Genomic DNA, 144179 nt, shown 5'->3' on the forward strand with positions numbered 1-144179 from the left:
TTATAAAGTCAGTGGCAACTGAACTGATGGCAGTGTGATGGCTGACACTTACCAAGAGGTCCTTGTGTACGTTACAGCTATTGACTCCGTCTTTCTGTGAGTTTGTGAGAAATGAGGACAGTGAAGTACAGAGAAGTAAACCAGCTTGCCTGATGCCCCTCAGCCAGTAAGTGGCCGAGTCTGTTCTGGTGCCTCTTAAACCTGGTGAGGTGTAGGTGTGCAGACCCAGGGGAGGGAGTGCCAGATGGGGGGCCAGCACGAGCAATGTGGACCTTGGTCTGCTGCCCAGGTCCCATCTCCCTCGGTATCCCGGCCAGCTTCCTGGGTGGGCACCGCCGGGTCCCTTGGAGAGCTGGGTGCTGTGGCGCTGGGGGGCGGGTGTCGCTCACGTGTGGTCCCCCAGGGCTGGCTGTGTCCTCAGGGATGTCAACACTTCTGTCCTCACTCTCTTGTCAAGGCATATTTGTGAGTTTCTGCTGAAAGGTAGCAGCAGATTCTCAACAACTTTCCCCAGTTCTTTATGGCACAAACTGTGATAAGCTTTAATCTAAAAGGATATTTAAAGCAGTAGAGGATTTTTTTTTAACACTAAAGACTATAGTAGTGAGATGTGAAAAGTACTATAAATGTCAAGAATTTTTAGTACCATAGTTAAGCAACACTCTGAGAAGAATGTTGAGAAATGGGACTGAATTCTAAAAAGCAGCCAAAATAATGAAGAGCTTGAATATAATGATTTATAAGGAGTAATGAGTCTGTTGGAGAGGGGGGCAGAGGAAGACATAAATAATTCCTATCGATAGGAAGGCTGGAGATCTTCAGGAATTAAATAGGTAAGTTGAACCATTTTGATTGGTAAACTGATTCGATATGAAAATGCAAGTCACTTGGATATGCAAAATTTGGTTCATATCATCTTAGATGAACATGATTGAAACTCCTGGAAACCTTGCTTGAATGGAAGTTCCGAAGCCACCTGCTGCTGTGAGATGCCCATAATGGTGGAGAGTTCCCAGTCTGGTCTTACAAGCATTCAGCTTCCTCTCCATTGTTCCAACCTTGAAAAGGCTTCATCCATTCTGTTCTTCCCAAAGGCTGGGTCCCACCCAGAAGTGAGGGGAGGGGGGATCCAGGCAGGAAGCCCTGGGGGCCAGAGCCCTGCGCCAGGCTGTGGGCAGCGTGGTGTGTGTGACTCAGGCCACCTTCCACAGCCCTGGGGGTGGTCAGGGCTCAGCTGGCAAAGGGAGGCTGGTCACTCCGACCCCGCGAGGCCAGGAGAGTAGGTGGAACCCCTGGTTGTCCTAGAGAACCATCACGCTCATCTGAGTCTTCACTTGGCTGACTCAGTGGGAGGAGATGCCTTTTCCCTTTCCCCTTCATCTCGCCTCAGGCACAGAGGGTCCTTGATAAACCTATATTCTTGCCACAATTTCTGCACAATTGTAGAGCCTCATATGGGAATTAGGATAAAACTCTCGTGTTACATGCCTGATGCTGGAGCTGATCTGCTGGGTGGATCTGAGTGTCTCAGAGGGAAGTAAAGGGGGGCTGGGGGCCGTGTCTTCAGACTCCAGTCAGAGTGGGAACTGAACGTGCACGCTCTCCCACCCCCAACACACACACGTCACTTAAGGGGTGGACAGAAGGGCTTCCGGAGGCTCCTCACCACAGCTGCCTGCCTTCTGGTTTCAGATCCCATTCAGGACGCCTCCAGGACAGGAAGTGGCAAGAACTTTTTGGATGGCCCCCCAAGAGTGCTTCAGCCCTTCATGACAAACAGAGCCAAGGTGGCGGGGGCGCCCCCCAGCCTGCCCCCGCCGGTGCGGGACGCCATGCTGGCAGCTGCCCTCTTCCCCGAGTTCCTGAAGGAGCTGGCCGCCTTGGCCCAGGAACACTCCATCCTCTGCTGCAGGATCCTGGGCGACCGGGACGATGCGGGCTGGTAGTCTGTAATAGAGGTTCTGGTTTCCTAAGGTGTTAGTGTCTTGACTGAATGTTGAATGCAAAGCTGCTTACAGACATCTCTACTTGGAGACTTCCTGACAATACTTGATTTTGGGGGAGGGGGGTCTTCTGTGCACCTCCTCTCTCTCTAGCCACGTTTTCCCAGCTTGTCTTCCCACTAACGTGGTTGCTCCTTTGGCAGGCTTTCTGGGCTCCTTTTTTTTACTCCCCAAGAGGTCTTGGTCCTTATCCTCCCATTCCTTTGAGTGGGAGCAGAGGTCCCACCCAGCGACCACCAGGGCTCAGTGATTTCTGGAGGTGCCCGTGCCAGAGGGCTGGCCCTCCAGCGGCACGTGAGAACACATCCCTGCCCCCGCCGCCTTCCGCATCGTGGCCCCCTCTCACTAAGGGAGGAGTAAAGATGGAGCCCTTCTTGCCTCCAACACAAGCCTGGTTCATCCGTCCTTTTGCGTTTTGCTTCCAACACTTATATTCCATCCAACACATGTTGCCTTATGGTGCAGACAAATCCATTGGTCTCAGCTCTGTCCAGGAAGTCAGATATAGCTGGCGAGAATGTGGAATGCAGGGAAATGTCTCGTTTGCTCAAGAGCTTTCTTTACTCATTGTATCACCACCTAAACACTGAAAATAGCCTTATTTTAGTAAGATTTGCACACAATGAACTCTGCCTATGCAAACTGTTACTTTTTTTTTTAGGACTCTGATCAACCTAATGAACAAAGCATGGTATCTGATGCTTATGTAAGAAGACAGCCATTGTTATTTTTTTAAGTGTTTTATGAAAAACTGATTCATTTGTGAAACTATCTCATGGTGGGTATTTTTGGGGAGTATGGAGTAGGGGAAGGGATAAAGGTAAACTAAATACAATCTGTACAAACCTTGGTAATTATTTAAAAATCTGTTTGCTTTTTCTAATATGTTGCACTTTGTAGAGAAACAGGAACTGTACAGCCTCTTTGGGAACTGGGATGTGAGGGCCAACAGGTCATGGGGAGCCCCGCCAAGCCAAGTGCCTGCTGGGGCCTCGCTCTGCACAGAAACGCTGCCTTCTGAGTAATGGGGCTCATTAGAAGGTCCCATCGTGATGTATTAGTGCATCTCTGCTCTGCAGCCCACTCCGCCAGGCCCAGTTATACTCAGAGGCTCGGTCTACTCCCACGGAGAGGAAGAAGCACACAAAATAACTGTGGGCTAAAAAAACACAGGACCATAAACAACCAATACTCATGGATTTGATTAGATTCCACTGCTCTGTACTGTGCGCAGGTGAGAAGCTTGGAACTAGGATGAGCTCTGTTTGGAAGGAAATTGGAAGCCCCAGGTCTCTCTCCTCTCTTTGTGGGTGTCTTGCTGAAACCCTGGGGCAGCCAAGGGGCTGGCGGCAGTGCCTCGGGAGCGCTGGTGTGGTTTTAATCAGGCCCGAGAATAGCAGGGGCATGGAGGAGAGAAGCGCATGAGATGCTGCAGAGCTGAGGCTGCCGTTGTGTTCGGGGACTTTGAAGCAGCTCTATATCCAAAGCGGGCAAGTCCCCCCCTGGGATGAGGCCCCTGGAGCGCTGGCTGGGGCCAGGTGACTCCTCGGAGCCAGCCTCACGGTGCTTCAGGTCTAGGCAGGCAACCAGAGATACCGATTCGCTGTACACGTCTGACTTCCAGTGCCTGTCTAGAAAGATGGCTTGCCCAGCTGAGGTGCACACTGGCCTGCTCTTGGCTTCCCAGCGCCCATTTGTATTTGCACAAGTTTCTACTGGAAAAGAGCCTCGAAGGTGGAGAGAGAGGGGTAGGAAGATGGAGTTTTGGCTATAATTTATTACCTTCCAGCTTTGTTTTGCACAAGTTATTTATCTTCCAGTTTGGATTCACTGGGTATATAAGATGCTCAAGTTGCATGCGGAAGCCATATCCTTTAGCTTTCTGGTGTGATTTACACTTCTCTCCATTATCGGGTGATGGTGTGGAGTCTTTTTCTTGCTTTATTATAGAAAACTACAGTCCCCTATGTGGAGGGTGCCCTCTGGGGAAGAGTATGTATTTAAAATAGGTACTGAAGCAGACTTAGAGAAGGACAGAGGTGACCCGAGTCTGCAGTGAGAGGCAGGAAGATTAACCCCCATGGTGGGGTGCTGGGAGCGAACCCACATGACAGCCCTGTCTGTTTGGAGGTATTCGCCGGTTCGGGTTTCTGGATCCATTGCAGCCCTCCACCAGAGTATCATGTCCAGGGTTTCTCAAAATGAAGTCAGAAAATGCACCTGGAAATACATTCGTGGGCACGGGTGAACGTCTGCAATTGAGGGGGAACAGCCAGGTGGGTTTGGGCAAGGATGTTTGGGGGTGGTGTGGACAGGCACAGAGACCGGAAGCTAAAACGAAAGAGCAACCCTGAGGAGTCTGGAGCCATGAACGTTGGGCCAGGCAGATAGAGAGATGCTCAGTGGAGCGGGGTGGCGATGGGAATCCTTGGTGGGAAAAATCTTGGTACGGAAGTAGATGGACTTCCCAGGTGGCGTTAGTGGTAAAGAACCTGCTGCCAATGCAGGAGATATTAAGAGACGTGGGTTCGATCCCTGGGTCAGGAAGATCCCCTGGAGGAAGGCATGGCAACCCACTGCAGTGTTCTTGCCTGGAGAATCCCATGGACAGAGGAGCCTCGTGGGCTACAGTCCATGGGGTCGCAAAGAGTCAGACACGACTGAGTGACTGATCACACACACGATGAAGTAGAATATTCTACTCATAAAGTAACAGGTGGGATCCTTAGAAATCTCCTTTGCAATGAGATTGGGGAAGAATTTTGAACGATACTTGGCATGCTTTAAGATGTTCCATCGCGGGGATGCTTTACCATGTGGTGGGCCCCCACGTCAGCCGCTGTGCTGCGGGTTGGAAGGCTCAGTGGGCATGGGCTTCGGTGCTGCCCAGGTTGGGGTCGCTGTGTCAGGCCTGGTGGCCCTGGGCAGTGGAGGTGAGTCACAAGTTCCTGCAATAGCACACCCTTCACTGAGATTCATAATTGAGAGTCTGATGTGAAGTTCCAGATGAACTCGGTTTTGTGGTTCAAAGTATATGAGAGCACTGGGATATTTAAAATTGATTTTTGGAAATAGCCAAGTAAACGTTTTTAAAATTTTAAAGCAATTCCAGGTTGAGTTTAGCCTAAAATTCAATTTTACGGAGTAAAGTACAGAGTCCCAGACATGAAATGGCAATGCTGGAGTAACCAATCAGAGATGTGTTTTTTTAGTAGGTACTTCCTTTTCCTGATATTTAGAGGAAATGTGAAATGGTCCCCATTTTACTTAGTAAAATACTTTGACGTGCTAGGTTAGAATCAGTGTCTCCGTAACATGTAGGAAGGGGCTCTTTATTCCCCTCGTGGGTCCTCAGGGGTACCTTTTCCTCAGCAAGTGGCTTTTATTTAGGTCTGCTGCAGTTGTTGATTTCAAGCTATTAAGACATCCTGGGGCCAGAGTATTATGGGGAGAGCGTCCTCTTAGGTACAGAATCTAGAAACAGGATACAGGGTACTCGGGGCTCAGAGCTGTTTGTGATGTCTCTGACTCAGCCTGGTCGCACAGTCCACGTGGATGGGCTTCCAGCTGTGTTCAGAGGTTTGGGGTAGCGGGGGGGGCTGCCCGATCGGAACCTGGGTCAGTGTGTCTTGGCTGCTCTCCTACAGGAAGTGCGGCCCTGGCAGGGGTAGGACGTGCCACAGGCAGAACGGTGACCGTCTGCAGTGCATGCCCAACCTCACGTGGGGGCGGGTGGGTCAATGTAGTCACTAACTGTCAGCCATGCATTAACTGAAATGGCTGGCACACGCAGCCATTTAAATGAAAGACATTATTGCAGGTCAGCTATTACTGCACCTGAAGCGGAGAGCCCACTCACTGGAAAAGACTCTGATGCTGGAAAGACTGATGGCAGGTGAAGGGGGCGGCAGAGGATGAGACGATTAGCTAGCATCACTGACTCAGTGGACATGAACTTGAGTTCAGTGGACACCAAACTGGGATATGGTGGTGGACAGGGAAGCCTGGTGTGCTGCAGTTCATGGGGTCGCAAGGAATAAGACAGGACTCAGCGACCAAATAAAACAACACTACTGCACGTGCTACTTGAAGTCACTGGCCAGCTTAGTGGTATTAGTTCTTCCTGAATAGCAGGCCTCTGGAGCCTAGGCTTCCGGTCGTTGAAGATATTCTCGACCCCTTCTTGCTTCAGCCATCAGTCTGTAAATCACACAACACTAATTCTCCATCTTATAACAGCCTAAGATAGAACACTGTCAAACAAGTTTATACTCTACTCTTTTAAATCACATCACGGAGGAAACATTTTAAGAAAATGGAGCTGACTTTTTTTTCCCCCCTTTTGAATGACCATCATAAACCTAAACGCTTTAGAAAGAGCTCTCGAAAGATTAAGAATTGTTTCAGGATAATTTGGCTCAGTAAATCCTCTCTATATTCAGGCTTTTACTAGGCCATTCCTTGTTCTGGAGGACAGGTCATCCTGGCAGCTCATTAACAGGATAAACAGGCCTTCGGTAAAAAATTTTCCTTGAGGCTTTGTGGGGACAAAGTTCTTTGGCTTTTGTACTTTCAGTCCTAAGATGGGGGCTGATTTTAGCTGAGACTGGCCCTCCCTGCCCCCATCACTGTATTTTTTTCCTACTGTCCCCCCCACAGGAACAAGGCTGCCAGCAGCGTCCCACACATACCTCAGGCATCCTTGGGGGACCTAAGGTTTATTGTGTCCTTTCACAACCTGATGAGAGTGATGGCAGCTCTTGGGCCAGATTATGCATTTCATGGAGCTGAGGCTGCAGAAGTCTCTGCTTCTTGGGGCAGCAGCTGACTTTTTATTGGGACACGTCTAGAAAAGGCCCACCTGTGACAAGGCCCATTCTGCCCTGCAGATATTTTAAAAGATGGAATTTGGTGTTGGTGATGATCTTTAAATGATCTTGGCTAAGATGCTTGACTAAGGGAGGCAGAGAGAAGATTTCAATCAGATGCTTTCCATCTGACCATCGGGGATCAGTTCTGCTCACAAATAGTCCATGAATGCATTTGTCTAAAATCTGCTGAAGAGACAAGGCAGCTATCTACATGCTATTTTTGGTAGTGGAAAATGATGGCCTTTCAGTTAGATTTAGTGTTCTTTTTTCCTCCAAATAGTCACTATGTAGGATCCGTGAAATGCTGCTAAACTCAACAGACATGAAAAATACAATATAGGTTATGGGTCCTGGTCATAAGCTATGTCCTGAATGAGCCAACTCAAAGCTTTAGGAGGGTGTTTACCTGAAAAACAATTCATAGTCTTCTTCCAGATTCTTACTAACTATAAAAAAGGAGGGGGGAGCTCAGCTAAAACATCCTTACCTTGGTGTAAATAATGACAACTTTTTTCCTCCCAGGGTTGCCTACATCTTAAAAGATGGGAACAAGTTTACCTGGATGCAGAACCCTGGACAGAGTGAAGAAGCTCCTTCCTAGTCCTAGAATTTAAAAGCCCAGAGGTTGGCAGCACCCACCTCTCATACGAAAGGGCCCCCACAAAAGGCAATCTTTTTTCTTTTTTCTGGCTGTGAGACTTAGGGGATCTTAGTTCTCTGACCAGAGATCGAACCCACATCCCCTGCAGTGGAAGCACGGAGTCTTAACCACCGGACTGCCAGGGAAGTCCCTGTCCATTAATTTAGTTTGATATATTTAATGGACTTTTGCTAAAAACTGCTGCTGCTGCTGCTGCTAAGTTGCTTCAGTCGTGTCTGACTCTCTGCGACCCCAGAGACGGCAGCCCACCAGTCTCCCCCGTCCCTGGGATTCTCCAGGCAAGAACACTGGAGTGGGTTGCCATTTCCTTCTCCAGTGCATGAAAGTGAAAGGTGAAAGTGAAGTTGCTCAGTTGTGTCTGACTCTTAGTGACCCCATGGACTGCAGCCTACCAGGCTCCTCTGTCCATGGGATTTTCCAGGCAAGAGTACTGGAGTGGGGTGCCATTGCCTTCTCCGACTAAAAACTGAGTCTGTGCCTAGTAGCATGCTAAGCACTGAGGCTGCCAGTCCTCCCCTCCCACCAGAACCAGCCAACCAACCTCCTCCTCAATCAGAGCACATGCCTTGTAGCTGACCAGGTCTGCCAGAAAAGCCAGTCTTCCAGCGCATCCCTCTCCCGGCCTACAGGTGTGTGGATTCCAGTGACAGATGGCAATAGCTTCACCTGTGGTGCCAACCCATCCATTTTAATGAGATTTCCCCCAGAATAGTGGACCACCAGACTAAATTCACGCTCATGCAAAAATGCATTTAAAATTGTATTTCACTGAAGCCCTTTTTACAAGTAGAGCCATACGTTGTGAATTTCTTAGGGTGTTACATAAACGTGTATTTCAAATCTCTAGTCAGGTTCCAAGTAAAACATCAGCTGTGCTTTTTTTTTTTTTTCCTATTAGCAGTTATATGGAGAAGGCAATGGCACCCCACTCCAGTACTCTTGCCTGGAAAATTCCATGGACAGAGGAGCCTGGTAGGCTGCAGTCCGTGGGGTCGCTAAGAGTCGGACACGACTGAGCAACTTCACTTTCACCTTTCACTTTGATGCATTGGAGAAGGAAATGGCAACCCACTCCAGTATTCTTGCCTGGAGAATCCCAGGGACGGGGGAGCCTGGTGGTCTGCCGTCTCTGGGGTCGCACAGAGTCGGACACGACTGAAGCGACTTAGCAGCAGCAGCAGCAGTTATAACAACATAATCTGACTTTTTGGATTTTGGAAGTGGGCATTCAAGATAATGGGCAGTTGTCAGAGCTGGATGGTAATCAGCATTGTAGAGATTCAGTGCTTTGTGTTAAACGGAGGTAACTGGTTTATAACACTATGTTTCATGTGGATAACATATTTCTGCTTCACTATACATTACAGTGTGTTCACCACCAAGGGCTATTTCTGTCTGCCACCACACAGTTGACCCCTTTTTACCCATTTCCTTCTCTCTCTGCCCCCCACCCTCACCCCAGCAATAGCATTTTTCTCCAAAATGATCAGTCCATAATACAGTTTACATATGACACAATATTATTGGTAAATGGTCTTCATTCAACTGTCCCTGCCCCTCCCCAGTCCCATTTAAGTCAGCCGTTGATTTTAAATGGTCTGCAAAGATTGGTTAGTGCTTCCTGTAAAGTCTGATGACCAAGAAGCCAGATCTTTGGTGAAAATGGAGTTTGGAAAACAAAACTGAACTCGTACCGTTTCTTACAAAACCATGATGCTGCCAGATTCCAGTCTCAGGAGCAAAGGGGTGGGGGTCAGGGGTTGGGGACTGGCTCTGACTGTCTTGAAAAGTGGTTTGATGAACGCAGTTTACTGTCAGACCCAGTGGTTTTCAGGACTGTTAACGGGGTGCGTTAAGGGGCACACGGCTTCCTGGGTGATGTCACATATTCTCAACACTTCTGCCGCACTCATTTTTTACAAAGTAAAACCTTACCTCTTCATGCCTGTCTGAAATAAACCAGAGGGCTGGTTTCCTTTCTGTCCCTGCTCTTCTGGCTGGGAAGGACAGTGCTCCCACTGCTCCCAGTTAGGGAAGTCCTGAGCCAGCGTCCACAACCAGAACCGTGAACCGCTGAGGCGCTGTTGGGGGACGGTCCGCTCCTCTCTGGGTCCCCAGCTGCCTCCGGAGCACTGCTCGTGATGAAGACACTTGTCCTCTTCTCAGACAGACAGAACTCAGTGTGCAGTCGGGGCTGCCAAAGATTTTGTCCTCTTATGTCAGCTTATTTGACATGTGCTTTTAAAAATCAGCAATTGCAAATGTGGTCTTTCGTGCCGAGTCAGAGGTAACAAAGGCACGTGGTGAACAAAGGGGCTCCCCAGTGCGACAGAGAAAGACTATCACTGTCAGGGAAACAGGGGTGAGGGCAACCCTGCCTGCATGGAGGTGCTGCTAACTGGACCACAGAGACCGCTAAAGGTCAAGATTTCGATTTACTAGTTTGTCCTCTTATTCTTCCCAGGCAAAACAAATCAGTTTAATGTTACAGCTTTTTTATCTCCTTATAAAACTTTGGCCTGAGGGTGGGGAGGGGGAGTTATCAATCAACTGCACAGTCTTTGACATATAAGTTAAATTTTTTATGTGATATTTCAGTATATATTTTATTCATTAAATTTATTTAAAAACTGATGTTGTCTTTTTTATGGAGGAAAAAATCACTTATGCTCAGATCTCTGCTTTCTGGGATCCCAGAGCACTAAATGAGCAGCATCAGTTTTACTCAGTGCACGGAAGAATACCACTGCTTCCTGGTATTAATACTAAGGCTCATACCCTCCTCCCCCACCGCGAGAGTGCCCCAAACAAAATACTGCGTCCAGATCACCGTCTCTGTTCATCACTACCCATCCCCAGCACCGAGAACAACGCTGGGCCAAGAGGATGTGCTTACAAATGGATGAGGGCCTGGCAGAATGAGATGTCCTCCTAGGGTGGTACAGCATCTGAAAGAGTGTGTGCTCAGCATCACTGCGTTTCTCACCATGGGTGCACCTCTCCTGACACCGTGTGACATCCGTGAAGCCTTCTGTGGAGGCGGCATCTCAAGACGCAGGTGGGCTAGGCCCAGGGCATCAGCTTGCACAGGCTCCGGCCCGGCCTGGGCAGGGGGACCCGAACCCGTCAGGACGACAGCTGCCTCTCCAGCACCTCCTTGATCGCTGTAGGATCTGCTCGGCCCAGAGTCGCTTTTCGGACCAACCCGATCAGTTTGTTTATAGCTCTGGGGTTTCCCCTCTTTAGCTCCATTACCTTTAAAAACAGAAATTATTTTAGAGGGGAAAACGGAGACTCCTGCCTAAAAAAAATTCCAAATCAAGTTTAGGTTTACTGAAACAAATTTAGTTTCTTTTCTCTGTATTAGATATAAAATGAGAAAAGGACAAAGGGGAGAGGGTGGCCTTTGGAGGAGGCGTCTGGGCTCCTGGCAGAGGAGGCACCTGCCTCCTGATTAAAAGGCGCCGAGGAGGGCTGCGGCGCGTCACGGCCGAGCCTCGGCACTTGCACCCCATGCCGGATCGTGAGCGCCCCCCTCCCCAAACCCTTCAGGCGTTCAGTGGGCCCTCCTCCCCCAGCTTCCTGCCAAAAAGCTCTTTTGCTAGAAGACAAATCCACAAGATGGCAACGCTCCCCAAGCATCCGGGTGGGGGGTGCCTGGCAGGCAGGCAGGGGCGCTGAGCGCCTGTCAAACGGCCACCGCATCAGGGTCGCCCGCCCGACCTCCCGCTCGGGATCAGCACCGGCGCCCGCAGACTGAGGCTGAAACGAGAAGTGTCTTTATCAGCCACTCCAGATGAGGCTGGGAGATGGAGACTGCCGAGACCCCGTGCAAGCTCATTTTCCTTATCGAGAGCTCTTCACAGAGCTGTTAGTGTCCCTGCAAGCTGATGAGTGGGTGGCATCGTTCTGAAAGGGATGGTAGCAGTTTTTTCCCCACTGAAAAGAATCTCTGGACAATGATTAGATTGGGGTGGGGGTGGGGGGCGGAGGGAGAATACGCCTCATTTTAGCTTTTTTCTATTTTGTTCTCTGCTCACAACACAAAATGATTTGATTTCCAGCTCTGTTCCCGTGAAGGACTTTATCCATAATTTACAAATAATTTCCAAACCTTCTGTCTTCCCACCTCTCCAACGCAGAGAACTGAAGTGTCTGCCCCTCTGCAGGCATTCCCGCCTGCTGCTTTCTGATAAAGAGGTCTTCTTACAGCGCAGAGCTCGGGGACCCTGTGAAAGCGCCCCCCATCATGGGAGGTGGACAGTGGCTGATGCCCCCTTCCACCGGGATGCCATGAGACTCAACTGCAGGGGTGGATCTTCCTCCTAGGAAAAGCTGTATTTTTCCAGTGTTCACCTAATTTCATCTCTTGACTTTAGCTAGAAACTGACAAAAATAATTGGGGGGTTACGGATGAAACTGGGCCAACCGTTGTTAGGAAGCTCCTGTGGACTGCGGGGGAGAGCAGCCGAGAGGCGCCAGGGGTGAGTCCTCAGGCGACCCTCTGCCCGAAGCCAGTGCGCCTGCGTGACGACCCCTCCCCGCGGGGCTGCGTACCACGTGGGGATGCGCCTTCAGCGTGGAGCAGCAGAGCTGTTCCAGGGCCTCTGGATCCTGCAGCAGTTCAAGCTTCTTTTCTGCAACGATCTGTGCTGGGGTCTTGCCTTCATTCCTCCACAGTTCCTCAAACACCTGTTGCGGGGAGAGGGGTGGAGAGAGGAGGGGTCAGTGAGTTCCAGCCACGTGCAGACACACCAGGGCCTCCCCACACCGAGCTGGGCCCTCAGAACAGGGCCGGAGACCACGCTGGTGGAGATGGAGATGGGTTATCCGCGCTGGCGGACTCCAAGGGCACAACAGGGAGGGCGGGGAGTGTGAGGTGATTCCTCACAGGTCCCCGCTGACACGCGTTCCACTGGATGAATGAGCTGAGGTGACGTGTTGGCTCATAACACAAATCACCCGCAAGGACTTCTGTTAAGAATCTCTGCAGCAATCCTCTACCGGGAAGCAGGCATGGATATTGCCTGCAGCCTGGGCCTGGAAGCTGAATGCCTGCCGGTCCTGGGCCGCTGCAGCCACTGTGGCTCAAAGTGCAGAGCCGACCTGAGTTGACTGCCCAGGGTCAGCCTTTGTCTGACCCAATACAGTGGGGACCCAATAGGCCCCAATACTGGTTGGATCTGCCTGGGCCAAAATAACCAGAATAGAGGCAGCTCAGAGATCGTGGCCAAAATACACCATTCAGAAGGAAAGGCAGGACAAGGCTGGGAGGATGCTTTTAAATGCAGAGAGGCTGGCTGCTCCCTGAGAGTGTGTGGTGGGATGGAGGTGCGGTGAGGACTACGAGACCCAGGGATGCACACCCCTCAGGGGCCTCCAGGAACAAATGCCAGGTGGCCGCAGTGTTCTCCACGCCAGAGTTAAGAATGCATCAGCTTATTAACTTTCCAAATTAGTCAAGTGCAGCCCAGCCCCAGCCCCAGGGGTGACACAGTGGGTTCCAGAATCCAGTCCTCTGCTCCTTCCCATTTAAGACACTGACTGCACTCCTGGCTGGAGTTAGCAGGGCGGGAGCCTCTGAAGGCGGCCCAGGCTGGACTCCGCAGGCTCCCCGGCCCTCTTGCTGCAGTCATGCTGGCTCCGGGGTTGCCAGCCTCGGCTGCGGCATAAATCCTCAGCTTTTGTCGGTGTCTGATCTCTACCCCGGGAAGGACTATGGGAGCGCAATTGTTTCTGCCTGGGTGTGCGGCCCCCAGGCCTGCTGCTGCCCACCCCAGACAAACCCGTGTCCCGAGGGGTTCCTACCAGCAGAGTGGGGAGTGCAAGCTGGGGACCCCTGATCACACCCTGCCCACCAGAGCTGGCTCTGACACATGGGGCAGAAACTCAGCCTTCAGTTCCTGTGGGTCAAGCACACAGCCTTCGGACTACCACCCGACTGTGTCTCTAGCTAGTTAGTTTTAGAGGATCTGGAGGGGTAGGACAGGAGAGCACACAGCCCCCTGGCCTGCCCCCGCTGTTTGGGGCTTCCGGGGTCAGAGTGCAGGGGAAAGACCTGTTCCAGGGAGGGGCGGTGACAGACAAGTCAGAGAGGGTGCCCCTCTGGGCAAAGGTAAGTGTCATGAAAGGTCTTTCTTCTCGAGGGGCACAGACATCAATCCAGGCCTCTAAGAGAAGCAGGCCCAGGAAAACATCCAAAGAACCGACCCACCAAAATGGGAGAAAGAGACATCAAATCATTTGCAAGTTTTACTGCACGACGTAACATTTTCTGCATTAAAAGGTTTCTGGTGATTTGTTTAAAAGCAGACCTCTGAGAAGACAAGTGGAAATGGCTTTCACGGTGCGCTAAGGAGACAACCCTGGGGGCAGCAGGCCATATGCACCTCCTTCTGGCTCGCACGGTGGAGACGCGTGTGCATCTGGGGTGATCTCTCTCGGGGCCTGGCTGGCCACCAGTCTATACAACACGGAGGGCTGCTGAGTCCCTGGAGGCTCAGGACCTTGGTCTGCCAGCTGCAGCGGGCTTGTGGCTCTGCAGGTGGGGGTTTGCTGGGCCCTGTCCTTGGCAGGGAGAGGAGACAGGGGCTCCATCAGTAGACAGAAACGGATCCTTTGAGAGGAGAGCCCGGGTGCTTTCGTCTGCAGTTACCAGGAAGCTGCTCAGGGTGATAAATCATCTTTGAGTTTCTGTTGCCCTCCTCACTCTTCTGTGCCCGGGGAGCTAAGGGGATGAGGTTTTAAGTCTCAGAAGCACTGCTGGGGCACTTGGGGGGAAGGGGCAGTGGAATGTGTCAGGGATGAAAATAATGGGTGACGATGGGAGGGACAGCCAGTTGGCAAAAGATGGATTAATAATAAATCTGACATAAAGGGGGAGTCTCTGGAGTCTAGAACATTCTCAAAGCAGGATGATTCCTTCTGCTTATCTGTCATTCTGAGGAGTCATCCTGAGTCAACTTTTTTCCCCATCTCCTAGTTATCCAATCCACTTCTGTCAGAAGAAACGGTAATAACCCGTGCAACCAGACTCTTTCTGCCTCACAGGCTTGCTAAAACCTAAGGCCTCCTTGGATTCCTCTGTTAAATTCAGTAAAAATTAATTGTAACACATTTTCCACTATAAAATGTAACACATTTTATAGTACGCTATAAAAATAAGACACAAAAAGATGCTTGATGTAATTAGTCAAAAGGGAAATGCAAATCAAACTCACCCTGAGCTATTGCTTCACACCTACTAGGATAACTAGTCAGAGAGAAGGACAGTTACACTGCTGGTGGGGACATGCAGGGGCTAGAATCCTCCCACACTGCTGACTGCACTGTGAAACGGCGCGGCCCACTGGAAAATGGTCTGGCAGGTCCTGGAGGTGTTAAACATACAATTACCACATGTCCCAGAGATTCCATTCCTGTAGGTAGAGCCCCAAGAAATCTGAAGATGCGTACCAATAAAATCCTGTACACACACGTTCACAGCAGTATTATTCAAAAGAGCCCCGAACAGGAAACAACCCAAGTGTTCACTAACTGATGAACGGCAGACAAAATGTGGTTCTGTCCACACAACGGAAGATTCTTTAGTCATAAAAAGGCACAGAGGGACCCTCCTCGTGGTCCAGTGGCTAAGACTGTGTGCACCCAATGGAGGAGGCCTGGGTTTGGTCCCTGGTCAGGGAATTAGATCCCTCCTGCCACAACTAAAGATCCCTCCTGCCACAACTAAAGATCCCTCCTGCCACAACTAAGGATCCCACATGCCGCAACTAAGACTTGGTGCAGCCAGATAAATACATAAAAATAAACAAATATTTTTTAAAAAGCTAAGAAAGGCATGAAGTACAGACACGACGTAGATGGTTTGGAAAACATCATACTAGGTGAAAGAAGCCAGACTCAAGAGGTCACGTATTGTACGAGTCCATTGACCTTAAATGTCCAGAAGAGGAAAATCCAGAGACACGGAGCAGATCAGAAATTGCCTAGAGTGAGGGGTTAACGGGGAGAGACTGCAAATTGAGCACAGGGTTTGTTCTGGGGGTGACGAAAATCTTCTGAAGTTAGACAGTGGTGATGGTTATCCACCCTTGTGACTAGACTAAAAACCAGTGAACTGTACACCTCTTCAAAAATAAAGCTGGGCTTCCCTAGTGGTCCAGTGTGGGGAATCTGCTGCCGATGCAGGGGCCATAGGTTCCCTCCCTGGGAAGGGAAGATCCCACACGCCGCGGGGCAGCTGACCCTGTGCGTTGCACCAGCGGAAGCCCATGCACAGGAACACGTGCTCCGCATCTAGAGAGACCCACGCGCAGCAAGGGAGACCCACCACACCTCAGAATAAACCAACAGAGCTAAGACAGACCCAACACACCTCAAAATAAACCAACAGAGCTAAGGCAGACCCACCATACCTCAGAATAAACCAACAGAGCTAAGGCAGACCCACCATACCTCAGAATAAACCAACAGAGCTAAAGCAGACCCACCACACCTCACAATAAACGGACAGAGCTAAGGAGCACTACACGAAAACTCTAACCCACCATCTGCGCATCCCATAATCCATCCTTCCAATGGTATCTACGCACAGAAATCCGCCTGGGACGACGTTCACCCAATACTAACAGTGGTTAGTTTAAGGTGGTAGAACTGGAAAATCTTTATATTTTTCTGCATTACTTAAGTTCTTTATAATGAAAAAGAATACCATTTTCCCCACCAGAAAAATCGGTTATTTTTTAAAAAGCGTAGATAATTGAAAAAGCAAACTTCCCAAGGCAATAGTGTATAAAGGAGAGTCCCTCACATGACACACACTGACTGCCTTGCTAATCAGACTTTTATTTTGATTCCGTGGTTGCCTCACAGAAGTCAGGATCCACCCCTACCTCCTTTAAACACAGGGGAAGCCAACAGAATCCAAAAATGTCTCTATCTGTATCTGACCCCAGCTGTCAGCACCCCCCGCAGTTCCCAGCTCTGTCCTCTGAAACTCACACATTCAATGCACTGGGTTTTCTTCACTGGGGCAGGCGGAGTGGGAAGGGGAAGGTTTTTTTCTCTTCGGTTTCAAGTGCTACAATTCATCTGCTTTCTCATGTATATATAGTTTCTTTCTGCCCTCAGGCCATCTACTCTTTCTGCTACTGCTGAGCACTGTCATACACATTTGTATTCCTCTGACATCCAGGCAACCAAAAGCCTTCCCTAAATGTGTCGCGGTTCCTGTACTCGACAGCCTCACTTGGTGGTGGGTGAACAGAGTCTTTATTAGTTCCTGTCCCTGGTTTCACAGCACAGAGCGGGGTGTATGCTCCATGGTGCCTTGTAATTAGCCCAAAGGAGCAGCTTTTCCAAAGCCTCACTTTGTAACCTGCCACTACTGAGGACGTGTATAAATATTAGATGCAAAAGGCACCATTAAAATAATAACATCGAGTTTCTGGCTGAAGCACTTGACAACTGTGAGATCTGAAGTTGAGATCAGGCAGCTGCCCTGGTGTTCTTTATCCTTCTGGGTGCTTATTTGTAAGCGTTTTCTGAGTTCCAGGAACCTTGTGCCTGCCTGAGACTGTCCGGCAGGGGTGGACATGAGGCGGAAGGCCACCTCTGACAGTGATGGTATTTTTTTCTGGGTCTTCACACATTAGACATGCGTATAAACTTTGATCTATGTAGTGGGAAGTGGTCTGTCTGACCTCACCCTTCTTGCTGGAAGACTGACTTTCAGGGGTAATCATGTGAGCCCTGGTCCTGGTTGGGAGGCTGCAGAGGACAGGAGATGCAGGACGAGGCTGGGAGCAGTGCTGGCCACCCCGGGCACACGGGACACTCACCGTCCAAGCCCCCAGGAGCTGCAGGGCCCCACCTCTCATATAAACAGATGCTTGGGAAATATTCCAGGCAAGGCCAAACAACTACCCTCTCTGGTTAACACAGATGAGAAGCAAGTTACCTGTGTCGTACATGGGATAGGCTTTATTTCATTTGCTACATAAAGTGTTTCCACCTCTCAGTATAAAAACAGCACTTGGCGACTTCTCTAAACACAGCACTTAGACACTTCCCTGGTGGTCTAGTGGTTAAAAGTCCTCCTGCCCAAAGGAATCCATAAACAAGATGAAAAGAACCTTCAGAATGGGAGAAAATAACTGCAAATGAAGCAACGGACAAAGGATTCATCTCCAAAATATAAAGCAGCTCACATAGCTCAGTATCAGAAAACAAACAACCCAATCAAAAAATGGGCAGAAGATCTAAACAGACATTTCTCCAAAGAAGACATACAGATGGCTAATAAATACATGAAAAAATGCTCAACATCGTTTTTTATTAGAGAATGTAAATCTAAACTAAAATGAGGTATCACCTCACATCAGTGAGAATGGCCATCATCAAAAAATCTACAGTCAATAAATGCTGGAGAGGGTGTGGAGAAAAGGGATCCCTCTTGTCAACTGTTGGTAGGAATGCAAACGGATATAGTCACTATGGAGAACAGTATGGAGATTCCTTTAAAAATTAGGAAAAATCAACCATATGACCCAGCAATCCCACTACTAGTATCAGTTCAGTTCAGTTCAGTCGCTCAGTCGTGTCCGACTCTTTGCAACTCCATGAACTGCAGCATGCCAGGCCACCTTGTCCATCACCAACTCCTGGAGTTTACTCAAACCCATGTCCATTGAGTCGGTGATGCCATCCAACCATCTCATTCTCAGTCGTCCCCTTCTCCTTCTGCCTTCAATCTTTCCCAGCATCAGGGTCTTTTCAAATGAGTCAGCTGTTCACATCAGATGACCAAAGTATTGGAGTTTCAGCTTCAACATCAGTCCTTCCAATGAACACTCAACTGATCTCCTTTAGGATGACTTTAGGATGGACTGGTTGGATCTCCTTGCAATCCAAGGGACTCTAAGAGTCTTCTCCAACACCACAGTTCAAAAGCATCAATTCTTCAGTGCTCAGCTTTCTTCATGGTCCAAAACTCACATCCATACATGATTACTGGAAAAACCATAGCCTTGACTAGACAGATCTTTGTTGGCAAAGTAATGTCTCTGCTTTTTAATATGCTGTCTAGGTTGGTCATAACTTTCCTTCCAAGAAGTAAGCGTCTTTTAATTTCATGGCTGCAGTCACCATATGCAGTGATTTTGGAGCCCCCCAAAATAAAGTCAGCCACTGTTTTTACTGTTTCCCCATCTATTTGCCATGAAGTGATGGGACTGGATGCCATGATCTTAGTTTTCTGAATGTTGAGCTTTAAGCCAACTTTCTCACTCTCTTTCACTTTCATCACGAGGCTCTTTACTCCTTCTTCACTTTCTGCCATAAGGGTGGTGTCATCTGCATATCTGAGGTTATTGATATTTCTCCCGGCAATCTTGATTCCAGCTTGTGCTTCCTCCAGCCCAGAGTTTCTCATGATGTACTCTGCATATAAGTTAAATAAGCAGGGTGACAATATACAGCCTTGATGTACTCCTTTTCCTATTTGGAACCAGTCTGTTGTTCCATGTCCAGTTCTAACTGTTGCTTCCTGACCTGCATACAGATTTCTCAAGAGGCAGGTCAGGTGGTCTGGTATTCCCATCTCTTTCAGAATTTTCCACAGTTTATTATGATCCACACAGTCAAAAGCTTTGGCATAGTCAATAAAGCAGAAATAGATGTTTTTCTGGAACTCTCTTGCTTTTTCGATGATCCAGCGGATGTTGGCAATTTGAATCTCTGGTTCCTCTGCCTTTTCTAAACCAGCCTGAACATCTGGAAGTTCATGGTTCTGTACTGCTGAAGCCTGGCTTGGAGAATTTTGAGCATTACTTTACTAGCGTGTGAGATGAGTGCAATTGTACAGCAGTTTGAGCATTGTTTGGCATTGCCTTTCTTTGGGATTGGAATGAAAACTGACCTTTTTCAGTCCTGTGGCCACTGCTGAGTTTTCCAAATTTGCTGACATATGGAGTGCAGCACTTTCACAGCATCATCTTTAAGGATTTGAAATAGTTCAACTGGAATTCCATCACCTCCACTAGCTTTGTTCATAGTGATGCTTCCTAAGGCCCACTTGACTTCACATTCCAGGATGTCTGGCTCTAGGTGAGTGATCACACCACTGTGATTATCTGGGTTGTGAAGATCTTTTTTGTACAGTTCTTCTGTGTATTCTTGCCACCTCTTCTTAATATCTTCTGCTTCTGTTAGGTCCATACCATTTCTGTCCTTTATCAAGCCCATCGTTGCATGAAATGTTTCCTTGGTATCTCTCATTTTCTTGAAGCGATCTCTAGTCGTTCCCATTCGACTGTTTTCCTCTATTTCTTTGCATTGATCGCTGAGAAAGGCTTTCTCATCTCTCCTTGCTATTCTTTGGAACTCTGCATCAAATGGGTATGACAAGAGTAATACCCAATCACTCTTGTCATTTCCTTTTCTCCTTTGTTTTTCACCTCTCTTCTTTTCACAGCTATTTGTAAGGCCTCCTCAGACAGCCATTTTGCTTTTTTGCATTTCTTTTTCTTGGGGATGATGTTGATCCCTGTCTCCTGTACAATGTCACAAACCTCCATCCATAGTTCATCAGGCACTCTGTCTATCAGATCTAGTCTCTTAATCTATTTGTCACTTCCACTGTGTAGTCGTAAGGGATTTCATTTAGGTCATACCTGAATGGTCTAGTGGTTTTCCCGACTTTCTTCAATTTACGTCTGAATTTGGCACTAAGGAGTTCATGATCTGAGCCACAGTCAGCTCCTGGTCTTGTTTCTGCTGACTGTATAGAGCTTCTCCATCTTTGGCTGCAAAGAATATAATCAATCTGATTTCGGTGGTGGCCATCTGGTGATGTCCATGTGTATAGTCTTCTCTTGTGTTGTTGGAAGAGGGTGTTTGCTATGACCAGTGCGTTCTCTTGGCAAAACTCTATGAGCCTTTGCCCTGCTTCATTCTGTACTCCAAGGCCAAATTTGCCTGTTACGCCAGGTGTTTCTTGACTTCCTACTTTTGCATTCCAGTCCCCTATAATGAAAAGGACACCTTTTTGTGTGTTAGTTCCAAAAGGTCTTGTAGGTCTTCATAGAATCATTCAACTTCAGCTTCTTCAGCATTACTGGTTGGGGCCTAGACGTGGATTATCGTGATATTGAATGGTTTTCCTTGGAAATGAACAGAGATCATTCTGCTGTTTTTGAGATTGCATCCAAGTACTGCATTTCAGACTCTTTTGTTGACTATGATGGCTACTCCATTTCTTCTAAGGGATTCCTGCCCACAGAAGTAGATACAATGGTCACCTGAGTTAAATTCACCCATTCCAGTCCATTTTAGTTCCTAGAATGTTGATATTCACTCTTGTCATCTCCTGTTTGACCACTTCCAATTTGCCTTGATTCATGGACCTAACATTTCAGGTTCCTATGCAATATTGCTCTTTACAGCATCAGACCTTGCTTCTATCACCAGTCACATCCACAACTGGGTGTTGTTTTTGCTTTGGCTCCATCTCTTCATTCTTTCTGGAGTTATTTCTCCAGTGATCTCCAGTAGCATACTGGGCACCTACCGACCTGGGGAGTTCATCTTTCAGTGTCGTATCTTTTTGCCTTTTCATACTGTACTACTAGTATATACTCTGAGAGAACCACAATTCTAAGAAACACATGTACCCCAATGTTCACTGCAGCACTATTTACAACAGACAGGACTTGGAAACATCATAGATGCTAGATATCCATTGACAGATGAATGGATTAAAGAAGTTGTGGTACATATACACAATGGAGTATTACTCAGCTATAAAAAGGAATGAATTTGAGTTAGTTCTAATAAGGTAGATAAATGTAGAGCCCATTACACACAGTGAAGTAAGTCAGAAAGAGGAAAAACAAACATTGTATATTAAGGGATATGTATGAAATCTAGAAAAATGGTACTGATGAACCTATTTGCAGGGCAGCAAAGGAGACACAGACATGTATGTATACTTACGGGAGGAGACATATGTATACTTATACACGCTGATGTATGGCAGAAACCAACACGATATTGTAAAGCAATTTTCCCTCAATTAAAAAGAAATAGATTGGAAAAAAAGGAGCCCGCCTGCTAATGCAGGGGACATAGGTTCGATCCCTGGTGTGGAAAGATCCCACAAGCTGTGGGGCACCTAAGCCTGTGGGCCACAGCTACTGAAGCTGTGTGCCCAGAGCCTGTGCTCTGCCATGAAGAGTAACCCCCGCTCGCTGCAGCTAGAGACCCAGCACAGTCAAAAATAATAAACAAATAATTCACAAAAAAAGTTTTGAGGATGTTACCTCTAAAAACAAAGAAACAAATGAAGAAACAACCCCCCCCCCCCACCTCAAACAGCACTTAGAAGCATTTATTACGATACTTCCAGGATGAAATTCACTTAGTGTGGAGCTTCACATAAAACCTGTACTGGGCCGGCAGGGTGGCCGGACTCCTCAAGAGGTGTGGACATACCTGCTTGGCTGCGGGTGAAGAGATGGCCTTCCTGTCCAGCAGGTCCAGCAGCTCAGCCAGGGCGGACGGCGTGACAGGACTGGTACCCCCAAAGGAGAGAAAAGACATGTCACTTCACTTTGTCAGCATATGCATTCACGGTTATTCAAGATCAGAGCACGTGACTCTGCAGGTCTGAATCATTAAATCCACAGCCAGGAATGACAGTAACAGGCCAACTGGGATCCATGTTTATTTATTATTTTGTATTTCAGGCTAGAACACATTTTTGTGACTAGTGCTGTTTTTCTTTATCTTACTACCCAACAGTAACCGCTGTTTGGCAGAAGTTGTAGCAACAGACAACTGCTCAGTTTAATTAGTCAAGAAAAGGAGGTGGCTGCAAAATTCACGAACCATGGTGAGAAGAGAAAAAAGAAAAAAAAACAACAGTAATTAAATATTTTCGACTGAAAGATCAGCCTAAAAATTACTTCAAACAAAACAGCTGACAAAGCTGGTTTTGGAGTGTTTTTGTGCAAATATAAATTCTTTTTTCACTGTAGCAGTTTTCCTTTCGGGGTGCAGTGACTACCAGCCAAACCGACAGGCGTCCTCATGGGCACCCACACACTCTGCTCTCTCCTGCGGGCTCTCAAGAGCTTTCTGGACACACCATGGTCCAGACATGGTGTGGACACTATATCTACACTTCCAGGAAGAGACTTATTTCCAAGGAGCCCATGATGTCCAAGGCCAAGAGGCAACCGGACATGTGAAGTGTCATCAATTCACATTTAGAGGTGAGGGGTGGTGAGTGCTTAGGTTAGTGGAAATATTGAATTATCGACTATTTCTTTTAAAATACATGGTCTTGCTACTTTCAAACACACACAGCAACTAGGCTAATGAAATGTTATCTGTCTGAGATCACAAGGGCACCAATTTTAAATAGACTGGAATGCCTTATAAATAGCACACTACTGAGAGTGTGCAAACAAAAGCTTCTGGAATGCTTAGCGAGACTTGACAACACCTTCTGTTTAAGTCTCAGCTCCCATCACTCGATGTTCACTTCTTTGTTATGCTCTTAGATATTTCCTGGGACTCCAGGCCAGCCAAGCACAGGTTCACCAGGTCCAACTCAGGTACCAGGAGACCTCATAGCGCTGTTCACACGAGACACTGAGACGCGGAGACCCCCGCTGTCCTGCAAGTGTCTGCCTGTTCCAGAGAAAGGGTGAGAGGAAGCTCCTAGAGGATGTGCGGCTTGGAGAGTCTCGTATGGGGAACAGCTGTAAACCCCCTCATCAGATCTCAGCAGGACAATGGGGAGAGGGCTGGGAAAGCAACAGATAGCTCTTCTCCAACCTCCTACCCTTACTGACAAGAAAGAATCCAGGGTGTTTTAAAACTTCAGGTTTCTTGCATGCTCTACAATCCTAGTCGACACAAAGGCCAATTAGAGCACAGACCATGATGAGCACCGAGGTTGAACTAGATTTCTTGAGCCTTCAACAGAAAGGGTGTCCATTCCCACGTGAGCTGATGATAAAGGATGTAGGGATGGCGGAGGACAGAAATAGAACACAGCGTAACTTAAAATACTTTGCCTTTCATCCAATGACCTTAATTCACTATAAAATATCTCCACTGACTTGGGATTTCTCAGTCACCCTTTTATACCCACAGTAGGTCAACAGCGTCTGTGTCTCGGACTCCTTCCCTGACAAGGAGGGCTGGGACACTGTGTCAACTCATTCCAGCTGTGCCAGGGCTGACCTCCAGAAAGACGGTGGCACAGATTGGGACCTGTCACCCTAATCCTCAAAGGCCCCCTCCTCAGTTACATAAATAAACCATCTGACTTGGAACATAACGGCAGAAGCACACGCTACTGAGTGGCTGCTGGCAGATCATGCGGGTTTCTGGGCCACGAGTGTGTCTCCGCTAAAGAAAACCCTAACGTGAAAGACAGCAGCCGTGTGTGCTAGTCTCCCATCCCCAGCCCGGCCCGCCTACGAGGTGGAGGAGAGAGGCATCTTTTGAGCCTTCCAACTTCACCCTGTCCCTTAGATCTCTTCTGGGATCACAACTCCATCTCCAGCCTGGATCCTGGAAGCAGACATGCCAACACAGCCACAGCTACTATGGTTCCTGTGAAATGCGCTGCCCATTGCAAACCCCAGGCTCATTTCAGGCCCAAGCCTGCGGGACATAGAGGCTCGTGGAGGAAGACAGGGGGGCCTGGACTCCCAGGTGCTGCTCAGCAGTCCTTCTGCTCATCTCACTGATTCCCAACACCCTGCCTGGTGCCCCCACCCGAGCAGGGCTTCTGGAGTCTCCTTTCTATGCTCTTTCTCAGCACGGACCCCCACCTCCCACATCATAAGGCCCCCAGCTGACGGAAGGCCCAGAATCTTCTAGGGTGCCCTCCGCCTCCTCTTCCACCTAACAGCCCCTCAAGCCCATGCTCCTGACCCTGTCACTTGGCACTCCTACAAATCCTCCTCGGATGCCAGGCTCCTGTCTCCTGCGGCTTTGATCCCATGCCTTCACGAGTGCTCAGATCTTCCCTGTCTTAAATGCCTCCAAGTTATCTTGCCGTCACTTGCTTCTGCCTGGCTTCTTACCTTATTTCCTACCAATAAAAAGCATCAGTGGTTACTGTCTGCCCTCCCGAGCACATGTCATTTGGATGCCAACTCCATCCTTCTGCAGATGTTATCCTCTTAAAAATTCACCTCCCCTCACTTGTTACTAAACATAACAGCTTCTCTCCACTGCTGCACCCTGCCTTCTGGACCACCTTCACCCCCCTGGGAAAGCCCCTTCTCCTGGGGCCTCCACATTCTCTAGCGAGGAGCAACCAGGGCTTGTTTCTGCATCCTCTGCCTTCACCTCAGTCTGGTGAAGGAGGAAAGCATGTCTGTCCCCAGGACGGCCACTGCTTTCAGGGCAACATTCTCCTGCCACCACGGTCAGCTACCTCTCAGGGGTCCCGCCTCCCCACACAACACATCTAAGCCAGGGGTCAGGAAACTTCTTCCAGAAAGAGCCGGGGACCAAATACTTAAGGCTCTGTGGGGCACACCTGGTCTCCATCACGTACTCTTCTGGTTTGGTTTCTGTAAGAGATAGTGAGCATCCTCAGCTCACAGGCTGTATACAGACAGGCTCCCGCCTCCTGCATCCCTTTCTTGGATGTGGCCCCACACATCACACTGTGGGACTAACCCTCCCGCAGGCATCAGTCCCTCCTCGGCTCAAAAGCCTTCCCTGGTCTCCCAGGGCCTCGGGGGCTGCTGCCTCCAGCTGACCTGCAGGTTCAGGTCCTCAGTTGGAGTGAACAACTGGAGAGCTACACTGGCCTGATTCGACCAGGGAATGCTTCATCAGGGGACCAGTAACTTCTGCCTTCTTAACTAAATGAAACCTGATATCAAACCTGGAGTTATTGTCCAAAAAACTATATACTCAAAATAATGTAAGGGCCAAGTTCAACAAGCACTTTTTTGGTGGCTCAGACAGTAAAGAATCTGCCTGCAAGGCCATGGTTCTAGTCTTGGTTGGGAAGATGCCTTGGAGAAGGGCATGGCAACCCACTCCAGTCTTCTTGCCTGGAGAATTCCATGGACAAAGGAGCCTGGTGGGCTACAGTCCGTGGGGTCACAAAGAGTCAGACATGATGGAGCAACTTCCACTTTCTTTTCGGGCTTCCCTGGTGGCTCAGATGGTAAACAATCGGCCTGTAATGCGGGAGACCTGGTTTCAATCCCTGGGTTGGGAAGATCCCCTGGAGAAGGGAATGGCTATCCACTCCATAATCTTGCCTGAAAAATCCCATGGACAGAGAAGCCTGGTGGGTTATAGTCCATGGGGTCATAAAGAGTCAGACATGACTAAGCAACTAATACTTCTCTGGTAAGTTGGACCCTTTAAACACCAGTCTTCTGAGAGGTCTTTAAAAATGAATGCTCATTTGCAAAATGAGTTCTAGCCAGCACGATCTCTGGTGTCCCTCGCCTGGTGTCATCATGAGACTGTTGCCAGCTTTGCAGCTACTGCCCTTCCAGGCTTTGGAAACGTTAGCTCAGCTGCCGAGGTTGCTCATTGGTTAATGTCTGCTCCAAGCTCTTGTTCTACCTAAACCATAAGACAGAACTAGCTTAGCTTCATCCTTATTTGACTTTGGAACAACCAAATATACTTTTATTTAGAGTTAGGTGCCCTTGGGGTTCTTAAATCTGTAATACTTCCAAATTGTTTGGATAAATACCAGGGGCTCCAGGTTCCCTCAACAGGCTAATTTATCAACCTCAGCTCCTGCAGAAGCTCCTAAAATGGTTGTTAGCAAACCCCTCATTTCACATATCAACATATAAAGAAACAGATCTGAAAGTCAGGGGATGGGCTTCCGGTCTGAGCAGTGGTGTATGTTACTTCTTGGGGCCTGGGTTTCCCTCTCCGCTAAATATGAAGGAGCCGAACCAGAAAGCAGCTAAGGTCTCTGCCGAGACTCAAATTCAGTGACACTAGTAGTCAGCCAACAACATGGAAAGCCTTATTTAAGGCTAAGAGTTAGATCTCCTCCAAGAGCTCAAAGCACACCTTCTTGGGCGAACGTGGTCTCACCCTCTCTGCTCCCACCACATTGCTTGTACTTCTAACCAGGAAGTGTCCCGTCCGCCTTGAACTACAGTGCTGCTGCCCAAGTCCATCCTCCCCAGGACACAGAGCCCCCTGAGGGCTGGGCCGGGGTCCTGCTCCTCTCCACAGCAAGCGCTTTACGGCTCAGCTCCTGTGACCTTGCACACCCTCTGCGTGCTGGCTGAGCCCCGATCATATGGTCAACTTTAATTTCCTGCCGTTTCCCGCCCCCTGTTCCTCTTGGCTGTGCCCCCCGGGGTCCCCAAAGCTCCTGTTCCCCACAGACGTCGCCCAGGGCCCCTCCGTCACCAAGCCCACTCCACCCTGTCAGGCTCAGGGGCAGCTATACCTTCTCCCTCAAATAGGCCAGGAGGCTCCAGCCTGCGCTGCCAGACCCAGGGTTTCAGCGTGGAATCTGGAGTAGAAAGGTCATACTGCAGAGGACAGGAAGGAGAGACAAGCAGGCGACAGACGCCACAGGAGTTTGAGGACCTGAGGGGGTTTGGTACTTGACACGCCCGCACGGAAAAGAGAAGGAAGCCAACACCGAGGGCTCACGGGCAGCGTGCCTTCTCCTCTCAAGAACCCTGGGAGGCAGGCGAAGTGATTGTCATTTGCAGCTAGACCCTGAGGGTGACTCCCCGAGGTCACGGCTGGTAAGGAGCCACGTGAGGCGGTGGAGCAGAGCCGCGCAGCCACGCTGGTACTGTGTATACAGTACTGAACGCGCACAGGGGTAACTTCTCCAAACACACAGCTGTCTTACCCACTCCGCTCCCACAGTCCACGGCTGTGGGTGCTCCTGCGGCAATGACACCCACCCAGGTGGGTTCTGCTTCCCTTTGGGGTCCTGCTGGGTCCCTGCCACCCACCTGTGTGTCCCTGACGAGCCCCCGCACTTAAACCGGCTGCTCCTTCTCGACCCTTCCCTTTTCTTCTCTGACACCCATGCTCCTGGTTCTCCCCTTCTTGCCTGCCCACGCTCCTTAGGTAAAGTCCAGGGCATCTCAGGCCCCTTCCGCGGCCCCTGGTCAGGCCGTGTCCTCCCTGACAGCTCTCCTTTGCTCCGGCAGCTTCCAGTTCCATCTACATGCTCCAAGACCACGATCCACTTATCCCAACTGTGCACAGCCTTCCCCAAGGTGCTGACCGGGGACCCCCTTGATCTGTCTACACACACTGGCCCCCACGCCCGGGGCACCCTGACCCCCTGGTCGTGGGGTCTGGCCCTAGTCACCCCCCACTGGGGCTAGCTCAGCTGTCCCGCCCCCTTCTCAGGGGGATGTCCTGCCCCTTCCTCCTCTTGGCCACTCCCACTGGTTCCTCAGGGCCTGGCCTCTGAGGGAGCCTCGTTCTCCCTCCTGAGGGCTGATGCCCGGGGCTTGGTCCCTTTTTGTGTATTCATGGGTGGCCGGGGCACACCTGTGGTGCAGCAGGGCCACACTGAGCCGACTGTCTGCTTTCTTACAGTCGGGACCAACTCCTCGTTGTGTTCATCTCAGGCCCCCAGCCCAGCCCAGTACACAGGCCAGGGTGGGTGGTCAGACCCGAACACACCAGCAAGCTTTCAGATGTGCACGTGAAGGCGGACAGCCCTGACATTCACAGGGAAGGTCTGTGTCTCGCCAGGAGATCGGGGCGCAGGGGGGTGGGGGTGGTGGGTTGGGGGGGAAGGACAGAACACCGGGCCTGACCTATTTCAGCTGCTTCTAGACACAGAGATCATGACAGAAGAAAATGACCTCCCCAGAGCCCACTCACCTCTCACTGACGGCAAGGTTCTGTTGCTTTAAAAAGCCCAGAAAAGTGTTGAGGACCCAGCTAGTCACTTTTTTTGGCTCTGCCCTAGTTTCTTTGATCACATTTTGGAAGAATTCCAGTAGGCCAACTTCATTCTGTAAAGAAAGAAAAAAAAAATTATATAAAACCTCCCCAAAATGGAAGATCAGCATTCTGAAACTACCACCCTCTGCCTCCTCTGAGGTGTCTCCTGGTACCTCCCATACACAGAGGTGTCACCAGAAAATTCTGACTGCTTTAAGTAACCAGCAAGTGTGCTACTCCTAGTGAGGTCACCCTGCGTTTACACAGCAGTGTGTCAAAGGAAGGAACGTACTGCAGAGAGCCTGCGCTCTGCGGTCCCCTAAACCTGCTGCCCTCGCTGTGTCAGCCGCGTGCAGCCACAGCTTCATCCTTGTGCAGTATGTCTGGCCTGAGTTTACTGTCCTCTCTCCAGGCCCGACCCCTCTTGGAAGTCCTAGTAACTGCTAGGATAAGAAGGTAAGAAAAGAAGCAGACCAAAAAGGAACAAAAAGAATATTCTACTTCTGAAAATTCAAAAGTGGATTGTAACTGTATTCCTCCACGTATCATCTCCAGAAGTGACAGAAGTGATTTTCACATGTTCTCAAAATGAGAAAGGACACGGACATGTGACCCACTTAGACCATGTGACTGGCTGGGCTGGGCCCAGCTGACCCTAGCTCTCATCGTGCTCCAGGAAAATGATCGCGGGTTGGCTCATCATGGACACGTGTTTGAAGACGCCCCTCCCACTCTGGACCACCAATTCTGCGAGTCAAGGGCCAAGCTGCCCTTTCTCTCTGTGACCAGAGCTATATCAGTGCTAGGTCACGGCAGCTGCCTAGTCAGCATTAGTGGATGAATCAACGTCTCCCACTGCCTTGTATTTAAAAAAAAACCTCACACATGAACGTTCATCCTTTATCATGCCATGTTCACCTTTAAATATTGGAATTGCCACAATTTATTTATTTGGCTGCACTAGGTCTTAGCTATGGCATGAGGGATCTTTGTTGCAGCATGTGGGATCTAGTTCCCCAACCAGTGATCGAACCCAGGCCCCCTGCACTGGCAGCTTGGAGTCTTAGCCATGCCATGGAACTGGTACAGTGATGCCTAAGATGAATGCCCAAGTCACTCAAGTCAACCGTACACTGTGACCAACTATCCACCCTGATAGTTAGCCGATAGTTACAGTTACCAGGGAAGTGCCATGGAATTGCTGCAGTGATGCCTAAGATGAACGCCCAAGTCACTCATCAAGTCATACGCTGCGGCTAACTATCCACCCCGATGGGTCTGGCAGAACCAGGAAATCTGGCTAAGCTTACCTCTTATTTTTCGATAAGGAAAATAAAAACATCTACATACATCTGGGAGACTGAAGTTTCCAAATGCAGAGGAAACACAATTTAAGTAGCAAGTTTCCCCTACCTGCTGAAAATTCAAATAAAACCACACTTTCATGGAAATATTCTTTTTTAACTTTATATGGCAGGTAAGGCTCTCACCCTCGCCCCTTTCAGAGAGCCTTCATTAATCAAAAGAACATTCTAGAAAAATACAGTACTGGGAAGAAGCAAGACACGCTAACAAAAGTGCTTTCAATGTTTTGCTATTGTAGCTGCTATAATATACACATAGGCACACAGTGGCTAAAATAGAATTCCATTAAAAAAAAAAAAACACCACTACGTGCCCTTCATAACAGATGCATTCTCTGGTGACAAGCCTACTGAATAATCCCATAATCATCTCCCGAATCTCTTTTCAAGCCGATGCTATTATTCTGCTCATGCTAAACCAGGGCAAAGGCCACCCTGGCAGCCAAAGTTTGACTACAGATGAAGGCAGATCCAGACAGCGTGAAGAGAAAAGTTCTGCTTATGGAAAAGTATTCAAACTTCCACAACGGCACACAGACCATTGGAGAGGGAGGAAACCGCTATCTGGCCCCAATCAGACAAGCAGGATTCCCTTTGTTCTAACTCTGACAGGCTGGCCCGCTGGTGTAAAGAGCTGTCAGGAGGAGGACTCTGCTTTGCCAAAGAAAGGTTTTTCTAAACCCACCTAGAAATATTGCCCGTGAACTCACAGGCCTGGCTGAGTTGCTGGGACGTGATGAATATCTATTCCTCTACCCTTGGGTGGTTTTTTTATTGGATGGATAACATGGCAAGTCAGATTTCTGTTTGTCTTTTCCTGTCAGTGCTGTGAGGCAGCGTCTCGGCGCTGGAGCGGGGCTTCAATGGGGATACGTGGGTTCAGTTCACGATCTGCAGTCACGATCTGCAGGCGATGGGAAAGGCTGCGACCGTGGCGGGGCGAGCTGTGGGCGCCAGGGCTGTAGGAGGCTGAGCTGCTGCCGCCACCCAGAGTGACGAATGCATGCAAAGTCACACATGGGCTGCCCACTTGTGCTCTTTACAGCAGAAGCCCTCTTTTCGGAGGGAAAAAAAAAAAGCCACACAGCATTCTAGGTAAGGCCTTCTTTGTTTTTCTGTGAGATCGGCAGATGCTAATAAGCTTGGCACGGATCTCAGAAGTCCCTGTGAATGCAGCCATGAAGCCATCTGGTTTTTGCAGGAAAACAGCAGACCAGTAATTCCTTGACATGAAAATCATATTAAGAGCAAAGCAGAAAGGCCAGTGCATTAGGGGCTCCTTAACGTCCTTCTCAGAGGCAACAAGCCAGCATGAATTGCCTACCCCACATCAGATGGAGCTGAAACAGCTGCACAGGGCATCAAGCCTGCTGGCTGACTGTGGCTGGAACTTCCTTCAGAGAAAGCCCAGGTGGCAGAGACGACTGGTCCCGGCTTCTGTGTCATGCCAGGCACCCTCTACAGCTTTGCGACTGAGAAGCATCTTTTCCACATTTTAATCAAATTTCCCAAAGCATTCCATTCTATCCAGAGCCAATGCCAAGCCAGCCTCTCCGTCACAGACAGGAACCCTCCATGGCCAGGGAATCTGTCTGCTGGTCACTGCTGGGATGCAGCAAGGCAGGGGGGTCACCTCACCTTTTCTGCCGCTTTGGGATGGAACCCCATCCACCCTTGCAAGGTGCTCGAAAGCCAACTTTTCCAGTCTACCTTCAGAGATGACAAGATGCCAGGATTCTATCCTGTTGGAATAGGATGAAGGCTGGTTTTGCAACTACCCTTCCTGTGATAAGTCACACACCCTGGGCACCTGATGACACGGCAGGGTGAGGCTGGACTGTATTTAGAAGGAGAATGCAACCCGAGAGAGATAGCTGGCTGGTGGCAGAGGCGGGGAAGAAAGAGGGCACCAGGCACGTACCATGGAGCAGCTGGTTACGGGGCAGGGAGTGACCCTGAGGCTGGCGTCACTGCCTGAATACCTGCTCCATGGCCAGCCACACGAGAGGGCTGCCGCTGCTGCTAATGATGTTAATAGTCGTTCCAACAGCAACAATTACAGGTGCTTTCCCTACACTAACTCATCCAATCCCGACACTGACACAACAGGAAAACAGCAGGGCTGGGACCCTGGACTTGTCCCCCAGGTTCCGATGCTGCTACTGGAGGACAGTCACACCCCGTCTTCCTGGGGACTGAAGCTGAGCACCCACTAGGGCTGGGTACAACACACAGCAAATTGCCCATCCAAAGAACATGTTTCCCTATCATTTTCATTATTGTATCTGAGAGTTGCCAGCTGTTCAAAGGTTCTTAGCATAGTAAAAATGTCGCAAAGGCCCTTAGCAAATCGCTTAGAAATCAGGAGGAGAAAAAGGCAAGTTCAAGTGCTGCTGCTGCCAAGGTCATCTAAACCCCATGGCGCTCTCCACTGGGTCTGACACACACTGGTTCCCAGACTGGGGGGGCAACAGCGGCACCCCCTTCCCATTCAGGGCTTCTGGGGCTGGGAGGATGACTGGCGTGCCTCCACCCCCTCCCCAGAGAAGTTAGGGAGCAAGCTCTGGTGGATGCTGCCTGCTGCAGCAGCATCCCTGAAGCCACAAAACAAACCCTGTGGCCACTCACAGATGTTGGTGTCAAGCATCTCCTATTTCCCTGCACTCTAACTCCTTCGATGTGGGTGACTCATGCACAAGTTTATACCTAACTGGGCAGGCAGGGCATTTCAGATTCTTGTTGACTATGATGGCTACTCCATTTCTTCTAAGGGATTCCTGCCCACAGTAGTAGATATAAGGGTCATTTGAGTTAAATTTATGCATTCCAGTCCATTTTAGTTTGCTGATTCCTAAAATGTCGACGTCCACTCTTGCCATCACCTGTTTGATCACTTCCAATTTACCTTGATTCACGGACTAACATCCAGGTTCCTATGCAATATTACTCTTTACAGAATCAGACTTTACTTCCATCACCAGTTACATCCACAACTGGGTGTTGTTTTTGCTTTGTCTCCATCTCTTCATTCTTTCTGAAGTTATTTCTCCACTGATCTCCAGCAGCGTATTGGGCACCTACTGACCTGGGGAGTTCATCTTTAAGTGTCCTATCTTTTTGCCTTTTCATACTGTTCATGGGGTTCTCAAGGCAAGAATAGTGAAGTGGTTTGCCATTCCCTTCTCCAGTAGACCACATTTTGTCAGAACTATCCACCATGACCCGTCTGTCTTGGGTGGCCCTACACAGCATGGCGCATAGTTTCATTGAGTTAGACAAGGCTGTGGCCCACGTGATCAGTTTGATTAGTTTTCTGTGATTGTGGTTTTCATTCTGTTGGCCCTCTGAAGGATAGGGATAAGAGGCTTAAGGAAGCTTCTTGAAAGGAGAGACTGATTGAGAGGGAAATTTGGTCTTGCTCTGATGGCCAGGGCCATGCTCAGTAAATCTTTAATCCAATTTTCTGTCGACGGGTGGGGTTGTGTTCCCTCCCTGTTGTTTGACCTGAGACCAACCTGTGATGCTGTTAAAGTGCTTCACTGAATATGTCAGCAAATTTGGAAAACTCAGCAGTGGCCACAGGACTGGAAAAGGTCAGTTTTCATTTCAATCCCAAAGAAGGGCAATGCCAAGGAATGTTCAAACTATGCACAATTGCACTCATCTCACATGCTAGCAAAGTGATGCTCAAAATTCTCCAAGCTAGGCTTCAACAGTACGTGAACCATGAACTTCCAGATGTTCAAGCTAGATTTAGAAAAGGCAGAGGAACCAGAGATCAAATTGCTAACATCCACTGGATCATCGAAAAAGCAAGAGTCTAGAAAAACATCTATTTCTGCTTTATTGACTATGCCAAAGCCTTTGACTGTGTGGATGACTATGCCAAAGCCTTTGACTGTGTGGATCACAACAAACTGGAAAATTCTGAAAGAGATGGGAATACCAGACCACCTGACCTGCTTCTTGAGAAATCTGTATGCAGGTCAGGAAGCAACAGTTAGAACTGGACATGAAACAACAGACTGGTTCCAAATCGGGAAAGGAGTACGTCAAAGTTGTATATTGTCACCCTGCTTATAACTTGTATGCAGGGTACATAATGCAAAATGCCAGGCTGGATGAAGCACAGCAAGAATCAAGATTGCCAGGAGAAATGTCAATAACCTCAGATACACAGATGACACCACCCTTATGGCAGAAAGTGAAGAGGAACTAAAGAACCTCTGATGAAGGTGAAAGAGGAGAGTGAAAAAGCTGGCTTAAAACTCAATTCAAAACATGAAGATCACGGCATTTGGTCCCATCACTTCATGGCAAATAGATGGGGAAACAATGGAAACAGTGAGAGACTTTATTTTCTTTGGCTCCAAAATCACTGTAGATGGTGACTGCAGCCATGAAATTAAAAGAAGCTTGCTCCTTGGAAATAAAGCTATTTTATTTCCTAGACAGCATATTAAAAAGCAGAGACATTACTTTGCTGACAAAGGTCCATCTAGTCAAAGCTATGGTTTTTCCAGTAGTCATGTATGGATGTGAGAGTTGGACTATAAAGAAAGCTGAGCATGGAAGAATTAATGCTTCTGAACTGTGGTGTTGGAAAAGACTCTTGAGAGTCCCTTGGACTGTAAGGAGATCAAACCAGTCCATCCTAAAGGAAATCAAGCCTGAATACTCACTGGAAGGACTGATGCTGAAGCTGAAGTTCCAATACTTTGGTCATCTGATGCGAAGAACTGAGTCATTGGAAAAGACCCTGATACTGTGAAGATTGAAGGCAGGAGGTGAAGGGGATGACAGCAGATGAGATGGTTGGATGGCATCCCTGACTCTATGGACATGAGTTTGAGAAAGCTCTGGGAGTTGGTGATGGGCAGGGAAGCCTGGCGTGCTGCATTCCATGGGGTCGCAAAGAGTCAGATATGACTGAGTGACTGAACTGAACTGGGCAGGTCATGATGCTGTGGTGGGAGTGGCTGACAGCTCAGGGATCCCATACCTGCGACTGTTACTAGCGGCTCTTACTGGGCTGGGCTCTCGTGTGTCACCGGGCAGAGGGGGGTTCCTACAGAGAAGATAGTCCTGAATCTGCACATGAACTCTGTGCTTCCCCATCATTCCGGTGAGTCCAATCGCTCTTCCAAAGTGAGAAAAACAGAACACAGACCCAACAGCTTAGTGAAAAATGGCCCTAAAATCACATCAATGCTAGTTCTGGGATGACATGGACATCAGGCAAGGATGCCCCGAGAGAGCGGTGGTTCCAGGGCAAAAAGCACCAGATGCAGCCACAGGGAGGCCAGGACTGCGCAGTGGGGAAGGGCCTGAGTCTAGGATGTGAGCGGGGCCTCCCTCTGATTCTCATGGAAACAAGGAGTGGCTGTGGAAATCCTTCAGTGGGTGAGAAAAAAAAAAGGACTCATTCAGAGGAGTAGTCAGTGGTGAAAAACAAAAGGTGGCTAATGGGTGGTGTGAAGCTGGCATAGGAGCATCGCTCTCCACTGAGAGTCAGGAGGGAGCCAGAATCCTGAACCGCCACTACCACTTTCAAGAACATGGGCAACTGCAGCTCTGAAACTGATTCCAAACACCGACGGAGTGCTCTCTGGTATGACTCAGAGAACACACGATTTCGGGGGTCATGGTGTCTATAGTCCTATTGTGGTCTCCACAATTTCCACCTCTGGATCACATTCCCAGAGGGCTTGGGGACCCTTAAAATCCGAATAAAACTCTGGTCCCAACAATTTCACCTGTGCTCTGTTCCTAGCAAAGCCAGAAAGTCCACACATCTGAGCTGGACTCGCACCGACAGACAGTCGGCCGTGAGGTTCCATTCTCTGTGACTCACTCTGGGAGGGATGCTGAGGGAAACCAACTGGGGAACAGGACTTTCCCTTGGACAATCAAAATCAAATAACTCAGCTGACAGCAGACGAGCATGATCAAATACTGGGAGAATGGGGCGCAAAAAGGATGTTGTCAAGCAATCAATTCTGATGATAATCAACCTTCAGTGAGCCTAAAGTCAGTGCTGCCAAAATGCCCCTGACATGGAGGAAACCTATGTAACCCAACAGCGGGCTTCTGTTAACTGTCCCAAAGAGGAAACCAGCCCACAGACAGGACATGAGGCTTCAGGATGGGCTTGGGGACAGGGCCCCTGACAGTCCCCACGCCTGGCGCTCAGACGGCTCTGCTCCTGGCAGATTCCACCTGAGAGCCCCTTGGCACCTGCACTTGAAATGAAGGAACTAACTGTGGGTTTTGCAGGAGTCAAGTTAGAAGACGTGTCTTTTGATTCGACTTGACCGGAACAAAGTATCGGTTATTTCTTCTGTGCACAGACTGTGAAAGCACCCTTAAGTTGGCAAGCACTGGATGTGATTTCATAAACTGAAGAATAAAATCAATTCTGAAAATTGCATGGAGCTCAAAAACGGCAAGCGACGATGTTGACCAAATGGATTTTCCTTCAGCTGTGGTCCAACAGTGAGTCTTCTACTCCTAAGTCTGGGCAGTCTAAAACCAGTCAATAAGGTTTCAGATGCTTTTTTAGTTATTAGCTTTAAAGTAGTATTACCTATGGGATATACAGCTATTAGCCATGGGAAATTATTTTATAGGCAATTCATCCAGACAGAAAACCAGGCCATTTCAAGCTAACGAGAGACCCCGAGCAAAACTCTCAGAAAACAATCCATCTGACAACGAACCATCCTCATGATATCTTCTGTTTCTTTGTTCCTTGGAGACACCTTACCCTTTTCCATGATGTCAGAAACAAAAGATTATGACTTTAAATGGGGAATAACTGGCTGGGGCAATGAAATTGTTCAAATAAAACCACGTATCTTGAGACTGCACACAAATAGACAGAAGTCTATTGCACACAAATAGCAGAAGTCACTGACGTGGAGGGTCACAGTCATATCCCCCTATAGTCTCGCTGGGCGTCACGTAGGCTGTCCCTAAAACCCTGCCCTGCACGGCTCTGGATGTGTTAGCAGCTGTCTGCTGCCCCTTTCCTGGGAGCAGCGTGTTCCTGGTTGTCTGCTTGGCCGTAGGCAGCTATTTTAGGTTCAGTGAAGGCACTACTGTGCCCACCACCTTTGGGGCCGAGTGTCCCATTCCCCTCCTCTTTCCTTTGGGGAAGGAACAGCTTCAGGAACCTTCTCACTGACCCCTCTCTCCCCGAGTCCCCAAGCATCAGAGGTGAGATTTGGAGTCAAGAGTGTCTGTCTTGACATGTGGTTGCCGAAGGGGAGGAGGGAGTCGGGGAGGGGTGGACTGGGGTCTGGGGTTAGGAGACGAAAACTATTCCACACAGAGTGGATGGACGACAAGGTCCTGCTGAATGAATAGCGCAGGGTACTATATGCAAAGTCCTGGGATAAATCTTAATGGAAAAGAATATAAAAAAGAATGTATACATGTGTATAACTTTGTCAAAGTGACAGTCACTTTGCTGTACAGTAGAAGTGAACAGAACATTGTAAATCAACTATATGGGGGGAAAAAAGCGTCCGTCTCAGCATGTTCATCTACTTCCCTGTAGGGCTACTCTGGAGAGTTAAACGTTAACATAGAAAAGATGAAGCTCTGACAGCTGACAACAGCGTAGGGCACTGGGGGAGGAAATGGCAACTCACTCCAGTATTCTTACTGGGAAAACCCCATGGACAGAGTCTGGCGGGCTACAGTCTATGGGGTCGCAAAGGGTCGGACACGACTGAGCACACACACAGGGCACTGTGCTGAGTACAGCAGGCTCTCAAAAGACACTGCATTGGGGCTGCTATGCCCATTCCTCCACTGCAATCTCCCGCAACAGACGACACGGAAACCTGTCCACTGAATCCATCCACAGCCAGCCACCCAGAGAGCTCAGATGCGTTCTTACCAACTGCAGCAGGCAAAACTGTTCCACAACCCCACACACTATGTGGAGGCCCTTCTCAAATATTCCGTCAGACCGGGACAAGTACCTAAGGCACAAAGTCTAAGAAACAAAATAAACACAACTGTGGGAGAGCTTACACTGCTTTCCTTTCTACTTGGAAAATGAACAAAATTTCTGCTTTCCACTGGAGTTGACTGATTTTCACTAAATTTAGCAGACAGCACTTATGTTTGTTTATAGGGCAGGCTGACATCTTAAGAACGTAGAGGGGTGGGAAAAAGGTTTAAAAAGACTGACGTTCTATGACTTTGTTTCATGAAGGCTCAGTGGGGCTGGATAAAGTATTAATACCCCCAAAAGTAAACAACTGTTTTCTCTATTAGGTGACTCAAAACAGCAATGACCTTGAAACAGGACTTCCACTGGGCCTTGTGGCACACTGATGTCCAAGCAGGCAGGAGCTCGGAAGCAGAGAGCCTGGGCCCTGGAGTCAGCCCCCTCTCAGGCCTGACGAGATCACTCAGTGTCCCACACTCAACCTCAGAGGTGATGCTTCCTCACCAGAAAAATGGGGAGACGGACGGTACCACCGCAGGGGCTGCTGGGAGGATGGGCTGGATTAGAAAGTGGTCCACGGTGAGCCACAGAACCTGCTGGCTGACGGCCTCGACTGACCCTGAGCTGCCTATTGGGCCAATGACAACAGCTCATCCGGATTCCCTGTTCAGCGAAGCAGGGGTTAGGAAGAGACAGCCCCACAGCAATCACCTTTATTATATAGCAAAAAACGCACCTGCATATAACCTTGGCCATTCTCACGATCACCCCTGGACACACTGACTCCGAGAAGGACTTGCTGTGCTACCAGGACCTCTCATTTCTCCAGAATCCTAATGACTCGACCTCACCCTCCATACGTCCATTCCTTCCTCTCTACAAATGAGGCCAGAAATCAAGGGAGTCTGACACAGAGAGGGAAGCTTCAGACGGGACACAATATGTTTCACGAAGAAGAAATAGTCACACAGGTTATCTGGTGGGAGGGGATTATCAGGCAGGCTTGAGAGATGACATGAGAATGCATATTTGATTTCAATGTCCTGAAGCAACAAGTTCTTTAGGAGTCAGGGGCACCAAGTGACCTGTGGCCGGTCACGGCACGTGGCGTGATTGAGGCGGAAACCCCAGGCTTCTCCCCGCCAAGCTCAGCAGCACAGGTACCATCCTGCTTTGTTGGGCTATCAAAGGGTGCTTTATACACCTGGGTCTGGGAAACAGGGACGCTTTATCAGGGACGCTGCTTTCCCCAGGCCTTCATGAGTATCAGGACAGAATCCCATTCATCCACTGATCTGTCCATCTGTTCACTGATGCCTACTGTGCGCCAGACTTCGTGGTGGATGCTAAGACAGGCTATATTCGAGTTTTGTAAATGCCAAGGAGAAATTATTACTACACAATTCAGTGCTCACCACACAGTGTGGTGAGAAGGCCAGAGTTGTATAACATAGGGAAGACAGCCAATATTACAGCAACGGTAAATGGAATACACCCTTGAAAAACCGTGAATCACTATATTGTACATATATAACTTAAATAATGTTGTATATCAACCATACTTCAATTAAAAAAAATTAAAGATAACAGTTAAGCTCTGAAGTTGTTTTTCTTTTTTTTTTTTTTTTTTAACCATTCACAGGTAAGGATTGCATTACCAGTAAGGACTGTATGCTTAATGTTTAATTTAATCAGTGACCCAAAGGCAGGAGCGTGGAGTCAGAGCTCTGCAAGGCACACCTCCACCATGCTACTGATTTAATGAATACTCCTGGGCACTCTTTAAATTGAAAGATGGTTCATTAGATTGGTACATCTGCCCTTCTCAGCAATCTGTTGTTTCTGAGGAAGTCAGGAAAAAAACATGAACACACCACTTTTGGGTATGTTATGAGTAACTCAGCTTCCAATGATTACTAAGTCATCAAGAGCTCAGGGCGCCTAATTTCAGGAAAAGAAATCATCTGAATCATCCTCCTTCCACATTACTGGTTCTCTTCTCTTCTGTCTTGAAAATTTCAAGTATTAGCCATTAAAAAAAACACATACTGTAAAATGAATCACCTAATACATTATCTGCAAGCTATAAAAATAAGCAGTTTTAATATATCAAAAAAATAAAGTTTTTATAAAACTGGCTTAAAAGCCAGCACCTCCTTGAGAGTTTTCCCCACTTGTCCCATCAAGGTCATCACTACCTCCTCTGGGTTCCTGGCCTGCATCATACATCTACTATCTACTGCAATCTGCTCTGGGGGCTGGTTAGCTATGGTGTCATATATACATGTTCTCGGAAAGCAAAGAAAACAAATCAAAAAAGTGTCTCTGTCCCCATCTCAATACCTGCTACATAGAAGATGCTAATAAAAGTGCTGAAGTGAATAGATAAAAATAAGTTTCTCTAATCAGGGCTTATACATCTGGGAATTCACTTTAATGGCAGGAAATGAAGAGGAACTAAAGAACCTCTTGATGAGGGTGAAAGAGGAGAGTGAAAAAGCTGGCGTGAAACTCAACATTCAAAAAACTAAGATCATAGCATCTGGTCCCATCACTTCATGGCAAATAGAAGGGGAAAATGTAGAAGCAGTGACAGATTTTATTTTCCTGGGCTCCAAAAATCATTGTGGACAATTGACTGCAGCCATGAACACTTGCTGCTTGGAAGGAAAGGTATGATGAAACCAAGACAGGGTATTAAAAAGCAGAGACATCACTTTGCTGACAAAGGTCCATATAGTCAAAGCTATGGTTTTTCCAGTAGTCATGTGTGGATGTGAGATAAAGAAGGCTGAGCACCAAAAAACTGATGCTTTTGAACTGTGGTGTTGGAGAAGACTCTTGAGAGCCAGTCCATCCTAAAGAAAATCAATCCTGAATATTCACTGGAAAGACTGATGCTGAAGCTGAAACTCCAATACTTTGACCCCATGATGCGAAGAACTGACTCATTTGAAAAGACCCTGATGCTGGGAAAGATCGAAGGTGGGAGGAGAAGGGGACGACAGAGGATGAGACGGTGGGATGGCATCACTGACTCCATGGACATGAGTTTGAGTAAGCTCGGGGAGTTGGTGATGGACAGGGAGGCCTGGTGTGCTGCAGTCCATGGGGTTGCAAAGAGTCGGACATGACTGAAGCGAGGAGCTGACTCAGTGGAAAAGCCCCTGATGCTGGGAAAGACTGAGGCAAAAGGAGAAGAGGGTGGCAGAGGATGAAATGGTTAGATAGGATCACCAACTCAAGGGCCATGACTCTGAGCAAACTCTGGGAGACAGTGGAGGACAAAGGAGCCTGGCGTGCTGCCCATGTGGTCACAAAGACTTGGACATGACTTAGTGACTTAATAACAACAAACAACAACAAAACGGGGCCTTAATCTATGAAAAAACCAGAAACTCACTCACTTGCCACCCTCTGCAAACATTTCTCCAAGGCCTCTGAGGCTGAGGCACTTGAAGGACACAGAAGTGGAGCCTGGGACATAGACATGAACACGTGTCTACTTCAGAGAACTGGCTGGAGGTGAACACTATCTCTGGGGCTGAGAGGCCTCGGTATGTGCCCTCTCTCATCCTTACAGAACTTGGCAAATACATTACAAAACGCAGGACTAGAATTTAGCATTCAGTGTTCAGTCTGAAGTTGATTTCAAGTGGGCTGGAAATTCAAGATGGTGGGGAAGGTGTGCGAGACTAAAATTCAGGTTTGGGAACAACTTGTGAATTCTCAGAGGTTTCAGGTTGAAAGGCGTTCTGAACAAGGTGCTCGCTGGTTCACACACAGGCTTGGTGTCCAGCGGAGCTGATCAGCACTGAGGAACACGGTGAGAGGAAGAGATGGTCCTTGCCGGAACAAAACGCGCCAATTGATAAAGAATTAGAATACAGTGACACAATCACCACAGAGGTGTGGGTAGGATGCAACAGCGGTCCATGGGAGGCGGCGAGCCACTCGGCCTGCAGTGTGAGAAAATAACCTACCACGTCTGATGCAGTGAACAAGGCTGCCTGCGAGTCTCCTACAGACACCTACTAACCTGAAGACTATGGGGACGCATGTGTTTTCTCCAGGTCGATCTGACAAAACTGAGTTTTATATACTCTCTGATTCTTTTCAAATGAGCTAATTTATGGATGGTAAAGAGAGACTCATTCATTCAATAACCATTCGCTCATCTACCATGTACCAGAAATGGCAGGGTTTGTCACTCAAGTGCATAAATATACACACAAATATGAATATCCTAACATCCCTGCACAGTTACCGCTCAATCACAATGCAACAGCCCAGACTTCCCAGAGACTCTGTGCTCCACATGATGAGTGTGGCAGACAGCTTGTCCCTGAGAGACGCCGCGGAGAAACCCTACACAGCCTCCCTGACAGACAAGCAGAAGACAACTGTGACCAACGCCACTCTCACGGATGCTGGGTGTCTTTAATGTGGCTGTGACCAACGGAGCCGCAGAGCCCAACAGCCCTAGAAAGGATGGAAAATCCCTCAGCACATCTCCACGATGTCAGATTCTTAACGGCCCCTTCAGAGGTATCCTCCAAGGACCGATACTTTTAGTCAGAGTTTTCAGCATTTCGTGTGGAATAAATGTTTCCTCTACACTCGGTAAAACAACTGTCTGCTTTTTGAGAACCCAACTTGCTGCCAGACCCTGTCATGGTTCAACACTGCCAGACATCCAGAAAGCCTATACATTGATTTCCTTTTGTCCTGCAGACAGACAAGAGAACAGACATCCGGACTGTCTTCAAGAAGCCTCCACAGCTGCTGTGAGCGGCTCTTCAAGTCTACACACAAGAAATGACTGACAGAAGAGCCTGCTTGTGGGTTTTTGGAGTCTCTACCATAAAGGCTGCTGAGGAAGGTGAGCACGCCTGGTTTTAGGGTACAGCTGCAGCCATCGCCACTCCACCTGGAGCCCCCCACCCGCCCAGCCTCTGATGAGGACCCACCAGCAGAGCGGAGCTGTGTTCCGGCAGCATCCCGTACTGTCTCACGAGCCTCTCGCGGGTCACGCGGGGCAGCTCGGGGAGCTGCTCCCGGAGCTGGTCAATGTTGATCACCTGCTGCGGGTCTGCGCCGGTGGGTAGGGTCCCTGAGTCATAGAGCAGCAGCGGGGGCAGGTTGGGCTCTGGCATGAACCTGGGTGCAGAGAGGAGACGGCCTGACTCTCGGTACTTGGTTGAGTTGGAAGAGACAAACCTATAGTCAATGTGAAAGTCTGTCTGTAGATGCTGTGTTAGAAATATTTTTTGAAGTCCCACATCAAGTCTCCTACTTTCCTACTCCTACTCTCCTACATTTTCCTTATACATATGTAAGGTCAAAACAACCAAATCCAGCAGTCTCTGTGCTTATAAAGGAGCATTGTGTGAAAAAGCCGTGGCACAGGGTTGATGGCCACACTGCCGTTTATAATTATGGATAAAGTGTATATTCACAATAAGACACAGACTGGAAACAATAGGACCAAATAAGAGCAACTTACTTTTTAGGAAGAAAGGTGACTTCACCCGCTTTAAAATTTTCAGTAGTTTTAGCAGTTTTTATGTAAAGGAAACCTTCTTTCTTGAGAATTGGAATAAATAAATGGACTTCGCTAAATAGTGGGTTGGTCAAAAAGTTTGTTCAAGTTTTTCTATAACATCTGATGGAAAAACCCAAAAGAACTTTTGGCCCAACCCAATAAAATGTAGAAGGTAGGAGAGAGGGCGGGATGAGTAAGGGGAGCACAGCGGGGTTTCAGGGCAGTGAGACTATTCTATGTGACACTGTAATGATGCACACATGTCATTATACATCATTAAACCCACAGAATAGACGACATAAGGGTGAACCGTAAGATAAACTATGGACTTCAGTTACTAAGGTATCAATACTGGTTCATCAATTTTAACAAATTTACCACATTACACACTAATGCAAGATGTTATAAGAGGAAATCTGTGTATGAGTGTGTGTGTGTGGGAGGGGGGTATATAGCATACACCAAGAAGTATATGGGAACTCTAATTTCCACTCAATTTTGCTGTAAAACTAAAACTGCAATAAAAAAGTCAATTAAAAAAAAATGCGGATGCTGCATCACTGCATCTGCTTTTGTCCAACTAAAGTGTCCTTCCCTTTTGTCTATTCTAGCATCTAACGTTTTCCCTCTGCCCATACTTGTCAGAGGGCTTATGCAGAAGCAGGGTTACGCAGAATAAACGGTGGCTCCAAGGTAATAGATCAGAAATGCAAGCAACCCGTCACCTCAATGCCAAACCTGTGCTATGAATCAGCCTGACTTCTGAAGGCAAGAGGAAAGCAAAGGGAGGCTTCCCAAACCTCACCTATTAACCTGGGGGAGCAACCTGAAGCCACTGATTGTGCTAAAAGCCAACTCCACGCTCAGTGAGAAAGCAGCACAAACACCGCGGGGGCCATGTGGGAAAACAAGGAGTTTCTTGGGAAGAACAGACTGAACCCAGAGAGACCACTGTAATGAGAACAAGGGTGACTCTGGCAGACATACGAGAGGCGTCTTTGAGGTGACGTTCACGCTTAGGGTTTATGAGCATCTTCCTTCCTAAATCACGATGCTATATTTGTTCCTCATCGACAGCAATGGCTACTCTCATTATCTTCCTGCACTTCACAAAGGAAAGTGCCAGCCTCTACAACTTCATTGCTTAAACTTTTAACTTTCGCAGTCTGATAAACGGGAAGAAACAAGAGGCTCAATTTATGTTAAGCTATTCCTTTTTTTAATGTGGAACATTTTTAAAATCTTTATTGAAACTGTTAAAATATTGTTTCTGCTTTACGTTTTTTCGGCTGTTGCGGCATGTGGGATCTTAGCTCCCCGATCGGGGCACTCATTGCTTCAGTGCTTCCTCTTCCCCACACAGGAAGGCGAAATCTTAACCACGGGACACCAGCAGGGAAGGCCCCAAAGCTACTCTTATCATTTGCTTTATTTCTGGATCTCATATTAAGTCTAACTTGTTAAACAGTGTTACCTGAGAATTGACGGGAACTGCCATTAACATATACTCTTTTTTCTACCTCCTTACAGTCCTCGTGTTACTGAATTTGTTACTGAAAGTAAGAGTGACAACAGCCTGGGTCCCCCCTCACCGGCTGTCCTCTTAGCTCAGTTACAGCAGCTCTGATGAGCGCGCCTAAGTGCTTTCCAACGGTTGAACCCTGTCAGGTGCTCCAAGGCTACCAAATCAAAATACTCTTCCTCTCAGCACACATAAATCAGGAACCCTGGATCTGCCACCATGCAATGACGACCACAGAAAGTGGCTCCTAAAGCCGCCCAGGGTCACTGTGTGGTCTGTCAGTGGACCTGGAATGCAAGCCAAACAGAGAACAGTGTTTTGACAAGAGGAGTAACCACCTGTAGTCTTGTTTTCCTTCTTTGTCTCTCATCGGCACGGTGCACCTGTGACAGTTAAACAAGAAAACATTTAAAAAAACACTGCAGCAAAGGCCTGTGTGTATGCAGACAGGGGTTCGCTATCAACAGGGGAGCCAGGGGACCCAAGCTCCTCTGCCTTCTGTGGGAGACACTTTCCTGAATACACTGCAGAAATATTAAAGAAAGACAAATGTGTAACATGATAATTCAAAAAAAAAAAAGAAATTGCTTCAATGTTTCCAACATTTAACCAGCTCAAACTCCAGGCTTTTGAAATCTTCCCCCTAGTCTTCTGTTAAGTGTATGAAGAAGTAAAAGTGTTAGTCACTCAGTCATATCTGATTCTTTGCAACCCCATGAACTGCAGCCTGCCAGGCTCCCCTGTCCATGGAATTCTCCAGGCAAGAATACTTGAATGGGTTGCCATTTCCTACTCCAGGGGATGTTCCTGACCCAGGGACTGAACCCAGGTCTCCTGCATTGCAGGCAGATTCTTTACTTTCTGAGCCATCAGGGAACAAAGAATCAGAAAGTTAAGACTCAGAGATATCGGAACAGATAAACACACCTCTACAGTCAGCTCCAAGCTTTCTTCCACTTCTAAGCTGAAACTGGCAGGTCTGACAGAATTTAAGGAAGTCAAAATTCTTGGCACAAAGGAGGTAAGCTGGAGTCCAGGGAGGGGCCAGGATCTAAGACTTGGCAAGTCTGGTTCAGTCAAGTGAAATCTGTCACCAGCCCTAGAAGGTATATCACATCCCTGTGGGGTATGGCATTTTCCTAAAGAAAAAACCAGACTGCAGAGAAGCTAGGTACCTTCTTCACGGTGACACGGATAGTCTGCGGAGCCTCAGTGACCTGTATTCAAGATGCTGTCATGCAAACTCACCTGAGCTTGTAATCAAACGAGCGAGTTTCATTCAGAATTTCACCTCCATTCTCGAGTTCATTGATTTGCCTCTGAATTTCATAGTCTAAAAAAAAAAATAATAGTTTCGTATCATATTTGATTCCTTCATCCAGTTAAGCAATAACTGGAACTCTTTCAGTCTTTAGGTCAAAAAATAATCAAGGGAGTTGTTTATAATAATTCTTTCCACAGATGCTGTATTTTTTCTTCTTGCTGCCATCATAGAATAATATTGCCGGGACAGGTCTTTTAGGATCTGCTCTCTCACTTTTTGAGCAAACCCAGGTTTAGAGCAATTAACGTGACCCAGTACAGAACACAAGTACACAACCTGGCGGGAGGACTAGGACCAATGTTGGGGACAAGGGATGCCGGATCTGGACCCCTGCTTATCAGAGTGTTCATCCCAGGACCCATGGATAGGCTTCAGGGGGTTCTGGTACTTCCTGGAATTATATACAAATGTGGGTGTGTGCCTAGGCATGTATTTTGGAGAAATGATCCAGAATGTTCACTGTATTCTCAAAGGGATCTATGGCCCCAAACGATGAAGAGCCACTGCTCTATGCCATGCTCCCTCACCACCGAACAAGGCAGAAGAGGTAAGCAGAACACAGCCTCAGCTGCCAAGCTTCTTTATGAAAAGAGCTTCAGCCTACCCTCCCTCCTTACCTGCCCACTGCAACACACTCCCCTTGCCCTCGCCCAAATCCTGACTCCTTTCAGAGCTGACAAAAAGCAACAAACACCAAGAGGATGGCTAAAAGGCCTGATGTAGGGAGAAAACTGGGGTGGAAAGATTACAGGCTTGGAGAATTAAGCCCGTAACAGGAAAGCTTGGGTTCTGCCAGCCCCAATCAGTCCACACGTAGAGTTCTGTCTCAGACTGCTGCTCCACAGGGCACTTCATAGGACAACAGAAGGCTAGGGGCAGCCAAAGCCTTCACAACTCATCTGGGATGAATCTACCTAAAATCTTGTTGCTTGTTTTTTTAAGTTCCAATCACCACTTCTTTGAATAATGAGCTCCGGGACACTCACCTACAAGGCAAAGTGGAACTTTCTTCTGTTTGTTCCAAGCTTCCCCTTCACCAACCTGAGCTGGAAGGGTCTCTCCTGACCCAGACCTTTCACAGCCTCAGATACACGGACGGTGTCTCCTTTCACAAGCAGAAGAGTCCACCCTCGTTAGCCTGTCTTTATGTGGGAAGTTTCCCAAACGCCATCCCCTCCTGTATGTCACCCCCTTGACCATCAGTTCAGTTCAGTCACTCAGGCGTGTCCAACTCTTTGCGACTCCATAGAATGCAGCACGCCAGGCTTCCCTGTCCATCACCAACTCCTGGAGCTTGCTCAAACTCGTGTCCATCAAGTCGGTGATGCCATCCAACCATCTCATCCTCTGTTGTCCGCTTCTCCTCCTGCCTTCAATCTTCCCCAGCATCAGGGTCTTTTCCAATGAGTCAGTTCTTCAAATCAGGTGGCCAAAGTATTGGAGTTTCAGCATCAGTCTTTCCAATGAATATTCAGGACTGATTTTCTTTAGGATGCACTGGTTGGATCTCCTTGCAGTCCAAGGGACTCTCAAGAGTCTTTTCCAACACCACAGTTCAAAAGCATCAATTCTTCGGTGCTCAGCTTTCTTTATAGTCCAATTTTCACATCCATACATGACTACTGGAGAAGCCATAGCTTTGACTAAATGGACCTTTGTTGGCAAAGTAATGTCTCTGCTTTTTAACACGTTGTCTAGGTGGGTCATAGCATTTCTTCCAAGGAGCAAGCATCTTTTAATTTCATGGCTGCAGTCACCACCTGCAGTGATGTTGGAGCCCAAGAAAATAAAGTCTATCACTGTTTCCATTGTTTCCCCATCTATTTGCCATGAAGTGATGGGACCAACCAGATGCCATGATCTTCATTTTTTGAATGTTGAGTTTTAAGTCAGCTTTTTCACTCTCCTCTGTCACTTTCATCAAGAGGCTCTTTAGTTCCTCTTCACTTTCTGTCATAAGGGTGGTGTCATCTGCATATCCGAGGTTACAGATACAGCTGTGTATCTGAGGCCCTTGACTATGTTAATGCCTTTTTCCTGAAAATGTGTAGACTCACAGTGTCTTCATGAAGGCTGGTTGATTCTTTCAGGTTCAGGATAATAAAGTTTTATACAAAACTAGAAAATCTTCTGTGTTCCTTCTAATACTCAAGATGCTACTGAACCTTTGGGCTGGGATGCCACGTTCATCCATCCTCTGCTCTGTGCACCTTGAAAGATGTACCTAAACCTCCACCTCTACCTCCTCCTTTCTGTCTCCTTCCTCTTAGATACCTTTGGTTTTAAAGAGTACTTCCATTCTTCTGAGATGTCATCCCCTCACATTCACAGTCATCAGCTTCTATGGACCACTCCAGCTGCTGAGCTTGCTCACTGCTCAGTTCTTCTATTTTAATTACTAGTATACATCTGTCTACACTGAAAGATCCCCAGCATATGCCTAGTATACATCTGTCTACATGGAAATATCCACAGCATGTGCTCCAGTAAGGCCACTAGTTGATACAGGCCTAGGCAATCTATTCTCTGGTGGGTCAAACAGTAAAGAATCCATGTGCAATGCAGGAGACCCAGGTTCAATCCCTGGGTTGGGAAGATCCCCTGGAGAAGGGAATGGCAACCCACTCCAGTATTCTTGCCTAGAAAATACTATGGACACAGGAGCCTGGTGGGCTACAGTCCACAAGGTAGCAAAGAGTCGGACACGACTGAGTGACTAACACTTTCACTTTCAAGCAATCTATTAGTTAAAACAGTGAAAAGCAGAAAAACATACTGACCAATTAGGTCAAATTGTGGCTAATCTATAACAAACAAATATGACTTTATACAGTTCAGACTAGTCGTGGTACATGGAAAAACAGTTACAGAATTTTGCAAATCCTCCCATAGAGGTGAAGTCTATTTCTTCCCCCTCCCCTTGAATCTGTTTTGAATGGAATGTGCTGAAAGAAATGTGCAAGTTCTAGAACTAAAGACTCAAGAGGACTTGAGGCATCTGCCTTCATCCTCCTAGGATGCCACCTCTGCCAAATAAGAAAGCCTGGGATAAGCAAGTGAATGCAGGAAGTCCACATGGGTAAAGAAGCCCAGCAGATGTCTGGCACCAAGGCCCAGTGTGAGTCAAGTCCTCTTGGACTCTTTATCTCAGTAGAGTGCCGGCTCCCCAGAGTCAAATGAAAGAGCCGAAGCAGGACCAGCAGAAAACCACCCAACCCACAAAACTGGGAAGCTGAGATGTTATCATGTAAGTTATTAAGTTGGGGGTGGGGGGGATGCTTGTTACACAGCTACAAATAACTGCTACAAAGAAGTATATGAAGAGTAACAGCTGACATTCACCTATAGCTTTGGCCAAAAATCGGGCACTGTTGAGATTCTTCACTTCGGTTCGAACACCCAAAGGCTCCCCAGGGCGATGCACAGATATATTGGCATCCACTCTTAACTGGCCCTCTGGAAGGAGAGAAAAAAAGACAACTCTTTAGAAATTCTCTGAGGGAACGTGGTCTTTTTAAGGCAAAGGAGTGCAAGCAATATCTAACTCTAGTTGATGTTCACAGTGCCAGGGGTAAAGAATCTGCCTGCCAATGCAGGAGAGACGAGACGTGGGTTCAATCCTTGGGTCGGGAAGATCCCCTGGAATAGGAAATGGCAACCCATTTCAGTATTCCTGCCAGGAGAATCCCATGGACAGAGGAGCCCGGCGAGCTACAGTCCATGGTGTCGCAGGGAGTCAGACACAGCTGAGCGCGCACGAGCGCATGCACACACACAGACACACGCGCACACACACACCCTCAAAGAAGGTAAGGTCGGTCCTGAAGTTCACAGCTGGGACTTCTGCCCACTTACAAGAATGACAGCCCTAACGCATCTGAGGGGTGCGTGCGTATGTGTGCAGGGATATTTCAGTGCACTTGGACACAGGTAGGAGACAGAAGAAATTCTGGATCTACCGGCTGGGGAAATCTGATTTCTTTCGTGCCAAATAAGAAAAGCAACACTGTTAAAATGGAGGTTTACTCTGCAGTTTTATTCTGAAGTTTTTCTCAAAGCGTCAGAGCTAGGTTTGGGGGTGAAGGCCTCAGAAATTGTTATGTGATAGCCCTACACTGCTCTCTGAGGGGATGTGGATTTCCAACAGCGATTCCAGGAGATTTTAAGAGAGTCCTTGAGAATTTACAGCTCAAGGGCACAAGCCAGAAACGTGGGCTTTTTCCCCTCCTCCTTCCTCTAGGTACTGTAACTATTTCCTTCTTCTGCAAACAGGACTTGAGTCCTTCCTGATGGCTGTAGGGGTTTGCCACAGCAGACAGTGCTGTTGGGGGGTGGGGGGTAGAGACAGCAGCCCTCATTCTGGGAGAACCTTCTTTGACCCGGAACCCCGCCCCCCATCCCTGCCCATTTTGGAAGCAGTAACCCCTAAGGAAATAGGTGGTTTGTGAGATGAGTAACAGGCTCTTGAGGAGGAAAGGGAAGCAAAATCCCAAGAGGAAAAGAGACAAAGATAAGAAATCATCACATTTCACACCCTGCAAAGTAAAGCTAGACTTCTCTATTCTCTAGTTCTATTTACAATATTTAAAACAGAACAAAAAGGGAAGACAAAATGCTGGATTTTTATTTTCTTAGGCAAGTCTTTAAACTTAAAAAGGATCTGTCAAACCTGAATGCGCTGATGAGCTAAGGAAAGAAATTTCTCTTCTAAGGTTTCATAGTAAATGCCTATTAAAACAATAAAATAGTATGAATAAATTCCATGCCTAGAGAAAGAGACCCGTGTAACGGCTCTCTACCACTCCCACTCTGCCGCTCCCCAAGAGCCACCCATGCTGACAGGCAGGGGAAAGCTGCCTTTTAGCCCAGAAATAGCTTTAGGTCTCTATTACTTCTGCCGTTTCTACAGAACCTCTTAGCCCCTTTGGACAGTGTGTGCTTCCTTGGGTCTCAAGCATCCCCAGCGTCTTCCGATACCGTCAGACTCTCTATCGGGAACCCTGCTTCGTCCTCTGACAAATCCCGTCAGCTCCTCCCACAAACGTCCCCGCTGCGCTGCCGCCCCTGCCCGAGGACTCGCACCCCACCCTGGCGTCGGGGCGGCGACCCCTCCTCGTCTAGCCGCCCCCTCGGTTCCGGCTGTGTCCTTCCCCAGGGCGGCCGCCCCCTTAGCGCGGGAGCACGCGCTCGGCCGCCTCCGCCTCCGCTCGGCGTTCACCAGCCCGCCCCTGGTCTCGGCCAGCGCGCCCGCGTTTCCTGCCGCTCACTCCCTGCCTGCCCGCTGGTCCCCACGTGCCCTGGTCATCACCAGCACTGTCCCTCCTTCAACCTCCCCTCGGCCTTCAAGGTCCCACACGAGTGGGACTTTCTCCTCCCCACCTCCACTGGTGGCTGCTCTGAGGTATCAGAATACATGCTGAGTACTGCACAGGACTGCAGTCTGTTCGGAATTCATCTTATCTTTAAGACCAGATGGAAGGCCTTGGCGAATGGGGCCCAGGTCTAAAATCCCCACCGGTCTTTCCTTCCAAGGACATCATTCATTCAGTTCTCTCCTCTCTCTGCTGCTGCTGCTGCTGAGTCGCTTCAGTCGTGTCCGACTCTGTGCGACCCCATGGACGGCAGCCCACCAGGCTCCGCCGTCTCTGGGATTCTCCAGGCAAGAATACTGGAGTGAGTTGCCATTTCCTTCTCCAGTGCATGAAAGGGAAAAGTGAAAATGAAGTCACTCAGTCGTGTCCAACTCTTAACGACCCCATGGACTGTAGCCTACCAGGCTCCTCCGTCCATGGGATTTTCCAGGCAAGAGTACTGGAGTGGGGTGCCATTGCCTTCTCCAACAACCAGTCGTTAATTCTCTTCCTCATAGCCCCTGTATGTACACGTATGCAACAGTATTTCTCACTAAAAGCAGAACCTGAAGACCTGCTCCCTTGAACTCAATTCTCTCTCCATCATCCGGCTATTCTCTCTCTGCTTTCCTTTTCAGCAAACCCTCTCAAACAGATACTGTTAGTTTGCTGACACACTATCTCCATGATCTCACCCTTCACTCACTCCTAAACCTGTGTCAGTCTGGCTTCTGCCCTCACCTCCCCGAAAACACCTTGTCCAAGTCGCCAACAAGCCCTGGCTGTCGAATCCCAGGGACACACGGACACAGGACATGCTGTGTCTTCACCTCACTAGATACACCGGCAGCACAAGACCTACCAGCCCTCCCTCAGCAGCTGGGACCATCCCTCTCTGGTCTCCCCTGGGCTCCTGAACTCCTGCTTTCCACGCCTCTGTCATTCGTTCCCATCCTTGCGCTCTCTCTGTAAAGGAGAGTGGTTTTAAACACCATCTCTGCTCTGACAATCCCTAGATTTCTCACTTCAGTCCAGACCCCCGCTCTGACCTCTGACGTCTCCTTCAGCTCCCCGAGGGGGCGGTCCAGGCGGTCAGTTTCCCCAACTGAAGGATCTGCCTGTCCGCACAGCCACCTTTGTCCTCAGCCTCCCAGTGTCAGCAAATGGCACCACCAGCTCGTGCCTCAAGCGTGACTTCTTCCTGCCTCTTGCCTTCTACATCAGCCTGTTAACAAATCCTGTTGTTTCTGAAAACCACCTCGAAGCCACCTATCTTGATCTCCCCATCCTCACGAACACCAGCTCTGTCCACACCAGCACCACCCTCCACTGAACTACTGGGAAGGCTTCTCACCCTGGCTCTGCTTCCACTCGTACCCCTCTGAAACCTGCGGTCCATACAGCAGCCACAGGGTTTCCTAAGACATTAATCTGACTCGGTCACTGATTGGCTTCAAACCCTTCTGTGACCTCCCACTGTGCTTGGAATGAAATCCAAACTTATCATTGTCTTATCATTGTGGTTTAGCCCTCTGACCTTTTCAGTCTTACCTGAGGCACAGCCCCTGCTCCTGGGACTCTCCTGGTCCTGGTCTTCTGCCCCCTCGGTGTTAATACCTCCAGGCATATTCTACACTTTCCCTCACCTCCAGGACTTGGCCTGGGCTCTTTGCCGGATGCTCATCCTCTAGCTGATGCTGGCTGGAGCCTTGGAGCATTCTCCTGAAGTCCTCACCTTCCAATGCTATCCTTTTTCACGGTACCTTCTGTATTTCCTTAAAGCACTTCTCACTACGTGCTATGAGCTAAGTCACTTCAGTTGTGTCCAACTCTTTGCGACCCTGTGGACTGTAACAGCTTGCCATGCCCTCCTCTTCCAGGGGATCTTCCCGACCCGGGGATTGAACCCTCATCTCTTATGTCTCCTGTACCAGCAGGTGGATGCTTTACCACTGCACCACCTGGGAAGCCCCACTTATCATTGTAACTATAAAACTATTTTGTTTTATTTGTTAATGTATGTGTCTTTCTCATGAATACATACTCTCTTCCTCACTGCTCTATTCAGAACCTAGAGCTGGGTCTGGCACAAGGTAACTGTTGGATGAATTCATACCCTGGTATTTGCCTGAGCCATCAGTAAGCAGACTGGTCTCACAGTAGGTTCCTGACAAGTTCTAAAGTTCTGTCTGAATAGGACTAATCTACTGAATCATCTGAAAGGCCCATTCAGCTCAAAGGAAAACTTGCCAAGTATGCTGAGCTCTGCCCAACCCAATTTCAATATTTGGGAGAGAACTTTTTTGAGCTCTGAGAACCTTGAATAGGCCCTCACTTGCTTTTAAAATAAAACCATATTTCACAATTTAGACTTTTAATTTGGACAAGGAACAAAAGCCCGAGTTTCAGTCTCTCCCAGGGAAGATCACACTCTATAGATGTCTGAGGGGACTCATTTAGTGTCCTGCAGTGTTGAAAGAGAGCTCACTTGCCTGGACTCAAACACAGTACCCAACGTTCACAAAAGGCATTTTGCCCAGTGAAGACGAAATACCTTTTAAACAAATTAAGTTAAATTGCCTCAAGTCCACAAAAGCCTCACCAGTCAGGTTTGCTTCAATGCATTCTGCAACACCAGGGGAGGGCCTTCATGAGGACATTATCAAGCTCAATTTCCACCCTCTAGAAGCAGACATGTGTAACAGCAAAATGAAAAACCTACCACTGAGCACAGGGATACGGTGCAGTTACGTGCTATTTTCCCCCCCAAACACATCCACACATGAGAAATACAACACCAGGGCAGAAAACGGTTTCAGTAAACAGCAGCGGCCTGAGGATTTAGTGAAGGTCTGTTAAGCTGTCCCATTCTGGTCATTCATTTCTGGTTTACTCTCCAGAACGTAAATAACAGGGTTTGACAAAAAAAAAGATAAAATAGTGTGACCCAACTTTACTGAACATATTTCATAAAGCTTATTTATCTACAATGAGTGGTATTTCTGTAAACGTAATACTACTTATTAGTATTAAGAAGCACACAACTTTTAATGAGCACAGGCTATTTGTCAAGACTTGTGATATGTTTTATGTACGTTATCACATTCATTCCCTACAACACAGCTTTAATGACAAAGCCACTTAGACGTCCTTTAGGCAATTCACACTTGACAGTCCCAAAACGGAATTCCAGGCTTTCTGCCACAAGACTGTTGCTGGCTCGCTCACCCCACTCTGCTGCCCAACTCTTACCTGACGACGCGGATGACTGCCTCTCCTCTTGGGTTTCCTCCTTTCTCTTTCAGGATACAATTATTTAGCAACTGGTTTTACAGGTGTAGAGAGGGAGGCTCAGAGAAGTCAAACACCTCAGCCAGTTTCTACAGCTAGAAGCCACAGGACAGGATTCCACCCCAGGTCTGGGACCGTGGTGTCTGAAGCACCTACCCTGCTAGCCCAGGTCTCCAGGCTGTTTTCTACACACTGTCGTGGCTGGCACTAGGAAGCAGGGGGGCGCAGTGCTTAAATAGGAGCGGCTCAAATCCCAGCTCAGTCACTTCCTGTGTGCCCTGGCCAAACCACCCAGCCCGTAAGCCTTCACTTCTCATGTACAACAGGCAGAGTAACAACAGTCTCTGGGGAAAGTCATAGGATTTAAATGAGAAGAAAAATTAATTTTAAAGAATGCTTTCTGAACTGATGAGCATGTTCAAACCAGCAGGCAGTACGGCCTTGGAAACATTTAGAGCATCGACTAGGGTACATGTTCCCCTCAGCAGACTGCTCCGAGGATCTCAACAGTGGCAAACGTCCACTGAGAAGGAAATGACTTCTGGAACCCAGGCTGAGCTAGTCCACGCTCATTAGCAAAACTATCAGGAACTCACTGAATCACAGCCCGGAGCAATTGAAGCTTCACTGCAGAAGCATATGGGGGTCCACCGGTGCTCTGGGGGTGGCCCTCAGTTCCCAGAGCTCAGTCTCCACTGGCGACACAGTGACCAGCGGTGGGAGACGTAAGAAAGGGAAAGGGGTCTGGGCTGACAGAGAGCTGAGAGCACCAACGGCTGGACCCCTGCAGACTCCAGGAGGACCTTCACTCCCCACAGCACTCAGGACACCCTCACACACGCTGCCACTGTGCCGGGGGCAACGCTGTTGGATTCGTATTTAAAAGCAACAAAAAGCATCATGACGAATGAGATTTAATAAACCCTCTCTGCTGTCACCGCCTGATGCGTTCTTGCTGCTATGGTTTATCTCTTGGCAAGGACCTGATGGGACTATTTCTCAGCTAACAGGTGGTCTGTTTATTATTCCATAGGTTTGGTAGGAACCACAGTTATTTTGAAAAAGAATGGAAAAATAAAAAGAAATTTTTAACAGCAATAGTGCAAAAATGGATAACCATTCAGCCTGCCCATATTTCATTTCTGTTCTATGTGTAAAAAGGCAGCAGGAGTCATAAATCTAGAATGGAGAGGTCTCTTATTCTAACACAGAAGCCACTTTTCTATAACACAGACTTGCAGGCAGCTAACCTTTACGCCATTCAAATGCACATGGCTGTGTTGGTCCAGCCTGTAGCTTAAAGATGACAGCAAATTAGCAAGTTCCGTCTCCAGATTCAACCCAGACCACGACTTTGATGTTACAATTTGTTGCCTGTAAGATGTCCTATGTGACAAAGGTGACATTACAGCTTCTGAAGTCCCTTTGTAACATGCAAATAAATGTGTGACCAAATGATCAATAAATGGTATGATAATCTAATAGGCAGATGGATCATCTGCATCCATTGTACTTAATGGTACCCCTTGTGACCACTTGAGATGGTTAATTTTTTGTGTCAACAAGACTGAGCCAAGGGGATCCCTGATATTTGGTTAAATGTCATTTTGGATGTGTCAAGAGTCTTCTCCAACACCACAGTTCAAAAGCACCAATTCTTCAGTGCTCAGCTATCTTTATAGTCCAACTCTCACATCCATACATGACCACTGGAAAAACCATAGCCTTGACTAGATGGACCTTTGTTGGCAAAGTAATGTCTCTGCTTTTGAATATGCTGTCTAGGTTGGTCATAACTTTTCTTCCAAGGAATGTCTTTTAATTTCATGGCTGCAGTCACCATCTGCAGTGATTTTGGAGCCCAAAAAAATAGTTTGCCACTGTTTCCCCATCTATTTCCCATGAAGTGATGGGACTGGATGCCATGATCTTTGTTTTCTGAATGTTGAGCTTTAAAACAACTTTTTCAAACTCCTCTTTCACCTTCATCAAGAGGCTCTTTAGCCCTTCTTCACTTTCTGCCATAAGGGTGGTGTCATCTGCATATCTGAGGTTATTGATATTTCTCCTGGCAATCTTGATTCCAGCTTGTGCTTCATCCAGCCAGTGTTTCTCATGTTGTACTCTGCATATAAGTTAAATAAGTAGGATGACAATATACAGCCTTGACGTACTCCTTTTCCTATTTGGAACCAGTCTGTTGTTCTATGTCCAGCTCTAACTGTTGCTTCCTGACCTGCATACAGATTTCTCAAGAGGCAGGTCAGGTGGTCTGGTATTCCCATCTCTTTCAGAATTTTCCACAGTTTATTGTAATCCACAAAGTTAAAGGCTTTGGCATAGTCAATAAAGCAGAAATAGATGTTTTTCTGGAACTCTCTTGCTTTTTCAATGATCCAGAAGATGTTGGTAATTTGATCTCTGGTTCCTCTGGCTTTTCTAAAACCAGCTTGAATATCTGGAAGTTCTCGATTCATGCATTGTTGAAGCCTGGCTTGGAGAATTTTGAGCATCACTTTCCTAGCGTGTGAGATGAGTGTAATTGTGCGGTAGTGTGAACATTCTTTGTCATTGCCTTTCTTTGGGATTGGAACAAAAACTGACCTTTTCCAGTCCTGTGGCCACTGCTGAGTTTTCCAAATTTGCTGACATATTGAGTACAGCACTTTCACAGCATTATCTTTTAGGATTTGAAATAGCTCAACTGTAATTTCATCACCTCCACTAGCTTTGTTCGTAGTGATGCTTCCTAAGGCCACCTTGACTTCACCTTCCAGGATGTCTGGCTCTAGGTGAGTGATCACACCACCGTGATTATCTGGGTTGTGAAGATCTTTTTTGTACAGTTCTTCCGTGTATTCTTGCCACCTCTTCTTAATATCTCCTGCTCCTGTTACATCTATACCATTTCTGTCCTATATTGAACCCATCTTTGCATGAAATGTTCCTTTTGTATCTCTAATTTTCTTGAAGAGCTCTCTAGTCCTTCCCATTCTATTGTTTTCCTCTATTTCTTTGCACTGATCACTGAGGAAAGCTTTCTTGTCTCTCCTTGCTATTCTTTGGAACTCTGCATTCAAATGGGTATATCTTTCCTTTTCTCCTTTGCTTTTTGCTTTTCTTTTCACAGCTATTTGTAAGGCCTCCTCAGACAGCCATTTTGCTTTTTTGCATTTCTTTTTCTTGGGGATGGTCTTGATCCCTGTCTCCTGTACAATGTCATGAACTTCCGTCCATAGTTCATCAGGCACTCTGTCTATCAGATCTAGTCCCTTAAATATATTTCTCAGTTCCACTGTATAATCATAAGGGATTTGATTTAGGTCATACCTGAATGGTCTAGTGGCTTTCCCTACTTTCTTCAATTTAAGTCTGAATTTGGCAATAAGCAGTTCATGATCTAACCCACAGTCAGCTCCCAGTCTTGTTTTTGCTGACTGTATAGAGCTTCTCCATCTTTGGCTGCAAAGAATATAATCAGTCTGATTTCGGTGGTGGCCATCTGGTGATGTCCATGTGTAGAGTCTTCTCTTGTGTTGTTGGAAGAGGGTGTTTGCTATGACCAGTGCGTTCTCTTGGCAGAACTCTATTAGCCTTTGCCCTGTTTCATTCTGTACTCCAAGCCCAATTTTGCCTGTTAATCCAGGTATTTCTTAACTTCCTACTTTTGCATTCCCGTCCCCTATAATGAAAAGTACATCATTTTTGGGTGTTAATTCTATAAGGTCTTGTAGGTCATAGAACCGTTCAACTTTTGCTTCTTCAGCATTACTGGTCGGGGCATAGACTTGGATTACTGTGATATTGAATGGTTTGCCTTGCAGACGAACAGAGATCATTCTGCTGTTTTTGAGACTGCATCCAAGTACTGCATTTTGGACTCTTTTGTTGACCATGATGGCGACTCCATTTCTTCTAAGGGACTCCTGCACACAGTAGTAGATATAATCTGAGTTAAATTCACCCATTCCAGTCCATTTTAGTTTGCTGATTCCTAGAATGTGGACGTTCACTCTTGCCATCTCCTGTCTGATCACTTCCCATTTGCCTTGATTCATGAACTAACATTCCAGGTTCCTACGCAATACTGCTCTTTACAGCATCGGACCTTGCTTCCATCACCAGTCACATCCACAACTGGGTGTTGTTTTTGCTTTGGCTCTGTCTCTTCATTCTTTCCGGAGTTATTTCTCCACTCTTCTCCAGCAGCATATTGGACACCTACGGACCTGGGGAGTTCATCCTTCAGTGTCCTATCTTTTTGCCTTTTCATACTGTTTATGGGGTTCTCAAGGCAAGAATAGTGAAGTGGTTTGCCATTCCCTTCTCCAGTGGACCACATTTTGTCAGAACTTTCCACCATGACCTGTCCATCTTGGGTGGTACTACACAGCATGGCTCATAGTTTCATTGAGTTAGACTAGGCTGTGGTCCATGTGATTAGACTGATAACCTTGAGAATGACAGAAACTCATCAGGAGATCTCTTGAGGCCAGATTAAAGCAGTGCAGGCCCTGTGCACACCCAGCTCCTTGTCAGCAACCCCACCCTTCAATCACTGCTGTAAAACTCTTCACCAAATCCTCCCAGATTGGGACACACAGTGTTGAGGGGCACGCATCCACCTGAAACAGGAGGGTACAACCCTTGAAAGAATGACACAGCCTGAGAAGTACATAAACTGAGTAGAACCAAATAGGTCCACGATGGTGGACAAGTTGACTTCCACTAGACCTCGAGCCTCAATGCATGCTCACTGTAACACATGAGCAAGCTAAATTACACAACCACAGGTGCCATGACAGTTCCAAGGCCGATCATCAGAGACCAAAAATTGAGTGGTGCCCCAATTCCTGGAAATCTCCATCCGTTCCCCAAAATAGTTGGAATAATCCTCCCAGTCATTAGCCTATGAAATTACCCAGCTCATAAAAGCTAACTATACCATATTTCGAGACCCGTCTCACCTCATGAGATGGTCCACAGCTTGTCTGTGGAGTGTGTTTCTCTCTAAATAAATCCACTTCTTACCTATCACTTTGTCTCTCACTGAATTCTTTCTGCCATGAGACATCAAGAACCTAAACCTTAATCTTCATTGGGCTTTCCTGGTGGCTCAGACGGTAAAGAATCCACCTGCAATGTGGGAGACCTGTGTTCAAACCCTGGGTTGGGAAGATTCCCTGGAGGAGGGCATGGCAACCCACTCCAGTATTCCTGCCTGGAGAATCCCCATGGACAGAGGAGCCTGGCAGGCTACAGTCCATGGGGTCTCAAAGAGTGGGACACAATTGAGTGACTAAGAACAGCTAACCTTCATTAAGTCCTAAAACAAGGTGTGTGATCCTAGTTGGAACACTGTGGGTTTTCGCCAGATTCTGAGTCCCTGGCTGCGTGGGTTCAAGTCCCAGTCAGGGTTATGGCCAGGTTGTGGGAACAAGTCCCAGTCTGAGTTACACGGTTTCACCTGTTTGCCTGGCAAAGAAATCAAGCTACTCTTCTCTATTTCACCCCAAACTCTGTCTCTGAGATTTGACTTAGCACTGGCGCACAGAGGCTGAGTCTTCAGCATCAGAGGAAGTCTGCTGTCTCTGCTCGATTGCCTTGGAGCTGGAATACCAGTCTTTCCTTGGACTCTGGCTCGGATTGGAACTTACGCCCTTGGTTGTCCTGATTCTCAGGCCTTCAGTCTCAGGCTGCAACTATAATACTCTTGGGTCTCCTGCTGCTTGCTGACTGCAAATCTTATGACATCTCAGCCTCCACAATCACATGAGCTAATTCCTTATAGTTAATCTCTTTATATCTCTCTCACACACACACACAAACATACACATCCCATTTATTCTGTTTCTCTGAAAAATCTAGACTAACACACCAACATACAGAGCAATGGATTGACCCACTGCAGATGCAGAACGTGCATCCCTTCTCTACACTGTCAGGGAGTGCTCTGTGAGTGGCAGTTTTTTAAAAGAGCCTGGGAACAGAAAATAGGGGAAAACCACAGAAGAGATGAGCATGGGGATATAAGGATGGGCAGAGCAGTGATAAGAAGGGTCACTAAAGAAAGTGACCAAAACTTGCGATCTTTATATCCAATTGGCAAACACTTCAAATGTATAGTTTCCTTGATCCCAAATTTGCATACTGTCTCTTCTGTTTAACTACCTATTACATTTCTATTGTATTTAAGAACTATAATTTAAATTATAAATGCATTTAACTTTATCTTAAAGTTAAAGTTCTGTGAAATCATAACCTTGGTTTGCAGTTGATACAATTTGGCTTCAGCTTTACCTGATGAAAACTTTGTATAAAAGGCAGAAAAGAGAAAGACCCAAAGGAAAAGTATTAACTAGCAATTAAGCACTGTCCACACGGAACTCACAAGCTAAGAGCTGCTCTGGATAAACACGCTGTCTTCTCTCTGAGGATGATGAAGCTGTTCAAACACATTATTTTATTAGTTCTCACAGCATCCTGATGCAAGAAGCAGGAGGATGCCTCCCGCCCCTCAACTTCTCATCTCACACTCTGGGGCTCAGCTGCCTTGCAGGGCTGCTGTTTGCCTGTTTATTTTTGGTCAGGGGCTCAGAAAGGAATCCACGGGAAATTCTAAGGGGAGAAAAAAACACCCTGAGGTAGAAAAGGTTGAGAAAGGATACAAACAATCCTTTTTGTTTGTATAGCTGATGGAGAGGACTACACTCCAGTGTGAAGAGAGCCCAGGGGCGGAGAGGGAGAAGGAGAAGAGGAGGGAGCTGCTTCTGTGGCTTTTACCTGCCATGTTTGCCTGGCTGGTCCCCAAGGCCTGAAGAATCAGCTGCAGCTCCCTGACGGCTGTGGCTGCCTCTTCTCCACAGGACATGTCAGGCTCCAGGACCACTTCCAGGAGGCCGATCCCTACCAAAGAGAGACAGAGTCAGCCTGACTGGAGCGCTCTAGCTTCGGTCCCCAGGCACATCAGGCTAGAGTTTTGGGAAAACCCTGCGTCACTGACGGGGCTTCCGGAGTGGCTCAGTGGTACAGAATCTGCCTGCAATGCAGGAGACGCAAGGGACATAGGTTTGATCCCTGGGTCAGGAAAATGCCCTGGAGGAGGGTGTGGCTACCCATTCCAGGATTCTTGCCTGGAGAACTCCATGGACAGAGGAGCCTGGCGGGCTGCAGTCAGTGGGGTTGCAGAGTCTGACACTGAGCGACTAAGCGTGCACACATCATTGATGGGCTCCAACTCACTTCTCTTTACCCTCACTTTTGAATTTTTAACTTCGGTTCTTTTCTTTTAATGTCTGCTTCTGGTACCAAGCTGCTTGGTCCATGACTAGGTGGTGACGTTGATCTCATTTTAGGCAGGGGTTAGAAGGCAGTCCATAGAAACCACGGTCTCCACCCAGCTTGCCAATCAGCTCTGCCAACACCAATGTTTATATTCTGACCCATCTGTCAACCTCTGGGGCCTGTTTCCTCACCTGGTTTGGGAAAACCCTGGAGGGGAAGGGCAGCGGCAGGAAGGGAGATGGAGAGTCCCCAAGCCTACCTGCCCTGTTCAGGTCAATGAGCGTCTGGGACCGCAGGTCATCGTGCAGGCTTTTGCCGCTGTCCTGCTCCAGCTGGATCTGCTTCACCCTCACTGTCCTGGTGACCATCTGACTTGGCTTCCTCCCCACACGGACACTGTATGCCAAGCTCCCGTTCACAGCGATCGGTAGCCTCTGCTGGGTAATCTGGTAGCCCGCCTGCACACAAATGGGGGCCAGAGTCACTAGTCTGTAAGTCAAAGCTGGGGACCAGCTGATCACTCCTTTTAATGTCCTAAAACTACAAGCTTACTTAAAAACACAACACAACAACAAAAAACGAAAACGAGATGAAAACTTAGTTTATGCACTGCGGCCATAATCTAGCTTGGCCTCTTCTGACCTCCCTGAGTCCCCCGTCCCCACCCCCCCAACAATGAAGCAGTAAGGTGGATCCTCGCTCTTCCTTGCGGAATTCTGGGGATGAACAATCATCTCTCTGTCTGCAGCCTCTGAGAAAAGAATGTGTTGTTTCCGCTCATTAGCTCAGCCCTGCATCTGCTTCCTGGGCTCCTGACAGGCCCTCTTACTGCAAGGGCTGGCTAAGCACCCTGCCATCGAGTCCCAGCGCAGCCGACAGCTGCCAGTGCTGTCAGGCTGGGTTTGCTCCTGCTCCCTGAGCTAACCAATCATGTCAGATGCCCTCCCTGACCTGACTTCCCTTGTTCCTCAAGCCAGAAGATGCAGCGACACTCACGCTCCACTGATGGGAAGCATGGAGTACTAAACTACTGATGGAGGTTGCCAGCGCTCCCTCCCCGCCTTCTAAGTGGGGAGGAAGGGTTCCTTTCAGATGCAGATACACTAGAGAGAAGGCAGGTTAGAAATGGGGAGGAACAGAGAATGACACTGAGGCAGCATCCCCAGACACTGTTCTTGCCACTTCACACCATGTAACTCTCAGGACAGCCCTAGGAACAAAGCACAGGGCATGGAGAGATTAAGGACCTGGGGCCAAAGCCACAGAGCTAGTAAGCAACATTAGGATTTGAACTAGGGTGACCTGGCTCCAGAGTCTGGGTTCCTGGCTTCCTGGCCAGCACTGTTCAAGCTTAAGCTGTATCGGAATCACCCGGTAGGGTGGTCAAAACACAGATCTTTTGGCCCCACCCGAAGTGTTCCTGACTCTGCAGGTCTGGGGTGGTGCCTGAGAATCTGTATTTCTGACACGTTCCTAGGAGATGTGGATGCTAGTGGCCTGGGAAACACACTTTGAGAACCACTGCATTAGGCCACCTTGTTTTCTGTGCTAAGGCAGGAAGTCTTAACCTGTAAAAATTAAACTCTGGGTATGGTTGCCAACGAAAATACAGATAGATGCTCAGTGAAACTGTAATAATAGGAATAAACTGTGTAGATAAAAATGAACACTTTTTTAGTATGAGCATGTCTCATGTAATATTTGGCAACACTAACTCCAGATTATGTGAGCTACCTGGGCCAGAAAGATCGGAAAGCCAGAAAACATAAAGCATCTCATTTTTCAGTCACTCTCTGCTACATCTCCCACTTTAACCAAACTCGTTATGGCTCTTCAAAGACGAATAAATGTAGTTTAATTCTTTCTTCCCTGCTAAGCAGTGGAATTTCCTAAAAACCTGGCAGTCAGAGGGGAAAAATAGTAGCACCTAGAGAATTCAGGTTCCAGCTGTATTTTTTATTTAATTCCACTCCTGCCCGCACCTGCTGAAAGCAGCCCACCCCCACCTTCAGTTCAGGGAGAATAATGTGAAACAGTGTCAACACTGCTGACCACCTAAACCTCGAGCAGGGCCACACTCACCATCAGAGGCTCAGAGCAAATCAAACATCATTTGGGAAACCCACTCAACATTCCAGTTTTGATTCAGTTCAATACTATGAACTGTTCACACTGCCAGTTCACACTGGCTTTTCTCATAAAGAAAAAAACTTTCTAATTTTAAGCCGAAGGCAGGTTAATATCGGGTTTACTGCTTTGCCAATTACTGTCATCCATCCAGGCTTCTGATTCATGTTTCCGCTTACTACTGTCCACTTACTTGGTCCTTGGGGATGGCAGGCGTGTCTGCAGAGGAGATGGTCCTATTACTGGGAAATCCAACTTAACAGAGGGATGTTCTCCCCGTCCTCGGAGCCACAGGATGCATTGACCGCTGCACGGAGGTGGCTTCTGTCCTAACTGGCAATTAGCACCACACCCCACAGCTGGGCTGAGCCTGAGTGTGCACAGGCTGCCTCCCCTCTGTGGTCAATTACGAGCGAGCCCCCAGAAGCACAAGACTCCAGGTCGGAGCTGGCAATCAGGACCCGGCATCCAATCTGGTCCACGTCGGGCGGCACTGGCTTCATCAGCCAGGCAGGGCCCCCCGCAGGGTTGGACTGAGCTCTGGCTGAGGACGCACGCAGCACCCCCTCCAAAGCCAACTCCTGGCTCTGAGTAGGGGGATGGACAGACAGAGCGTACTCACAGGGAGGTCTGCATAGAAGTAGTGCTTCCGGTCAAACAAGGACTTCCTGTTGATGTGACAGTCCAGGGCCAGGCCGGTCATCACGGCCGCTTCCACGCACCGCCTGTTGAGGACCTACGGGGACAGGACACCCACCGTCTGAACAAATATTCCTCCCCGCAGACACGCTCTCTGAACCTGCGATCTCATCCTTCAATGGGCACGAGCTCTGGTTCTTCTTGTGGGCAGCTCAGCTCACAACCCAACTCAGTGTGTCTGGAATTGGGGAAGTGAGGGAAAGTTGCTCAGTCGTGTCTGACTCTCTGCGACCCTATGGACTGTAGCCCGCCAGGCTCCTCTGTCCATGGGATTCTCCAGACAAGAATACTGGAGTGGGTAGCCGTCCCCTTTTCCAGGGGATCTTCCCAACCCAGGGATTGAACCCATGTCTCCCACACTGCAGGCGGATTCTTTACCATCTGAGCCACCAGGGAAGCCCAAATTGAGGAAAGTTGATCTAAAAAAAATTAAATAAAAGAAGTTGCATGTGGTGGTGGTGGGCATTTAATAACTGCCACGTCTGGGGTCCTGTCCCCTGAAACAACATCAAAGTTAACAGGGAGGGTCCCAGTAAAGCTCAGGAGAGAGGTTACTACACGGAATAAGCGCAGTCTCATCCCACTGCCAGCAGAACAAGCAGCCACTCAGAACACACAGAGGCACTGACTCCTGACAGGTGGATTTGAGAAGCGGCTCTCCAAACCACCTCGGTGAGGCTGGGAAGCACCGTGACAGAGAGAGAATGCGCTTTTGGAACCGAGAGGGCTGCAGCCATCTCCTCCAGGAGATGGATCGCCTCCTGCTTCTGGTCCAGGCCCGGCTGAGCCCCAGAAGTGGGGGCTGGGCATGCTTCCTCTTCCCATGGTGCCCCCAGGGCTCCCGAGTTCCTTTTGGATCCCACCCTGTCCAGCTTTCAGGAGCAAAAGACCAAGGAAGGGCTAGCAAATTTTCCAGCCCCGAAGGATGGAAATAGCTTTCAGAACTTTGGGTTGGTGAGGGGCTGGAATAAGGTCAACAACTAAAGATAAGGAAAAAATGTATTGAGATCTGAAGTCAGACAGGCCCTCGCCCCTCTTGCGCTGTGTATCTGTACAGCTGTACCTGGAAGCCACAGCTCCCCATCTCAGGGAGAGAGAGAGAGTTAACATCTACAATGCGGAGTGGACAGTCACAACGGGCTACAATCACAGCTACTCTAGGGCAGGAATTCAATAAACAGTTCCTTTTCCCCACTCTGCTTCAGGGAAAGTTTTGAGGTCTGCACTTGTCCTTGCAATATATTTCTATTTTTCATTAGAATATTTATGAGGTTCTTTAGTGCATTTAGTATGTTATTATCTATGTAGAGCTTTCTGGTTAAGGTTTTTCACAATCACCATTTTATTTCAACCTCACAGCAACCCTGTACAGAAGGTATTTGTACTATTTCAACATATCAGAAAAAGAATAAAGACCCAGAAAGACCAAGAGACTCGCCCAGACCTCAGAGCAGGCAAAGGATAAAGCCAGCTCGAGTCTACACGTGCCCGAGCCCAGAGGGTGACAAAGAGAATCCCCATGGTGCGGGGACCAGGCACCCACACATGGGCAGGACTTGCTGATCAGACAGGCAGAGTCTAAATGCAAACCTGTACAAGAAAATGTGAGAGGTATCTCTACTTGCTGCAACATACAACCCCCCTTGGCCCCCCGAAATAAAAAGCCAACAGCAAACCTCCCTCCTAAAAACATCCTCCCAGGCCTGGTTTTGGAAGCCAGGTTACCAAATGGAGCCGTCTCACAGCTTCTAGTCAGAGCTCTTCATTTTGGGCCAAGTAGTGTTGTCAGCTCTGCAGTAATAATGGTTTTCATGAAAAGATGTGTGTGCTGGGAGCGCTGGGGTGGGGAGACACAGGATGCTCTAATTATTGATGTTTTCACTTGCTAATGTTTGGCATTTTACTGAACAGTTGTTAGCACAATAAAAATAGAGCTGGTGGAGAATCCTGCCAAATTCAAGTCTGAAGATCTGATCTGGGTCAAGGCGCACGAGAACCTGAAGCTGAGGTCCTAGCCCGAGTCTCGCCCCTCTGGGGCTGGGCAGCAGCGTGGGCATGCTTGGAAACTGCTGGACTGGCTGCCTGTCAGTTCTTGCTTTTCCACCCCACTCTCCTCTAACCACCGCTTCCTCTCTCGTCTCTGCCCAGTCTGCCCCTTTGGGACCAACCTGCTCCCTCTTTCTAGGCCTGGAGACACCCAGGTCTGTGTTGCTTGCTTACTTCTGAGTGTGTTGCTAATAAACACCCCATGCCTGGTGCTGTGTGGGAGTGAAGAGCCGCGGGTGATCACAGACTCTCACTGTTCCTGCGTGCACACGAGTACCTGGGCACTTGATAAACCATCAACAATTTCCAAAGGATAAGAATGCAGTAAAACACATAAACATTACAGCAATATTGAATATACTTCAATCTTTTTTTGATGATTTAGAAGGCTTGGAGCACTTCAGGGTCAGGATTATAAGCATCAATCATCACCACACTACAGTTGCACAGAGGGGCTAGTAAACAGAGAGAGCCAGTTAAAAGAATGCCAAGAAAAAGGAATTTATTACAATCCTAGTCAAGCTGCTTGTGACAGATGGAGGTCCAGGTCAGCATGTTCTGAGGAGAGGACGCAGAATTGGAAAATTCAACTTGGGCTGTCTTTATTTCAGACAGTGTCTTCAACGTCTATACATACAGTACTAGGCCTGAGGGATGCAGAGCGACACAGGACTCTGCCCTCGGCCCAACGAATGTGCACTAGAGACATGAGCCCGCTGGCACGTCCTCCAGCATCTACGGGTTCATCTTCCCCAGGAGCACAGTCCTGATAAAGGCTCAAATCTTACAGCATCCTGTGGCCTGAAATCACTTGGCGGCCCCCACGTCCACACAGTAGAGGCCAGGCTCTGACATGGTCCAGCTCCGGCCTCCATCTTCAATTCCATCTCCTATCTCACACACACACACACACACACACACACACGGTAGAGGCCAGGCTCTGACATGGTCTAGCTCTGGCCTCCATCTTCAATTCCATCTCCTATCTCTCTCTCACACACACACACACACACACACACTCATCCTCTGCTCCATGGTCTAACTCTGGCCTCCATCTTTAATTCCATCTCCTATCTCTCACACACACACACACACAGACACACAAACAGTAAAGGCCAGCCTCTGACATGGTCTAGCTCTGGACTCCATCTTCAATTCCATCTCCTATCTTACACTCTCACACACACACACTCACATACACACACACACTCACACACAGTAAAGGCCAGGCTCTGACATGGTCTAGCTATGGCCTCCATCTTCAATTCCATCTCCTATCTCACACTCTCTCACACACACACACACACACACACACACACACACACACACACACCCATCCTCCGCTCCATGGTCTAACTCTGGCCTCCATCTTCAATTCCATCTCCTATCTTTTTCACACACACCCACAACAGACACACAGCCCCCCCCCACCCCCCGCCCCTGGCTCCCATTGTCCAGTTCTCCTATACAAACAATGCTGACTGCTGACCTGCCCCATTCTTATTCACAATCTACTGAGATGTCACCAAGTCTGGGCAACTTTCCTTGCTCTTCTTCCCATGCGCCTTGCTGACCCTCCACAAGCCTCCATTTGTGCTCGTATCACAGTGGGTCAGATGTGTTTACATGTATTGCCCCTGGACGAAGTTTCATGAGAATGGGGACTGCCTGTTCCCGCTTGGAGCCCGGAGCCTCACAGAGAATGAGAGGCTGTGGCGCTCAGTGAACGTGCGCTGAGCTCCAGTGAGGAGGGAGGAGATGGGCATCTGGGGCGGGTCTCAGAGAGGCCGTGATGCCTCCGTCTGCTCTAGGGGGTTACCTGCCACCCGCTGGCCTTCAGACGCATTTCTGGAAGTGCCCTGAAGTGACGACCAATCACATGTGACAAGGTCAAAGAGGTAATGAAAAAACTCCAAAGACTAACGTGTCCTGAAGATGTAAGTTCCAGAATGTTCTTTGCAATTAACATAAAGTGACTATAGAAGGGCTCACGGGTAACCACAGCAGCGTCCCTGTGGAAGGAAACCAATGCTCCTTGGAACTCACAAAGCACAGCTCTCTCCACTGAGCCTGGGGACACCTCACTCTGGCTTCAGGAACCATCGATGGTAAGTGCTGACTGCACGCTATTTGTGTCAGGAGGCGGGCTGTGCACACCGCACGCACGTGCCGTTCAATCCTCTGGGCAATCCTAGGGCAGGTCCTATCGTGATGGTCATCTTACAGATAATGGAGGAAAGCTCACAGGTTAAGTAACTCGCCCCGGGTCACAGCTCTCTCCACTGAGCCTGGGGACACCTCACTCTGGCTTCAGGAACCATCGATGGTAAGTGCTGACTGCACGCTATTTGTGTCAGGAGGCGGGCTGTGCACACCGCACGCACGTGCCGTTCAATCCTCTGGGCAATCCTAGGGCAGGTCCTATCGTGATGGTCATCTTACAGATAATGGAGGAAAGCTCACAGGTTAAGTAACTCGCCCCGGGTGGCTAAGTAGCAGGAGAGCAGACCCCAGGACCCAGCCTCTCAACTACACTCCTACCTTCAATCTGCAAAGAAGGAGGTGTGTGAGTGCTGGCGCTCAAGCCTGCTAACACAGCCCTAACTCTCCAGCAGCCGCTCAAACCAAACCCTCCCAGAGAGGTAGACACTGTTCTAGCAGTCTTCTCCCTGCCAGTTTCTACGTGCACAGGCTTGTTTTCAGATGTCCAGCTCTGAAAAGGTGAGCACTGTATTCTCTGAATTTTGTAAAACACTCCATACACGTGTTTTACATAGTGGCTTTGGCATGTGGCGGCTGGAAAGTGAGTGGACCTAGACTTTTTCTCAAGCAGCAGGGGATGTGTTATCACTGGACTTGCAAAACCTTTAGACACAAGTACCCATGAAGCGATTCATCACATAAGTAAAGAGCTAATTCTTTAATTGGAAGTTAAGAAACCTGTGAGAGGTGGATGGAGGAGATGAGACAGTCAGCATATGTCATGTCCAGAAGAGAGAGACCAGGCATATCACAGCCAGGAAAAGGATACGGGTTGAGAAGACAGTGAATGGCTTTTAAAAGAATTATCACTTGTTCAACTTGCTTGCCAAATAAGTAGTACTGCAACCATAACTTGCATGCAATCCAAAATACATCCAGCGCAGAAGGCGGCATCACCAGTCCAGAAACATCATGAGACTTCCAAGGACAGGCTGTGACCCCAATGTGAGAAGCAGGCTTCCAGTTTTAAGACTTACTTAGCCTAACCAAACATTTCCTGACCTGTGAGTGTAACAATCATTCTTTTAACCACAACTCCCAATACACCTAAAATAAACGATCAAGTAATTCACAGCCTACTTTCTTACTATGTCTTGATTTTTTTCCTCCTCCTAAATCCTCCAATTTAATTCAGGCTTCCATTCAAACATGCTCCCCTCCAAGCAAGACTTCTGCACTAATCACCTGGCCAGGTTTCTCCACCTCCACACTTAGCTCTGTACTCTCGCCTCCATAAAAATTGATTCTTCTAAAGGAAAAATCTGTTCACATAACTCCCCTGCTTAAAATCGTTCTCCCGCCTCCCCACCACCGAAAGCATAAACACCAAGTGCTTGATGGAGTCGTCAAGGCTCTTCGAGGTTCAGCCCCAATCACCCTTCTGGCCTCCTCTTCCTCCACTAGCCCTAACCCAAGAGATGCTCATACAGCCAGACACGTGACACGCTTTGGCACAAACTGCTGCTTCTGCTAGGAACACCCTTCCTCCTCATCCACTTGAGCAAGATCCTGGCACCTGGCCAAGACTCCCAGCTGCCCCACTGGTGCCCCTGTACAGGCATCCCTCCTTTTCAGGTCCTGCGCCCTCTGCAAAAGCACTGGCTCCCCAGCCAGACTGAGCTCCCTGAGGGCAGTCAAGTCATTTTATCTTCTTTGCCCTATTATCTAAATGCCATGCCAGCTGATTAAACATTAACTGAGGTAGTGAATAATTTAGCATTCCTTTTATCAACATCCCAAACTCCATAAGCTAGGAAATAAAAGCAAAACTGTTTTATAAAATATGTGTTAGGAAAAAAGAAACCAGTCAGTATGTAAAACAGACGAGATTTAATGCAGAGACTTTATTACACAGATGACAGATGAGCCAGGATGTCAAAGAGGCAACTTAAAAGAGTCTCAGCAGCAGGAAGACACTCATGCCCCAGGGATAGAGGGGCAGGGGGTGGGGGGGCAGAGGGCACCGAAGGATGCTGAAAACCCAGTGGACCCGTCCCCCAGTGGCAGGAGCCACGGACATGACCCCTCACTACCAGAGATGCTGCTAGAGGGAAAACGGAAGGAGAAACTCTCTGTTGCTTCTCTCCTCCCAGCTCCAGTCTTTCATCAAAGCCTCCCGCCTAACCAGCCAAAAGCCAGCTAGCAGGGGTGGTGTGAGGGCACACCAGGAAGAACAGCCTAGGGGAGCAGTGTGCCCCCGATGATGCCCTAAAGAGCAGGGGAATGGTGAACTGAGGCTCTCAGGAGCGTGGGCCACGACCACACAGCGAACCACATCCACGTCTATATTCACTTCTGTGTCTTTTTCTTTTGATAAATATCTAATTATAAAATGATGTCACTCTCAAGTCTGCCCAATCAACAAAAAAAAATGAAAATCTTGTTGACTCCTTTTTCACATACTGGGAGCCAAGAATTATGAAATGTTACTAATGTATAAGGAACATCTGTGATAACTCAATGTGGGTTGGACAGAACTCTAAGGTGACATTAACCATTAAGAAAGGGTTTGCTAAGCAGATTAACGGAACAAAAAAGACTGCATAACTTACTTAAGTCGATAAAATATTCCCTAGGATTTTAGCACATTTATGTGAAATTCCTCTTGACGGAAGTGAAAGAGGAGAGGGAAAAAGTTGGCTTAAAGCTCAACATTCAGAAAACAAAGATCATGCATCCGGTCCCATCACTTCATGGCAAATAGATTTTATTTTTAATTTTTGGGGCTCCAAAATCACTGCAGATGGTGACTGCAGCCATGAAATTAAAAGACGCTTACTCCTTGGAAGGAAACTTATGATCAACCTAGACAGCATATTAAAAAGCAGAGACATTACTTTGTCAACAAAGGTCTGTCTAGTCAGGGCTATAGTTTTTCCAGTGGTCATGTATGGATGTGAGAGTTGGACTATAAAGAAAGCTGAGCGCCACAGAATTGATGCTTTTGAACTGTGGTGTTGGAGAAGACTCTTGAGAGTCCCTTGGACTGCAAGGAGATCCAACCAGTCCATCCTAAAGAAGATCAGTCCTGGGTGTTCATTGGAAGGACTGATGTTGAAGCTGAAACTCCAAAACTTTGGCCACCTCATGCGAAGAGTTGACTCACTGGAAAAGACCCTGATGCTGGGAAAGATTGAAGGTGGGAGGAGAAGGGGATGACAGAGGATGAGATGGCTGGATGGCATCACCGACTCAACAGACATGGGTTTAGGTGAGGTAGGTGAACTCCGGGAGTTGGTGATGGACAGGGAGGCGTGGTGTGCTGTGGTTCATAGGGTCCCAAAGAGTCGGACACGACTGAGCGACTGAACTGAACTGATGTAAAATTCCACTAATTACAAATAAATCTATTCACTGAAGTCAGTCTTGGGGACCTACGCCAGGAAATATTTGTGATACAGTTCAAAGGAGTAAAACTACATAGTCTTCAAAAGAGCTTGCAGTTCACACCATTTCCCTTCTCCTTCCTCCTTAACCCTGGTGAGCCCACGACGCTATGATACGCTAAGTTAGTCCAATGGCTACCAGTACCTCCTTAAAAAATTGAGGCAAGATGACAGAACTAGCGTAACTCACTGAAAATTCAGTTGCGACTCCTCTGAAGCATTCAAACAGACTCTGAGGTGACATTTTACGAAAAGCCCAAATGGCAATTATTCTATGAAATTAATGTTACATGTGACAAACCTGATGGATGATTAAGAGATAGCATAGTAAATGCTTTAATTTATAGAGAGAAAGTAATTAAGATTTACTAAGTAAAAATAAGGCACTAAAAACGGGTCTTTATTTTACTGCTAACCATAAATTTGTCTCAAAGCACGAACTCTCTCTGATTCATATTCAAAGCGAAAGTTCCCACACAGATAAATTTTCATTATAGTAGAGAAAGCTGCTCCCCACTGCCTCACCCCCACATTCTTTCTCACCACTGAGCTCTTCTATCATCACCCAAAACAAACACTTCAAGGTCTGACGACTAAGCGTGCTGAAATTGCTAAGAAATTTTTTTTTAAAAAGTGGACTTTTACCATCAAAAGATACCAGTTTTGGGAATTCCTTCGTAGTCTAGTGGTTAGGACTCATCGTTCTCGGTGCCAAGGGCCTGGGGTCAACATCTGGTTGGCAAACTAAAATCCCACAAGCCACACAGGATGGCCAAAAATAAAAGAAAAAGTTAACAGCTTTATGCAGATATTAAATATTTATCTAAATATACCCACATAAATATATATGTTCTTTACACCTAACCAGTGTTGCCTCAGGAAAAGGAGAAAGACAACGCTACAATTTCTCTTTTATTTAAATCCCTCTTTCACAAAAGGGGGAAAAAAAATCAAACATCCATTACAGGAAACAATTCTTGTTCAAAGAGGAGGGGTGGCTCCTCTCTCTTCTCTTGCCCTCCTGCAGCAATCCCGCTCCCCAGGACTGGTCAGGATCGAGGGCAAGGATATCTCCTGGGTCCAGAGTGCCAGAAGGCCCACTCTCCTCACTTGGGACCCCATTCTCCACCAGTTTCTGCCCCCTGCATGGTCAGGTGGCCTCGGGCTGGCACCCACCCTTATCACCAGTGAGTGGGGCTGGGAGGGCGGCCTCGACCAGCCAGGCCTCTGACACTGGAGGAATCTCTCCCTGCTGTGCCACGGACCACTGGGTACTAGGACCCAACATTCACCTCTGCGCTTGCAGGAAAAAGGAAAACTCCAAGGCTGCCTCTAGCCTAGGGGAAAAAAGAGTTCTCACAGGACACAGCCTAGGGTCCCTGGACCTCACTTTGGGGTGAAGACTTGAAGACCTGGTTAGAGAGGAAGGTTTGAGAATGCCTGGCAGCCAGTGAAAAGCAAGACTGGGTATGCAGGTTAACCAGACTCCATTCCTTGTTCCCACAACACTCCCAACAGCTACTAGTTTGGCAATTAACCTCATCTTGAGAAGGCATTTACTGATTGACAAGTTGGGACAAAACTGAGTCAGAAAGACCTTCGCCGAAATCTTCACTTGTCAGCTGAAATCTGCTCAGCAGCTGTGTGACCTTGCACCGATCATATAACCTCTCTCAGCCTCAGCTTCCTCATGTGTGAGGGGAAAAAACAGTATTTTGCAGGACCGTTTGGTGAATTAAATAAAATTACTTGACATATGGGAGACATTTTAGTAAATCCTAGTTCCAGAATGGAAGCGTTATTAAATGCAAAATGCCCAAATCAACTAAATCTTTCACATTCAAGCTTTTCTAAGAGACAATGAAATCTAATAAGGAAAGGTCTAAACAGTTGCACAGACCCATTAGTCTAGATTTACAATCCAAAGTAAGGTACAACAGATGCTGAAATTATGTATTATGTCAACATAATATTTCCCCCTTAAATGATAACCAACACCTTTTGTGATAATTAGTGTGTTATCTGTGTTTCTAGAGAAACAGAGACCATATTTCTTAACATCTCAGGAAGCTTATATGACTTCATTTTCTCTGTTTTATTGTGAAGCAAAATTTTCTTGGAGAAATCGTATGCTTGCCTGTGGCTGGAAAAAGCTCCCATTCTTAAGTGAAAGAAACTACCTTCTGACAAGTTGAAGAGTTACACACCAGATAATTGAGTCCATTTTTACTGCCGTCTCATTGTTGCCCACCACATATCTGTGACTTCCTGTCTTCTAAGGTAGCAGCTACTTTTGAAATTTAAAGACAGTCTGTGGAGAAGAGATGTATGCAGGCATGAAGCAGACATGGGAATCACATTTTTAAAAAAAATCACTGTCCTTCAGCAACATGGATGGATCTAGAGATTTATCATGTAAGTCAGAAAGAGGACACATACCACATGATATCACTTACATGTGGAATCTAAAATATGACAGTGAACTTAGCTACAAAATAGAAGCATGAAGAACAGACTTGTGGTTGCCAAAGAGCAGAGGATTGGGAGTTTGGGATTAGCAGATGCAAACTATTATGTATAAATGTATAAACAACAAGGTCCTACTGTATGGCACAGGGAACTACGCTCAACATCCTATGATAAACCATAATGGAAAAAAACTATGAAAAAAGAAATATATATATGTAACTATGTGTGTGTGTGTGTGTATATATACATATATATATAACTGATTCACACTGCTGCATAGCAGAAATGAACACAGCATTGTAAACCAATTCTGCTTTAATTTAAACAAAAGGAGTTTAGGGGGGAAAAAAAATAACTGTCCTTGAATAAAACTTTGGGATCTGGCGAGGCTCTTTACCGGAGAAAGATTTCCCCCTAACTCTGAATATTTGTCTTTCTCTTGTTATAGCTTTTAAGAAAAGTATATTAATATTGCTAAAGTTCCAATACTTTGGCCACCTGATATGAAGAGCCAGTTCATTGGAAAAGACTCTGATGCTGGGAAAGAGCGAGGGCAGGAGGAAAAGGGGACAACAGAGGATGAGATGGCTGCATGGCATCACTGATTCAATGGATATGAGTTTGAGCAAACTCCAGGAGATAGTGAAGGTCAGGAAAGCCTGGTGTGCTGCAGTCCATGGGATTGCAAACAGTCAGACAATACTCGGTGACTGAACAACAACAACAAATATTAATGTTAAAAGGCTAAAAAATCCATTCATTTTAGATCACTGTCCCCATACTGAAACTCCATCTTTTCTAATCTATCCTAAAATTTACTCCCAAGACAAGAGAGATTACATGGAATGACAAACTTTTTCATATTACAGAAACCTTAAGAGTAATCAGTGATAGTGATAAGAAATATTAATTTCATGAGTGAATTTAATGAGCTCCTGTGACCCTAAAAGAGATCTACTTATTTCTTTCTGTAAAAGATTAGTTCTTACTTGAAAGCTCTGACTATTGCTGAGAAACAAAGCAACTGGCCTGAACCAACAAAACTCTAGGAAATGCTAGCTAGGCATTCATTATTGGTATGGACATGGAATTTGGTGCAACAAGGCCTGTGAATATCAAAAGCAATTCCTAGAGACACATGTCATTCTATTTAAAGTACATGTATGCTAAGTCACTTCAGCTATGTTCAACTCTGCTAACTTATGGACGTTAGCCTACCAGGTTCCTCTGTCTATGGAATTCTCCAGGCAGTAATACTGGAGTGGGTTGCCATGCCCTCCTCCTCCAGGGCATTTTCCCGACCCAGGGACTGAGCCCGTGTCTCATATCTCCTGCATTGGCAGCTGGGTTCTTTACCACTAGCACCTCCTCTAGCTCTATTCATCAGTCCCAGGAATGCCCTGAGGAGTAAGCCTTTGGAAGAATCTATCAGGACAAAGATTTTCAGGGAAAAAAAAAAAAAAAATCCTGAATTTTATGCATTCTAGAAGTATACAGCATCTTGTTATAGGCTTCCTGGCAAACTATGAAATCATGGAGGCTAAAAGGGTAAAAAAAAAAGCCAAACCTTCATAGGCAAACCCCCTATTCCATTAGCTATGTTTGCTGTAAGAGCAGATAATAAAAGAACTAGCCAGGATCTAAAAATATGTCCCATGTCGTGAAAGGGGAAAAAAGGGAAAGAGTGAGTGGAGAGAGAGAGAAAAGGAAAGAAAAAAGTGAGACTACAGAGTCATGCCAACTAAACGCAGGCATCTCTGATTGGATCATGAGTGGGGAGAAGTAAACAAAGGACGATACTAAGCCGACTGTGAACTGTGTCCTGGATAACCGGGTTGTAACCAGGTTGGCTTTCCAGAGTTTGATAATTATATAGCCATCAATAAAAGAATGTTTTTGCTCCTGGGAGAAAGATGCTGAAATATTTGCGAATGAAGGGTCATGACGTCTGCAACTCACCCTCAAACGTCTAATTCAAAAGGAAAAAACAATCTAGATGTCGGAGGGATGGTCAGTGTACTCTTCCGTGTGTTTGAATTATTTCAAAGTAAAAGGTCTGGGGGATGAAGAACAGAGTAGACCATCCTCCTGCCTAAGAGGATGGGGAGATGTCACAAGCCTGGAGTGGGGGAGAGAGCCTAGAGGAGGCAGGAGCTGCTTACACTGATGCTAACTGATGAACCACACACACATGTCAGAAGCCCCCATTTCAAGCTGCTGAAAATTAGTCGTAGAAAAGAAAATATTCTCTATACTGTAATCTATCTAAACTTCCCTATGCCATAGATCAGTGATGTGATACTAAGTGATACTAAGCTCCTTGTGTAGATAATGAAGCATGGTGTTAACACTCATAGGACTGTTAAGTATTTCATTTTACAGGTGAAAAATCTGTCAAAAGGGAATTCTGTTCCATCTGTATATAAGTATATAAATCCTGCATATACTCAATTTTTACATGAACAAGAATATGAAGGAAAGATGTGTGTGCTCTTTTACCTGGCAGGAAGATAATTTTCCCCAATTGTATCCTTTCTAGTTGAAAATATTTTTAGCTTCCCCTAAACGAACAGGTATCCAATTTTCTGTTAATGTTTCTATTCTGTTGTCTCACTATGTAAACGCACATGTAACTTCTCAATTTGTGCTTCTCTGAAAAAATCTATGATGGAAAACTTTGTATTGTCATTCACGTGTGCTGTGCCATTTTACATGCCAAACCCTACTGGCCACTATAAAATGGAAGTACTGCCTGTATTAATACTCTAATGCTGTAAAGTTAAGAATATGAGTATCATAATAATATCAAGTAACATTTACATTCCACTTGCAAGTTATGAGGTGCTTTCATATACAGTAGCTTCTCTGCATAGAAGTAAAAATGTAAGAGAACAAGAAATATGTAAATAAGAGGGCTAGCTAGCTGTGATAAGTAAAAACAGGTTATGAGTGATGACAGGCATCTTAAATGTTTACAACCATCTATAAAGGAAAAATTCCCTGTTGTTTTGTCGGAAATGAACAATTAGCAAATTCTGCAGAAGGAAATGCAGTCTAGTGCTTTATGCTAAGAATGGGAGCCAGGCAATTCTCGCTTCTATTTTTAACTGGGCTCCTGACCTCCTGGTATCCTTGGGTAAGTCCAAAAGGCCCTCAATTTCTTCTCTTATCAATTGGGGTTGGAGCCTCTGACCTCGCTCACTGGGGTGGCCTATGAGTTGGCAAACAACACTGAAAATTCGAGATGCAACTGACGATCACATATAACTGCACTGTCTGTCTGCACTGCCTAAAAAGCTGCAGAGCATGACAAAGACTCTTGATTGATCATGCTTCCTGCTTCTCTACTTGTGAAAAGAGATCCACGCATCAATATTTGGAAGAGAGTACTTTCAAGCCTCCTGGGAGCACTAACATTTTCCTGATTCCTATTTTTTCTCCCTGCCCCAGCTCCAGGTCTTATTATAAGGACTCAGCGAGTGGCAGAAGTCTCACTAGCAAGAACCCTCTGCCATGAGTAAGTGACCCTCTTCACAGGAGCCCCACCTGACTACACCGACAACGCCAGCATCGCCAAGCCTACACTTGACATACTGGGATGCCAATGGCAAACGACTTCCTAACTTGGCCAGGATCTTCCAAAGAGCAAAGGAAAACAATTCCCCAAGATGCTGCAGTGCAGAGAGTCACCAACTCCTCCTCCCAAACTAAATATGCAGCTGAAGATACATTGAAAAATGATTACAATTTATCCAAACAACAGGTGTATATTCCTGTAGAGTGGAGAAGGAATTCCAAAGGAAACCACTCCACAAAAAAAAAAGAGTACCTCACGTTTCCTCCCAGAAACTGGCTCAGGCTTTTGAGGGCAAAACCGAGCATCCTCCAGCCTCCTGCCCCCGAGTTTCCTCGTGGATTCTGCTCTCTAGTCCATATTCTTTTGTCCTCAAAAGAGGAGTGACTTTTGTAATGAGCAACTCTGGGAAAAGGAATTGAGCATATGTGGCTGGCTCTTTATGGCCCAGCATTTTTATTACAGGCTCTAGTATAAATCACCAGAACACAGCCTGTGGGAGCTCCTTCTGATCCGCACGCCCACCAAGATGGTATATTCTGGTCTGCTCTGGCCACATGATAAGCTTTCTACAGGTGAAAGGTCTATGGTTTGGGGGATGCAAAAAGCACTAGCAGCCATTTGGATGTATCATGTTACACTCTTCAATCAAGCTATTATTGGTAATGACGCTAGTAGGTTCATCTCCATTTGTCTGAACACGATGCTGATTTTTCGACCGGTTCTGACTCAAGACGGGAAGAGAGTATTATTTTTATTGACACCCTAAAATCACACAACATCTTCCTGGAAACACTTTTCTAGTACTCATGAAGCCAATCCAGAAACCACCCCCTACCACCACCACCAACAGCATCACCAATGACTCCGAGGAGCAAAAGAAAGCAGAGGCAGCTGGCTGCCATGGCCAGGGATGCCTTCCCTGAGAGGGCAGAACTTTTACAGGTCTGCTGCAATTCTTTAAAGCTCTGGACCTGTCCGGGGAAGAAAAATGAATGGTACCCAGTTGCATGATTTCAGGCTGCATTTTTATTACCGGCTTCTAGAATAAATCATCAGATCAAAGCCTATATGAACTGCCTGAATGGCAGAGACAAAAACTGTCACAGAACACAGTCAGGTAATTTTTTTAACTACTGTATATTTATTTCAAGGAAAGACCTCTGAGCTTGCATACTCCTGGGCACCTTCGCTAATGTGTTCGTGGTTTATTTTTCACACATTCTCACCTTGTTTTCTCGTATTACAGGCTTGTGGGTGGAGTCGTGCACCAAATTCATTTTACACAGTTAGGAGTTATAAACAGAGCACTAGCTCCTCTGACCAGCGCTTGCTGTTGTTGTACTCAATGTCTCACCCAAGGGCAGATTGTGAAGGGAAAATAAACCTGCATGACGGGATGTGGACATCGGGAAACAGGCGGAAAGCCCTTTGTAAGCTCAACACTGAAGGTTTCTCGCTCAAGGATGAATCTCTGGATGCTGCCTGGAGATGGTCCCTTTCCAGAAAGGAACGCGAGGCTGTATCGGAACCAGTCATCTGGGGAGAAGGCCAGACAAAGCCCCGTGGGTCCCCAGAGACTGGGGTGGAGAGGAAAACAGACCCACAGCTTCCTCGTGGGTTGTCTTTGCCAAAACCCACTGTTTTTAAATTGGGGGATAACTGCTTTACCATATTGAGCTGGTTCCTGCCATACAACAACATGAGTCAGCCATAAGGTATCTAAACATCCCCTCCCTCTTGAGCCTCCTTTCTACCCCACCCCTCCAGGTCATCTCAGAGCACCAGGCTGAGCTCCCTGTGCTATAAAGCTGCTTCCCCCTAGCGAGCTGTTTAACACACGGTAGGGTATATACGTCAAAACTACTCTCTATTCGTCCCACTCTCTCCTTCCCCTGGTATGTCCACAAGTCTGTGCTCTACACCTGCATCTCTATTCCTGCCCTGCAAAAAGATGCATCAGTACCACTTTCTAGATTATACACACACACACACACACACACACACACACGAGAAGGCAATGGCAACCTACTCCAGTGTTCTTGCCTGGAGAATCCCAGGGATGGGGGAGCCTGGTGGGCTGCCGTCTATGGGGTCACACAGAGTCGGACACGACTGAAGCGACTTAGCAACAGCAGCAGCATACACACATATATACACACATTTACATATATACACATATATATATGTGTATATACATATATACACATATACACACACATACATGCATTAACATTTTTTTTCTTTCTGACTTAATCCACTTTCTGTAACAGGTTCCAGGTCCACCCATATCAGTTCAACTGACTCAAATGCGTTCCTTTTTATGGCTGAGTAATACTCCATTGTGTATATGTACCAGAACTTCTTTATCCATTTATCTGTTGGTGGACATCTAGGTTGCTTCCATGGCCTGGCTACTATAAACAGTGCTGTGGTGGGAATGTAAATTGATACAGCCAGTGCGGAGAAGAGCATGGAGACTCCTTTAAGAACTAGGGATAAAACTACCACATGGCCCAGCCATCCCCCTACTGGGCACGTACCCTGAAGAAACCATCATTCAAAAAGACACACGTGCCTTGCTGCCCCTCTTAATTGTACTATCTTGCTTTCTTGTTGTTCCTTGAGAGGAACGAGATGGCATCATCATTTCCACACACAAAATACAATTCATTAAGGTTGAACTGCTTTTGGAAAGTGGGAACTACTAAAGGAAATGGGTGAAATCCTTGCACAACTAGGGGGAATTTGGAAAGAGCTCAATTACTGGATCTGTGTCTGCGACAGCAGGGCTGAGAAGGTGAGCTGGAAGGTGTACACGTCTCTGCTTCAGCTATGGTGAGAAGGGAGGGACAGCTTGGAGGCAGGAGGAAAGAGAGAGAGATGTAAAGATGTCTTTCCTGCTCCGTTCAAAGTCTTGAATTGCCCACCTTCACACCCTTCACGCCCAGCTTCACCCCAGCTACATGGTCACGCCTGCTTTTCCCTCCTGAAATGTTTCCATCTTAGTCAAGTGTCAGCCCAGACTTAGGTTAAAATGAAGCATAAAAGTCTGCTCTAAGAATTGATTGCCACAACCTGCTCTCAGGCAAACCTGGCATTCAAATTTATAACTGTGTGGTCTAGGAACCCCAAGCTAAGAGATACACATGAAAAAAAGGCTTAAAGCTGGGGTATCTGGCAAAAGCCAAAGTACAAGGTCTCTGGAGAGTTGCTCTCAACCCAGCCAGAAGAGTCCCTGTATTAAATTCCTGTCAAACCTGACTTCGTAATCCAAAATTACAAAATACACAAGAACATCATCTACCATTAGCCAGAATCAGGAGACACGTAAAAAGCAGAACAAGAAATCCCAAGAACCTCATGTAATAGAATTTCTGAACACAGAATAAGTAGATTTAAAATTACCAAGGAAACAAAGAACTGAATACATGATGAAAGAACAAGGTATTTTCAAAAAAACAGGAGAGATATAAGAGAACAGAATTTCTATAAATGATACTCTCAGTGAAATTAAAAAAAAAAACTCAATGGATAAATTAAAGAACAGAGCATACATAACAGAAATAATTAGTGAACTGGAAGAAAATGTAGAGAAAATTTCCTAGAATGAAGCACAGATAAAAGATCCTAAAAGAATATTTCATTATGGCCACTATCTGCATAGTGAGATGTACAGGTGGGAGCTGCCCACAGTCAGAGCTTCTCTCTTAGTGGGAGGTTGAGAAAAATCCAGTGCCTAGGGCACTGAATTGGTAGCTTGTTAGGTTAGATCTCCTTTCTCCCATTTCTTCTTCTGAAGCAGCACTCTTTTCCTCTTTTCTCTCTCCCCAGATTTAGATCTCTTACCTAGTAGACACTGTAATAAACAGCACATACAATCAGCATCCCTGATAGCTCAGTTGGTAAAGAATCTGCCTGCAATGTAGGAGACCCTGGTTCGATTCCTGGGTTAGGAAGATCTGCTGGAGAAGGGATAGGCCACCCACTCCAGTATTCCTGGGCTTCTTTTGTGGCTCAGCTGGTAAAGAATCCGCATGCAATGCAGGAGACATGGGTTCAATTCCTGTGTTGGGAAGATCCCCTGGAGGAGGGAAAGGCTACCCACTCCAGTATTCTGGCCTGGAGAATTCTATGGACTGTATGGTCCATGGGTTCACAAAGAGTCGGACACAACTGAGCAACTTTCACTTTCACAATCAGCATCATTGCTGAACAGTCAATGCCTGTGTGTATACAGCATGTGGACAGATATCTATTAACATTAACATTATCATATATACACCTGTTAATGGTGTGCGTGTTCTGAAACATACACATGCCTACAAAATAATAGCGCCTACATAAATCAGAATTCCAGAAATTATGGTAGAACAGAGATTGAAGGCTGAACATTAAATAGATCAGAAACATGAGTTCAACCTGATTGGGACAAGAACTAACTGAGTAACTGCCGGGCAGTTCTCTCATCTAAGTTAAAAGGACTGAATGGAATGATTTCTGAGATCTTTTCCTATTCTAATTCTCATACTGCTTACAACACTGGGAAGCTAACTAGTTTCATATTGTTCGTGTAGTTTACTTTGTAGGACAGGTCTCTACTCAGAGCCTATTCTTATTTACATTAAGAAATGCAATCATCTAGCTTTCTGGACTGGAGCAGATCAGAATAACTGAGAAGTGAAAAATGGCCAAGAAGGGGTTCCTAGAATCAAATATATTGACAGTAGCTTAACAAAGAAGGTGAGAGGTAGATGACTGCAACAACAAGGAAAAAGACTGTAATACGAAACCTAAACAGAATGGTTATCTTTAGCCCTTTCCTGTAGGATCAGATAATTTTACACACCTCAGTAGACCTTGAAGGCACCATTATATTACAACAATATATTGCTGATAACCTTGAGCAATCAAGAAAAGGTTAGCTTATGTTCAGTACACCCTATTTAAAAGCAGAAAAGTAGAAAATGCATTTTAGAGGGATTCCCATAAAGAAGTTAAAACATATCAAAAGGGTTTTAGATATCTGGAAAATTCTTTCCTACGGACTCATGCAGGTACTCATAAGCGTCTGCAAGTATACAGAGAAAGATTTATTATATGTGCAAGGTACAGTCAAGTGGCCTGAAAAAGATCCATGAACTGTTTTTTAGAACCTTAAATCAAACATAGAAATCCTCATAAACAACATACATAAAGGATGTTCAATCAACTGTGAAATATATATGGATAGAACACAGAAGCACTAATATTCACAGTTAGATTTCACATGGGGAATTCTGCATGTGAGAATGGCAGGGGTGAGGGAAGGGAGAATGGTTGTAAAGAGGGAAGCTTTCAAGAACCCACAAGGGGAACTTCTGCGAGGGTTGAGAATCCACCTTGCAATGCAGAGGATACGATTCAATCCCTGGTTGGGGAACTAAAATCCCACACGCTACGAAGCAACTAAGCCCACGCACCACAACTAGAGTCCGCACGCCGCAAGAAAAGGTCCTGCATGATGCAGCAGAGGCCCTGCCTGCTGCAACTAAGATCTGATGCAGACAAAAAGAAAAATAATAATAAATAAATAAAATTAAAAACAAAAACACCGAATGCTGGCAAAATATCCAAAACAGGAAAGGAGTTAAATGCTTCCCTGAGGGAGGAGAGGCCATGCTGCCCACTGGACGTGAAAGTCCACCGTTGTCATGGGTCATCTGAGTCCACGGGGGACATCCATTTAACGAAACAGAGGGCAAGTTAGGACCATCAGAGGGCTTAAGAGCTGAAAGGGAGCCTCTCTACACTTGTATGCATGAGCTCGCAGACACACCTCTTTTGCAGAGGGCAAAAGAGGTCACAGGGCAAAACACTGCACCCCTGGAACACTCCCCTGCACAGAGGAAAGAGGGAAAAGTGTAACAATGGCTCTGAGAGTGGCAAGATTAGCGTCTGAGAACACAATGTAATTATAAATTCTACAGATTACATTAAAGCAAATCATTGAAATGGAAAAACATTTTAATAAAAAACTGTCACATCTTGTCTTCTTAGTCAAATAACCAACCATCACTTAAGTGTGATTGGACAGAGAGGAAAACATAGATCTGATTATAAATGTATGCATTTAAACACTTTTTTCTGAATGCTATTTTCTTGAATTCTATTGCATTTAGAAATTTTGAATTAAAAAATGTTTATAATTACATTTTGAATTAAGAGTCAGAAAAGTACTTAAGCCTAATGCTCATTAGAACTAGTTCACTTCAGTCGCTCAGTTATGTCCGACTCTTTGTGACCCCGTGAACCACAGCACACCAGGCCTCCCTGTCCATCACCAACTCCCGGAGTCTACCCAAACCCATGTCCATTGAGTCGGTGATGCCATCCAGCCATCTCATCCTCTGTCATCCCCTTCTCCTCCTGCCCTCAATCTTTGCCAGCATCAGGGTCTTTTCAAATGAGTCAGCTCTTCGCATGAGGTGGCCAAAGTATTGGAGTTTCAGCTTCAACATCAGTCCTTCCAATGAACACCCAGGACTGATCTCCTTTAGGATGGACTGGTTAGATCTGCTTGCAGTCCAAGGGACTCTCAAGAGTCTTCACCAACAGCACAGTTCAAAAGCGTCAATTCTTCGGCACTCAGCTCTCTTTATAGTCCAACACTCACATCCATACATGACCACTGGAAAAACCATAGCCCTGACTAGACAGACCTTTGCTGGCAAAGTAATGACTCTGCTTTTTAATATGCTGTCTAGGTTGGTCATAACTTTCCTTCCAAGGAGCAAGCAGTCTTTTAATTTCATGGCTGCAATCACCATCTGCAGTGATTCTGGAGCCCAGAAAAATAAAGTCAGCCACTGTTTCCCCAACTAGTTAAGTATTTCTAAATCTATTAGGTCCTTTAAAACAAAAGTTACTACCAATATCTGCTATGTTCAGAGAGCTAGGATATTGCAGATTTACCCAGATAATACATTTTCCATAAGAAATTTAAAAAATAAACTGTCAAAGACTTTACAAAGGCATTCATATTATCATTTCTTAAAGGGGCAGGATCCCTTTCAGAGTGATCTGCGTACACGTTCAATCACCAGCATAAGGCATGATAACTGCATTGTCTGTTAGTCCCCAGAAGGCAGGCATCACATCAGATCTTCTTCTCTCTTCATTCCCCTTCTGCTTGTTAACAGTAAGCGACATTCTTGTGAATAAAAGAAAGTTTTGTAAAATGGGGTAAACAATATCCCAGTTCCAGTTTTCATGCCAGAGCTGCCAGGGCTAATCTCAAGCATCTTTGTGACATGGAAAACCCCAAGTGTTTTTTCAGGCAGCAAAATCCTGATCCTGAGAAAAGCAGAGCCTGCTCTTGCCGGCTGCCATAGCCCTTTCCCCAGTGCTAGAAGCAAGAGACAGTCAGAGTTACTAGGAGGTTCCGTGTTATGCACACCTAAGCACTTTCAAACAAGCAAACCAAGATCAGAGTTACGAGTTGGAAAATTTTTTTTTTTAATGAAATTGACCAGCATTGTTTATCAATGTGTTAGATGTCCTGGCCCCTCATCAAGGGAACGTGGCTCAGCCTGATAAGCAGCAGCAGGTACCTCCTGGCCACAGACAGACCCGTCACCCAGCAGCTGGCACTAGCAAAGCAACAGCATGCTCTTTGCTTTGCCTTCTCCTGCATGGGGGTTGACACCATGAGGGGGCAAGCACTTCAAATAACAAAGTGAGCATGTGAGTGCACGCGTGTGTGTGTGTGTGCTTGTGGTCTGCACAGGCATGTATTTCAAGCACACTTGATGCTTTGCTGAAATCTCACCATTACTGGAAACATTAGCAAATTATGAAAGAAACAGAGTTGTCAATCTCTAGATATTTTATCAAACAAATACATTTCCTTTCCTACTTTTCTTCCCATTTCACATCTCACATACAAAATATTACGAGTGTTACAATGACATTGATAAATAGGAAATAACTGACTCGAAGAAATAACCTAAGATTCTGTCTATAATTCTATACACAAATAATGATTTAATAAATTAAGGAAAATTCTGTACCACAGTAAGGGGTTTTACTAGGTCAAGGAAATGAATGAAGCTGAAGGCCGGCTAATAAAAACAAAGAATGCTGTTCTTAGCTTAGCTGTAATCCTGCCTACCAGCAGGAAAATAGGCTGAGTGACCTTTCCAGTCTGAAGATTTATGATGGGATTCCACATAATTCTAAAACTAAAGGTAAAAAATAAGACGATAAAAATGCCAGGAGTCCTAAGAAACATTCAGAAGAAGGGTCACTAATCAGAATGGCAGGCGGGGAGGAAGGCTGTAACGGCTGTAGAGACAGCAGCCTAGGTGACGCAGAGCCAGCAGGACAGACGTGGGGCAGGGCGTGGAGACGGGGGACGAGAACAAGTACTGTCTGCACACACAGACACACCCACAGAGAAACGTGTCAATATACACACCCAGGCTCAAAAGCAAGAAAGGAAACCCCCCGGGACCCCCATCACCCAGGGGCAGCTGCACGAGGCAGAAGCACAAACGGTATGAACTTGGAAGCCGGACTACGGTGTTTCAATCTGACTTCTTCCGTCAGTCAGTCAGTTCAGTCGCTCAGTCGTGTCCGACTCTTTGTGACCCCATGGACTGCAGCACGCCAGGCCTCCCTGTCCAGCACCAACTCCCGGAGTTTACTCAAACTCACGTCCATTGAGTCGGTGATGCCATCCAGCCATCTCATCCTCTGTCATCCCCTTCTCCTCCTGCCCCCAATCTTTCCCAGCACCAGGGTCTTTTCCAGTGAGTCAAGTTCTTCCCATCAGGTGGCCACTATAGTGGCGTTTCAGCTTCAGCATCAGTCCTTCCAACGAACACCCAGGACTGATCTCCTATAGGATGGATTGGTTTGATCTTCTTGCAGTCCATGGGACTCTCAAGAGTCTTCTCCAACACCACAGTTCAAAAGCATCAATTCTTTGGCACTCAGCTTTCTTTATAGTTCAACTCTCATATCCATACATGACTACTGGAAAAACCATAGCTTTGACTAGATGGACCTTTGTTGGCAAAGTAATGTCTCTGCTTTTTAATAAGTTGTCTGGGTTGGTCATAACTTTTCTTCCAAGGAGCAAGCGTCTTTTAATTTCATGGCTGCAGTCACCATCTGCAGTGATTTTGGAGCCCCCCCAAAAAAGTCTCTCACTGTTTCCACTGTTCCCCTTCTATTTGCCATGAAATGATGGGACTGGATGCCACGATCTTAGTTTTTTGAATGTTGGGTTTTAAGCCAACTTTTTCACTCTCCTCTTTCACTTTCATCAAGAGGCTCTTTAGTACTTCACTTTCTGCCATAAGGGTGGTGTCATCTGCATATCTGAGGTTATTGACATTTCTCCCAGCAATCTTGATTCCAGCTTGTGCTTCATCCAGTCCAGCATTTCTCACGATATACTCTGCATATAAGTTAAATAAGCAGGGTGACAATATACAGCCTTGACGTACTCCTTTCCAAATAGATTCAAGGGACTAGATCTGATAGACAGAGTGCCTGAAGAACTATGGACGGAGGTTCGTGACATTGTACAGGAGACAGGGATCAAGACCATCCCCAAGAAAAACAAATGCAAAAAGGCAAAATGGTTATCTGAGGAGGCCTTACAAATAGCTGTGAAAAGAAGAGAAGCAAAAGGCAAAGGAGAAAAGGAAAGATATAGCCATTTGAATGCAGAGTTCCAAAGAGTAGCTAGTTTCAAAGAAGAGATAAGAAAGCCTTCCTCAGTGATCAGTGCAAAGAAATAGAGGAAAACAATAGAATGGGAAAGACTAGAGATCTCTTCAAGAAAATTAGAGATACCAAGGGAACTTTTCACTCAAAGATGGGCTCAATAAAGGACAGAAATGGAAGGGACCTAACAGAAGCAGAAGATACTAAGAAGAGGTGGCAAGAAGACACAGAAGAACTATACAAAAAAGATCTTCATGACCCAGATAATCACGATGGTGTGATCACTCACCTAGAGCCAGACATCCTGGAAGGTGAAGTCAAGTGGGCCTTAGGAAGCATCACTATGAACAAAGCTAGTGGAGGTGATGGAATTCCAGTTGAGCTATTTCAAATCCTGAAAGATGATGCTGTGAAAGTGCTGCACTCAATATGTCAGCAAATTTGGAAAACTCAGCAATGGTCACAGGACTGGAAAAGGTCAGTTTTCATTCCAATCCCAAAGAACGGCAATGCCAAAGAATGCTCAAACTACCACACAATTGCACTCATCTCACACGCTAGTAAAGTAATGCTCAAAATTCTCCAAGCCAGGCTTCAATGGTACATGAACTTCCAGATGTTCAAGCTGGATTTAGAAAAGGCAGAGGAACCAGAGATCAAATTGCCAACATCTGTTGGATCATTGAAAAAACAAGAGAGTTCCAGACAAACATCTATCTCTGCTTTATTGACTATGCCAAAGCCTTTGACTGTGTGGATCACAACAAACTGTGGAAAATTCTTAAAGAGATGGGAATATCAGACCACCTGACCTACTTCTTGAGAAATCTGTATGCAGGTCAGGAAGCAACAGTTAGAACTGGACATAACAGACTGACTTCTCCACTTACTACGTAACTGGGATATTGACAGAAACTGCCTGATAGGGTTGACGAGGCTAAGACAAGTGCACACACATAAGGAAAGCACTCAGTAAGTGTGAGCGGACCTCACGACCACTAACCTTGTTAACCAGGCTGGAGAGACACCAGATGCTGGAGACTTCAAGCACCTGTCAAAGAAGTCAAGGCTGGGATTCCACTGGGGCAGGGAGCTGACAGGAGCCACAAAATCCTGGTCCAGCCAGAAAATCTTGTGCCACCAAATGAGTTCACGTGGAAGAGGCCTCAGGCCTCGGGTGAGCAATGAGAGCCCCCGGCCCTGTGCCGGCATGGATGTGGGGCTTGAAGGGCAGCATCACCCCAGCAGTGTGGCAGCTGGGGACCCATAAATGAATGGAGAAACCGTCCCTTAAGCCCAAAGGGGGCCAGCAGAGCCACTGTGAGTCCCTCCAGTGACGCGGCCGCAGGCCTGGGCTGAGTCTTTAAGCGGAGAAATCACACAGAGTACCAAGCAGGACAAACAGAAACACTTCCATTACTGGACATATCCTGGCCAGGGATATCGGAGAGCCAACACTCAAAGAAGCAGACTTCCTGCAGAAACGAATGCCTGAAGACAATGAAATCGAGTCTTCCGTGTGCTGCGCGGACAGACCTGTCAGCTTGGGATTCTCTACTGTCGTTCAAGAGCCAGGGAGAAACAGGAATGATGGGAGGCTCAGACAAGCTGAGAGAGCGTCTCACCCACAAACCCCAAATCCAAACATACTAACAGAGGCAGGAAAGAGCACCAAAGAGGAGAGGGAGATGCAAGAGACAGTGTTAGCTGGAGAAGGAAAAATCAGAAGGCAGCCGGGAAAGCCCCTCAGTTGTGTCCTACTTTTTGTGATCTCATAGACCATAGCCCACCAGGCTCCTCTGTCCATGGGAGTCTCCAGGCAAGAATACTGGAGTAGGCTGCCATTCCCTTCTCCAGGGGATCTTCCCCACCCAGGGATTGCGTCCGGTCTCCTGCATTGCAGGCAGATTCTTTACTGTCTTGAGCCACCCGGGAAGCCTCCCAACCTTCCACAATCCAGCCCCGAAAGTTGCCTTCAGTCCTGAGTGGAGGGCTTCCCTTCCCTGAGGTTCCAGAACAAGAGCTGTCAGCCCCTGCTTTCTCAGGAACCTGATTCTATCAATGACTTTCTCTCCCCCATATGTCACTCCTTTAAATCTAACTTTCAATTGTTTAACAAAATATTACATGTATGTATAAATTTCCTAATAATTTATAAGGAAAATCAGCAGTTCCTGCCCCCACCTACAGCCCCCAACAGTCCTGAACCACCTTCAGATCTCTGAGCTGTCATGTCTGGTATTTATCTTCCTATTTGTAAGTAATAAGCTGTGCCAGGGGACCTTGGGACAAGCCATCCCTTTCTGGGCATGGCTCTTGGGCATTTGCCATGTGACAATCCTGCCTTAATCTGGGAAGAAGACAGACTTGACAAACTGTCCCCAGGACCCAACGTGGTTGTTTCTGGAATGTGAAGCCACTAGACTTTGGCCCATGCCGTTCCTAAGAGACAATTTATGTAAGTTACAAGGTGAGACGTTTTGCAACACTTTTCTATCTTATTCTGTCCCATGGAATTTGCCCATGCTTATTACTTATCCATTCAAGAACAAAATAAGCCACCCCTAAGTGCAAGCCATGATGACCTGAATGACACTCAAGTGGAAAAGTCAGGTTGGGAGCAGGGCCTCCTCCACGTGCCTGAGCCTGGGTGTGAAGGGTCTAGAATGTGAACGAGCCTTTCCCCGTAGCAGGGTGTAAGGGTGGGATTTACAGGTGAGGGAATGGGTGGGGTGCGGTCACTGTTTCAACTTCAGGGGAAAAAAAAAAAAGAGAAAATTTCACCATCAGAAGGCTGAGAAATCAGCAGAGGTAATATCTGATTATTACTTAATATTATCTTGGCACAAAAACCTTGTTGAAAAACCTTTTGCCTCATAATCCGTCTCTTGGGAGCTCTAAATCTTTCACTCATTGCCTTATTTAAAAAACATAAAAAGCTAAAAGAAATAAGAACAGCCAATTAAACAAAAACAAAAAACAATCAATCAAGTTAGGGCCTGAAAAGGAGAAAGAGGCTGCTCCTAATTGTGGCTCCAAAATATTCCTAAAGCATATCGTTACGTTACTTTTTTCTTACTTTATCAATTTAGGACATGACTTCCAATTATGGGAGATAACAATTTAGTTCTTTGACTTGCCAATATCCCAATGACATCACGGTTTTTGTTAAATGAGTGGCTGGTGTTATTATCGTGTAAATATGTGTCTGCCAAGCTGCTCAGTACACTCCAATCACATTTCCTTGCTTGAATGTTTTGCTTCTTCCTGGAGTTTGTAGGCTTTTCATTTTATCATTTGCTTTATTTTATTGCCTATTGCTTGTTATTTTCTAAGACTCCAGTTTCTCAGACTCACAGACATAGAGAACAGACTTGTAGTTGCCAAGGAGGGGCAAGGTGGAGGAGAAATAGGCTGGCATTTTGGGATTAGCAGATACAAACTATTACATATAGAATGGATGAACAAGGTCTTCCCAGGTGGCACTTAGTGGTAAAGAACTCACCTGCCAATGCAGGAGACTTAAGAGACTCAGGTTCGATCCCTGGGTCGGGAAGATCCCCTGGAGGAGGGCATGGCAACCCACTCCAGGATTCTGGCCTGGAGAAGCCCGTGGACAGAGGAGCCTGGCGGGCTACAGTCCATAGGGCTGCAAAGAGTCAGACCTGACTGAAGTGACTTAGCACATGTGCGCACACACACTTTACAGCACCGGGAGCTATACTCAAAATCCTATGATAAACCATAATGGAAAAGAATATGGAAAAGAACGTGTGTGTGTGTGCGTGTGCGTGTGTGTGTGTGTGTGTGTGTAACTGAGTTACTCTGCTGTAGAGTAGAAATTAACACAACATCGGAAATCAACCATACTTCAATAAAATCAATGAAAGACTCCAGTTTCCTTGTAAAAATCTCTTATCTACACAAGCATTAGATACCTACTATTCCCTGACCCCTCCCTTTCTTTCTGGAAACCTCACTGTTCCAGAGCCATCCCCTCCTCTCCTGCTAGGCTCTCGAGGTCTGTAGCAGAGCCAGCAACCCAGAACCTCTCCATGCCTCCAGCAGGTTCCCTTTTATTTGAAAGATGATTTGTCGAGAACCTGCCTGTCAGAAAATATAATTATTCTACGGCTACGCTTGATTTGTAGTGGTGGAAACAGAATTCCAGGTTAGAATGATGTTTTCACTAAGATTTTTAAAGGCACTATTCCATCATCCTCCAGCTCTAGGCGCTGCTTTGAGAAGTCCAATAGGACTAATTCCCAGGCCTTTGTTCTTAGTTCTAGTATCTTATCTTTTTGTGTCGTTGTCAGATTTTTTTTTTAAATTGGAGGATAACTGCTTTACAATGTTGGTGTTGGTCTCTGCCTTAAAACAACTGAAATCAGTCATATATATGTCATATATATATATATATATCTCCCCTCCCTCTGAAGCCTCCCTCCCACCCCACCACTCTAGGTGGTCACAGACTGCCAGGCTGGGCTCCCTGTGTTACACAGCAGCTTCCCATCAGTTATCTATTTTCACTGGTGGTGTGCTCCCTTACTTCATGATGGCGGGCCTGGTCTGGGAGGCTATTTTTATTCCTTGTATTGGGTCACTGGCAGGCCCTTCTGATTTGGAGACTCGTGTCCTGCAGTTCTGAGAAATTCACCTGTGTCATTTGTTTGACAATTTTCTCTTGTCTACTTCCTTTCTTTTGGAACTCCTATTAATCAGAGGTTGGACATTCTGGATTGATTTTCTCAATTTCCTATTTTTTCCCCCTACTGTCCAACTCATTGTATGTGTGTAATTCTTTCTGAAAGGTTTGATTTTATATTCTGACTCTTCTGGATTTTTTTTTTCCATCCTAATTGTACAGCTTCTGTTCTGATTGTTTAACAAAGTGGTATCATATTCCTGTTTCAAAGATACAGCTACTTTCTCTTATCTTTGTGAGGATATTTATAAAAGCTTTTAATTTTTAAAGTATTTTTACCCTATACGTTATCTGTCGCCTCTGATTTCTTTCAGTTTTCCTTTTATTTTGGGCTCTGTCTGCTACATTGGAGAATTTCTTCAAATGTCTGGTGATTTGGGGCTGTCAATTTCTATTTTACAGTAAGGTAGCAAAATGCTGGTTGAAAGTTCTGTGTAAATATCCAGGCCTTGTTGATTGGTGGCCTTCATTCTAGCACAATCGGTGAGGTGGCTGGTAGGTTGGCTTTTGTTTCTTTTTTTACTGTTGTTGTTGTTCAGTCGCTCAGTCACGTCTGTCTCTTTGCGACCTCATGGACTGCAGCGCTCCAGGCTTCCCTGTCCTTCACCATCTCCCGGAGCTTACTCAAACTCATGTCCATTGAGTCAGTGATGGGCTTTTTTTTTACTGAGATCCCCCTAAATGTCAAGTTCTGTTAGGTTCCTGTGGATTGCTGCTTAAGGAGTGGGGGGCGAGTAAGAGGAGAGATGGTCACACTGGGACAGGCTCAGGCAGGCCCCGGGATTCAGAGCACAGACACTGTCTGACCCCAGTGTCTGGATCTCTGGGGGAGTGTGTCAGCAGCTGCATTTCTCCCCGGACTGTGCAGCCCTGTGGGGCTAGAGCAGCCGTACAAGGGCAGGGAGAGGACCTCGGGTCTGACTGCTCTCAATCTCAACTGTGAATTAACCCCTCTTCTTCACCTGCCACTGGCCGTCCACAATACCTGCGGATCGCACATCGGGGCCCTTCCTGGGGTTGCGCAGGCACATATCTCCTTCCTGACCAGTGCGCTTTCCTCAGGCTTTCTGTCCCTCTCCCGGGTTATACTTAACTCCCTTCCACTAAGTCAGGCCCTCCTGCATCTACCTTCTCTCCTGCAATCTGGTCTCCTCTGCCATTCACTCACAGGTTGACAACATTGGAATACTCTGCTGTTATTTCAGTGGGTTTTTTTTGGGAAGAGAGGCAGGTTAACATGTATATGTTCAACTTGACACATTAATCAAAAGCCTCTTTAATTGCCCCTTTGTCACTGGCTCCTTCTCATCAGCATCAAAAAGTGTTTTTATTGTATTTTATTGCAGTAAAAACATTTAACATGAGATCTACCTTCTTAACATATTTTTAAGTGGATGTTATCTTACTATTGACTATAATTCATCATCATTAAAAACATCTCAAGTTTCTCCAGTATTAAGGAAACTGAGAAGTTCTTTTTTTAATTAAACTTTTTATTTTATTTGGGAGCATAGCCAATTAACAATGCTGTGACAGTTTCCGGCAGACAGTGAAGGGACTCAGCCATGCATACACATGCATCTATTCTTCCGCCCTCCCATCCAGGCTGCCACATAACACTGAGCAGAGTGCACTGTGCTATACCGTAGATCTTTGTTGGTTGTCCATTTTAAATACAGTGTGTACACGTAAATTCCAAACTCCCTAACTACACCTTTCCCTATCTTTTTAAAAAAATCAACTCTCTGCATTTATTTATCTGGCCAACTAGATCAAACCCAGGCCCTTGGCAGTGAGAGCTCAACAGTCCTAACCAGTGAACTACTGAGGAATTCCACTCCCTTTTTTAAAAAGAATAATATCATCCAGTGATGAGTCATGTTTTTTTGTCTCCTTTCTTTTTGACATACTGCACAGCCTGTGGGATCTTCGTTTCCTGACCAGAGATCAAACCCAGGCGCTGGCAGTGAAAGTGCTGAGTCCTAACCACTGAACCACCACCGAATTCTCTACCGCATTCTCTTTTCCTTCTGAGCCAAACTTCTTGGAATAGTTGCTCAGCTCTCACCTCTCTCTCACCATCCCTGAGTTTACCTTCTGTCACCTTCCTTCTACCCCGATCAATCTACTGAAGCCATTCTTGCAAAGGATACCCCCATGAATAGATCCAATGGCCACTGCCTAGCCCTCACTTTACTTGACTGTTAGTAAGTCTGACATCATGTGTACTCTTTCTCGGAACACTCCATCCCTTGGAGCTTTTGACCCTGTACCTCTCTGCAGTGGGATGCACATTGCTTAGTGGGGCTTGTGTGGTACAGACTACGCTTTCCACGCCAGCTTCACCTCTTGCCACACCATATTCAAGTTGTAGGCTACAACGTGCGCGTGTGTGCATGCGTGCTAAGTCATTTCAGTAGTGTGCAACTCTGTGTGACTTCATGGACTGTAGCCTGATAGGATTCTCCATCTATAGATTCTCCAGGCAAGAATACTGGAGTGGGTGGCCATGTCCTTCTCCAGGGCTACAACGCATCAAATATCTTTCAGCTTCTAGATCAAGCCATGTCCTGTTTTTCTTCTAGTCTTTGCACTTCCCATTCACTTTTATCTGGCCAAATTCTGCAAATTCCTTATGTCTGTGTTAAATGTCTCTCCTTGTATTCCCGCTACCAGCAAGTTTACTGAAAGGGACTGCAACTGCCTGCTCACTTGTCAAGCTCACGAGGACAAAACTCTCATCTACCCTTTACCTTCTTCAAAGCTGTGTCACTAGAGCTTCTATGATGGCTAGTGCATGGGAGGCATCCAATGTCAGTTGAGCGAATGAATAAAGACACAATTGTGAGAGGGGAAGAATCAAATACCTACAGAAAGACACTTCCTCATATTTTCTCTTTAATGGGCCAACAGAGCAAATGAATTTGGTCTACAGAAAAAGACTTGACACTCTAACCTAAATTCTTTTGCCTGCCCTTTTTTTCCTATCCAGTCAGCACATCTGACAAATGGGCACCATTTTTGGTACAAAAATAACCAAATGCAGAGTCAGAATATCAGCATCAATAAACCAGCTCCACAGGCTTAGCAAAGGCTAACTGTCTCAATGTTTCAGTATATTTAAAACTTCTACATAGATACACCACTGGGTTTCGAAGTGCTGTGAGAGTGACAACGTCTTACTCTGATAGTTTTGGTGCAATCTGGGTCACATACTAAAACAGGTTTTTTCAAAGACAGAAGCATGTCTGAAAAAGAGGCAGATGAGCTCTGTTGAGAGAATCCATTAGGCTGCTCAAACTATGAGTGTGGTAGACTCCAAAGAGGAAAAACAAACCCCAGCTCAAGTGAACTGGATTTCTAGCCTTCAATTGTCATTTAATGACTGTAAGTCAAGCTCTCAACACCTCAGTGTCCCAAACACCTTCACTGTCACGCTGATAGTGCTTATCCCTGGGCAAGTATCTTCTTCTTTAGGGCATGATGAGACATCTTACAAGGCATGCTGACGTTTCGTTACTTTGAATTGTCTCTAATATTTGACCACATTTAGCCTGGAGAATCCCACGGACTGAGGAGTCTGGCAGACTACAGTCAAAGGGTCACAAAGAGTTGGACACAACCGAAGAGACTTAGCACACACACACAGCCACAACTACAGAAAACCTGCTTAGCTGCAAAGAGATGTTTTAAATGTGAACTATAATAAATACCTTGTTAGATACTACATTCTCAGCTGGAAAAACCTAGAAAGAACTCTGTAGTTAAATCTAGTCTCTTGATAATGAACCATCATGTGGGGAAAAAAAAAAAATCTGAGCTCAGAAGGAAGAAAGGAAAGGTGTTGTGATGAATTGTTTGTCTAAATAGATATTTATTTCTACTACATCTGACTCTCTGTCCCCAAAGAGAATGCATACATTTATAACTGAAAAATGTAAAATATAACTCTTCACAAACAAAAACAATCTCTCCATAAACAGATGCTCTAAGGCAGAAGAAGGGAGTGAGAAAGGAGGGCAAGACACTCCTATGTTTGTCTTCTCCCAAAGACCCAACGGCAATTCAAAGACGACCCGAGACAGGGTTTACAGGGATGGGGTCCTCCAGGACAAAAAGTGCAAGTAAGGAACTATTCCACGACAGAGACGCTGCCCCAGTACAACCAAAACCCTGAGTACAGCACGTACACTGGAGCAGCTGCCCATGACCTTCTCCTCTGGGCCATGACTCTGGGAAAAGTAAACTTCTGCCCCTGCACTCCCGCCAGAGTTCGGTTTAACCAGTTTTCACTTGTATTTAAATGTTAGAGAGCATGGAATTCACTCAGGACAACCACTCCCTCCTCCCATCACCATCAGATACACTTTCCCTGAAAGGCTGGCAGAAAACCCCACATCCAGTTGATAATGCATGTCCTGGACAGACTATGAGCCAAGTATTTGCCCAAATAGTCACACTGTTCCTTCCATCCTTTTCTTCAAAAATTAAACCACCTATATGAAAATACATGCTAAAAATCTTGCTGATAAGTACACTGGACCCAGTCATTCCTTGGGTTTCAGTGAAAAGGAGCAGGCAAATGAGTGATTAACTCAAAGCATCATATGGTTGAATTTTTCTCCATTATTGACCCCTTCTTAACTTTCAAAACCACAATCATTATGAACCTTATACTGTAATATCATGTGACATATGCTGCTTCCTTTGGCCAGACTCCTCCTCCTTCCCCAGGTACCTGCCTGACTCCGACCTGGCTTCTCAGCTAGCTCGGACACCACCTCCCCCAACAACCTTTCCTTAACTAACCACACTCCTTCCCTAATTTCTCACAACAGTCCTTCTCATACTGAATTAGGTATCTTTCCTCGGGGATCCAAAACTAAACTCTGCTTATGACCTTCACAGGAATAATCACACAGTACTCTGTATATAAGACACATATCCCCAACTCATCTTTGAACTTCTCGAAGACAAAGATCATTGCCCATCCTTCTATTTCAGTTCATAGCACAGACCAGACATCCTAGTATTCAGCAGACATTCTAAACTGTGTGTGAGATGAGTGCATGAATGTATGAACAAACGATAACGTTTACACTTAGAATTCAGAGATGCGTCTTTAGAAAACATTTAGTCCATCCCACTCCATTCAAAGTTTCCTAAACAAGTATTTCCTAAGAGTTATGTTCAACGAAGGATAAACATTTTGCAAATGAAAACAGCATTAAATAAAAACCTTACCGGCAAAGTTCCAGGTAGAGATGCATCAAAAAAAGATACCAAAGAATTGGGAGGAGCTGCAAAGTGGACTTGAGATCCAGAAAAGAGTTTGGATTTGGAGGCAATCTGGGCATGAATTTCCAATCCTACCACAGCTGCCCATTCACATTCACTAAAGAGGAAAACATAATGGTTAAGAAGTCATTAGGTTAGATCTATTACCATGAGTGAATTTCTATGAGCTTAAACTGCAAATGTTACTAGTATTTTCTACTTGTGTTTTAACTTATTAAAATTGTACATTCTACTTTTAAAAATGCATTATATTGTATTGGGTGACTAAATCAAAAGCAATGCAAAACGAACACCAAGAAGACCGGTAAAGCAAGATTCATTTATAACATGGCATAAGAAGAGTTCACTGTGCAAACAGGTAACAGAAAGGAACAATATGTCATCTGAAAACAATTTAGAAATGGTTATCAGGTGGAGACCGCTTGGCTGACTTTAATGAGAAGCACCATTTTCTAAATTAACTGTCCTTTGTCAGTTAATCACTCAGTACATGAAGAAAGCTGATTTTGTGAACATTTTTAGAATTAACAGAAACATCAGGATTTTACTACTAGAGAAATAATGGTAAATAAATAGTTGTATATCTCATTATTTAAAAAGGAAGGGAAATTCTCAGTCATGTTTTGAATTCATTTTCTGACAATGGTTTGCAAGTAAAGTAACTATAGTGATACAGATAAAACGGATCACTACTAAATGATAATCTTTGGAACTCTGCACAAAGGAAAACACTAAATCATCACAAGTGGCTTTTTTTTTTTTCCTGGTTCCCCAAATCACTTTAAATTCCAGACACTTAGTGTCAGGTTCCTTTGCATGCTTTAAACTTAATTTCTACCAAACCCAAGAAGCTGCAATAGTGCAGTTTAAATGCTACAATAATCTCTTATTTGGTCACTCCTACTCTGCTGGGTCTGTATGAACATTCCATACACAGGTCTCCCTAGGTTCTTCTAAGTGTGCTTATTCCATGGGTTATTATCAAACCCATGTATCCTGGGCAATCTGCAGATGGCCTGGTGTACACATACTCTCTGCATATTCTGTCTGTTCCTATCCTGCTCTTCCCTCAAGCAATTTTCTGTACTATCAAAATTTTTACTTACATGCATTTGGTTTTGTTTCAATCATTTCAACACATGAAGTTCTGTATTTATAGTACTGGTGAATTCCTTAAAGTTTGCAATCACAAACCATAATTGAGAGGAATTGAACTAAGAAGTCATCAGAAATCTGCATTCACTAAAACCTTACAATGTTCTTTTTGCAGTTTCATTATATAAGAGAAAAAACTACTTTCCATTCACTTTTCACAGTGAAACAACCTAATTTAATGAAAAGAACAGAACCAGTGCTTCTGGACATTTTCCCCTCTGTTCCAACAGAAAAGCAAAAATAACAGCAACCTAACTATTTCAAAGGAAAAAATGAATATTAGACACATGCCTTATGTTTCTGCACTTAAGAAGAAATTATTAAAGTCTTATATAGTGAAATATAAGCAGCTGTTCAGAGGATATTGAGCAAAATAAGCAACAGTTTCTACACAACCAGAGGGAAGATCTCTTATAGTGGCTGCATCCTCCTAGGTCTACACACAGACACACACATGTTCAACATGAAAGGCCTCTACAGATAGGTGGTGTTTTCTAACTCTAAGCCACCTATCCAGAACTTGTAGGTAAAGGCTCCTTTTTACCATTAAAACACTGCTGGCCTGTAGCTGTGATAAATACATGTCAGCTAAATAAGATCCCACTTCTATTGATACTGGGCTGACTACTACTTAGGGTGACTGAACCACTCTTCTGTCCGTGAACCATTCAAGAAAACACTTGCTATTTTACACTCGCAAATTACCCAAATAAGGCTATCTGAAGACAGTGGTTTACGTGTGGGGTAGGGACTGATAAGACAGCCACTTTCCTGTGTTTATTTAGGTTTCAGGGCTGCAGCATACAGCCCAACACCTTCCCGCCCACCAAAACGTCCAGACTTAAGGCTGGTCTGTAGTGGCCATCATCTCCCAAGTCCCGCAGTTCTACCTCAACTTAAGTGGGCAATACTGGTGTGAAATAGTATACCCTTTTTTCGGCTTCTGGGCTGTGATGTGGGGCTGCTGAGCCACTGAGCTCTGCCCCCTTTTCCAGCTGGACGTGGACCCAGTCTGAGGCCCTCTTCTGTGGCAAGAACCGCAGCTAACCCGGGTGAAAGCAAAACGCCTTCCAGGACAGCACCAGCGCAACATGGGCGCCGCCATTGTCTCTCCAGAGCCCTGGTCAGGTGACACATCCTCCCTCTGCCGCAAGGCTCTCTGGGAAACGTAGTTCTAAGAAATTAGATAACCCGCTCTAGACTCGGACCGGAAGACTACTATTCCCAGAGAGCACTGCGACCGGAAGGCTTCCGGAACTGGTCGGGGATGGGGCGGGAAGGAGAAATAGCGGGGAGAGTGGGAGGGTTTCTGGGTCGGAAGGTGTGACTCCTCCTAGTGGGGAGTTGGAGAGGTTTGTAGCTGTGAGCACGTGTGAGAGAGAGCAGGAGGTGCCAGAGATGAAAGCTGAGAAACCTGGTTGGGATTTTATACACTAGTTAACCTGTTGGGCTGAAGTAAGTGACCTTGACATCACCGTAAAGACTTTCTGAACCCCCCAACCCAGTTCTTTTTTCTGCTTCTTTTTCCACTTCAGACACCAATGTATGCATAAGTGCAAGAAATAATTATTTGCATGCCAATATGCCCGGCATGGTTCTTAGACACTGGGGATTCAGCAGTGAGCAAGGCATATATAGCCACGATGTTCATGGAACTTACATTCTTGGTAGACTAGACATACACTTCAGTTCAGTTCAGTCGCTCAGTCGTGTCCGACTCTTTGCGAACCCATGAACTGCAGCACGCCAGGCCTCTCTGTCCTGTCCATCACCAGCTCCCGGAGTCTACCCAAACCCATGTCCATCGAGTCGGTGATGCCATCCAACCATCACATCCTCTGTCGTCCCCTTCTCCTCCTGCCCCCAATCCTACCAGCATTAGGGTCTTTTCCAATGAGTCAACCCTTCGCATGAGGTGCCCAAAGTATTGGAGTTTCAGCTTCAACATCAGACCTTCCAATGAACACCCAGGATTGATCTCTTTTAGGATGGATTGATTGGATCTCCTTGCAGTCCAAGGGACTCTCAAGAGTCTTCTCCAACACCACAGTTCAAAAGCATCAATTCTTCAGTGCTCAGCTTTCTTCACCGTCCAACTCTCACATCCATACATGACCACTGGAAAAACCATAGCCTTGACTAGACGGATTTTGTTGGCAAAGTAATGTCTCTGCTTTTAAATATGCTATCTAGGTTGGCCATAACCTTCCTTCCAAGGAGTAAGCGTCTTTTAATTTCATGCCTGCAGTCACCATCAGCAGTGATTCTGGAGCCCCCAAAAATAAAGTCTGACACTGTTTCCACTGTTTCCCCATCTATTTCCCATGAAGTGATGGGACCAGATGCCATGATCTTAGTTTTCTGAACATTGAGCTTTAAGCCAACTTTTTCACTCTCCTCTTTCATCTTCATCAAGAGGCTCTTTAGTTCTTCTTCACTTTCTGCCATAAGGGTGGTGTCATCCGCATATCTGAGGTTATTGATATTTCTCCTGGCAATCTTGATTCCAGCTTGTGTTTCTTCCAGCCCAGCATTTCTCATGATGTACTCCGCATACAAGTTAAATAAGCAGGGTGACAATATACAGCCTTGACGTACTCCTTTTCCAATTTGGAACCAGTCTGTTGTTCCATGTCTAGTTCTAACTGTTGCTTCCTGACCTGCATACAGGTTTCTCAAGAGACAGGTCAGATGGTCTGGTATTCCCATCTCTTTCAGAATTTTCCACAGTTTATTGTGATCCACACAGTCAAAGGCTTTGGCATAGGCAATAAAGCAGAAATAGATGTTTTTCTGGAACTCTTGCTTTTTCAATGATCCAGCGGATATTGGCAATTTGATCTCTGGTTCCTCTGCCTTTTCTAAAACCAGCTTGAACATCTGGAAGTCCACGGTTCACGTATTGCTGAAGCCTGGCTTGGAGAATTTTGAGCATTACTTTACTAGCATGTGAGATGAGGGCAATTGTGTGGTAGTTTGAGCATTCTTTGGCATAGCCTTTCTTTGGGATTAGAGTGAAAACCGACCTTTTCCAGTCCTGTGGCCACTGCTGAGTTTTCCAAATTTGCTGGCATATCGAGTGCAGCACTTTCACAGCATCACCTTTGAGGATTTGAAATTGCTCAACTGGAATTCCATCACCTCCACTAGCTTTGTTCGTAGTGATGCTTTCTAAGGCCCACTTGACTTCACATTCCAGGATGTCTGGCTCTAGGTGAGTGATCACACTATCGTGATTATCTGGGTCGTGAAGGTCTTTTTTGTACAGTTCTTCTGTGTATTCTTGCCACCTCTTCTTAATATCTTCTGCTTCTGTTAGGTCCATACCAAAGGAATATTTCATGCAAAGATAGGCTTGATAAAGGACAGAAATGGTATGGACCTAACAGACATACAGAGAAGTTAACAAAAATAGGATGCTTTCACACAGACCATAAGGACTATATTTCAGTACAGGTTCTTGGGAGATAGACAGACCTAGATTGAAACCTCAGGAACATTTTAAATTTTTCTTTTTGATCTTGCCCAGTGTTTGAAAACACTTTCCTTGCATACAACGGGAAGCCTTCATAGCAGATACCATCATCCCAGTGGACTTTTTTTTTTCCTGCTTCAAAATGCATCCCCTTCTTGAAACACCCCCTGATTTCTTGTATTTGAACATACAATTTAGAATAGCTATTCCACCATTCTCTATTAGATCACCCTATGTTAATACTCCACATAGTGCTTGCGACTATCTAATGTTTATCTGCCATCTCCACAAGCTCCTTGAGAATGGGAAATTGGTCTACCTTATTCAACACAGTATTACCAAAGTAAAAAGTAGGCCTCTCAAAAATGGTTGTTGATGGAAGGAATGCTATGTGAAGAATGCATTTGACAAAAGAATGGAGTACATGGCCTTCAGAGTAGTAGTTGTGTGAGAAGGAGATGATGAAATAGTGTGGTGGTGGAGGCAGAGAGAAATTGACCTCTGTGAGATAGATTAGGAAGGTAAGATTGGAGGACTTGGTGATGGATTAAATATAATGGTGGAAACCTAGGGGAGGGTCAAGTAACTTCTGAATTTCTGGCTTTATACAACTGAATGGCTGATGAAGTTACTCACTGAGATAAGAAAATCAGAAAAGAAACAGGTTTGTCAGAAAATATGACTTTGGTTGCCTTGGAGATGTATTAGAGGAGAAGTCAAGTAAGCATCATTGATGCCTAACTGAATATTGAGCAGGGGGAAAAGCTGCGTACTTCATATATGTCACATGGATAGATTTGCAGTTATTGATCAATAACCTGTTGATTGTGTGTGTGTGTGTGAGCTCAGTAGTGTCCGACTCTCTTCAACCCCATAGACTATAACCCACCAGACTCATCTGTCCATGGAATTTTCCAGGCAAGAATACTGGAGCGAGTTGCCATTTCCTACTCCAGGGGATCTTCCCCACCCAGGGATTAAACCTGAGTCTCTCTCGTTGGCAGGAGAACTCCTTACCACTGCGTCACCTGGGAGGCCTAACCTGTTGATTAGACATATGTAACCTATGGTCTATTTCCATTAATACTATTGTACAGTTATAACAGTATGCAATTTAATCCAACCAGTTAGGCAGCTTTAATTATTTTCATTAAAATTATTTAATTTTTCTATCCTTTTTATTTTTTCATCCACTATCACTGATCCACGTTACTATACCAGAAGTATTTTCATATGACTGAAAATGAGAGAAATGACAGAGACTGTAAAGTAGAAGTGGAGATTGGTTCCAGAATTTATCTCTAGTCAATTATTGCTCTGTCAGGTTCAGATCACTCTTTAGAGCCTTTACTAGTATGTCTCCTCTGAGTTTCCCCCTTTTGCTCTGGGTAAGCTTGCCTTTTCTTTTTACTCAGCCCTCAGGTTTACCTGGCCCAGCCTCAGGGTCCAGGGAGTTGTCTCTGGTCATGTCATGGCTCCACCTTTGATAAGACTGCAGAGGACAGGGAGCATCCTGTATCTCAGAAGTGAGAATGGGCATCCTTTAGCCAGAAGGAGAGGGAAACCATTGCTACCTTCCCACTGGTACTGAGCCTGCTTAGGAGGTAATTCACTCCCTAGGGTGAAGGGTTTGAGGGTGTTTGGAAACCTCTGTAAGAGAGCAACACACCTAATGAAAATCCTTATTTCATGGGAAAATGTGCTTTAATGGAAACTCATCGTTGTTTATAAGGTAGTATTGTGCAGTAATAGCATATCCCGCCCCTCCATTCAGACAGTTCAGTTGCTCAGTCGTGTCCAACTCTTTGTGACCCCATGGACTGCAGCACGCCAGGCCTCCCTGTCCATCACCAACTCCTGGAGCCTACTCAAACTCAGGTCCATCACATCGGTGATGCCATCCAACCATCTCATCCTGTCATCCCCTTCTCCTCCCTCCTTCAATCTTTCCTGGCATCAGGGTCTTTTCCAGTGAGTCAGTTCTTCACATCAGGTGGCCAAAGTATTGGAGTTTCAGCTTCAGCATCAGTCCTACCAATGAGTATTCAAAACTGATTTCCTTTAGGATGGACTGGTTGGATCTCCTTGCGGTCCAAGAGACTCTCAAGAGTTTTCTCCAACACCACAGTTCAAAAGCATCAGTTCTTCGGTGCTCAGCTTTCTTTACAGTCCAACTCTTACATGCATACATGACCCCTGGAAAAACCATAGCTTTGACTAGACAGATATTTTTGGCTAATGTCTCTGCTTTTTAATATGCTGTCTAGGTTGGTCATAGCTTTTCTTCCAAGGAGCAAGCCCCACCACTAGAGGGAGAGAAAATCCTAGGCACATATTTGATCCCTTCAACAAATGGAGACCTTCCAGCTTGATGCATATGACGCAGCCCTTTCAAAATCCCGCAGGAGCTGATGACTCCCTTCTCCCCGAAGATTATCATCACCAGCAGTGCCCGTTGGTGCCCTGGTGCTTGGTCTGGTGCCTGGGAGTGCCTTGGTTTTCCTCCTGCCTAGGCAGGGGCTCCCACCAAACTTCCTACTGTGGGACCATTTCTCTTGTGTTCCTCCTGCATGCCAGCACTGATATCTGTCAGAACTCTTACTGACAGCTCTCGAGCTGAGAGAGCTATTTTGGTTTCACCGAAAAGGTGGCTGTCATCTGGAAGACACGGAGGTTTTCATTTTCAAGAAGCTCAGAAGGTTCCTAGGACAGGGTTCCTAGCAAAAGCCTTTTCTTTGGGAGAGTCTCTCAGCTCTTATTTTATTCAGATAATTGACACAGTACAAGTAAATTTAGAACAGGTTCTTGAAAAGATATGTAAGCCAGGACAGAATTTCAAGTTGTTACTTATAAATGGCAATGGTTAGGAAATATATCTAAAATAACATGCTTGGTTTTGTTTAGTATTCTTGAGAGAGTCTTTGAACATCAGAGTTGGAACAGATGGCTTACCTCTGTGCTTGACTCAAAATCCCCAAGTATCTGTAGAAAACGCATTGATTTCCAAACACAAATAATTTCTCCCTCAAGTCTGCTGCTGCTGCTGCTGCTAAGTCGCTTCAGTCGTGTCCGACTCTGTGCGACCCCATAGACGGCAGCCCACCAGGCTCCGCCGTCCCTGGGATTCTCCAGGCAAGAACACTAGAGTGGGATGCCATTGCCTTCTCCGCCCTCAAGTCTAAGTGGTATTTAACTGTACTTTCCTTCTCATTCTTTCACTGGATTGAGATGGGGGAAATAATGTATAGAAACACAATATTCTAAGATTTATAACTTCTTCAGCAACATGGATACAATGTGAGGGAATGACACAAATGGCTCTGTCATCAAAAGAAATGAGGACAACCTCAGGGACCTCTGGGGCAATGTGAAATGCCCCAACATTCGAATCATAGGAGTCCCAGAAGAAGACCAAAAGGCCATGAGAAAATACTCGAGGAGGTAATAGTTGAAAACTTCCCTAAAATGGAGAAGGAAATGATCACACAAGTCCAAGAAACCCAGAGAGTCCCAAACAGGATGAACCCAAGGCGAAACACCTCAAGACACAATTAATCAAAGTAACAAAGATCAAACACAAAGAACAAATATTAAAAGCAGCAAGGGAAAAACAACAAATAACACACAAGGGGACTCCCATAAGGATAACAGCTGCTCTTTCAATAGAAACTCTTCAGGCCAGAAGGGAATGGCAGGACATACTTAAAGTAATGAACAAGAAAAACCTACAGCCCAGATTACAGTACCCAGCAAGGATCTCATTCAAATATGAAGGAGACAAAACTTTACAGACAAGCAAAAGCTGAGGGAATTCAGCACCACCAAACCAGCACTTCAACAAATGCTAAAGGATCTTCTCTAGACAGGAAACACAGAAAAGGTGTATAAACTCGAACCCCAAACAACAAAGTAAATGGCAATGGGACCATACTTATCAATAATTATCTTAAATGTAAATGGGTTGAATGCCCCAACCAAAAGACAAAGACTGGCTGAATGGATGCTGTCTAGAAGAGACCCACCTCAAAACAAGGGACACATACAAACTGAAAGTGAAGGACTGAAAGAAGATATTTCACACAAACAGAGACCCAAAAAAAGCAGGAGTAGCAATATTCATATCAGATAAAATGGACTTAAAAAAAAAGGCTGTGAAAACAGACAAAGAAGGACACTATATAATGATTAAAGGATCAATCCAAGAAGTTCAGTTCAGTCACTCAGTAGTGTCCAACTGTTTGCAATATCATGAATCGCAGCACGCCAGGCCTCCCTGTCCGTCACCATCTCCCGGAGTTTACCCAGACCCATGTCCATCGAGTCGGTGATGCCATCCAGCCATCTCATCTTCTGTTGTACCCTTCTCCTCCTGCCCCCAATCCTTCCCAACATTAGGGTCTTTTCCAATGAGTCAACTCTTTGCATGAGGTGGCCAAAGTATTGGAGTTTCAGCCTCAACATCAGTCCTTCCAATGAACACCCAGGACTGATCTCCTTTAGGATGGACTGGTTGGATCTTCTTGCACTCCAAGGGACTCTTAAAGAGTCTTCTCCAACACCACAGTTCAAAAGCATCAATTCTTCGGCGCTCAGCTTTCTTCACCGTCCAACTCTCGCTTCCATACATGACCACTGGAAAAACCATAGCCTTGACTAGACGGACTTTTGCTGGCAAAGTAATGTCTCTGCTTTTAAATATGCTATCTAGGTTAGCCATAAACTTCCTTCCAAGGAGTAAGCGTCTTTTAATTTCATGGCTGCAATCACCATCAGCAGTGATTTTGGAGCCCCCCAAAATAAAGTCTGACACTGTTTCCACTGATTCCCCATCTATTTCCCATGAAGTGATGGGACCAGATGCCATGATCTTAGTTTTCTGAACGTTGAGCTTTAAGCCAACTTTTTCACTCTCCTCTTTCACCTTCATCAAGAGGCTCTTTAGTTCTTCACTTTCTGCCATAAGGGTGGTGTCATCCGCATATCTGAGGTTATTGATATTTCTTCCGGCAATCTTGATTCCAGCTTGTGTTTCTTCCAGCCCAGGGTTTCTCATGATGTACTCTGCATATAAGTTAAATAAGCAGGGTGACAATATACAACCTTGACATACTCCTTTTCCTATTTGGAACCAGTCTGTTGTTCCATGTCCAGTTCTAACTGTTGCTTCCTGACCTGTATACAGGTTTCTCAAGAGACAGGTCAGATGGTCTGGTATTCCCATCTCTTTCAGAATTTTCCACAGTTTATTGTGATCCACACAGTCAAAGGCTTTGGCATAGGCAATAAAGCAGAAATAGATATTTTTCTGGAACTCTCTTGCTTTTTCGATGATCCAGCGGATATTGGCAATTTGATCTCTGGTTCCTCTGCCTTTTCTAAAACCAGCTTGAACATCTGGAAGTCCACGGTTCACGTATTGCTGAAGCCTGGCTTGGAGAATTTTGAGCATTACTTCACTAGCATGTGAGATGAGGGCAATTGTGTGGTATTTTGAGCATTCTTTGGCATAGCCTTTCTTTGGGATTGGAGTGAAAACCGACCTTTTCCAGTCCTGTGGCCACTGCTGAGTTTTCCAAATTTGCTGGCATATCGAGTGCAGCACTTTCACAGCATCACCTTTCAGGACTTGAAATAGCTCAACTGGAATTCCATCACCTCCACTAGCTTTGTTCGTAGTGATGCTTTCTAAGGCCCACTTGACTTCACATTCCAGGATGTCTGGCTCTAGGTGAGTGATCATACCATCATGATATCTGGGTCGTGAAGATCTTTTTTGTACAGTTCTTCTGTGTATTCTTGCCACCTCTTCTTAACATCTTCTGCTTCTGTTAGGTCCATACCATTTCTGTCCTTTATCGAGCCCATCTTTGCATGAAATGTTCCCTTGGTATCTCTAATTTTCTTCAAGAGATATCTAGTCTTTCCCATTCTGTTGTTTTCCTCTATTTCTTTGCACTGATCGCTGAGATAGGCTTTCTTATCTCTCCTTGCTATTCTTTGGAACTCTAGATATAACAATTATAAATATATATGCACCCAACATAGAAACACCACAATATGTAAGGCAAATGCTAACAAGTATGAAAGGGGAAATTAACAATAACACGGTGATAGTGGGAGACTTTAATACCCCACTCATACCTATGGTTAGTACAACTGAACAGAAATTTAACAAGGAAACACAAACTTTAAATGATACAATGGATCAGTTCAGTTCAGTTCAGTTCAATCGCTCAGTCGTGTCCGACTCTTTGTGACTCCATGAACTGCAGCACGCCAGGCCTCTCTGTCCATCACCAACTCCCGGAGTCTACCCAAACCCATGTCCATCAAGTTAGTGATGCCATCCAACCATCTCATCCTCTGTCCTCCCCTTCTCCTCCTGCCTCCAATCCTACCCAGCATTAGGGTCTTTTCCAATGAGTCAACTCTTCACTTGAGGTGGCCAAAGTATTGGAGTTTCAGCTTCAACATCAGTCCTTCCAATGAACACCCAGGATTGATCTCCTTTAGGATGGATTGATTGGATCTCCTTGCAGTCCAAGGGACTCTCAAGAGTCTTCTCCAACACCACAGTTCAAAAGCATCAATTCTTTGGCGCTCAGCTTTCTTCACTGTCCAACTCTCACATCCATACATGACCATTGGAAAAACCATAGACTTGACTAGACGGATTTTGTTGGCAAAGTAATGTCTCTGCTTTTAAATATGCCATCTAGGTTGGCCATAACCTTCCTTCCAAGGAGTAAGCGTCTTTTAATTTCATGGCTGCAATCACCATCAGCTAAGCCTAATTAATATCTGTAGAACGTTTTACCCCAAAACAATTTCACCTTTTTCTCAAGTGCACACGGAACCTTCTCCAGGATAGATCACATCCTGGGCCATAAATCTAGCCTTGGTAAATTCAAAAAGATTGTAATCATTCCAATCATCTTTTCTGACCACAATGCAGTAAGATTAGATCTCAATTACAGGGAAAAAAAACTATTAAAAATTCCAACATATGTAGGCTAAACAACACGCTTCTGAATAACCAACAAACCATAGAAGAAATCAAAAAAGAAATCAAAATATGCATAGAAAAGAATGAAAATGAAAACACAATAACCCCAAACCTATGGGACACTGTAAAAGCAGTGCTAAGGGGAAGGTTCATAGCAATACAGGCTTACCTCAAGAAACAAGAAAAAAGTCAAATAAATAACCTAACTGTATACCTAAAGCAACTAGAGAAGGAAGAAATGAAGAACCCCAGGGTTAGTAGAAGGAAAGAAATCTTAAAAATTAGGGCAGAAATAAATGCAAAAGAAATAAAAGAGACCATAGCAAAAATCAACAAAGCCAAAAGCTTGTTCTTTGAGAGGATAAATAAAATTGACAAACCATTAGCCAGACTCATCAAGAAACAAAGGGGGAACAATCAAATGAACAAAATTAGAAATGAAAATGGAGAGATCACAACAGATAACACAGTAATACAAAGGATCATAAGAGACTGTTAAGATCTTCTGTCAGCAACTATATGCCAGCAAAATGGACATCTTGGAAGAAATGGAACTGGAGGAATCAACCTGCCTGACTTCAGGCTCTACTACAAAGCCACAGTCATCAAGACAGTATGGTACTGGCACAAAGACAGAAATATCAATCAGTGGAACAAAATAGAAAGCCCAGAGATAAATCCACACACCTACGGACACCTTATCTTTGACAAAGGAGGCAAGAATATACAATGGAGAAAAGACAATCTCTTTAACAAGTGGTGCTGGGAAAACTGGTCAGTCACTTTTAAAAGAATGAAACTAGAACACTTTCTAACACCATACACAAAAATAAACTCAAAATGGATTAAAGATCTAAACATAAGACCAGAAACTATAAAACTCCTTGAGGAAAACATAGGCAAAACACTCTCCGACATAAATCACAACAGGGTCCTCTATGACCCACCTCCCAGAATATTGGAAATAAAAGCAAAAATAAACAAATGGGACCTAATTAAAATTAAAAGCTTTTGCACAACAAAGGAAACTATAAGCAAGGTGAAAAGACAGCCTACAGAATGGGAGAAAATAATAGCAAAGAAAGCAACTGACAAAGAATTAATCTCAAAAATATACAAGCAATTCCTACAGCTCAATTCTAGAAAAATAAACGACCCAATCAAAAAATGGGCCAAAGAACTAAACAGACGTTTATCCAAAGAAGACATACAGATGGCTAACAAACACATGAAAAGATGCTCAACATCACTCACTATCAGAGAAATGCAAATCAAGACTACAATGAGGTACCATTTCACGCCTGTCAGAATGGCTGCTATCCAAAAGTCTACAAGCAATAAATGCTGGAGAGGGTGTGGAGAAAAGGGAACCCTCTTCTACTGTTGGGGGGAACGCATACTAGTACAGCCACTATGGAGCACAGGGTGGAGATTCCTTAAAAAACTGAAAATAGAACTGCATGTGACCCAGCAATCCCACTGCTGGGCATACACACTGAGGAAACCAGAAATGAAAGAGACACATGTACCCCAATGTTCACTGCAGCACTGTTTAGTAATAGCCAGGACATGGAAGCAACCTAGATGTCCATCAGCAGACGAATGGATAAGAAAGCTGTGGTACATATACACAATGGAATATTACTCAGCCATTAAAAAGAATACATTTGAATAAGTTCTAATGAGGTGGATGAAACTGGAGCCTATTATACAGAATGAAGTAAGACAGACAGAAAAACACCAATATAGTATACTAATGCATATATATGGAATTTAGAAAGATGGTAACAATAACCCTGTATGTGAGACAGCAAAAAAGACACAGATGTATAGAACAGTCTTTTGGACTCTGTGGGAGAGGGCGAGGGTGGGATGGTTTGGGAGAATGGCATTGAAGCATGTATATTACCGTATGTGAAACAGTCCAGGTTTGATGCATGAGACAGGTGCTCAGGGCTGGTGCACTGGGATGACCCAGAGGGATGGGATGGGGAGGGAGGTGGGAGGGGGGTTCAGGATGGGGAACACAGATACACCCATGGCTGATTTATCAATGTATGGCAAAAACCACTACAATATTGTAAAGTAATTAACCTCCAACTAAAATAAATTTTAAAAAATAAAAATAAATAAAACGAAGTAAACAGTTTTAATGGAAACATTGAAATTTCAAGTAAAATTAAAAGGTTCATTTGAACAATGTATCATGGCAGTCTATCTCAAAAACTGACTTGAATATAATTCTGAATCTGAAAATTGCGTTGACTCACCTTTTATTTGACTAATGACTTTTGTGGAAACAAAGGCAGCAGTTTAAAGACATCTAGCAGACTAAAAAACAAATTGCCCCTTGCAGCCTAACAGACTGGGCGTGGATGGCTATCTGAGTATTTTTAAACACGGTTGTGCATTTAGTTCCTCTGTGCAACTGTTAGTTTCTATCTGTTCTGCAGTTATAACACCCAGCCTACTATCTTGAATGTTACATCATGTAGTGAGGGAGGAAGGTCAGGATAAATTCTCTAAGGAATAGAAGGTCTACTTCAGATGATGTACAGATGACAAAAACTGACAGCATCATTTTCAGGTTGGAAGTACATGGGCAGTAGAGGAAGTCCAGTTTTTTTTTCTAAAGCATTTTGAAAACAAAATTTCTTTTTAGAAAAACCACCTTATAGGTCCCAGTTGAGTGTCATTAGGGGGAGAAAAATGCTGAGAACACGTGCATGCTGGGGAATTGGGAGAACAGGATTCATTTCCTTTTATTTTTACCCTTAAGTCTTGATTCTGGTAAAATACTGATGTGGAGGGAACAATTGCTTTTTCTGGAAGATTGCTTTGAGCAAAGAAATCTGTAACTTTTTCTTCCTTCCAAAGCAGGGAAATAGAACATCCTGTCCAGTGTCTTAGTAGAGATGCAGTATTGTCTGGGGAAGACGGGACCAGCACATCACCACCATGAGGCACGCCTGGTCCATGAACTGTCATCTCTCCATGTCCCTCCTTCTAGATGGTCTCGAGGGATGGTGTGCTGTTTTCTCAGGCTTTTGCTTTTCTAGAAATGTGACTAATCTTAGAAGCAGTCAGGAATTATATGTAAGAAAGAAACTCCCCCTTTCAACATGCCCCTGACACAGCTTGCTTGAAAGAAGCTGCTCCTGAGTTGCTAGTAATGGGCAGTAGAACATGTGAAACTAGGCATGCCTGGAAGCTGTGTGCTCAGATTCCCGCTGTGCACTAAGAAGCTCTGTCTGTTGTGTTTTGAAATTGGGTATTTGGTCTTTAAAATTATAGAGTTTGTACACACACACACACTTCTAAGCAGTATCTTATTTCAGGATCATGCACATTATAATGATCAAAAGCTTTTAGGTTTCAAACAGATGATGTTTTTGGATGAGAGATGGGTCTCTCAATTTTAAGTCCAAAGATTATGAGGAGTACAATTATGATGCAACAGAGGTATGCCACCAAGATGAACAAGCTCTGATGACACTTTTCCCTCAGTGGGTGAACCCCTACTTGATAGGAAGGGAAGATGTCTCAGAGTCCACAGGGTGGTGCAGAAGAGAACAGGTTTATCTTGCCCATCCTGCCAGGTAATCGATGTCATTACCTGTGAGTATCTGAGCTGGAATCTCTGTATCTAGGCTGCCCTTGGACCAAGAGTGGATGGGCTGCATGAAGCAGTAAAGGCTGAAACCTTCTTGGTGGCAGAGCCTTCAGGGATCCCTGCAGTTAAACGTATGGCCGTTGAAAGGAAATTGAGTACTCCATGAAGAGGTGCCAGATTGAATTAAAATCAAGCAGCTCAATTCAAACACATTAGCAATCAAATGATACAATGACTGAGATAAATGCAAAGAGAGAGACAGCAAAAAATGCCCAGCAATTCATGAATACTAATTAGAGAGGGAAAGACCAGCTCAGACATTATTTATGCCTCGTTGGAGTCCAACTCTAGATTCTAATTCACGAATAAGATTCGATAACTTGACTCAACAATGATTTCAAGTTGATGTTGATTCTACACTTAGACCAGCTTTCCTGCTAAAAGGCATTTTCATCCCCTTTTTCATGTAGTAATAATGGAAAGAAATGATGTTAAGAAAAGGACTGGATACTGTATTTTTCAAAAGACATGGAAAAGTAAGATTATATAAAATGCCATGCTTGCAAATAACAAGGGCCCATCTAGCCCAATATTTTCTAAGGCTTTCATCTTTATTTGGGCTGCCATAGTACATGCTAAAGTGTCTCTGGGAAATATTTTGCCATGATTCAGAGCCTGTGACTTTTAAAATTTTATGCAGATTTATTAACTAAATGCATTACCTTCTACTTGCCACACTGAAACACACAATCTCATGAAGTGTTGTCACAATTTATGAGGGTTGGTTTGACACTGCACAGTCTCTCTGAGTTTTGTGTCCAGAACAGATGTCAAAATGAAGAAGCATGAGTTTAGGAAAGAAAATAATTCATCTTGCTTAGTTCTCAAGACCAGCAACCATTTTAGGTGCCTGGGGCCTTTCTCTTGGGATCTATGACAGGAGGACATGAGCAGCTATATAACCACCTCTCTCGCAGCAATTCTGTTCCCTGGAATAGTAGCTCACTTCCCCAAAGGGAGACCAAGAGTATTTTGCTATTGGCTTACATTGTTTATTATCTCTTTCTAGAAATTCTATCTAGCCTTAGCCTTACACCCTTCTGTTCTCTTTGCCCAAGAGAGATCTAAGGTGCCACTTATTTCAAAGTGATAATATCCCTTTGAATCGGTTCTATTGTGTAATAAATCACACGAACTATACTTCTCACTGCGTCAGTTAATAGTTGTTGTCCATGGAGTTGAAAAATAAAATTGAGTATGTATTTTTGGTTGGATTTCTATGGCACCACTGAATCAAACATTGTGTTTATTCTCTCCTTTCAAAAAAAAAAAAAAAAGAAGCTGCCATTTATTTTCCATTGTCAAGAAACAACAAGCTTAGAAGTTGTAATCTTCACTCTGTCTGAAGTGTAATGTGGCAAGACAGGCCAAATTAAGGAAAATCTATCAGCTTCTGTTACATGAGTCACATAACTGGGGTCCTGTCCTGCCTCTGGTGACTTTGGCTGATGTCTGTTTCTCTTCAAAGGAGAAAACCACCCATGGATTTTTTATCTAGGGAAAAATACAGATAAGACCTAGACATTTAATCTTTGTTAATCAAGACAGAGGCAGAAATATTCACCTTTCTTCCTATACTTCTAAGCTTCTATACTTACTATACTTCTTCCTATACTTTTTCTTGAAAGAGCAGTTAACATTTACTTTCTGAGGTCTAAAAATTTCAAATTCTACAACTTCTATATTACACTATCTATGTCTTTTTTAAAAAAGGTGTATTTGTCTGCCTTTGACCATGCCGGGTCTTCGTTGCTCAGCGCAGATTTCTCTAGTTGTGGCGGGGGGTACTCTCAGGGCATCGTGGGCTTTCTCTAGTTGTGACGGGGGGTACCCTCTGGGTGTGGTGGGCTTTCCCTACTTTTGGTGGGGGTACCCTCTCGGTGTGGTGGGCTTTCTCTAGTTGTGGTGGGGGGTACTCTCTGGGTGTGGTGGGCTTTCTCTAGTTGTGGTGGGGGGTACTCTCTGGGTGTGGTGAGCTTTCTCTAGTTGTGGCGGTGGATACTCTCTGGGTGTGGTGGGCTTTCTCTAGTTGTGACGGGTGATACTCTCCGGGTGTGGTATGTGGGCCTCTCACAGCGGGGGTTTCTGTTGTCGCAGAGTGCAGGCTGTAGGGTGTAGGCTTTAGTAGTGGAGGTGCAACAACTTAGTTGTTCCTCGGCATGTGGGATCTTCACAGACCAGGGATTGAACCCATGTCCTCTGCATTGGCAGGTGGATTCTTAACCTCTGGACCACTTGGGAAGCCCTGTCTATGCCTTTTGATGTAAGATAAAGACTATAATGTTTCCCAGGCATGTGGTTTCATCAAAGTAACCTCCATGTCAAGAACTCTTCTCTGTTATCCTCTGATATGGAATCAATTAATGAGTTCAATTGGAGGAATATATTTAGGCCAAAAGTTTTCATTATTTAATAATGCTAAGTTTACAGCTGAACATGCCTTCCTGCCATAATGAACATTGCTTCAAAAATTTCCTTGCTGTTCTCTTGTATGTTTTTAAGGGGACAACTTTTGTATCAAAGATTCATTTTGGTATCAGACAGCTCCTTATTTTACACCGAGGGAAACCAAAGAGATCTAAAAGCAGGAGCACCAAGTATATATATATATATATATATATATATATATGTGTGTGTGTGTGTGTGTGTGTATTTAAAAGTAAACAGCATTGGTTACTGATTTCAGAATATCAGTGATCCCAATTTTCCTGCTGTAGAAGAGGACAACCATAATCAATGAAATCTTCAAGTAACATTGATGTGCACTTAAAATAAAGCACAGATGTAGAAGAATTGTTGTAAAGGCTTGTTAAGCAACATAAAACTTGTAGTAAGCCAAGTTCTAACTTCTGTGTTATCTAGGGCCTATAATTAATTTTTAAAAATCATAACACTTTCAAAAATAGCCTTGTGTATTGTATTCCAGCATGCTGCTGCTTTTTGTAGAGGCATTCCTGTAAAATAGAAGTTTATTTATAGATTGCAAGTGACTCAAAGATGTTACAATATAAAAGGAAATGACACTCCAGAGTCTTTGTTCAGGGCTGTTTGGGGCTCTCTTAGAATTCTCAATTCACTCAGAGGATTGCTTTTAATTTACAGAGGCAAAAGGAATTTCATAAATTAAAATTGTTGGCCAGATGGAATTTTCTGATTAAATTTTTAATGTTTGGTGTTAAACAGAATAATGAAAGGAAGAGTTCTGACAGTAAAACCCAATTAACATTTCACACAATTTATTGCTCTAGGTATGGCTTGCATTTTATTTTTATGGTTTCCACCCATCACCTTCCTGGACAGCCTGTCTACCTTGAAAACCACAGCATGGCCAAATCACCTCCCTCCTTCCTTCATTCCTTCCTTTTATTCTTCAGTTCAACCACCTTCTCCTATTTATATCCACCTAAGTTCCCCGGTAGCTCAGCTGGTAAAGAATCCACCTGCAGTGCAGAACTGGGTCAGGAAGATCTGCTGAAGAAGGGATAGGCTACCCATTCCAGTATTCTTGGGCTTCCCTGGTGGCTCAGATGGTAAAGAATCCACCTGCAATGCAGGAGACCTAGGTTCGGTCCCTGGGTTGGGAAGATCCCCTTGAGGAGGGAATAGCTACCCATTCCAGTATTCTGGCCTGGGGAGTTCCATGGACTGTGTAGTCCATTGGGTCGCAAAAAGTCAGACATAGCTGAGTGACTTTCACTTCATTCATCTATAGTCTTACTAGGCAACAGGCACCATTCCAGGTCTTACTTTGCCCTATTCTTCATGAATCTTGGTATAAAGAATTTTTTTCAGATTGTTTTCCATTATAGTTTACTACAAAATATTGAATATAGTTCCTTGTGCTACACACTAAGTCCTTGTTGTTTATCTATATAGTAGTGTATATCTGCTAATCCCACTAATCCCAAACTCCTAATTTATCCCTCCATGCCCCATCCCCTTTGGTAACTGTAAGTTTGTTATCTATGTCTGTGAGACTGTTTCTGTCTCATAAATAAGTTTATTTTGATGTGATTTGCATCATTTTTCTACTTTTGTATCATGTATCACTCCACATATGAGTTATATCATATGATATTTGTCTTTTTTCTGACTTACTTCACTTAGCATGATAATCTTTAGGTCTATGTCTAGCTGCAAATGATACTATTTCATTCTTTTTTATGGCTAAGTAGTATTTCACTGCATATAAATACACCTACCACATCTTCTTTATCTATTCATTTGTTAATGGACATCTAGGTTGCTTCCATGTCTCTGCTACTATAAATATAATATTACTGCTATGAACACTAGTTCAGTTCAGTCCAGTTCAGTTGCTCAGTCGTGTCTGACTGTTTGCGACCCCGTGAATCGCAGCAGGCCAGGCCTCCCCATCCATCACCACCTCCCGGAGTTTACCCAAACCCATGTCCATCGAGTCGGTGATGCCATCTAACCATCTCATCCTCTGTCATCCCCTTCTCCTCCTGCCCCCAATCCTTCCCAACATTAGGGTCTTTTCCAATGAGTCAATTCTTCGCATGAGGTGGCCAAAATATTGGAGTTTCAGCTTCAACATCAGTCCTTCCAATGAACACCCAGGACTGATCTCCTTTAGGATGGACTGGTTGGATCTCCTTGCACTCCAAGGGACTCTCAAGAGTCTTCTCCAACACCACAGTTCCAAAGCATCAATTCTTTGGCCCTCAGCTTTCTTCACCGTCCAACTCTCGCTTCCATACATGACCACTGGAAAAACCATAGCCTTGAACACTAGGGTGCATATATATTTGGTAGAGAAAATATTTTTAACATACTATAATAGTGACTGTTGCTAGAATGGTATCACTTGTTATACAAGAGACTCTTACTTCCATCTGTAATCACAGACCAGCTTACAGTTTTATAAAAATTATTCTTTGTGATGTTGAATGCAAAGATGGACATTCTCCATATATTTTCTTTACTTATATTTTTTTAGCTTTATTGAGGTATAACTGACAAGTAAAATTATAAGATATTTAAAGGGTACAATGTGATGATTCCCAAGTGGCTCAGTGGTAAAGAATCCGTCTGCCAATTCAAAAGATGAAGGTTTGAGCCCTTGGCCGGAAAGATCCCTTGGAGTAGGAAATGAAAACCCACCCCTGTATTCTTGCCTGAAAAATTCCATGGACAGAAAAGCGTGGTGGGCTACAACTCAGAGGGTCACAGAGAGTCGGATACAACTGAGTGACCGAGCACACACATACACACAAGCACACACACACAAACGCTGATTTGGTGTACAGATACGTTGTGGACAAATTCTTGTAACTGAGTTTATCAACATATGTATCATCTCACATATTTACCCTTTTTTTTGGAGGGGTGAGAACATTTAAGTTCTACACTTGCTGCTGCTGCTGCTGCTAAGTCGCTTCAGTCGTGTCCGACTCTGTGCGACCCCACAGACGTCAGCCCACCAGGCTCCGCCGTTCCTGGGATTCTCCAGGCAAGAATACTGGAGTGGGTTGCCATTTCCTTCTCCAGTGCAAGAAAGGGAAAAGTGAAAGTGAAGTCTCTCAGTCGTGTCCGACTCTTAGCGACCCCATGGACTGGAGCCCACCAGGCCCCTCTGTCCATGGGATTTTCCAGGCAAGCGTACTGGAGTGGGGTGCCATTGCCTTCTCTACACTCTTAGCAGGTTTTAATTACACGGAACAGTGTTGTCAACTAGAGTATCTAGGCTACGCATTAGATCCTCAGACTTTATTCATCTTATAACTGAAAGTTTGTACCCTTTTCCCTACTTCTTCTATTTTCTCCACCCCCAACGACCTTGACAACCACCTCTTTAGTCTTTGTTTCTAAGTTCAACCTTCTTCTTCTTTTTTTTTTTTCTTTAAGGAGCAACTCTAAAGATTAAAATTTATTTGGATGAGCATCTTTCAGCAGGAGTGCGTGAAGTGGGGAGAGGGTATGTTAAGAAAGGGGTACTCAGGTCCCCTGTTCCTAGCGAAGCTTCCGGCACTCTCTCAACAGAAGGTTAAAGCAAGAGCTATTCAGGGAGAACAGACCAAAGACCCACTCCATCCCTCCTGAGTCGGGGAGGAGACCCTGGGTTTCCATTCAAGTCAGGGAAGGATGTCCTTATTATGTAGGTTGCACATCATGATGCTCAGTGCACTTCCCAGGAGATATCTAATTCATGCTCGGGGCTCCCCTTCTGGAAGCACAAACTTCATCTTCCCAGGATAAACCAGAGGGCAGGCATTACTCAGGTATAACTGCTCTGCTTTCAGGAAGAGGAAATGAAGTGCAGACCTGTGAAACCTCTTGACATTCTGCCTCCCCAAAGGAGTCACTGCCTGCCTCTGCCTCCTTGTCCCCTGGCAGAAGGAGATGAGCTGAAAATTCCCAACTAGAGAATTACCAGATGGGAAAGCTCCTAGTAAATTACCAGATGGGATAGCTCCAAATGGGGAGCTTCCCTGGTGGTTCAGACAGTAAAATCGTCTGCTTGCAATGCTGGAGCCCACCAGGCCCCTCCGTCCATGGGATTTTCCAGGCAAGCGTACTGGAGTGGGGTGCCATTGCCTTCTCTACACTCTTAGCAGGTTTTAATTACACAGAACAGTGTTGTCAACTAGAGTATCTAGGCTACGCATTAGATCCTCAGACTTTATTCATCTTATAACTGAAAGTTTGTACCCTTTTCCCTACTTCTTCTATTTTCTCCACCCCCAACGACCTTGACAACCACCTCTTTAGTCTTTGTTTCTAAGTTCAACCTTCTTCTTCTTTTTTTAAGATTCCACACATAAGTGATGCCATGCGGTATTTCTCTTTCTCTATCTGGCTTATTTCACTTAGCACAGTGCCCTTCAGTTTCACCCATATTGTCACAAATGATAGGATTTTCTTCTTTTTAAAAACTAATAATATTCCATCTAGTATTATTCATATATAAAATCTCTCTCTATATATATGTGTGTGTGTGTATGTGTGGGTATGTATACCCACACATACACACTTAGGTTGTTTCTATACATTGGCTATTGTGTGCTGCAATAGACATAGTACAGATATCTTTTCAAGATAGCAATTTTGTTTCCTTTGGATATGTACCCAGAAGTGGAATTACTGGATCATATGGTAGTTCTATTTTAATTTCTTGAGACGCCTCCACTTTCCTACAGCAGTTAGCTGTTCCCATTAGCATCCAAGATAAATATATTCATTTGGCTATGTGGATACTGCAGAAACAACTTTTCAAAAAGAGAATCTGTCTTACTAGACTGAGATTTTTGAGGGCAAGGACCATGTCTTTCATGATTCCTGTCCTTTCAGTTCTTGGAACTATGCTAGCTGTACGGGCCACCATCTACCCACTGATCCTAGGAATTATTTCCTCTTCTGCACCCACACCATCCATGTGACCTTGTTCAGGATTTCCAAGTTGAGCCAGGACTCCAGGCTACAGTTGGATACGTAATTGATGGGGTCCAGTGCAAAATTAAAATTCAGAATCCACTGTCTAAATATTACTGAGGATTTCTAGGTGGCAATAGCAAAACATTAAGCCAAGCATGAGATCTTTCTAAGCAGAGGTCCCTATACCACTGTACAAGTTACATGCCCATCAAGCCAGGGTTATTGTGTACATACACACATGAGCACCTGCATGCACACACACACACACACACACACACACACACACACACACACAGAGCCATGGTTTCTTGGGTCCTGAAGGAAGGATCTGACTCAAGCAAGATCAATCAGAGCTCTTTCCTGCTTTATTTGTTTGGACCAGAACTAAGAAAACAAGTTTGTCCTACTTGGATAAAACTAAGAACACATTGGCCGTCTTGTTTCCAGCCACAAAAAGAAAGCTATAGACATTTTGAACACATATCCCTCCATTCTTTCTCAGATGTGGGCAGGGGAATTTTGTCTGTGCATTCCCAAACATCATCTAAGGTCCTGATAGCCAGCTGGTGTCCCAGCATCCCTGCAATGTGCTATTCACTAACCTTGAGCATCAGGAGGCTGGACCAGGTGACCTCTTGAGACTTTTTAAGATCTATAATTCTCTGGATCTATCATCAGATTCTATAAGGCTGACTTCGTGTATAACCATGATGAGAAGGAATACAGGAGAGTTTGTGGTCACTCATTTTTCTCAGCCAAGGTTCAAAGAATAGTCATTTACTTAGATCTTGATAGTGTAGTGACCACTGAGACAAAAAAAACCAAATCTGTCCTTTAAAACTCGCCATCAGCCAAGTCAATTGTTTTTGGCAAGGTGATTCTGAGTGTTTCCTTGGGGGAAAACCATGGAGCAAAGAAGACCTCATACCCCAGGGAATGTCTGTCTCTACAGTTTGTCTCTTTTTCTTTTTCCCAGTAGTGCAACTCTGAAGAGTTTTCTCAAAGGGGATTCACAAAACACTAGTAAATGAATAAAAATTGGCTCCCGGCAGACCTCTTAACTGGCATTCTTCTGGGAGCTGGTTTTAAGGGGTGACTTTTGGGACAGGCGCAGTCATTTTCCAGAGGGCTGAGCTTTGATATTTCTGAGTTTTTTCTATCACCGCATTAGACTTATCAAGGAAAAAAAGGACTAGTATTAAATGAAGGCTACAAATGAAGTTTAAATTGAGTAAGTGGTTACTTCCTAAACGCACACAGAAATTTATGGGAAAATAAGCTGGATTTATTGTGCTATCTCATCTATTTTAAAATAAAAATGTATATAGATTGAAATCTGTTCCAGTGAGAAATTATATTTATTTCTCACTGGAATTATATTATATTAATATAATTATATTAATATAATTATATATTATAAATTAATATAAATTATATTAATATAATATATAAATAAATATACCTTAAATATACCTGATATGTAGGGTCCTAGATTCAGAATAGCTTGTTACAGAATAACATTTAAGCACGTTTTCATTCCTGGGAAGACTTTTTTGTTTGTCACCTCTCTGTAAGTTTATAGCCGAAGATGCTGGCTCCCCGCATGGTGAAAACTCATATTTTCACAGTGTGTACTAAGATCCACCAGACCTCTTTTTCCCTAGTCATGGCTGGGTTATTATCCAGGGCCCTGCTTCTGTGCACCGCCTCAGAGGTGAGAAATTGATATGTGTCATAATGATGACTTGCTCTTACATTAATATTTTTAGTTCTTTCAATGGAATACAATTTAGCTTTTTATCTCTTAAGTAGAAACAGACTCAAGCTAAAGTGAGTGCCATAGGTCTTGAAGTGAACCCAAGCCGGCAAAGACAGTCCTCAAGGAAGGTTCTACAAATATCCCAAAGATTATGTCCATATGTCTTTCTGAAACTGGTGCCAAGATCGTTGCAGGATCAAAATTACTTCTTCATGGCCATTATGTGGTGTCCCATCTTCCAGAGCGAAAGGAATAAATTTCAGACATGCAGAACACACATCTCTTCAGCCTCTCACAGGCAGGCTGTCAACTGCACAGCATTAATGCACAAATCAAAAAGGGCAGCCAGAGCCTCAAGACTTTTCCTGCTAACCTCTTCCTTACTATCTGCCTTCCTAATGAAGCAGAGTGAAGATTCTACAGCCAGACCGTTGTCTTCCACGAGGCCTTCTCCCACAGAGGGCTCCAGGCTGGAAAAATAGGGTAAGACATGGAATAGGGAGAGAGGGAAGAGATTTTGTCAGGCAGAGAAGGAGAAAGAAGTCATGTTGTGAAGAACTGCTAGTAAAGATCTACCACAAAAACTGTGACTGGTGCTGCCTGTCCTTTCACTGGCCAGAGAAGCATTCTCCAAACACCATGACCCCGCCTGCTCGATTCTCTCTTTCCCTTCCTCCCTGTGGTCTGTCCTCCACAGATGAAAGCTCCTGAGTGTTTTCACTCTTAGAAACAGTATGATTCCTGTCAAACCACAGCTTAAACTTTTCAGAAAAGCTCTTGAGCTTTCATTTCTGTAACCAAGAGCAGCAATCTGTCATGTACAGTGGTATTTCCAACTGACTGCTAGAAATCTCCACCTGGATGCCCTGCCAGCACCTTGAAATCAACACGTCCACAATCTCAGCATCTTCCAACCTGAACGTATGTTCCATCCCTGAACCTTTTTGTTTTTCCCGCTGTTAATAAGCAATCACTCTCTCAGTCATTCCAGCTACAGACATTGAAATTATAAGTACATTGCCATGGGCATTGGATGACCAACAGCTTTCTGGCATGGGTGGCTCAGTAGAGAGCTCCACAGGAAAATGAGCATATGTATGGTACAGTCATGATAACCGTATGAGTCCCTCGCATCCCATTCTCCCAATTCAGGGCAGTGTGATAGCCAGATGTCACCCTGCATGGACAAAAGAGATTCTGCATTAGAGAAGAGAAACTCCAAAATTATGAATCTGGGGACCAGTCATGTTTTTGTTGGGTCTTCTTTCTCTAGCTCCTTTAGACATAAGGTTAGGTTCTTTGAGAGTTTTCTTGTTTCCTGAGGTAAACTTGTTTTGCTATGAACTTCCCTCTTAGGTCTGCTTTTGCTGCATCGCAAGAGTTGTGTGCTTTCATTTCATTTTTTGTCTCAAGGTAGAATTCTAGGTTGACAATTGTTGGTTTTTCCCTTTTACTTTATAGATGTTATTCCAACGTGTTCTCACTTCTATAGTGTCTGATAAGAAATCTGCTGTGATCTTTACTGTTCTTTTGTACCTAGCATGTTTCCCTCCCCACCACACAGACACTGATTTTAAGATTTTCTTTTCACCACTGGATTTGAGCGATTTAATAAAATTTTTTAAATTTAATAAAATTTTATTTTATTTTAAAATAAAGGATATATAGGTTTCACCAGATATGGAAAAATTTCAGCCATTACTTCTTCAGTTTTTTTCTTATCCATCTCTTCCTTCCTCCCTCTTCTTCAGGGACTCAATTTCATAGATATTAGGCTGCTTAAAGATATCCCCCAGCTTACTGAGGGTCTTTTCATTTTTTAAGTTTCATTTTTCTCTGTGCATTTTTATTAGGATAGTTTCTGTTACTGTATCTTCAAATTGTTTTTTTCCTGTAATGTCTCATCTATCATAAGTTTCATCCAGTATATTTTTTATCTTAGACAAATAATTCATCAGTAGATATTCAGAGTCCTAAAGAACTTTTCCAAAAGTGGGTATTTGGCAATTCTTTTCTTTATGCATTGGCTGAGCATCCCTTCTTTCAATTTTAATTTCTGTACAAGGTACCCATACACAGTTTAATAAGCCAGCTACATACTTTTAGTATATAGATTGCTCAGAATTAGATTCAGCTGCTTTTAACAGAAACTTCCAAATGGTAGTATTTTAAATTTATAAGGCTTTTTTTTTTTTTCATAGTATAAGCTATTTAGTGCTAGCTAGTCCAGGCCTTGTTTGGCAGCTCCCAATGTTATCAGGAGCATCAGCTCCTTCTAGCTTTATGCTTCTCTGTCCTTAGTGACAGTAACCTCCAGCCATTTTCATGTCTGCAGTCCAGGAAGTAGAACAAAGAAAAGGGGAAAGAACCAACAACTTCTGCTTACATCTCACTGGCCAGCATGAAGTCCATATTGCTACATCTAGTTGCAGGCGTACAGAAGAATCTGATATTTTATCTTGGCATATTGCTCCCCTGAGTAAAATTGGAATTCTATTACCAAGTAAAAAGAGAAGGATGACAGAAACATTTCTGTCATAATCTCTAAAAAACTATCTGTGCCATCTTCCTTCTCTTGATTTCTATTTTCTAGAGGCGACTATTTTCACTTCTCCTTTCTGTTTCTCCTAACATTTACCTTCATTTTCAGACAAAAGCAGTGTTGTGCTGCTAATTATTTTCTTGTTTTACATTTACTGTTGTTGTTTAGTCACTAGGTTGTGTCCAACACTTATGATCCCATGGACTGTAGCCCACCGGGCTCCTCTGTCCATGGGTTTTTCCAGGCAAGGATACTGGAGTGGGTTGCTGTTTCCTTCTCCAGGGGATCTTCTTGTCTCAGGGATAAAACCTGCATCTCCTGTACTGCAGGTGGATTCTTTACCGCTGAGCCACCAGAGAAGCCCCCTTGTCGTGTATAGTATCTATTTATTTTACTATGGAAAATGGAAGTTTACCTCTCTTAGAAGTTTATGCCTATATCACTCCCAGGTCTTTTTATCCATTCTTATAGTACAATTATGTCATAATTTTATTCACTCAGTACTCAAGATTTATAGTAATATTATTATGTTAACACATTATTGACCAGAGGATTTTTGCAGAAACTGATGCCTGTGGCTGGTGATTTATTATCTAAGCAAAATTGACATGTCTCCAGTCAATAACTTTTGGGTAACAAAAGACAAATTAATACATCTCTGGTCAATAATGAGTTGTTTTTGTTGTTCAGTCACCAAGTCATGTCCAACTCTTTGCAACACCATGGATTGCAGCATACCAGGCTTCCCTGTCCTTCACTGTCTCCTGGAGTCTGCTCAAACTCATGTCCATTGAGTCAGTGATGCCATCCAACCAGCTCATCCTCTGTTACTCGCTTCACTTCCTGCCCTCAATTTTTCCCAGCATCAGGGTCTTTTTCAATGATTCTTGTCTTTGCATCAGGTGGCCAAAGTACTGGAGCTTCAGCTTCAGCAATAGTCTCTCCAAGAAATATTCAGGGTTAATGTGATTCAAAGCTGGGTTATGTAGTATATTGTAGTTTTATATATATATATATGTGTGTGTGTGTGTGTGTGTGTGTGTGTATTTTAAAATCTTACTGAATTCTTTTTTCTTTGCTTAGTTTTGCACGTCCCTAATTTATTCCCCAGCTTTTAATTTAAGGTAACTTGCATCTCAGGGCAGCCAGACACCTTTTTGTCCATCAATTTCATCTTTGTTTTTGAGACATGCTCCTGGTACCTTCTGTTTCCTCGTGTTCCCTGGTTGCTCCCTGGTCTGATACACAGGTGTCTTCCTGAATAGTTCTATCAATCATCATCCTCCTGGGGATTCCATTCACTTTGTGAATATGGACCTTCTCCTTCCTCATTCTTCTTTCTTGCTTTATTTCCTTGTTTTGGCAAAGCACATTTTCTAGTAGCTTCTTGAGAAAGGACATATTGGCAGTGAGTAATTTTGAAATGCATACCTGAGAGCATCTTCATTCTAACCTCCTACTTGATTGGTGATTTGGATGAAATTGAAATTCAAGTATAATTTTTAATAAATAATTTTCCCCAGAATTTTTTTCCTCCTTCCCTAGACTGCTTAAAGGCATTGTTCTATTCTAGTTTTCAATGCTACTGTTGAGAATTGCCATTCCATTTGCTTCTCAGTCTTTTTATGTCTCCTGTTTTTTCCTCTGGATGCTTTTTGGATCTTCTCTTTATGCCTAGCATTCTGAAATTTCATAACACTGTGGGTCTTTTCTTATCTGTTGAGCTGGGCATTCCACTGATCATCTCAATCTGAAAATGTCTTTCGTTTGTGGATAAAAATTTTGAATTATTTTTCTGGTAATCCTCCTCTGTCTATTCTCTCTTCCCAGGGCTCTTCCTCTTCAGATATTGGGCCTTCTAGATTGATCATTTTCTCTCTCAATATTTTTGTTATTGTGGGTTAACATTCTGTTTTTATATTTTCTGTCATTTTTATATAATTTCAAAGAGTAATGGTAAATACAAGTGACCAGTCCCCTGTATTTAACTAAAACCCTTTGATATCTTTTTAAAAATTTTACTTATTTATGACTTTGCTGGGTCTTCATTGTTGCTCAGGGGCTTTCTCTAGCTGTAGTGAGTGGGGGCCACTCTTGAGTTGCAGTGCACAAGCTTCTCATTAAGACGACTTCTCTTTGTGTGGAGCACAGGCTCCAGGCACACAGGCTTCAGTCGTTGTGGCTTGTGGCCCCCAGAGCGCTGGCTCAGCAGTTGCAGCACACAGGCGCAGCCACTCTGCGGCATATGGGATCTTCCTGGACCAGGAATTGAACCCCTGTGACCTGCATTGGCAGGCGGATTCTCAACCACAGGGAAGCCCTCCTCTGAGATCTTTTCAGATATTTTTATTGCAGGTAGGAGACCTATGGTAGAAAATCATATGGTGTCTCTGAGATGGGAGCCAGCTTTCCTTTTGTTAGTCTGATTCTCCCACCTAACAAACTTTGCTCTGGGATTTTACACAAACTAGAAATGAAGGCAAGTAAACCAAATAGAGCAGGACCAGGTGCAAGCCCTTGGGCACATTCTTCTCTCTCCCTTCCCTACCCCCTCTCTCATGAGGCTTATTCATTCCAGAGGTGAGAGTCAATACTGCCTACCTTTTATAAGCCAGGGGTGTTATGATGACCAAACGAGGGCATGTAAATGAATATTACTGGAAATGTATACAGTGGTATATTAGTGTGAAAGATTATGGCTCTCACAAGGGAACACAAGACTTCCCTATGAACACTTAATTAAAACTTGTTGTTGCTATTGTTGACCGCTGCTGCTGCTGCTGCTAAGTTGTTTCAGTCGTGTTCGACTCTGTGCAACCCCATAGACGGCAGCCCACCAGGCTCCGCCGTCCCTGGGATTCTCCAGGCAAGAACTCTGGAGTGGGTTGCCATTTCCTTCTCCAATGCACGAAAGTGAAAAGTGAAAGTGAAGTCGCTCAGTCGTGTCTGACTCTTAACGACCCCATGGACTGTAGCCTACCAGGCTCCTCCGTCCATGGGATTTTCCAGGCAAGAGTACTGGAGTGGGGTGCCATTGCCTTGCTCCGTATTGTTGACTAGGGAAGCCTAAATAAAACAGGCATAGACAAAACAAGACTTGGGTAAGATAATATTCAAGGTCAGTGGAAAGGAAGATCACAGAAGAAGCTCTGAGCAGTGGATGGAGCAGAGGCTTTTCAGACAGACAGACAGGGGTCACACTCTGATTCCAGAACTTTTGGAGCTATCCCAAAAGATATCCATGGTATCTTTGAAAAATAAGAAAAAGAATGCTTACCTTGCGGTGTTGCTGTATGAAATAGACTTACGAGGTAAAATTAAATATAAAGCCCCTGGCACTTAGCTGGCGTTCAAAAAATGGTAGCAATTTTCAGTGGTTAGGGGTTTGCTGGTTCTGGAGCCAGGTGGGTGCTTCCTGTCACATCCTACCATCTATGAGTTGTGTGATTTGGGGCAAACTGCTTAACCTCTCTGGGTCTGTTTGCTCATCTGTAAGATGGGATATTAACAGTAGCCACGCTATAGGGTGGTTTTGAATGTTAAACTGATCAGTCAGTTGAAAGTGTCTAGAAGGGAGCCCTGGCACATAATCACCACTCAATGAATATTAGCTACTATTACCATTATTAACTGCTAACCAACAAAGCAACTGTATCAACCGTGCACTGAGTCATCATTTGGAGTCCAACTCAAGTCACAGATGTAATTTAATTAAATTTGCACATAATAAATAAATAGAAGAGATGATTTGTCCTGGCACCAGGTGGCTCATTATCTAAAGGACCTCCAGTCCTGTGTCCCTGATCCTCCAGGTCCTCAAGCCAGGGGTGGATGGAGTGAGAACATTTGAAGACATTCTGATGTCAGGGCTCTGGGCCAAGTCCAACTTCTGTCCTGAAAAGTAGAAGCCTGAAACTGGGAAACAACCAGGGGAAGAGGGATAAATTATCTCCTAGTCAATCTTCCTGACTTCATGGACATCCTGAATAGCTCCAGACATCATGGCCTTTCCATTTGATTCAAAAGCTGAGAACCTAAAGAAATTACTGAATTCTGCCCCCTCCTGACTTTCAAATATTCCAATACTAGTTCCCTGCCTCAACCGATGATTAGATTACTGAGCCTCTCATCAGCCCCAGCTTTACCCTGGCTTGCCTTTGACTCTAAGCTGCCTCTGCCCTGGGACTGCCAGCTTCATGCTCTGACTTGATTCTAAATTGTAAGGATGGCAGCATTGCCAAGTACCCAATGACTATTGAATAAGTAATCAGTGGCTCAGACGGTAAAGAATCTACCTGCAATGCGGGAGACCTGGGTTCGATCCATGGGTTGGGAAGATCCCTTGGAGGAGGGCATGGCAACGCACTCTGCCTGGCAGGCTACAATCCATGGGGTCACAGTCGGACACAACTGAATGACTAAGCACAGCACAATCAGTGGTGGGTAACATAATGACTATGTCCACGTTCATATAGTAGTACATATATGATATGTGAAAGTAATACATAGCTTCTATTTTGAAAAGTCATATTTAGTGTTTGCTGCCCTCCCCAAGGCTCGTGTACTTGTATTGTAGTCATTTGGTGTTTGTGTCTCTGAAAGACTGAATCTCTCAAAGGCAGAGGTTTCATTTTTCTCATCTATAATACTTGGGAAGTGGATGGGTGAATGAATCTATCCATTCAACAAATATTTGTTAAGCTCCATTCGGTGATTTGAAGACATAATAGGGCTCAAGAAGACGAAGTCTTAAGGAGCTTCCATTTCGCAGGAGGAGACAACTCATACATGAGAGGATGAACAAGGTAATTTCAGATAGTGAATGCCATGAGCCCCTCATAAATTCCATCAACACACATTTCTTTGGCATTTTCTTATAAGGAAAATGTAGTGTGTAGTTTGGCCCTGAGTGGCTACTGTACAGATCTCAACAAGGGGAAGGAGTATAGACTGCAGGATTTATCTAAATTACTAAACTGTAATGATCTAGTTCTCCAAATTGAGGCAAGTAGTAGCATTGCTTAAGTGTTTTAGCATGGCCTGCAATTTACTAATCAGAGGCTGGAGGTGACATGCCATCAAACTACACAAGCTTTTAACTGGTAGGTTTACAGAAGTTTCAGCAGCAAAACTGTGCTCTTTAATTGGAAGTTTAAAGGCACAAATCTCAGGTCATTTAAATAAAAACTTGGTATTCCTTGCACCTTCTCCTTCGTCTAAAAAATCGAAAAAAAAAAAAAATCTTTATCAGAAATAATTTGAAAAAGGTCTGTAACTCCCAAGGAAGAAAAAAATTATAATTATTGACAATTAAGTCCTTTCCTATAGCACTTTCAACTTATAACTGTATGTAAAAAAAAAAATCTTTCTTAAAATACAATAAATGTATTTTGGGAATACCACTCTACATATGTAAATGATAAAAGGAAAACAAATTTAATTAGCTTAGACCAAATTTCACCCTTCGATACAGGCAGATAACTCCTGCTAGGATAATTATACAAAAGGCAAGGCTGTATTTGGATCTCACAATAATATGTGTATTTCCAAGAGCTAAAGTTGAACTCTATCATGTGCCAACTGGAAAAAAAAAAAAAGCAGAACGTGAGAGTTACAAATTAAGGTAAAATGCGGACTATAGCCTGGAGACAGCATCTCAGAGAGTTCTGAGAAGCTGCTCCAAAGAAGTAGAGGGAAGGACAGTATATATGTGATTTTGGTGAAGGGGGAGTACATGCAATCAGACACGTATTTTTTGCAGAAGGTTTCTGCTAGTCTGGTGAGGGTTACTGCTAGTCACAAGGAGCAGATGTCACCATGGAGGATTTTAGTGCTTTTCCAGGTATGAGGAGATACAAGAATTGGGCTTATAAAATCATCTCCTGAAAATATCTAACTATTGAAGTCCCGTCCTGCCAGTTTCTCCCAGAACACGGAGTGCCTCATTTCTGTTCTCTACCCCAAACTCCTTTCAGGGATTGTTGACAGTCAGCAGCTGCAGTAGCTCATGATTTGATCCTTGTGGAGGTCGATGGCAAGTGGCACTTTGTAGCTGACACATGTACGCTGTGTCCTGTGTCCACATGTAGCGTTTTTATGTATGCATAGTGCTTCTGTGTCTCTATCTACTGCTTATGAAGAGAAAGGTTTTGAGAATTGAATGACCAGGTTAAGAGGGCTAACCGGATGAACATTCATCTTCCTTCCTTGTTAAATGATCTCTACATGTGGTTTTCAGAAAAACCTATATTTAAGGGGTTTGTGTGTATGCATACACACATACACATATATGTGGAGACACTTTCTGATCCTCTGTGATTAGCTGATAGTCTCTAGATGGAAAAAAAATAGGATAAATAGGAAACGGGGCCATGAAACAGAAATGTTATCAATCAGGGAACAATTCCCCCACTGTTCTCCTCTGCTAATGTTACGTGGTTTTCTTTCCAACCCTGTCTTGGGGACCCCTGAGTCAACAAGAGGGTACGGGACAGCAAGGGGTGCTACTGCTTTTCCTTTGTAGTCACGTTCCTCATGTTTAGCATAAAGCTTCAGAATCTTGGAATGAAAAGCATTGACCTTGTGGGAAGGGATGTGCCTTTACGTTTGTATTATGTCAAATTCTATGATAAAAATAAATTACCTGGGACTTCCCTGGTGGTGCAGTGGATAAGAATCTGCCTGCCAATGCAGGGGGCATGGGTTCAATCCCTGGTCCAGGAAAACTCCACATGCCACTGAGCAACTTAGCCTGTGTGCCACAACTACTGAGCCCACACTCTGGAGCCTGAAAGCTACAACTAAGACCCACACAGTCAAAAATAAATAAAAGTAAATAAAAAATGATCCGTTTCATTCTAAGCATCCATGAAAGCAGTGAGATAAATTATTCCCAAAAGATTATTCCTTAGAAAAGAGCTATTATATAATTTCTACTCTTGCCCTAATGTTTCACTTAGATTTATGTTCAGAATGTTATCAGAACACATTAATCCAAGCAAGATACTTCCCAAGACATTCAGTTATTATCGACTCTGTTCTACACATACGCATGCATCTATGAAGCTGGAGGAAGCACATGCATGCAACTAGGCCGACAGACGAATACATCACGCTCCTCTCACACCATGCAATCACTATTGACAGACTCATTTCAAGTAGGTGCCCACTCGCTTGGTTTCACAGCTTAGCTATTCATCGTCAGATGGGGTGTCTGTGTTTCCCCCATGTATTTCCAGTTTGCAAAATAGTGCCAGACCGGCATCTTTTCTTGTGACTCGATAACAGATTCCACTAATAGCACATCCAGTGGGACTAGCATCCAGTCCCTTTCAGCTGAGGGGAATCTGGCAGTTAGTGCCAGCCCGAGGAGCTGCACAGGCTGAGGTATGTGCCAGGTCATGCAGAAGAGGGCGACTGTGAATTCACACCCTCTGCATGCCCAAGGACTTGCAAACAGGGAGCTTTGAGATTAAAAAGATGAGGGGGGATAATGAGTAAGGACTGTCTGCTATCTGCCATCCTTACTTTGTGAAATCTGGGGTGAAACAAAATCACCATTGTCTCACTAGGTTGGAACCATGCCTGGCTCTGTGCTCTATTCATTCCCCAACACATTGCTAGCTCTTAATGATTATCATTATCATTATTACTGATGGTAATAATTGACAACAGGGTAAATAACTTGAAAAGAGCTAGTTTCCTGGAGGAAAAAAAAGTCACTGTAATAATGGCTCTTTTACACAGTAATAAATAGCCCATTTGTGTCTCAGTATTTTAAATTATGTCTTTGTTTGCTGAAGCTGGAGGGCATAGGGTACAATTTTGAAATCCAATAAGTGAACCAATGAATTAGCATGAGGAAAAGGGTACATGTTGATCAAAATCAGCCATTTGGATTTGGGGTCTTTAATTGCATTGAAATTTTTGGTTTGCTTCTTTCTGTCTAATATCACTTAAGTCTGGATCTGCAGAGCTGACCTTGTCCATAACAGGAGGAGAATCTTGCTTACTGGCTGCTGAAATTTTAGGCTATGCCACATAAAATAGATGCCACCCTTTCATGTAGGTAAAGCTTCAATTGCAAACATAGCAGAAACAGGAGCCAAGAAAGGCCTGGGAACCTCCTGGCTCATTCAACCTCTTCTCCTTGACTTTAATCAGTCAGTAGTAGGAGGGAGTAGACAGACGTGGGTTATCAGTCTCTGAAACACAGAAGGTTAATACGTTTTTTCCTGAGAAAACTGGCCAAAGATCTTGCTTAGTTGTCTGACTGAGAAAAATGCACATGTTTCTATCTACGTGTATTTTGAAACATTTACCTGCAAGGTAAATAATTTCAATTAAGCTGGAATTAGAAAAAAAATTACATTTCCCGCAACGCAAAACAATAGCTCAAGCTATTTCACCTCGACTCTTTCTGTGATTTACAACGACATCTAATATGGGAGTAAAAACTCAGAAATTATCTATGGAACCTGATGTGTATTTCTTTGACAAGTAGTTTGCCATGAATGTATTTGTGCAACTGATCTCATATGTTTTAAAAGATGGCAGAGTAGATTTTACCTAGAAAGCCCCTTAGAATTCCAAATATGCATTCTGTGGGGTATGCATTTATTCTCAGAAGGTGGTAGAAAAAGATAGGAATTCATTTCAATGAAGAAATCCTTTCTGGAAATATCAGTTTGGTAGATAAAGTGTCAACTTGGTGGAAATAATAATAATAAAGATGATAATATCTCATTGAGAAAGAGATTGAGCATCGTTTCATCCCATTTTTTTCCACAGAGCATCAGTGGCCAGCTGTCTGCATCTGCAGATTACAAATCTCCATTGCTCCCTTGATGCCTCATTTCCTAGGGCTCCTCCACTTAAGGCATTGGAGCAACTCACACAGATATACAGAATCATTCTCCCATCTCCTGTGTTCGAGCTTTGTCATAAATTCCTCGTTTCCTTTGCTCTATGATTAGAAACATCTTTGCCCTACATGCTGAGACTGACTTCCATCTTGGTCCACCATAGGCTTGGTCTCCTCTGGGAATGACAATAGAGGTTCTGTGTATGGAGAAGTCTCTTTTTTAGGTTTCCTGCATCTTTCTGGCTGAGCTGGCCACTTTGTGTAGTTGTTGCCTGCAGTCAGTCACTTCTATACCATGCCCATGAGACAGAGCATCCCAATTTTCATGGAAAAGATTCTCCTTTCAATGTGCTTCCCAGTCCTATGCTAATGCTCTGTTGAAGCCACCCCTCACATGGTACTTGTGCTGGTCTCCTAAGGCTGCTGTAAAAAAACAAAACAAACAAACAAAAAAAACACCACAAACTGAGTGATTTAACACAACAGAAATTTATCCTTGTATAGTTCTGGAGGCTAGAAGTCCCAGATCAAAGTGTCTGCAGTGTTGGTTCAAACTGGAGGTTCTGAGAGAATCATTTCCAGGTCTCTCTCCCAGATCCTGATGGTTGCCTGCAATTCTTGATCTTCCTCAGCATATGGTATCATAACTGTCAGGATTCTTGATTATCAACTCAGGATTTCTGTTCAGTGGGAACAAGAGTGGCTCAGAGCCTTCTCTGCTCAATGACACTGCAGGGCCAATTTGCAGTCAAGTTGGTTTTAGAAAAGGCAGAGGAATCAGAGATCAAATTGCCAACATCCGCTGGATCATTGAAAAAGCAAGAGAGTTCCAGAAAAACATCTATTTCTGCTTTATCGACTATGCCAAAGCCTTGACTGTGTGGATCACAATAAACTGTGGAAAATTCTGAAAGAGATGGGAATACCAGACCACCTGACCTGTCTCCTGAGAAACCTGTATGAAGGTCAGGAAGCAACAGTTAGAACTGGATATGGAACAACAGACTGGTTCCAAATAGGAAAAGGAGTACATCAAGGCTGTATATTGTCACCTGCTTATTTAACTTATATGCAGAGTACATCATGAGAAACACTGGGCTGGAAGAAACACGAGCTGGCATCAAGATTGCCGGGAGAAATATCAATAACCTCAAATATGAAGATGACACCACCCTTATGGCAGAAAGTGAAGAAGAACTAAAGAGCCTCTTGATGAAAGTAAAAGAGGAGAGTGAAAAAGTTGGCTTAAGCTCAACGTTCAGAAAACTAAGATCATGGCATCTGGTCCCATCACTTCATGGGAAATAGATGGGGAAACAGTGGAAACAGTGTCAGACTTTATTTTTGGGGGCTCCAAAATCACTGCTGATGGTGATTGCAGCCATGAAATTAAGAGACGCTTACTCCTTGGAAGGAAGGTTATGGCCAACCTAGACAGCATATTTAAAAGCAGAGACATTACTTTGCCAACAAATGTCCGTCTAGTCAAGGCTATGGTTTTTCCAGTGGTCATGTATGGATGTGAGAGTTGGACGGTGAAGAAAGCTGAGCACTGAAGAATTGATGCTTTTGAACTGTGGTGTTGGAGAAGACTCTTGAGAGTCCCTTGGACTGCAAGGAGATCCAACCAGTCCATCCTAAAGGAGATCAGTCCTGGGTGTTCATTGGAAGGACTGATATTGAAGCTGAAACTCCACAATACTTTGGCCACCTCATGAGAAGAGTTGACTCATTGGAAAAGACCCTGATGCTGGGAAGGATTGGGGGCAGGAGGAGAAAGGGACGACAGAGGATGAGATGGTTGGATGGCATCACCGACTCAATGGACGTGGGTTTGGGTAAACTCCGAGAGTTGGAGATGGACAGGGAGGCCTGGCGTGCTGCGATTTATGGGGTCACAAAGAGTGGACACGACTGAGCGACTGAACTGAACTGAACTGAACTGAAGTTCGAAGTTGGGTGGTCTCTTCCAGGACCCTAACAGAAGATGGGAGCGAGAGACTATCCTTGCCCTTGGTGTTATCCTCACATCCTCTTCTGTTGAGAGTCACCACGTTTGTCTGGTTCAAAGCTGGTCTTGACTCTCTCTCCTTCTTGCTGTCCACTCCCCAGTCTTCCATAGGCTCTTCTTGTTTGTTTTTGTTCTCTGACTTCTCTTTTGTTACATCCTCCCCTATTGAGCAATAAGGTTCACCAACTTTCTTGTCTTAAGGGGAAAGGGACAGCTTCGCATCACAATAGAAGGGCCCCTCCCCCAGTGGCCTTTCATGAAGGCTATTAGAGAACTTTGGAAAATCCTCTCAAAACAAATGCCTGGCTAGTAAAGCTATTGTTTTGTGCCTAATCCTATTTTGCATGTTGCAAGTGAAAACCACCCTTATCCTTCTTCTTTATTACTTTGACAGCAAATTCTAATCTCCTCCCTGGCAGATGGACACCTTGGGCCTGCTGGTACAAAAGTAAATAGGAAAAACTAATTAAATAATTTTCAAAATATCGCTTCTAATATACTAAGTAATTACAAGTTACTCAGTGATAAGTGCCAAAGAAGAAATCAACTGGGTGATAACACAGAGAGAGTAAGTTTGTGTGGAGGACACAGAGGGCTTTCCACCCCATCAGACAGCCTTGAAGGGGTGGAGGATTTCAGAATATGCTACTCCAAAATATGCCATTCTGACATAAGGATTTTTTTGAGCTGAAGGCAATTGAAAATAAAAAGTACACAAGAAAGGGACTTCCTCCGTGGTCCGGTGGTTAAGACTCATGTTTCCCCTGCAGGGGACATGGGTTCAATCTATGTTTGTGGAACTAAGAGCCCTCATGCCATGTGGCACAGTCAAAAAAAAAAAAAGGCAGCCAAGAAAAACTCTCTGCCCTCTGTCTTTCTACTAGGAAGGGTATGACAATTGTTCATCACAGGAGGTAACTCTAAACCCTTATGAGCCAGAGGTGGCAGTGCCAGAGGCCCATACAGAACCAACCCTGCCAAATCCATCTTCATCTTCCATTAGTTTTCCCCGTGTATTTACCTTCCCAGAGTTTGCTACCCCTAAAAGCCCAAGGGCTCCCCACATAGCTCAGCTGGTAAAGAATCCGCCTGCAATGCAGGAGACCCTGGTTTGATTCTTGGGTCTGGAAGATCCCCTGGAGAAGGGATAGGTTACCCACTCCAGTATTCTTGGGCTTCCCTGGTGGCTCAGCTGGTAAAGAATCCGCCTGCAATGTGGGAGACCTGGGTTTGATCCCTGGGTTAGGAAGATCCCCTGGAGAAGGGAAAGGCTACCCACTCCAGTATTCTAACCTGGAGAATTCCATGGACTGAATAGTCCATGGGGTCACAAAGAGTCAGACACGGCTGAGTGACTTTCACTTTCAAAGCCCAGTGTCCCTTTCCTTTCTCTCATCACTTCTCTACAAAGTTTATTGTTTCGTTAAGATGCTATACCAGCCCAAGTTCTAAAAACTCTTTTGAGTTACTTATTGCTGAGTGCTCCTGGGTCTGTGCAATGCATGTGTGAATAAACTTCCGTTTGTTTTTCTTTTGTTGATCTGTTTGTTTTTTTTTCTGCCATAAGGGTGGTATCATCTGCATATCTGAGGTTATTGATATTGATATTGGAATCAGGCAAACCTGATTCTAGCTTGTGCTTCATCCAGCCCAGCCTTTCTTATGATGTACTCTGCATATAAGCTAAATAAGCAGGGTGACAATATACAGCCTTGACGTACTCCTTTTCCTATTTGGAACCAGTCTGTTTTTCCATGTCCAGTTCTAACTGTTGCTTCCTGACCTGCATACAGATTTCTCGAGAGGCAGGTCAAATTCTCTTTCAGAATTTTCCACAGTTTGTTGTGATTCACACAGTCAAAGGCTTGGCCATAGTCAGTAAAGCAGAAGTAGATGTTTTTCTGGAACTCTCTTGCTTTTTCCATGATCCAATGGATGTTGGCAATTTGATCTCTGGTTCCTCTGCCTTTTCTAAATCCAGCTTGAACATCTGGAATTTCATGGTTCATGTACTGTTGAAGCCTGGCTTGGAGAATTTTGAGCATTACTTTACTAGCGTGTGAGATGAGTGTAATTGTGTGGTAGTTTGAGCATTCTTTGGCATTGCCTTTCTTTGGGATTGGAGTGAAAACTGACCTTTTCCAGTCTTATGGCCACTGCTGAGTTTTCCAAATTTGCTGGCATATTGAGTGCGGCACTTTCACAGCATCACCTTTGAGGATTTGAAATAGCTCAACTGGAATTCCATCACCTCCACTAGCTTTGTTCGTAGTGATGCTTTCTAAGGCCCACTTGACTTCACATTCCAGAATGTCTGGCTCTAGGTGAGTGATCACACCATCGTGATTATCTGGGTCATGAAGATCTTTTTTGTATAGTTCTTCTGTGTATTCTTACCACCTCTTCTTAATATCTTCTGCTTCTGTTCTGTCCTTTATTGTACCCATCTTTGCATGAAAAGTTCCCTTTGTATCTCTAATTTTCTTCAAGAGATCTCTAGTCTTTCCCATTCTGTTGTTTTCCTCTATTTCTTTGCACTGATCACTGAGGAAGGCTTTCTTACCTCTCCTTGCTATTCTTTGGAACTCTGCATTCAAATGGGTATATCTTTCCTTTTCTTCTTTGTTTTTCGCTTCTCTTCTTTTCATAGCTATGTGTGTGTGTGTGTGTGTGTGTATATATATATAGTGTGTGTGTGTGTATATATATATATATATAGTGTGTGTGTGTGTATATATATATGTATATTTATACGTCTAGATGTAAGAGTTTATTATTACCTGCATTCTGGTTTCGGAGACAGCATTGATCAGGCACTGAATTCTGGAAGAATTCCTTTTGTATTTCTGTGGCTAAGTTGGGGTCATGATACTTCTGTTCTGGCTGTTGGCGTTGGCATGCATTTGGGTGACACTCTCAGTCTTTGGTATACTTCTCCATCCTTGGCATCACATATTGGTGAGCTTGTGCTGCACCATTAGACTGCTAGGGACAGCTGAGTCAAGACCTGCAATGTCATCCCACCCAGCGTCAAGGACACCTGGGATCATATTGTGCAGAGTTCATGTCTTATTATAGCAGAAATTGTGGGGCTGAGCACGAGGTCTCGGGTTAGGGGCACTTCTCTACGAGACACTAGAATTATCTAATGAAGACATCTGTTCTGTCTGTGATATCTGGTAACGTACCACCTATATTTCCATTCTGCCCATGAGTGATGGAATTAAGAATAAAATCATTAATCTTATTTCTTGGAATTCTACAGCTGGCCTTTATTCAGATTCCTCAAAATTAATAGATCAGATTCACTTGGGTTCACTTGGTTGGCATGGCCCATGAGAGTTTGAAGTCATAGTGATTGGGATTTAAGAGTCCTCATTAATGAGTAGGTGAGAAAGAGCCCAACAGGAGCCAAGGATGAGGAAGTACCTAGGAGAGGGCTGCGGGTGCTGAAGAACATGTGGATTTTCTAAAGCACTGGCTTGACCATTCACTGTTTTCTTCTTTGTTTATTGGTTAAAAACAACTTACTACACACTGTTGAGGTGGATAGGCTCTGTGGGTTGCCTGGCTCATAACAGGCACACCTCCAATGTTTGTGCAAAGGGTAGATAAGAAAACAGTTTGTAAAACAAACATGGCTACCAGAGGGGATAGCAGGGGTAGGGGAAGAGATAAATTTGGAGTTTGGGATTAACAGATATTTCTTACTGTATATAAAATAGGTAAACAACAAAGATCTCCTGGGAACTATATTCAATGTCTTGCAATAACTTATAATGAAAAGAATCTGAAAAAGAATATATATATATATACACACACACATATATATATATCTGAATCACTTTGCTATAGACTTGAAACTAACACAACATATCAACTAATTACACTTCAATTAAAAATAAGGTTAGAAAGGAAACAGCTTGTAGAAAGAGTTCCTCATGATTGGCCCTGACTTCCTGATCCTAGGATCTAGGACTTCCCACATCCTAGACTTCCTGATGGGTCGCGTTAGTGATGAATGTGGATCCGATGCTCACTGGTTTCTCCAGCTACCTTTCCTCCTGGCTATTTGTGGGGATGGATATCACTTCTGTTTTACTCCTACATCCTCTCCACATATGCCTTTGGCTTGTCAGTCACGCCATTTCCATTTATAAATCCATTTTTATAGCTCTTCATCTGCTAGGAAAAATTGAAGTTAACTTCAATATTGTTCTCAGGTGAATTATACTCTGCTTTTCGGCCCATGTCTTAATTTCCTAAATACTTTGCTTTCGCTTTCTACCTAGTTTCTGTTCTTTCTCCATTTTCCCCCAGCTGCTATTTTCTTGTTCATACAGAGATCAGGATTAAAAACGAGAGCTAGTGAGAAATTCTAGTTTCGAGAAGAATTGTGATAAGCGTATACATACATACCAAGGGCATTTTTTTCTTTTTATTGATTCTAATTTATGCTCTGCACTTTGCTGGAGCGATAAAAAGAAACAACCGAAACTAGCTCTGTTATTATTAGCATCCTGGTCAGTCCCTCAGCCCTGGTCTAATTTCTTCTGGATGCGCTCTTGAGGGCCTGGCATAGAGGAAGCCCTTCATAAATGTTTATTTAATGACCAGCAAGGAAACCAAGAGGCTTTTTAAAACCCAAATTTGTTCAATAAAGAGATTGAAATGGAAATGGGGGAAGAGATTGAACAGAAATGAGATTTTAGAATTCTCTGTGGATCGGTTCTCATTTCTGCCTTTTCTCCATTAGCATTGATCATTGAAAATTGACTGCATTTAATTTTGAATTTATTAATTGATGTCAATTTATTTTTCCTGAAAAATCAGTGTTGTTTGACTACTTATCAAATTGATTTACTCAATTAACTTTCAAACTTTTGACTCATTTTTAATCTCACAAGCCTGTTCTATCCTTTTGAATGGTTCAAATAAATTACCCCTGTAAAACTACTGGAAAGTTAATAGTAAAGCTTAATGTAACAAAAATCTCAATTCATGGAACCCAATTTTCCAGAGATGTAGGCTTTATGAAATGAAAATGACTGTTCCAATCTGCACTGTAAAATCTTGCCTTCCTCTCAAGGTGATGGCAGAGGCACCCTGTATTAGTGTCTTGGGCAATTCCCTTCAATGAATTGTCCTTTAAACACCCTCCATTATGTGCATTACTGGGGATTTCTGTTTTGTGAGCCTGTCCATTTTGTGTAGCTTTCCTGTGCTCTCCGGTTTGCTTCTTTCTTCCTCACATCATCAGATCAGAGATTTACTTCTCCACTCAAGTTTCCCAGTCACCTGCCGCCTCCTCAGTTTACGAGAACTGCTCAGGTTTTCTCCGGAGGTATCTTTTCTCCTGTAGCTCCCTTTCCTTATTTTCTAGGTTAGGCATCCGTCGATGGGTTTCCTTGGTGGTCAGCGTTTGGTACCCACGGAAAATGCCTACACCGGCAAGTTTCTTCCCAGATGTCACATTCCCTGAGAACAATGGGCTGCTTTCCATATTTATAGAGTTTTATTTTTAATGGAAGCGCCCTTGACCCTGACCTTCTGTAAAAATGAAATTTCATTTTATGTTCTCTCATTTTTGTGCTGGGTCTTGACCCCAATATTTTTATAGTCGAAAGCTGTGTTTTCTGGCGTTTCCCCCTCTGATTCATATTGACAGTTTTTACCTGGATCTCTGGTTAATTTTGGCATGAAAACTAGCATAACAGAGTGTAACCAATTGGCTAAGAGGCCGCCTCGAGTTCTTGTGGATTTTTAACTATACAATCAATGAGTTTACTTCAGGTTGTGTGTCCTAATGTAAAAGGTAAAATCTCATTGCTTTGAAGTCTGGAATTCGCCTTTTGGATGGTGGTTGTTACTTACAAATACATAAAATAGTTACTTAAAATGATGAAAGGAACAGAGGGAAATCATCAGGGGGAGAGATGGAAAAACCATTGCAGGATTGTGACTGCCCTTAAGTATTGATAATAAGACTATTGCAGAACTCATATGCAGCTTCTTTTAGTAGCAATCAGTGAGCTACATCTTAGCTAGGTTTTTTCCTAAATGTTCCAGTGAAGTCTGAGCATCTCTCTCTTTCCCTTGTCTTCCACAGCCCAGGAAAGGGGAATTTCATAACAATTTAATATAACAGATTCTCTTCATCCCCTGCTGAGAGAGATGAGATTTCAGGTCTGTTTCATAGTCCGCTGCCATTTCTAGCTCTCAAGAAACAATGATTGTGTCTTCATTTTCTCTAAGTCCATCTCTCAGAATGTTAAAAATGTTGTATGCAATCGAAAATGGATGTCTACACTGACGGTGGTAAAAAGGAAAAGAGACAAACAACTCTCTGCCTGAGCTGTCAGCATGAACACTGGTCCCTGACACCTGCAGTGACAAGGCAGCCCCTGGCTAGTCCTAACCACTCTGCATCCCAGATGGAAATCTTGGCCCCAGTTTGATGCAAGGTCATCTCAGAGGACAAAAGACAAACGAATGCACTACACACCATTTTCTTGTTGCGGAAGTGAAATTTTTTTCAAGGAGGCCACACTGCCCCTCTTTAAACCACTACGGTTTCCCTGAGGTTCCTTAATGAGAGCAACCTATGGTCACAAGACAGTGTCACGTATTGGGGCTGACCCGATAGCTGTCAGCCAATGCTGGATCCCAATGAGTGACTTTTTACTGCTCCTTTTCTTGGATTTAAATTGTGCATTTTTCTTCTGCTTAGCACCACGGGCTTTTAATGGATTTTCAATATCAACTCAATAACCTAGTATCTCCAGTGAGAATGTACAAATATATTTATCTGAAACTTGCATTTCTGTAGAGAACTAATCCTTTCGGGTTTAGTTGTATGAATGACTTATTTTGTGTAGAAAGCCAGAGAGATCTTTGGGGGAGAAGAGGAAGTAAGTAGGACTTCCTGGAGGACCCCTTTGCAGGCTGGGCTGGTCCCACATAGCAGGCAGATTGGGAATTCTGAGCTTAAGCAAACATGAATCCAGTGCTTTCTGGAGCCAAGTCAGAAGGGCCAGTGAACTTGAGTGTTTTAGATAAGATTTTGTGTTTGCAACATGGTACCTCTGTAGAGAGAGACATTTCACAGGGTTTCTTTTGATTGACTTCTAAAGTGATTTAGGACAAATCAGAGAGACACTTGTCTGAAATGAGGTTCCTTGTAGATTAATGATGATGACAAAAAATAGCGTGCCCACATCTGGTGAGAATTAAATGTTACTGGAATAAGGCTTGTCATAATCGTTAATAAGGAGTTCATGAAACTGTTCATTCAGACCCCTGCTCTTTGAACAAAAACAAGCCCCCTCCCTCCCATCACACACATCCATAGAAAAGAGATTGGGAGGAAATGCATTAAAATATTTTAAGTACTAACTGAAAATAGTAGCACCCACTTTTCTTTTTTAACACCAGTAATGTATATTCTAAAATTTCTACAAAGTACATATAATTATTAAAAATTAAACATCATTTTTGCCTTTTAACACAGAATTTGGTTTTGAGGACACTAAAAAAGAAAACAACTTTCCAGAACCCCAGGAAATTAAACGAGATCAGAAGCATAGAGTCAGATGGGAAGCCAGAGTGGGTCAACCCCATGCTCGCCCCCTCCCCTAAGCCCCCTTGCGAAGAGTGGCCGTGACAGCTCCTGCGGCTCAGATAACAAACCAGAGAGGGAGAGTCTTTTATTCGAATTGTCAGCCTTAGCCTTGAGATAGAGCACAAGTGGTTTTAACAGCTGAATCACATCTTTGCGAACAATGTCACAAAGATAGAAAAGGAGCATTATATTTTTTATCTCACAGATGTCCTGAATAAAGTACACTTGGTTCCAATTTCATCTTGATAGTGGATCACAGATCACA

The 144179-nt window shown here is 44.9% G+C and overlaps 2 protein-coding genes across 13 annotated transcripts in view; one reads left to right on the forward strand and one right to left on the reverse strand.

The window, feature by feature from the left end:
* Nucleotides 1–2868, forward strand: part of FHIP1A (FHF complex subunit HOOK interacting protein 1A) — a 381881-nt gene extending 379013 nt beyond the window's left edge. For all 8 annotated transcript variants that reach the window (XM_081544005.1, XM_081544003.1, XM_081544002.1 and 5 more), the window contains one exon: nucleotides 1693–2868. In XM_081544005.1, coding sequence (XP_081400131.1) covers nucleotides 1693–1946 — 254 coding nt within the window. In that variant the 3' untranslated portion in view covers nucleotides 1947–2868. The remainder of the gene's footprint in view (nucleotides 1–1692) is intronic.
* A 6169-nt stretch (nucleotides 2869–9037) lies between these two features.
* On the reverse strand, nucleotides 9038–100679 carry GATB (glutamyl-tRNA amidotransferase subunit B). Of its 5 annotated transcripts, XM_081544052.1 has the most exons (13): nucleotides 100496–100679; nucleotides 98358–98508; nucleotides 64875–64988; nucleotides 62385–62583; nucleotides 61625–61747; nucleotides 49542–49655; nucleotides 46124–46208; nucleotides 45214–45258; nucleotides 42779–42968; nucleotides 28419–28552; nucleotides 22029–22107; nucleotides 12093–12227; nucleotides 9038–10790 (listed from the first exon to the last, which is right to left on the reverse strand). In XM_081544052.1, exons 1-13 carry the CDS (start codon nucleotides 100669–100671, stop codon nucleotides 10662–10664), a joined length of 1674 nt encoding a protein of 557 aa, XP_081400178.1. In that variant the 5' UTR covers nucleotides 100672–100679; the 3' UTR covers nucleotides 9038–10661. The 5 variants fall into 5 exon arrangements, with proteins under 5 accessions (XP_081400178.1, XP_081400181.1, XP_081400179.1 ...); XM_081544055.1 differs by lacking the exon at nucleotides 49542–49655; XM_081544053.1 differs by lacking the exon at nucleotides 45214–45258.
* Between the last annotated feature and the right edge of the window lie 43500 nt (nucleotides 100680–144179).

This window comes from Giraffa tippelskirchi, chromosome 11, assembly GCF_054371585.1.
Source record: "Giraffa tippelskirchi isolate mGirTip1 chromosome 11, T2T-mGirTip1v1.2.pri, whole genome shotgun sequence".
NCBI lineage: Eukaryota > Metazoa > Chordata > Mammalia > Artiodactyla > Giraffidae > Giraffa > Giraffa tippelskirchi.

Bases quoted from the DNA above. Each gene is read 5' to 3' on its own strand.
- GATB (XM_081544052.1), bottom strand. From the start codon at position 100,671: ATGGCGGCGCCCATGTTGCGCTGGTGCTGTCCTGGAAGGCGTTTTGCT. The intron at 46,209-49,541 runs GTGAATGTCAGC...TTTTTTTTTTAG, and splicing joins ATTTTTGGCCAAAGCTATAG to ACTATGAAATTCAGAGGCAA. The intron at 10,791-12,092 runs GTACGCAGCCCC...CTGTTTTTAAAG, and splicing joins TGAAGGCGCATCCCCACGTG to GTAATGGAGCTAAAGAGGGG.